Genomic DNA, 144,179 nt, shown 5'->3' with positions numbered 1-144,179 from the left:
GTGGAGTACGCAGAACTAAGGCAACTTCTCTCAGAAACCCAGGGTGTTAGGACTGGTCCTGGATCATCGGTGATGCTGAGGAAGCAGCTCTGTACCTCCAGGCCCCGAGCTAGTCAATATCCAGACACTTGATTCACAGATGGAACCAGGAGCCCCGCAGGGCTGCACAGAGAAGCCATGACAGAGGACAGAAAAAGACAGCATTCAGGGGTCTTGGAGCAGGCCGACACAATCTGGTCTCCTTCTCCCTCCTCCCCACTCCACCGCAGAGGAGAAGATGCAGGGAAGAGGGAGGAGTCCCATCCCACCTCCTCTCTAGGCTCCTCCAGCCTGTGCTGTGCTCATACTGGACAGTATGAGCTCACCATGTTTGTAGGTCAAATAGGGGCATGTTTGCATGCTTTAACCTCGTGCCTCACACTTACCAAACTGAGGCAAGTGTCCTGGGGGTTTTATGTTGTATGTACATTTTACCAGAACTGAGTTAGAAGATATACTATTTAAATAAAGCTAATGAGAATATTTTTTATCACTTCAAGTTTCCTTTTATAAGACGAACAAGTAGCTGTAGCCCATGTTTGTTTTAGCACACTTGTATCTTTTTTTTGCTCAAGTCAAGCACATTAGTGTCTGTTTGGCAGTTACCTATAAACGGTCATATATCGTGTTAAATGTGACTGCATGTCACATTGAAGCATCAATAAAAGAAATAATATTAAGCAAACCCAGAGAAACTAAGTCAGAAAAACATTCATGGACTTGTTCATTTGAAAAAAAGTAGAACCATTGTTCAAAAAGAGCTGCTCCTATTTACTTCACGAGTTCTCAATCCTGAGAAATTAATGGTCTGAGTGAGAGAGAATAGAGTTTAGCCTTTCAGGGGGAAAAAAAAAGTTCTCTGGACTAGCTAATTCTCTTGAAACGTTGCTTAGCCTCTGATTCCAAGCGACCCCCTATGCTGCTTCTCTCCGATTCTAACTTGCAGCATTTAGAAAGGCCCCTTTCCTTGTTGAAGTCACACATCCTAAAATCCTGCAGCTGTTTGCCCAAGATTGCCAGCAGGATAACAGCTATAAAACTCAAACCGTAAGATGCAAATGTTTGCACATTTTCTCCATTCTAGCCTAGCAAAAATATTCTGCATCCTTCCCTGCTTCTCAAGAGCAGCTCGGTGGGGTTTTACGACTGTTGACAGGGAAAGGAGGAGATCCCGCAGACCATTAATGCTCTGAGACCCTGTGTCTCGATTTCTCTCGGGCCTACAATTGGCCCGGGAGTGACTCAGTTGAGAAATGCTGTGTTTGTTTCAAAGGACAGCAGACACGGAAAGGGCCATCTTTGAAGTGAGTGGGTGCAGACCACCCTTTTGCTTCCGTCAGTGAACAAAAGCCCAGCCTTTCTACTTCTAACGGTTTGGACTAATGCAGTGTGAAAAACTAAATATAGAATACTTTTGTTAAAATCAGATTGGACTAATTCTGTATGAAGTGCTTTAATGAAAAATGTTTAATGGTTGAAATACTATAACTCTGGCGTTAAAATGCAGGTGCAAGAATGACATTCTACACTCCCTGGAGGGCAAACCAGTACATACTGTGAAATATCAATTAAAGTTTATAGTTGCCTGGGTTGGCTAAATGTCTTTTTCATGGGAAATTTTCATTCTCTTATGAAATAATCATTTGGGGTTAAAATATGTGCTGAATTAGGTGGGCATTCCAAGTTATTAAGAAATGGATTTATTTTACAAGCAAGCTGGAAGCATTCTTTGCTGTTTTTATGAGGTCATCGACATGACTTTTAAATGGGGCTCCGGGCCAACTCTGATTCTCACATCAGTTCATTAATTCACACAGCTGTCTCTGAAAACTACAAGAATAATATATACTGCAGACAGAGGGCCAGAGAGGGGGCGGGGTGAGATTTCAAGGCTGTATTTCAGTCGGGAGATCCTGCTGACATCATAAACTATGAGAAGACAGCTTAAGCTGTTTGGGGAACAGCAGTAGCCCCCCTGAAGGAAATATGGCTGGTCTAATTGATTCTTTTTCATTTCAGAATATACAGAGTGGGGACACCCAGTCATTTTTATTCTGAGCAAAGTGAACATGAAAGGCAGGCACTGCAGGAATGCATTAGCAGGGAAACCCAAGAAACGACCTAAGGTGTGGGCATGGATTTGGTTGTGTTAATCACGTCTGAGCAGCCGCACTGACACATGAAGGGCATTGGCAGAGTTTACTACACGATGATTTTGTTTTATAGGCGATTGTGAACTCACCCGTCTCTATGAAGAGATTTTCCAAATGAGATGTGACCAGGATGATAGTATTGTCTTGTGAGTGAGGGTCTAGGAGAAGCAAATCCTCTGAATAAGGTCCCTCACCCTCTCTCTCCTACCTGATTTATAGTAAACATTGGATGTGAAATACCTTGCCATGGGACTCCTGACAGCTTTTCCCACTTGGTGGGAAAGAGGCATTGCTAGTAGCTGCATGAAAAACCCATTCTGCTCTGAGCCCACATTCAGAAGGGTTTGATACCAAACTGAATTTGGAGGCAACTTCGGCAAAACTGACATTTATGAGAATGTCCTGGTTTCTGATACCTCCTTCAGCGTTAATAGGATATTTTTTAAAAGGCGATCTGCAGTTTCATATCCTTTAAATTCCAAATTTGTTGTGGTTGCCATGGGAAAGTGGGCTAAGTCTCTTTGAGAGTAATTCAGTTTTACCAGTAAATCCAGCCAAGTTTTTATGTCTTTGGATGGGGGCAAGTTTTATGAAATGTGACATTTTAAGTGTGCTCTTCAGTGACTCTCCATTAAAACCTTGACACCTGGGTACATGTGGATGTTGGAGATTTCGTGGCCCTTATCTCATCTGTATACACAAATGTCTTTTTGTACATGTGAATTGAAGCTTCACATGAAAAACAGATGTGTCCTTAAAGAGTATGAGACTGTTAATGCATAAGAAAGAGTGGAAAAATTCAAAATTACTGAAGAGATCAGGGTTGAATCATTTTAGGTTTCCCCTACATAACACACTTTTTTGTTCCCCTCCTATATTATTCTGTGGACAAATGCTGTGGATTTTTCTCTTGGAATCTTGAAAATACATAAACGCCTAGCATGTTTATCAGGTGCTGTCTTAGTCTTTTCAGGCTGCTACGACAAACTACCATAGACTGGGTGGCTTATAAACAACAGACATTTATTTATTTCTCACAGTTTGGAGGCTCGAAGTCCAAGATCATGGCGCCAGAAGATTCTGTCTGGTGTGAACCCATTTCCTCATACAGGACCTTCTTGTTGTAACGATACAAGATGGAAGAGGCGAAAGGTATCTTTCTGGGGTTTCTTTTATAAGGGCGCTAATCCCACTCATGAGGGCTTCCCCCTTATGACTTAACTGCCTCCCAAAGGCCCCATCTCCTAATACCATCACATGGGGGATTAGGATTTCAACATATGAATTGAGGATGGGGGACAGAAACATTCAATCTACAGTATTCCACCCCTGGCTCCCCAAAATTCATGTTCTTCTCACATGTCAAGTCAAACATCTGAGTCCAAAATCCCATCTAAATATCATCTGAATCAGATATGGGTGAGACTCCAGGTATGATTCATCCTGAGGCAGATTCCTCTCCAGCTGTGGGAACCTGTGAAATCAAATAAGTTATGTGCTTCCAAAATACGATGGTGTGACAGGCGTAGGATAGACAGCCCACCCAAAGAGGGAAAAACAGGAAAGAAGTAAAGAGTAACAGGTCCCCAGCAAGTCCAGAACCTTAAGGCTCAAGAAAAATCTCTTCCCTCCAAGGCCCTGGGACCGAGTTCCCACTTTCCAGACACACTGGAAGGCGTTAGGCCCCCTTGGCTTTGCCGGGCACAGTCCCTGCTGCAGCTCTCCAGGGCTGGAACAGCAAGCTGATGGCTCTACCAGTCTGGAGTTTTGGGGGCAGCTCTGCCTGCATAGGTCCACTAGGTCCCACCCCCAAGTCACCCTCTGCCTGAGTCTTGGTGGCTCGGAAGCTCCATCCTTGGAAATCCAGGTTGAGAGAGCCACATCCTCACAGCTTTGTGGGTATATGCGTGCTGCATGGGGGCCCAGCACATGCGTCTAGGGCTGCCTAGGAGCACAGGGACATGTGGGGAGCAGAGACCACAGTGGGAGGCTGTGAGGCACACTGGGCAGCAGTGGCTCCTTTGAAACTGTTCCGCTTCACAGGCCCTGGCACTCTGGCCTGTGATGGGAGGAGTGGCCTGACGGTCTCTGAAATGCCCTCAGGGTCATTCTCCCATTGCCTTAATAGGTCCTGCCTTTTGTTTAGGTGACTGACTAACTTCCTCATTGTCTTGATGAATAACGCTGGACTTCTGAACTGGCCAATCCCTTCTACTCCCCCTAGCAAATTTGACCACACATTTCAGATTCTCTCCTGAATAGGCTTTCTCATTTTTAAGACATGGACAGACTGAGAATTTTTCAAATTTTTAAAGTCCGCTTCCCTTTCCATTAACAATTCCATCTTTAAGTCACTTCTCTCTTCTCTCATTTTACTGAAAACAGTCACGAGAAGCCAAGCCACACCTTCACACTGGGCCTGGAAATTTCCTCAGCCAAATGTCCAATTTCATCGCTCACAAGTTCTAGCTTCTACAGAACACGAGAACACAAACATAATCCAGCCAAGTTCTTTGCCACTTTAGAACAAGGATGGTCTTTCCTCCATTGTCCAGTAACATGACCCTCGTTTCCACCCGGACCTCATCACAGTGGCCTTCACTGTCCACATGCCTATCAAAAATCTGTTCAGGACTGGGTTTGCGCTAAGAAAATTGAGGCTTTCTCTACACCTCTCCTCTTTTCTTTCTGAGCTTTCACCAGAATTGCCCTCAGTGGTTCATTCATGGCGATGTAGGCTTTTTCTAGCATGCACTGAAAAATGCTTCCGGCCTCTACTCATTACCCAGGTCTAAAGCCGGTTCCACATTTGTAGGTATTTGTTACATCAGCACCTCCACATCCCAGTACCAATTTTATGTCTTAGTCCATTCAGGCTGCAATAACAAAATACCATAAACTGGTGACTTATAAACAACAAGCATTATTTCTCGTGGTTTTGGAGGCTGGAAAGTCCAAGGTCAAAGCACCCGGCAGATGTGATGTCTGTGGTGAGCCCTCTTCCTGTTCACAGAGGTCTAGCTTCTCACTGTGTCCTCACATGTGATCTCTGGGGTCTCTTTTATAAGGGCACTAATCCCATTCCTGAAGGCTCCACCCTCACGAACTAATCACCTCTCAAAAGGCCCCTGCCTCCAAATACCATCACACTGGGGACTAGGAGTTCAGCATATGAACTTGAGGGGAACACAGACATTCAATCTATACCTGGAACCCCAATAAACAGGCAGCAGTCCCCAAGCTTTACCTGAGAGACTTTCAAGTTGGCAGCCAAGACCCTGCACCCACCGCCCCTGGCCTGTCACACCTCCACAGCCTCCTCCACTACTCTGATCCACAAGACAGTGGATCAGTTGGGAGCACTTCATCACCAAGAAAAGGTTGAGGACTCCTCCTGGACAGCACTTGAAACCTTAAGAGGGCAGTTCTACTCTGATGGACTTAGGTTGAGAATTCCACGTTTTGTTAAATATGTTGTAATTTGTCTTAAAATGATGTTTTGTGTTATATTTCCATACATACAGGAAGTGTAAGTATAGCCCAATAATGGGTTTTCATTTGTTAAAAGAGAATGGTTCTTAATTTTGCATGGCAGCGGTAGTAGGTGGTTGCAATCAATGACAGTTCTCATGGATGAAGAGACCACAATAAGGCAGTTAATTAAGGAGTAAACTTATAAATTAGAAAAGGGAGCAAGAATTAAGAGAAAATTTAGTGCAAGTAGGAACCTTAAATGTTCAGCAGCCAACAATCAGAGAGTTTGTTGAAATCAGAAACCGATCTTGCTAGTTTTTTGAAGGTTAAGACCTGTGGAGCTAATAGTTGGCAGGTGTTATGGACGATGTTTGTGTCCCCACAAAATTCATGAGTTGAAGCCCTAACCCCCAATGGGGTGGTGTTTGGAAGTGGGGCCTTCAGAAGGTAATTATGTTTAGATGATGTCATGAGGGTATAAAAAATATAAAATTCAACCAAGTAAATTTGAAGATCTAATTGGCTTTGTTCAACAATTCATGAATCGGGCAGCATGAGGGGTCGTACAAAATGGAAAGTTTTTATAGGAAGAACGGAGGGAGCTATTAGCAAAAGGAAAGAAAGGATTATTTTTAGACAGGATATCTTCTTTTGGGGGGCGCAGGGAGAGACAGGCAAGGGTTTATCATGCAAGTCCTCATCTAAAACATAATTAAGGTCTATCCTATTATCAAGAACAACCTTGGCCAGAGAGTCTAAGGATCTTTGCTGGGCAACTAATACCTTAACAACAGAATCTGCAGTGTCTTCAAGAAATAAGGAGAGGTTTCTGATCATATTCCCATTTGTATCTATTCCTAATCAGGGAATGAATTTATTCACAGGGATTGCTGTGTTTATTCATTTCAGCCAGGGGTCAGTTATAGATTTTCTCCTAGCCTGAAATAGAGTCATCCTAAATTCTAGAGGTAACTCCCTGTCCACCCCTGGCCTTAGCAGTGGCCTGAGAGATACGGATGCTTGTGTTATCTTTCCAGGTCAATGCCAGAGTGAAGGAAAAAATAGAAAGCATTCTTATCTTAGTTAGAGAATGAAGTCTTGTTCCATTGTCTTGGGCGGAAGTATTCTGCATTGATGTCAGCTACTTCTCCTCTTTGTCAATATGATTAGGAGATCTCCAGCATTTATACAAGACCAGGTGTCAGGTGGAGCCTTGGTCAGCTGTGAGATGTGTACCCAAGACTCAGATCTCTGAAGTTTGATTGCTGTCTGCGTAGTGAGGAGGACCTGGTACAGTCCCTTCCAGGGAGACTTAAGGGCAGTCTTTGTTCTAAGTGATTCCAAATCCAAAGGGTGGGAGAAAATTGGAAATGTTAGTTGGAGAGTCATGGCCAAATATTTGAGGAAACTAGAAGAATTCAGGATCCAGTCCAGTTCACTGATATAACAAGACCTCAAAGATAATTAGTAGGACTAGAATCTAATTTCTACAAAAGTGCAAACATAATTTTTCTCTTTAAAATACTCCCACTTTGTTTTTCTTAACCAAGGAAAATCAAAGTAAAACTAATTTGTTCAACAGTAAGTATGAAAATAAGAATGCTCACTGAGAGTTTCTGTATTCTGGAAAGATCAGGTAGGGAGAAAAAGTAAATGTTTCATTGTTGTTCACAGAGGTATATCTTACCAAATTGTCGATAGCTTAAAAGAAAAGATTTCTTTACATCTGGAAAAAACATTTTAAGAACGAGCAATATTTTAAACACAGTCATAAAAATTATAATCATCCTCATTAGTTCATTTAGTCTCATGTTATGAATTCTTGTTCTGCTTGAATCCAGTTTGTCCATTATTTCTCTCAGCCTTGCTTTATGATCGAGGGTGATAGGGACAATGAGAATTCCCAGAAGTTTGCAAGGTTTTTGTTAAGGCTCATATGGTTTGCCCAGTGAAGTTGGTGCCTCGATCATTGGAGATTGTGGAAGGTATTCTCCATATGAGGAACACATTCTCTAACAGTTTCTTTGCCACTGTAAGGGCATCAGCCTTGCAGCAAGGGAATGCTTCAGCTCATCTGGAAAACATACTTAAAATTACAGGAGCATACTGAGAGCCCACGTTAAGTGGCAGTTGAATGAAGTCCAGCTGCAGGTGTTCAAGTGTCCAGAGGGAGGAGGTCTGAGACCTCTCTCTAGGGACAAAAATAGTTTTTTGTTTTTTTGTTTTTAAATGAGCTAGGTAACTAAAGGAATTCAAACAGAAAAAGAAAAATAGGGTTTACCAGGGAGCCAGAAAGAACCAAGAAACCATCTTAGGTTTCTCAACAGCCATTGTTTACCCATCTTAATTTCTCTGACTCAGGAGCAGACTCTTGTCACGTTTCAAAGACATCAAGATGGCAAAAGCCCGGCCATGAGGGCTCATTTTTTGCAGAAGCGGAGTAGACTTCATCCACATGTGCCACAATCTTTATAGATTCTATTGCTGCTGCCCTTGCACGAAAGTCAGGCGGGGCGTTCCTCTGACACTCAGGTTCAGTCCCTATAATGTGAGCCTCAATTTTGATTACAGACCACATTTTATACCAGGACATATCAGACTTCTAGGAATTTTACATAATTTCTGGAACACTTATAAAATCCACCTATACAGAAACAACATAAAGAAGGCTTAATGTTACTTCTTATTTGACAGTGTTTCCCATGTAATTTAACACATCAAGTAAACCTAATTAGTTTTAAAAATCTTTTGGAATATTCCAGAGACCCTCTGGAAAAATCTCAAAGTTTCTCCCAGGTCAAAAAGACTTCATTTTTATAATTTAATTTTGGGAAGTTTGTCCAAAATGTCAAAAAGTTTTGGACACTTAACTAACTAGGATCACAGAACAATATGAAACAATACTTAATTGTCTGTTTAGCAGATGAAAGAAAATTAAGTTCTAGTTTTACATAAGTATAGTGTTGATATTAAAGCTTAATTTTCAAAAACCTCGTAACAATAATTCAATTTTAACCAGCTTGATTACACAGGGTAAAATCCTCTTTCTCTCTCCAGCCTTTTGAATACCTTTAGTTTGTCCTTCATTACCAGAAGTTCCATTTTAGACATTACTCTCATTTCCCTTAACAAAAATGCATCTTCATTCCTTATACCTTTTCTTAACCAAAAAACACATCACACAGAGTTGCTTCTCTTATATTATTTCCGGTAGTTTTAATTGCATATATTAATCAGAATTCTTCACCTTTAGAAAGTTTAATTTCTAGTGAAAACTAAGAAGTAAACAATTATAAACGGTCTTTTATATTAGCATTCAGTGGCTTTATAAATACTTTTTATAATTTCTAGAAACATCTTTTTCATAGACAGTTTGTCAGTGTGGCATCAAACATGTTTACTAATGGATCCAAATTTATCTTTAGTTTCTCTGTAATAAGAAGCCAAAACTCGATAAACCTATGTTCAGTAATTGTTTCAGTACTTTTTTTATTATTTGAGAATGACCTAAATAGTCAATGAATTTTTATCATTTAACTTAGTCTTAGCAAAACTTTAAGATTTTAGGCTACCAAAAAGATTTGGGAAACTTATTTGAAAAGTTCACCTAAAATTTTTTATCCCACTTCTATTTACTTAATTTACTTGCTCTTAACAATTATGTTTAGATTACTTATGAAAATTTTATGATACCAAGTTATTTTTCTTGCTAACAAATTTGTAAGCCTAGGTAGAATGAAAGTATTATATTTAATGCTGATAATTCTAAAAACACGTCTGTTTTAATTAAACCAACAAATTGAAACTAGCTTTTATATACTAATTATCTTAGATCTTGTGAACTTGAAAACATTAGGGTTAGTTTCTCTTCTATTTTTGAGAACTTTGGAATGCCCAATCCTTACACGCTTGTCTTCAAACCAACTACATAGAGCTTTTTTACAAATTAATTTTGTCAATACCATCCAGAGGTAGAAAAATACCATAATTCTACAACACATATATTTGGAAACACGTAGATGCAAACAGGTGATCTTAGAAGACAATTTAATTCCCTAAATTTCAAATGATCTTTTCCCCACTTTTTGTTTTCCTTCTGATAATAATTATCTCCCTGCAGTTTGCACTTTAATGAGATTACTTAGATAGGAGTTCACATGTATATATCAAAGGCACAGGGAGAGCTTTTGAGATAAACAGAGGAGGTTTGAGGACTGGCAGAAAAGATTGGTGGACTTAGAATTGTTTCTGAAGCCACATCTCTAGTCCTATAAAGACTAGATTTGTAAAACAAGAATAGCTGTTTTTTTAATATGTTTATTTATTTATTTATTTTTGGCTGTGTTGGGTCTTCATTTCTGTGTGAGGGCTTTCTCTAGTTGTGGCAAGCGGGGACCACCCTTCATCGCGTTGCCCAGGCCTCTCACTGTCGCGGCCTCTCCTGTTGCGGAGCACAGGCTCCAGACGCGCAGGCTCAGTAGTTGTGGCTCACGGACCCAGTTGCTCCGCGGCATGTGGGATCCTCCCAGACCAGGGCTCGAACCCGTGTCCCCTGCATTGGCAGGCAGATTCTCAACCACTGCGCCACCAGGGAAGCCCCAGGGAAGCCCCCAGAACAGCTGTTTTTAATACCTCAAAGAATTGGGTTGCCACTTAAATGATACCTAAGGACTGACATACCCATCCACCTAGTGTTGGAATGTTTCTTTCCTTCTGAGTACATTTAGCTTAGGGGAGAAGGCCTAAAAAATCAGGTTCTGAATATCAGCTTCCAATTTGGCCAATTTTCGGATCATAAAGTTATTAAATCCTTTCAAATATCTTGCCAGGTTTTAGCCAGAACAAACAATACATATTTGTAGCAATATTGAATGACCCCATTAATTTTAATTTTAGTTTCCCCTTGGCCGTTTAAGGGAATAACATAGCAGTTTACCAGGAAATCCTTGAGAATCCTGTAAACTTTGGAAGGGGCCCATACAGGGACACTTAAGTTGATATTGAAGAATTTGCACAGGACCTTTGAGGATGATCTCTCTTCCAGTGCCCCGGTTGATTATAATTGAGACATCAATTTCTGAGCCAGTGTTTTGATAATGGACCTCTCGAGTGTGTAATGGGGGAGGCCTACATGTGGTTTTGGGTCTCTGGCCCTGGAGCTGTTGTAGCTGTAAAGCTATTAACTTGGCAGATTTCTGTTTGTGATCCTCCTCCAGGATCCTTTCAAAATGCTCAGCTGTAGTCACAGCTTCCGTCAGGCTTGTGGCACCCCATCTTATATTCTGCCTTTTTATAATGGCTTGTGAAAGATCAGTTGCTATTTTGTGAGCCCTTTATCGTTGTGGATCTGGAATATCATCCTTGGGGTTTTGCCCTCTTGCTTCCTGCATCTAATTCTGGGCTTTCCCAGGTCCTACTGATGCCGAAAGCTTGGCCTCTGTGCACCAGTGCCGAATCAGATCTCGGAGACAGAGTTTTAGGTGACGTAGAAAAGAATAGCTTTATCCCTTTGCCAGGCAAAGGGGGACACAGCAGGCTCCTGCCCTCGAAAACTATGTGTCCCAAGCCGGGAGGATTTGACGAGGAGTTTTATAGCAATAGTTCAAGGGTGGGGTTGCTGACAAGATTAGGGTGCGAGCAGGGCCTGCACTCTTCTAGTCTGTTCTCAGGTAATCATCTCCATGAGCTTCTCTGGTTCCTTTAATCTCTGGTGGTTTCTTGGCTGCGCCTCCCTTGATTAGCAACGGTTCGAATCTGCCCTTCGGAACTCAAGGAGGGTCACAGAGGCTGGAGTCTTCCCTACGAACAAGAAATGGGGGACAGAGAAGCTCCCATGGGGACCTGCTCAGTTTCACTACATGTATACAAGCTGATACAGATCTGGCAGCCCAGGGTCACAGGCCCTGAACATAACTCTAAATTCTTCAAAAACTTTTGGGGTTCCTCCCTAGGTTTAGGAAATTCTTTTACTCTATGTGAGGCGGTTCATCAGTAACCTCGGTTAGTTTTATTATAAATGGTAACTGCCTAGTGTTCTCTTCAGAGTGGAAAGGCAGTTCAAACAGAGTTAGTAAAACGTGAATGAGTTCTCAGGTGAAAAAGGAAAGAAGGAAGCGATAGAAGTCATGTCAGTAATCTTTTTGTTTTAGGTACCTCTTGTATCTTTTTTTTTTTTTTTTGTATTGAAAAATCATGTTTATTGATTAGACAGAGAAATACAAGATAACTATTGATTTTAAACTAAAGTTATTTTCCAGTTGGGTCTAAGAAATAATTAAGGTGTTAAGGTTTAATGCATGATTTATTTTCATTAAATCACTTTGTAACTTCATCCTTTACATTAAAATGTGTTTGTCAAATTAGGATTTTTGATTTGGAGACCAACAAGAAATATTGTTTTATTTTTTGTTATTTATTATATTTAGCATAGAGTTTGTGCTCATTAAAGCATACTATGATTTGTCTATATTATAGCATGAAATAAGAAAAAGGAATATTCATTCAATACAAATAAAATGGATGAATTAGAGTCAATTTAATATTTTGTGTAATTTTCTCAATTGATTGGTGGCTCAATTTAGTGATCTTTGTGTAGTGATTTTTTTTTTAACATCTTTATTGGAGTATAATTGCTTTACAATGGTGTGTTAGTTTCTGCTGTATAACAAAGTGAATCACCTATACATATATATATATCCCCATATCCCCTCCCTCTTGCATCTCCCTCCCTCCCACCCTCCCCATCCCACCCCTCTAAGTGGTCACAAAGCACCGAGCTGATCTCCCTGTGCTATGTGGCTGCTTCCCACTAGCTATCTATTTTACATTTGGTAGTGGTACCTCTTGTATCTTTAATTTTGTATCAGCTTTTTGCAATGAATCTTTCAATGAAGCTATTGATATTTTGGAATTTTGAAATCTTTTGTAGGCTTTTGCATAGCCTTGGCTTTAAAGTGTGCTTTTTAAATGATCTTATCAGTTTGGAATGTTCCCCATAGGACCATTGTAATTCCCCTGAGTGCTGGTAGCAGTTTGGTAGGTTCTTGGCCACAAATAAAGTTTAACCCACATTGCAGCCATGTCTAGCTGCAAATGGGGTGCAAATCACATTTCTATTTGATCATATTTTGGAGCCCCCAACCTGAAGGCTACAAAACCAAGCTCTCAGGACATAAAACAAGCTTCTACACAAAATAAGGCAAACACGAGCACCTTAATATGTCAGCAGTAACCTAGAGATGTTACTGCATCCTGTCTTTTGACAGTTCCCTACGTGGAATTTGGGGAAGGATTCCAAACAAATGGGGAATTGCAGCCTAAACCATCAGCAGTTCCCATCATGGAATCGGGAACAGAATCAAGGGCTGGGGCTTTCCACTACTGGCAATAACCAAAAGATATTACTGAATCCTGGGAATTGTGGTCTGAAAGGCTAGGGGCTTGGCTCTGGGCAGAACTGTCTGCCAGCTCAGCTGAGCTCCAGACAGAATCCACTACTAGCTTAAGCTGACCTGCCCTGTAAAGGAAAGCCAGTTAGGTTGGGAGCTTGAACACGAAAAGAGTGGAGCTTGGGACTTTCCTGGTGGTGCAGTGGTTAAGAATCTGCCTGCCAATGCAGGGGACATGGGTTCGAGCCCTGGTCTGGGAAGATCCCACATGCCATGGAGCAACTAAGCCCGTGCACCACAAATACTGAGCCTGCGTGCCACAACTACTGAAACCTGCGTGCCTGGATCCTGTGCTCCACAGCAAGAGAAGCCACCACAATGAGAAGCCCGCACACCGCAACAAAGAGTAGCCCCCGCTCACCGCAACTAGAGAAAAGCCCGCATGCAGCAATGAAGACCCAACGCAGCCAAAAATAAATAAAAATTAAAAAAAAATTAAAAGTTAAAAAGAGTGGAGCTCAACCAAGAGGAACTTAACATGGCCCTAGGAAATGGTGGGAAAAAGAGTGAACTCAAAAAGTTTCTCTGGGCGCAATGCCTATGTATCTGGTTATCTCCAAGTGCCATTGGAAACTCACTTCAATCCCACCACTGCTACCAAATACGTAAAAAACAGAACAAAACAAAATTCAACCAATAGAAAGAACAGAAAGATCTAATTGTCTTTAGATTTGTGAATCAGGCAGCATCCCGTCTAGCAACTGGAAAGGTGCTCCAAGGAGTTGTACAAAATGGAAGGCTTTTACAGGAAGAAGGGTGGGTAAGGGAGCTATTAGAAAAAGCAAAGAAAGGACTATTTTTAAGCCAGGACACCTTCTTTTTGGGGGGAAGGGAACTGCAAGGGTTTTTTTCATGCAGATGCATCTTCTTCCTGAGGGGGATGGAGAGGGCCTACCTGATAGATTACCTTACTGGTGTTTGACCAGAAAATTCCAGACTCATTGATTAAGATTACATTTCTGGGGAAGGTCATAACTGCAATTAAGTCAGTTATTAAGTCTAGGTTTGGTATCATGGGCTTTAGCACAAGTGATGCCATTTTGGACCTGTGGTTTTCTCTTTAACACTGACTAAGACATCAGGTTTATTATGAATTTTATTAATTTGTTCCAGTGAATGAGTCCTTTTTTTAATAGTTACTGAATTTTTTTGTTGTTATAAAGTTTTGTTTCTTTTATTTGTAGATTATTGGTATCCAGACTTATCAATTGTTTCCTTGTAGCTGAATCTGCTCAGTTATATATTTCAGATCATTGTTTGTACTATGTATCACACCTTCCCAGTAGCTGGTAGCAGCAAAACTGGAATGCCCAGGTGACAATGAAGACATCAAGAGAATTCCCATAAAATGAGAGATGTTTTAAGACTTCTGGATCTTTAAAATGTTCACCTAATATATAAGTCTAGTACTTTTCTTGGTGAATGAAAGTTGAAGTTGTTAAAAATATGTTCTTGTTAGAATGTGTGGTATTGATGTAATGATTGAAACCCTGTTTTTGCCCTTAGGGTGTTAATCCTTGTTCTCAAATAGAAAGCTGACCTGGGAGAGGGATTCTAAATATGGACTGGATTCAAATTGTGAATAGTTTCTGCTTCATCTGTTTCAAGTATAGCAAATCATTCTAAGTCTGATTCCAAATATTTTGCATGTAACCAATGATCTAAATCTCTTTTGAGACTAATATTATTTCCTAATGACCAGCTATTCCTTCTGAGATTAGATGGCATTTTTAAGTGACATATCCCTCTGATTCTTTCTTAGAAAGAAAGCAGGCCACTTTAGTTAATCCCATTACTTTTTGGTAAGGATTTTTTTATTACTGATTTTATTTATTCTCAGAAGCACCTGGAAATTATTCCTCCACCACTCCTGATCTGCTGTCTGGAATCGTGGTTCTGTGGTGAACTACGTGGCTGGGCCAGTTATCCAGCCATCAGGATCAACTGGACCTCAGCCTTCTCCCCCTACACAGGTCTCTGGATTAGTTATCTCATGTTTTCATAGCTTCCCCTCACTGTTTCTGGAGCCCTGAGAAGCAGAGTTAAGTAGCGGTTAAAAGCATGGATTCGAGTTTCAGACAGATCTCAGTTTAAATCTTGGCTCTGCTAGGTAAATATTATGTAACATTGGCAATGACTCTTTCTTCATCTATAAAAGGGGCATCCTCGGGAATTTCCTGGCGGTCTATTGGTTAGGACTCAGTGCTTTCACTGCCGTGGGCCCAGGGTTCAATCCCTTGTTGGCGAAGTAAGATCCCGCAAGCCGCTCACTTATGAGATGGTCATGGGGGTTAAAATGAGATGATGTTTATGAAATACCTGAGAGTAGCACACAGGAGGCATGCACTAAATATCAATTTCCTACATATCAGACCCATTCTTCTGCTTGCTTTTCCAAGTTTCAGTTCAAAACTGACCTCAGGTAGCTGTCCCATTGGAACAAATATAACAAGGATTCACGCATTGATGTCAATAACTGGTAATACTGAGTTTCAGGGAAGTTATGCGTCTTTCCTAAGATAGTAGAGTAAATGGCAAAGTCAAGGATCAAACGCAGGGTGGTCTGCATGCCTTTGACCACTCCACCAGACAGCCTCCCAGGAGCTGCTGCCAAACCCACACACAATGAGGAGCTCCACTCAGGCAGTTTGAGATAAAGAGCAGACAAAAATAGCAGAGTGGACGCCCAACAGCCAAAAATAAGCAAAAGTCCTTCATCAAAGGATTTACAGTATCCTCTCTCGACAGCAGCGAGGAAGCACAACCATTTCTCCACACACTAGGTGATACTGAATATTATGGACCTTTGTTACCTTTGACTTGCTGATGAATGAAAACTACCACTTTGCTGGCCATTTGCATCAATATTTCTTCTTCAGTAGTAGTTTAGATTTGATTTTGACTGATTTCTAATGTCCATTCATTCAAAGGCATTTTCTAAAGGAAATAAGAAAATAGCTTACTGATAAAATGTTATTTAGAGGACTTAACAACAGAATTTTGATATGCTATTATTATTATTAAAAAGATAGTGAGCAGCTGTTTTCTGACTAATGAAATCAAAGTAACAGAAAATATGTTTAAGGTGCTGTTGCATGATTTTTTGAGTAAGAAAAACAGAGATATTATAAACCCCTAGAGCCTGATAGAAGTTTCTAACAGACCTACACCATATGTTCGGTCTCTGGTCAATATTAGGTGCAGTATTTGTGTCAGTCATTTTTCTCTCTTAGGTAACTGTGTTTTCTTCAAGTTGTGCCATTTTCTTAATGCATTGCACTCTCAACATTGGGACCTGAGCATCTAGACAGAAGTAGTATCTTTTTTGCAATTTGTTTTTCGACAATTAGCATTACAGAGCCTGAGGATAGGGATGATGCCCAAGGCTTGAGACCTCATAAAAACATGCGTATACATTGTTTACACTTGTGCAAATATGTACGTATCCATACAGATCTCTTTTAGTAGAATGTTGTGTTGGGGCAAATGCACCATTAACTAAAATAGTTCACCTACTAAAGCACAAAGTGAATCTCAACAAGTACCAAAGAATTTTTGTACACGAGAGAGACTATTCTCTGAGTAGAATGCAGTTAAGTTAGCAATAATTAATCAAAAGATATCCTCTACATACTTTTGGACTATTAAAGTCCTTGTAATTCATGAGTCAATAAAAAAAATCATAATTGAAATCTTAGTTTTGAATATAGAAGAAATTCCAAATAAAATATTTGCATATTGAACCCACCAATATGCTAGAAAAATATATCAGAACCAATTATTATTTAGCATAAGAATGCAAAAATGAGTTACCATTAGAAACTCTATTAAAGTAAGTTAGCACATTAACAATTAATTGGGATATTACATTATAAGTTAAGAGAAAAAATGATGGCCTATTAAGATAAAAATTGGGGGGGAATTGATTATGATATGGAAAAAATAAAATTAGGTCCCAAATTCACACTACACACAAAAATAAACTCCAAATGGTTTCAGAGATTCAACTGGAAAAGTAAACTTGAAGACTTCTGAAAGAAAATATAGTTAAATTTATTTATGACATTAGGATAAAGATTTCTTGAACACAACATTAAATGAACAAAGCGTAAAAGAATAGATTAATAAAATTTATTAAATTATTATTTTTTAAAAACTGATTAAATGAAAATATCCCCTATAAACAAACAAACATACACAAGTTACATACTGGGAGAGGATGTGCAATGTAATTAGCAAAAAATAATTCATATAAAGAATGTATTGTAGGGCTTCCCTGGTGGCGCAGTGGTTGAGAATCCGCCTGCCAATGCAGGGGACACGGGTTCGAGCCCTGGTCTGGGAGGATCCCACATGCCGCGGAGCAACTGGGCCCGTGAGCCACAACTACTGAGCCTGCGCGTCTGGAGCCTGTGCTCCGCAACAAGAGAGGCCGCGATAGTGAGAGGCCCGCGCACCGCGATGAAGAGTGGCCCCCGCTTGCCGCAACTGGAGAAAGCCCTCGCACAGAAACGAAGACCCAACACAGCCATAAATAAATAAATATTTCAAAAAAAAAAAAGAATGTATTGTAAAAGTCCCCCAGCCCAGTTGGAAGATGGTCAATGGATTGTTATTTAGTGACCTATAGACATATTAAAATATGCTCACCATGAACTAGCAATATGATAAAATTTCACACCTACCAGTCGGCAGATATTCTGGCAATACTAAGTGTTGGTGAGGAAGTGGGAAATGGGAACTCGTATACTGCTTGTGGGAATATAAATTAGTACAATCACTTTGCAGAGCAATTTAGGAATAGCCACTAAAATTGAAGAAGCACATACCTGGGAGACCAGGGACTGTCATTTTTGTAGCAAATCTTATGGAGCGACTTGATTCTCAAAACCATGAAAAATACAATTGAATAAAATTTTAAATATTAATTTAAAATAAAAAGAATAACAAGGAATAATGCCTGGGAACGTAGGCTGAAGCCAAACTTTAAAAGCCCCTGAGTATTAAACCAAACTCTATTTGTAATTGATTCAGGTAGTAATGGTAAGTTACTGGATGGTTTGAACAATGAAGTAAAGCTATTCTTTAAGACTGTCTTGCCAATATGTGGGAAATAATTTGGAGGGGTCAGTGACCAGTAAGGAAACATTGCATTAGTCCAGGAATAGACTCTAAAAAGCTGAACTAGGGGATGGTGCTAGGAATTGAGAAGAGAAGATAATATAGATTCTAGAAATATCCCATCTGCTGAGTCTACCTGCTGCCCTGCCCTGCTGTTGGTGCTAGTACAATACCTCTGCCCCACTCAGGACACCCTCAATCTCACTTGTCCTACGGTTCCCTCAGCCATTAGAGCCTTCAGGCCCTTTTGGACAAAGTAGCCTGTAAGATCACTGCCTAACTCACAACCTTATCCTCCTGGCCTTTCCTGAGGTCAGCCCCTAGACCCAATGTGTATCATCTCACTCTTTTGGAAGATAACTTTACTGAATTGCCTTACATGCACACCAAAGAAGCAAACTGACGCCTCAATTTTCTCTTCCTCGTTGGTTTTATGAGCACCCTGTGATCTACCTTCTATCAATCAAGCACAGTCTCAATGATTAAAGCCATCACTCTGGCAAGAAAGTTAATATCCTGTGAACTAGCAAATCATTTCGATACGTATGTCCCAGAGAAACGGTCACACATGTGAACACAAAGACATACGTGAGGATGTTCATTATAGTATTGTTCTTCAGCAAAATACTGAGAACAACTTTAATGTCTCTCAAAAGAGGATAATATTCATACAGTGGAATACAATAGAGCAGCTAAATAGATGAGCAAAACACTGCATTTGTAAAGAGTGATGAATCTCTAAAGCTGAGGAAAATAAAGTCCCAATTGTGACAACAGTTCTGAAAATATAGGTAATAAAAGTATAGCAACATACAAGGGAAGGACTGACGTCCACCACAGGCCAGTAGTGTCCCTGGGTACTGAGAGAAGGGAGCAGTGTGGACTAGGTAGGGATTTGACTATTTTTTTTTATGTTTGATTTCTCTAAAGAATGTAAAGCCAATATGATTACATGTTAGTATTTGCTAATGGGGGATGGTAATAAAACAGGGTCCATTATATTATTTTATATACTTTTCTAATGCTTACAACAATTAAGGAAACAAAAAGGCAAATCATGTGCTTTAGAGTCAAACTGACCTTAGGGGGTTTTTTGTTTGTGGGTTTTCCTCCTTTTTTTCCTTCCTTTCTTTTTCTTTCTTTCTCTCTTTCCTTCTTCCTTTCTTTCTTCTTTCTTTTGTTTTTATTTATTTTTTAATTTAATTTTATTTTATTGTGACAAGAACACAGCATGAGACCTACCCTCTTTTTTTTCAGTTTTTAAAGTTCTTTTTCATATTCTTTTCCATTTTGGTTTCTCACAGGCTATTGACTATAGTTCCCTGTGCTATACAGTAGGACCTTGTTTTTTATCCATTCTGCATATAATACTTTGCATCTGTTAACCCCAAACTCCCAATCCATCTCTCCCCCACTCCCCTACCCCTTGGCAACACAAGTCTGTTTTCTATGTCTGTGAGTCTGTTTCTGTCTTGTAAATAAGTTCATTTGTGCCATATTTTAGATTCCACATATAAGTGATATCATATGATATTTGTCTTTTTCTTTCTGACTGACTTCACTTAGTATGATAAGCTCTAGGTCCATCCATGTTGCTGCAAATGGCATTATTTCATTCTTTTATATGGTTAAGTAGTATTCCATTGTATATATCTACCACATCTTCTTTATCCATCCATCTGTTGATAGACATTTAGGTTGTTTCCATGTCCTGGCTATTGTAAATAGAGCTGCAATGAACATTTTGGTACATGACTCTTTTTGAATTATGGCTTTCTCAGGGTATACGCCCAGTAGTGGGATTGCTGGGTCGTATGGTAGTTCTATTTTTAGTTTTTTGAGGAACCTCCATACTGTTCTCCATAGTGGCTGCACCAATTTACATTCCCACCAGCAGTGTAGGAGGGTTCCTTTTCTCCACACCCTCTCCAGCATTTATTGTTTGTGGACTTTTTAAGGATGGCCATTCTGATTGGTGTGAGGTGGTACCTCATTGTAGTTTTGATTTACATTTTTCCAGTAATCAGTGATGATGAGCATCTTTTCATGTGTCTATTGGCCATCTGTATGTCTATTGGCCATCTGTATGTCTTCTTTGGAGAAATGAGACCTACCCTCTTAACAATTTTTAAGGGTACAATGGTGTATTGTACGATAAGTAAAATGTTGTAGAGCAGATCTCTAGAACTTTGGTTTATCACCCCCCATTTCCTCCCCTCTGCAGCCCCTGGCCACAACCATTCCATTCTAACCTCCATTCAATTTTCCATAGTGGCTATACCATTTTACATTCCTACCAACAGTGTACAAGGATTCCAACTTCTCCACATCCTCACCAACACGAGTTGTGCTTTTTTGTTTTTTGTTTTTTTGTTATTGTTTTGTTTTGTTTTTAATAATTGACATCCCAGCAGGTGTGAGGTAATATCCCATTGTGTTCTTGATTTGTATTCCCCCGATAATTAGAGACATTGAGCACCTTTACATATACCTGTTGGTCATTTGCATGTCTTCTTTGGAGAAATGTCTATTCAATTCTGCAGCCCATTTTTAAAATTGGGTTATTAGGTTTTTTTTACTATTAAGTTATAGGATTTCCTTACATATTTTAGAAATTAACCCCTTATCAGATATGTGGTTTGCAAATATTTTCTCCCATTCTGTAGGTTCCCTTTTTGTCTGTCAATTGTTTCCTTTGCTGTGCAGAAGCTTTTTAGTTTGATGTGGTCCTACATGTCTATTTTTGCTTTGGATGCCTGTGCTTTCATGTCAAATCCATAAAAACACTGCCAAGACCAATGTCATGAAGATTTTCTTCTACATTTTCTTCTAGAAGTTTTACAGTTTCAAGTCTTACATTTAAATCTTCTATCCATTCTGAGTTGATTTTTGCGTATGGCATATGATAAGGGTCCAATTTCATTATTTGCATATGGACATCAGTTTTCTCAACATCATTTGTTGAAGAGAATATGCTTTCTCCATTGTGCATTCTTAGCACACTTGTCAAAAATCAATTGTCTGAATGTGCATGGATTTATTTCTAGGCTCTTGATTCTGTTCCATTGCTCTATATGTCTTTCTTTATGCCAGTATTATCATACTGTTTTAATTACTGTAGCTTTGTAATAGACTCTAAAATTAGTGTGATGCCTCCACCTTTGTTCTTCTTTCTCATGATTGATTTGACTATTCATATTCTTTTGTGGTTCCATATGGATTTTAGAATTGCTTTTTTCTATTTCTGTAAAACACGCATTGGAATTTTGATATGGATTGCATTACGTTTGTAAATTACTTTGGGTAGTACAACAGTTTGAAAATATTAAGTCTTCCAATCTACTAACATGGCTTTCTTTCATTTGTTTTTATCTTCTTTAATTTCTTTCATTAATGTTTTATAGTTTCCAGTGTACAAGTCTTTTATCTCTTAAGTTTATACCAAAGTTTTTTTATTCTTTTTGGTGCTATTATAAATGGGATTCCTTTCCTAATTTCTTTTTCAAATAATTTGTTGTTAGTATATAGAAATGCAACTGATTTTTGCATGTTAATTTTGTATCCTAAAGCTTTATTGAATTTTTAAAATTAGTTATAACAGTTTTTCATGAAGTCTTTAGGATTCCTTGTATGTAAGAGCATGTCATCTCAAGCAGGGACAGTTTTACTTCTTCCTTTCCAATTTGGATGCCTTTTATTTCTTTTTCTTGCCTAATTGCTCTGCTTAGGACTTCCAGTACTATCTTGAATACAAGTAGCAAGAGTGTGTGTCCTTGCCTTGTTCCTGGTTTTAGAGGGAAGCTTTCAGTTTTTCACCACTGAGTATGAAGTTAGCTGTGGGCTTTTCATAAATACCTTTATTTTGTTGAGTTCTTCCTTCTATTCTTAGTTTTTTATCATTAAAGGGTTTAGAATTTTGATGAATGCTTTTTCTGTGTGTATTGAGATGATCATGTGACTTTTATCTTTTATTTTGTTAATATCATGTATCTCATTAATTGATTTTTGTATGTTGAATCATCCTTGCATCCCAGGGATAAATCCCACTTGGTCATGGTGTATAATTCTTTTAATGTGCTGTTGAATTCAGTTTGCTAGCATTTTCTTAAGGATTTTTGCATCTACATTCATCAAGGATATTGGTCTGTAGTAGTTTTCTCTTCTTCTGGTGCTTTTGTCTGGTTTTGTTATCACGGTAATGCTGGCCTCAAGAGTTTGAAATGTCCTTTCCTCTTCAATTTTTTAGAAGAGTTAGAGAAAGCTTGGCATTAATTCTTCTTTAAATGTTTAGCAGATCTTATTTTTAAAGATAATATCTCTACTTAACAGCTACGTGATTGAGAGAGTAAAAATAGCTACCTCATATCTTTTTTCATCTTTAAATGAGAAAATAGACATAAAGTCCTAACACAGAGTATGGAATATAAAGGAAGCTCAATTAAAGGTAGTTTTTCTTTCCCTCTATCCCAGTAGGCATATAAGGAAAACTCAATAAATGCTCATAGAATTTTTAAAACTTACCTACACACACATTGAATTTATATATTACTGTAACAATGAAACCTTACTTTTAGTTGGTATCTGGTATTGGATAGCACCTGACATAAGCTTCCAACTTTTATATAATAAACAACATAATATGTGCTTATTATATAAAATATAAATGTTTCAGACATTACATGAAATTTCTAAAATTCTTATATGTTCTGGTATAATGTTATAAGTCATAATTCTAGTTATTACTTTAAAATGTATATCTCAGAAATAACTAAATTTCCTTGTCAATTGCATTATTATGAACTTTCATCAAATCTTTAACCATGGTCATTTTTAAGTCTTTTGTCATTTACAGACAGTTCTGGGTGTACTCTGATGCTTTTGCAAAAATGTTCCTATAAAAGGGTTTCATCTTCAAGGAATTCATGGAAAAGACTCTGACAAGTACAGGTTTCTGGTAACTGACTATACTGCTGAACTGAATGAATAAGCATTTTCAGAACTCTAATGGAAAACTGATGAATTCATAAAAGTGCTAACAAAAGATCAAGATGAAAAAAAAATTAATTACATGGGACTGAGTGAACTGATGAGGATGATTATAATTTTTGTGACTTTCTGTTTGAATAAAAAAAAAGTGACACTTTAAGAAATATTTGATTAGTGATTTGTTATGAGATTTACAGAATTAAATTAATAAGTTTTTATTCTTTATTAGTACATTAATATATTTTCAAAGTTAACCTTCAGACCTTAAAAATAACATATTTTGGGGAAAGTATATTATCTGAAACTGTTCAATAAATCCAAAAAACATGATTGCAAGAACGTTCATGTCTAACTTGTTACCAAAAAACTATGAAAGCTCTTTTTCTGGAAGGCTTCGATGCAAGATGATTCAGATCCTTTCCAAATATATTTTCTGGAATTATTATTCTGTCTTATTTTATGTATTTAACCCTAGATTCTGTGAGTAGAATTCCAACACATCTGATGGGTATATGAAAATTTTTTATTTGATTTGCATTCTACACTGGGCACTCTATTCTTCTTCCTTTTCATTTACAAGAAGGTCACCGAAGTAATACCTAAAATAATGAAATTTAACTTTTGTTTAGACATACTGACTTCCTAAAACATCAAAACTGAGTTTCCAACCTACTTCATTTGTTAGACTGGAATTTTGCCAGTGTTATACTTTCCCTTTCAATATATTATGCATAGGTAAGAACAATGTATAACTGGAAATTGGGGAATATTTCAAATCTGTTTTCAAATGTCCAAATGTTCTGACTTTAACTTAGCAGGTTATACTTAAATATTGATCCTATCCTTGCTGTTTAGGAACCACCTTAGCAACATTAATTTTATTAATGACTACTTAAAATACAGTATGATTAAATGTCTTAAACTTACAATTGCATTTACAATAGGAGAGATTTCTTTTTCTCAATATTATTATAAGGAATTTCCTAATTTTTATAATATTCAGGTTGATTTTTCAAGTGCCAATACATGCAAATATTTTCATTTGGTTATTTTCACAACTAGTATATTTTTCTAAATACTATCCTTAAATGGGATTATTTGTTGCATAGTTCACATAAATAAAGGCATTTAAGTTAGTTCATATCAACCACATTAAGTTAGATTTGGTTCATTTGTGGTTCTATGCAGTACTATTGCTTTTCTCCCCACTTTGAAAATGAGATTCTTACAATAGAAGTATTACTAAAATATAACAAAAAAGAAAAGCCAGATGAAAGTGACTTTGTATGAAATTTGCCTCTTGCTGTGTAAAATTAGTGACAATAAGGTTTATGATGCTGACGATATATCAGGTATTGGCTGTGGAAATGGCTGGGTGTTTGCACAGGTAGACATGTGCACACACAGAATGAGTGTAACTTGATCTAGATGGAATTTCACTTTGAAAGAAGTAATTTATTGCATATATGATCCATTAGCTCTGATAAAGGGAAAGTATTCCAGAAAAAAGTTGTAGTACCTCCTATAAAGAATTTCTTAGATGAATGTTCTGTGCTATTTTTAACTTGAACAGATTAGTCTTTTCTTAGGTCCTTGTCAGATAAAATAAGTCTTCATCAGTCTAAAATGAATTTGCATATTTTAAAGTTTATTTGAAGATGAGCTTACTTTGGGTCAAAGATTGAAACGTATTGTGTAATTTAAATGCAAATTGTGTAATTGAATATGGAAAATAGTGTGTAACTATTATCAAGGGTCTCTTTCAAAATTAACTCAGCTTGTGGAGTTTGACACAAATTCTTTTCCATGTTGTTGGAGTGACTTCTTGAACTGGCACGCTTGTCGTTAATTTGAAAGGAGATTTTAAACGGTCTCAGGGAAAGCTTTCCACCCTCCCACCGCCCATCTGTCTCCCATTCAAGTTGCCACAGCAACTGGCGTCTGCTCTTGCAGATCTTTCCCATTACTTTAGCAATGACTTAGTTCAGCAGGGTGACCTCCCAACTAGACTTCCTAGCTAGAAATTTGTGTATCCTTAGCCCTCTCTCACACACACAGCCTCCACACTCCACTGATCACAAATGCCTCCCATATTCTGTCCTTCTCCTTCTTACAGCTGTTTCCTGAACTCTCCGAGGACCACATTTCCACTTTTAGGCTGTTACAAGGCTGTTCCTAAGCTCTCTCTCTTTCATCTCCTGAGTCACTGATCACATGTCTTTTGCTTCAGACACATTAAGTTCTCACCTTTCCTGGAACATTTCTGGCCCTTTCACTACTCTGTAACTTTCTCCTCCTGGCTCTATTTTATTTTATTTTATTTGGCCACTCAGCACGACATGGGGGATCTTAGTTCCCCTACTAGGGATCGATCCCGTGCTCCCAGCAGTGGAAGCGCGGACTCTTAACCACTGGACTGCCAGGGAAGTCCCTGGCTCTATTTTAACTCTGCTTAGCCGAAAAAACAAAAAGCCAAAAACCAGAAACTACTCACCGGTCAATATTCATCTCAAATGCCACCACCTCCTTGAAGCCTTCCCTGACTGACTCTTCTGGGCTACAACAGCATATCTTTTACAGCACATAGCATATTGTAGTACAACAGTTTTTTTTAAATAAATTTATTATTTTATTTATTATTTTTGGCTGCGTTGGGTCTTCGTTGCTGCACGTCAGCTTTCTCTAGTTGCGGTGAGCGGGGGCTTCTCTCTTCGTTGAGGTGCGCGGGCTTCGCACTGCAGTGGCTTCTCTTGTTGCAGAGCATGGGCTCCAGGTGAGCAGGCTTCAGTAGTTGTGGCGCATGGGCTTAGTTGCTCTGCGGCATGTGGGATCTTCCCGGACCAGGGCTTGAACCTGTGTCCCCTGCATTGGCAGGTGGATTCTTAACCACTGTGCCACCAGGGAAGCCCTGTATAACTTATTTTTAACTACAGCCTCCCACCCACTAAACTAAGCTTCCTGAGAGCAGGGATGACTTCTTAACTTGTCTGGGTCACTGACACAGCTGCATTTTCGATTACATGTCTGCTATAAGAAATGTATTCTTTTAATTTTTTTTTTTTTTTTTTAGAATTAACTGCAGATATGCATTCTGAGAGCATGGAAATACCTCTCAAACTACTGTGGCCATCCTGTCGCCAAGGTGAGGCTGTCCCCCCACAGTCCACAAATGTTCGGTCCAGCATAATTCCAAGTGACAAAAGGGAAAAGAGGCTGCCACCACCCACATAAACAATGCTCCACTGCAGTGGGACTACAAATTGTTGGGAGATTTATCCTGATATGTGTGCTTTTCTTCAAATAGCATTGTGTGTTGCTTGCTGATGTTAAGGCCTGACTTAATACTATGACTCCAAACCATATTTTTAGCTCCTGTAAGAATCCAGTGCTTCTGAATATTAGCTTTGTTTTCTTAGTGACATCAGTTTGTTTTAACATCCCCGTCAGGGATTCTACTGTGAGAGGAGATGTAAATTAGGCTTTATATTACTTATTCTGAGTAGCTCAGGAGCAGAATTTTCATGAAATGATCTTTGAAAATCCAGAAGACCCTGTATACCATGGTCGCATAATCCAGTTTCTCCCTCAATAGCCCATCTGACATCTTATGGGGGAAAAAAAAAATGAGTATTTTAGGCAGGAGACAAACTCAAGGGAAAGAAGGGGTTTGGGGGTGAAAATGGGGGACAGATGAGAACTCCAGTTTTGGTGAAATGGATGTTCACTCGGTGTACCAAGATTCTCAGTCTGCCCGCTTCCTCTACTTTTCTGCTCCATTTGACTCCCGCACCTGCAAGGTCAGCTGCTCCGAGGAGCAATTTATAAACCTGCAGTTCATGTAGTGGTTGCCGTTCCAGGACTGACCTGAAATTAAATCAGTCTTCAGTGCTGCAAGATACAAAAGCTACCTTCCGAGTTTACTGAGCCCTCCATGACTCCTCATAAATCTTGGAAAGGTAGCATTCCACCAGTAACTGCCCAGTTTCTCCGCTCCCAAAAGGACCTTGAAATGGAAACAACGATGTTTTCTGTGAGGCCATATTTCATACCACAGAGAGAAAGACGTACATGGAAGCCACATTCTTATAAGTGCCCTTTCCCACCTCTGAGGCAAGCACTGGGTAAGACAGTGTTAAATGAACCCTTAACTTACTACTCCACGTTCCAGATTATTGGGGCCACAAGGTATGAAGACACCCACGAAAAGCTGACTGACTGTATCACAAAGGTTCTTCATTGTTTTTCAAGAGCAGAAGGTAAGATTTTAAAAATTCGATGAGCCTATAAACATGTCTTTGCTACAAATGTGTCACCCCTCAATTTCTGGGGACTCTGAAGCTTATTGCTGGAGGCTCATCCGTGTGGCTGAAAAGGAGTCTGAAGCAGACGCTGTCACGTGGTCATGCTGAATTCTACCCGATGGTAACGCACATTTCTTGAATGTTTTAAAACTTAGTCTTAAAGCATGAGTCAAATTTGCCTGAAAATTTTGGGACACAGAGTCCATTGCAAAGTGTTTTTTAGGCATTAACACTTAACTTTCCCCAAGCCCCTCTGAACAAAGTATTATTACGATCCCCTGTGATGGTTAATTTTATGTGTCAACCGGCTTGACCGTGGTACCCGTGATACCCAGTTTTTGGCTAAACACCAGTCTAGATGCTGCTGCGAAGGTATGTTTTAGATGAGATTAACATTTACATCCAAAGACTTTGAGTGACACAGTTTACCTTCTGTAATGTGAGCGAGCTCTTCTAATCAGTCGAAGGCCTTAAGAAAATACAACTGAATTCCCTTGAGGAAGAGGGAATTCTGCCTCCAGACTGCTTTTAGATTCAAGCTGCAGCATCAGCCCTTGCGTGGGTCTCCAGCCCCCAGGCCTGCCCTGCGGACATCACACTCACCAGCCCCCCACAACCAAATGCACCAATTCCTCAAAATAAATCTCCATATAAATAAGTGGGTAGATATTATATGTGTATCTATTACATTATATGTATGTGTATATATGTATGTATGTATCTAGATCTACAAATATATACATATATATGTATGTATATATGTATATACATTTTTTTGTTTTTTAGTTTTTTTTGCAGGTTAGCATTTTATTAGATAAAAATGAAAGAAGGGTGCCTACCCACTCCTTCCTCTGGCTCACAAGGGGAACTCTCCCCCTCCCCAAGAGAGGGCAGGGAGTCTATAACACTGAGACAATGAGAGAGATTAGGGCAGAAAGCCCCAAGCCTCTTCCTTCTAAGTCTTGTGTCAAGAAGCAACCTTCTCAGCTACAAATTCTGGGAAGGGGAACTACACCTGCCTTTGCCCCTAAGTGGGCAGCCTTCTCCTCCTCCAGCAAAAAATTGGAAGATAGGCAGTTACGCCCACCCCTAACTTGTCCAGGTTGGGGGAAGAGGAATAAACATCAGTCTGTGGGCTTCATTTCTTAGGTGCCTTCAGTGCTCATCAAAACCAGGCATGGGGCAGGCCCCGCCAAACTGCTCCACCCGTTGCCTGAGGTCAGCCAGCCAATGACTTGTTTCTGGGCCTTTGAGCAGGAAGGATTTGAAATCCTGGAGTCTGGCGGTCTTGCTCTTCACCTCCAAGCCGATGTTGACGCCTTCATCTGTAAAGCCCACAACTTTCCAGAAGTCCTCCTCACGGAACTAACGAGAAGTCAAAGCTGGGGCCCCCAGCCGCAGGCCCCCAGGTGTGATGGCACTTCGATCTCCAGGACAGGTGTTCTTGTTGGCCGTGATGGATATACGAGTTCCAACACCCATTCAGCTCGAGCTCCATCCAGGCCCTTGGGCCGCAGGGCTACCAGCACTAGGCGGTTGTCAGTGCCACCAGACACCAGCGAGTAGCCTCGCGCTAGCAGGGCATCAGCCATGGCCCAAGCGTTCTTCAGAACCTGCAGCGAGCACTCCCGGAACGGGTGCAGGCCTGCTTTAGGGCCACAGACACTGCAGCAATGGCATGGTTCTGGGGGCACCCCCTGCAGGGATGGGAACACAGCAAAGTTGATTCGGTCCTCAAACGTGTAAGGATATCCCGGCCAGTCTTGGGATCTACAGCCCACACCCACTTCCGGTAGAAGAGGAGTCCTGCGCTGGCCCCTCGAAGGGTCTTGTGAGTGGTAGTGGTGACAACATCCACATGCTTGAAAGGTGAGGGGATCACCTTGGCAGCCCCCAGGCCACTGATGTGGGCCATGTCCGCCAGCAGGCGTGCCTTGACCTCGTCACACACCTCTCTCATGCGGGCGTAGTCGATGAGGCGAGCATGGGCACCGGTACCAGCTATGATGAGTCGAGGTCGGAAGAGGCCAGCAGTGAGTGCCAGCTGGTCATAGTCAGTGAGGCCGGTTTTGGGATTCAGCTTACAGGGCACAGACTTGAAGAAGATGGATGTAGCTGAGACCCGCTTGACATCAGACATGTAGCCATGGGTGAGACGGCCCCCATCGGGCAGGTCAGCCCCATGATTTGGTCATGAGGCTGCAGCAGGGCTGTGTAGGCAGCCAGGTTGGCTGGGGACCCCGAGTAGGGCTGGACATTGCCTCCCCACTGAGCAGGATCCAGGTCAAAGGCCTCCAAGGCCCGGCGCTGACACAGCAGCTCGATTTCATCCAGTGCCTCTGCTCCTCCATAGTACCTCTTGCCCGGATAACCCTCCGAGTACTTGTTGTTCAGACGGGACCCCAGGGCCTCCAGCGCAGCTCGGCTGCAGAAGTTCTCTGGATCAGTGAGCTTCCAGGCCACGACACTGCCTGTCCTCTCTCCGTAGCAGCTCCCGCATCTCAGGGTCACTGATAGACTCTCCTGGCCTGACCAGCCCTTGGTTGCTTCTCCAGTCTGGATCTGGGCCGCCTCGCTGTGCAGGCACCGTATGGCCATCCTGACCAGCTGACCAGATCTCTGCAGAGGCCGAGTCGCCCAGAGCAAAGAGAAGGGCAACATCGCAACCCGAGATGAAGGTCGCAGGAGGTCCGGGTACCAACTCCCCCGGGGAACACAAGGGGTTGGAAGCAGACTGATCGGAGAGCGCATGCGCGGAAAGAGCTGCTGGGCAGCCTCTGAATTGGGGCGGGGTCCACGCATGCGTAAGGTGGACGCCTTTATGGTCTTTTGGGGATTGTAGTTCTTTTTCCCCTCTTCTTCAGTTCCATTTCCCGTCTGTAGCCCCAGGGTCAGAAGCATTTGCCCCTGACTCAGTTTCCTGCTGGAGCCAGTGGGCAGTCCTCTGGAGAACACCGCTGTCTTCCAGTTTTACCTTGACCCAGGACTCAAGGCGAAGGAAGGCTGAAGACGAGGCGTCGTTCTGTGCCTCGGCTCGTCTGTACCTCCTCCCTCGCCCCAGTCAGGGGTATATATACATGTATGTATGTATGTATCTACATACATATATATGTGTATGATATATTTGTAGATCTAGATAGAGCGAGAGAGTTGTCTGGAGAACCCTGACTCATACATCTCCATTTCGAAGGTGATGAAGCAAAGCCTCAGACAGATCCAATCGCTGGCCGTGGGACACCCAGCTAGGTAGCGGTAGGGCAGAGTGCGAGCTGCTGCCTCTGGCAGCGCCATCCCCCCAGTCAGGCTGGAGCCCGGGATCCTCCCAGCCTGCAGCCAACCACCACAGGAGGGGTGCGTGTGGGGCTGGTTGTGTTTAATCCTGCCATCGCTTTCTTGGAAAGCTTTTCACCGCAGCCCGCGTGACGGAAGATGATTTGCTTGGGATGCATGTGGCCACCAGTGCGTTATTTCCCCTAATCTAAACAGAGCCTCAGACACACTCCATTGATCACGCTTTCAAGATGAAAAGTGGCCTTAATGCTGGCCAGCAAATAGGTTTCTCAGGCAGCCCTATGCTGTCAACCACATTTCCTGATCCACTCTGATTAGATATATAAACAGCTTCAGTAAAACAGAGCCTGAGCTTTGCTGTTAAAAATATAAGATAAGGTTCCATAAAGATTCATCAAGAGCAGAGACGCTGTCTAAGTGAGGCCTGAGCTTCTTTTTTTTCTTTTCTTTTCTTTTCTTTTTTTTTTTTTTTTGGTATCATAAGAAGGGTCAGTGGACAAATAACCATGATTTATGATCATGTTTTAATAGTGGCTGGTGCTCCAGCTAAGGGACACCTTGGAGAGAAGAAAGGGTTAAAAGAATTGAACAGGGTCACAAAGTGGTCTTGCATTAATGACCCAGCACACAATTGACGTTACTAAAAGTTACTTCGTCATTTTGTATCTGCTAAGAAGTGTCACCCTGTCCCAAGAACAAGGAACAAGTGAGCTGATGTCTGCAAGGTGCAAGAGGCTTGTGAAGGAAGGATGAGGACACTTCTGAAGCTCAGATGGGGAAATGAATCGACCAAACCCAAACATCTTATACCTTCAAACCATCACGTCTGTTTCAGATACATCTTGTACTATAAACACATACAAGGCAGGAAAAGTTTCTGGAATTTTATTTTAGATATATGTGTTTAGTTGGTATGCATTTCAAAATACTCTTTAACATTTGTCCCAGTGATGGACTAAAGAATGATTCCAGCTCCAGTTTCTTTGAACGAGAACATTATGCCTTTTCCAGGTAATTTTTGGTATGTGTTTTTCAGAAGGCTAAAAAGATTATCAATATCAGTTTTAAAACGGAAAACGTGAAGTGAGAGCAAGAAGAGAACTATCCAAAACTGCTTGGTGGGAAAATGTAAGAAGTTAACATGTTAGATAAAGTTTTAATGTGCATGGATATTTATATGTAATTTCTAAAAGACACTTTGCTCACTTAGAGAGCTGGTTACTCACCTCTTTAAAGATTACTTACAATTTTCCTAAACTAAACAATAACATTTCTACTCAATACTGAAAATAATTGCTAACATCTTTTGAGCATTTACTATATACCCAGCACTGTTCTGAGTACTTTATACAGATTAGCTGAGAAAATCCTGCCAGCAACCAAAGAGCTAGCTGCTTTTCTTTCCCCTCTTAATCTGTCTATAAAATTATACATGCTGAATTTAAATATTTCGTGAACTAGATAGCATTCTCCCAGGTTAATGCCTGGTTTAGGTTAACATCAAATATAAATGTCTTTTGGACTTCCCTGGCGGTCCAGTGGTTAAGACTCCGCGCTTCCACTGCAGGGGGGCACGGGTTCGATCCCTGGTCGGGGAACTAATAATCCCACATGCCTCACAGTGCGGCCAAAAAATAAACAAATAAATGTCTTTTATTTTCCTGAGACAGTATTTTTGTTTTCTTGGAATTATTGCAACCAGTGGTTCCTATGTCTAGCTGTTCATCAGAGTCACGTAAGGAGCTTTTCCAAAAATGCAAGTTCCTGGGCCACATCCCCAACTGCTGGAACCCCAAAGGGTGGGACTCAGCATTCCAGTAAGGAAGGGGCTATTTTTATCCCTCTCACAGAAGAAGTAACTGAATCACATAAAGGTGAAACAACAGCCTGAAGTTACACTGATAGTCAATGGAAAAGCTAAATGCAAACATAGGACGACTTTAGGGTTTTTTAAAAATATACTTTAGTTGGTCTTAGTGCTGTTTGTGCTTCTATAACAAGCAACATATTTTCTTTGTACAAGGTATTCAAATACTATATGCTAAAATGAGATTCAGCTGCTTTGAAGGGTACATTTGGGAGAACTTGGGCCAGCTCTCTGAGGCTTCCAGAAAAATGAGTACATGTGGAGTGTCTTTCATTCTTTCCTTTAGGTCAACTATCCTTAGGCTTGGTTTCCACATGCAAATAGGTTTCAGTTGACTGGAGAGAACCCGGCAGACTGATGAGGGTCTGTGAGCCCAGCTGTACAGACGTCTGGGACCACAAGCATTTTCAGGAGGAACAGACACAACATTGACCTAGAATCAGAAGCCCAGGGTGCTTGTGCTGCCCTGGTCACTTGCTGTCTGCTCAGCCCTGAGCCAGAAGCCCAGGGTGCTTGTGCTGCCCTGGTCACTTGCTGTCTGCTCAGCCCTGAGCCAATCTCAGGATCTCTTTGGCATCACTTCTAGCTTTTGCCTCTGAAGGACAGCGCCCCAGGCATTCTCTAATGAGGAGGTCTATAGCTTCCAGAACAAAGGCTCGGCACAGAGGTGCGGTGCAGGGCAGGCGTTGGATGAGCCCACTTCTGAATCAAGGCAAATTCTTCATGAGGGACAAAGAGTGAATCTCTGATAAAATCCAGGCATGGAGAGCCTTAGAGAAGGTTCTCCCCTTCACTTTCAGTTGGCTTGCTTGACGCATTACCAAGCCATAGACAGGTATGGGGAAGGACAGGGTGCACTTAATTTTTCATCTGTGGAAGAACGTTCTGTTCTATGTGCTATTTTAAAAGTTCCTGCAACATAGTTCTCCACATTTTCTAAGGAAAGGAATTTTATATTCTAAACACTACACTAGGGGCTTTTACTGTTACAGTAGGTTTTTTCCTTAATTTTCTCTTAATTCCCAAGTACACAATGCAGAGATAAACAGATCTAGCCTTTTACCATTGAAAGCTCTGAAGTGTTTATATATAAATCCAGGAGCAGGGCAATCTAGTGTGCAGAGTGATACAGATCGCATTACTCTGTCTTACCGTTTGTTCTTTGGTTGTAATTTCCTGTTTATTCAAGGTAAAGAGGGGTCTTGCTACCACAGACTGGAATCAGACATAAGCCGTTTGCACCTCTGAGAGCTGCAGTTACAAGAACCATCTCTGTTTTCTAAACAAGCTGTGTTTAAGTTCTACAGGGTTTAGACCTGCCCATTTCCTCGTTATGTTTATGCTCCATTGCTCTATTTACATATTTCTTCCAAAACCCTGTGATAGCAGCTGCACACATTGTGATTTCTTTCCACTATAATGTAACACCTTTTCCTCCTATGTCACTTGCAGCAACTGCTACCTTATGGCACTGCCAGATCTACTCCCTGCTGTTTGTTGCCTGTTGATTACCTAGTAACATCTGAAATAAACATGAAGTTGACAGTGATTCGATTTCTAAAATAAACAAGCAGTTCTCTGTAGCCCCAACTTTATGAAATGCTATTCATTCCATCATACCTAAGTTTAGTTAAATTGAAAGAAAAGGCGGTCTCCCCAGCTGAAGGGTGAGCAGCTTGTCCAGTGAGGCTGAGCTTTGCTTGTCCTTAGTGCCTTCATCATTATTAGCCAGTTAGGGGCCCCTGCAATGCTGCCCTTCTTCTTGCTATAATGCCTTTCAGAATGCAACTGTGATAGTAATTAAGCCTTCAAAGCAAGTACCTAAGAAATGCTCATTTTTGGTTTCTGACAAAGATTCCTATTTTCAGATGCAATGCTGACTAATCTTACTATTTTCAGATGTGGTGCTGAGTGGATTTACAGAAATGCAAAGTAAGGAGGTAGTTTAAGAATTAGCAAAAGTCTCTTAATGAGAAATTTATCCAGCATCGAGGGACATCCACTTGGGTAGCTAGAACACATTTTGAGAGTATTTTATTATCTTATAACTAGACCTACACATGAGCCCATGCACAGTGATAGGGGATAAATAGGCCAAATCTTCTGGAAATTCTAAAGAACAGTTAAGTGATGACTCTTCTCAGTTTCTGTCTCTGTTCTGTTTCAGTTTTAACTCTTGCAGGGTATTATAGACTTTTATAGTGTCCGGAAGTTGCTCCTCTAATCCAGTGTTTGCCAACCTTGAGCTGTGGAATTTTGGGTCTAATTCTTTGTTGTGGGAGCTTTCCTGTACATTGTAGGACATTCAGTGACATACTTATTAGATGCAAGTAGCATTCCCCCACCCCAATTGTGACAACCAAAATGTCCCTGTCTCCCATTCTCTGCCCCCCTTTGAGTACCACTGCTGTAATCCTATACTTCTAAAGTCACAGCAAGCTGCATCTCCATGAAGTGGGTAAAGGTATGTACTTCCTATGGGCCACACACAGACCCTATAGAAAGGAGTCAGCCACTCCCCATCTCATAAAGGACCCTTCCCTAGAGGGCTTCCAGCCAGGGATGAAGAACCTAAGCCAAAAAAGGCTGGATATATGACATCGAATATAAAAGGTAAGGAGTGAGAAGGCAAAAGGGACTAACAGAGAGAACCCACACCAGGGAGCTGCAGTTAGAGGTCCCCAGCAAAAGACTGAAGAACTCGCAGTAGCCTCTTATGAGAGTTCACTTTGGATGCCTACCATACCCAAGGGGTTCAATGTTAGATTAGAGCTGCACTGATCAATGAAGACTTCTCCTCCTTTTCCCCTTCCTGTAAGAGACAGAGGCAGCATACTGAATGTGGAAGGAGGGACCAATGAGGAAAGAGAGGAAGGGCCAATATAACACAACCTCTCCACACTGCAGGCTTCTAAGGCAAGCCAGGCTAGGACAGAGGAAGCATGTGAAATTCGGTGATAACCTTTTGTTTTCAGACTGAACTTTTTATTACCTAAAAGTGACTGGAAGGTTTTCACCAATAGGTGAAGAGTTGGTCAGACTTAAAATTTCTTTTCAGCCCATTATTTACCAAGTACTCAAGACTGTAAGAGGCATATTCCCATCTTTGATGTCTTCAAACTAAATGAAAACAACATACATTCTGCATTTAAGTTTCCAATCTTGAAATGGAACAGACATTCAATAGGAAGGTAAAATGCCCCAAAGAAGAAAAATATTGGCTCCTGTTCACAGAAGACCTGCAGGCTGTGTCAGGTTCAGCCTCTCTTGGCCTCCTCTCCTGTAAACAGTTGACTTTCCTGGGTATTAAGTTCTTGCTTCTCACATTTTCATGAATGTCTTCCTCTTGCATCCTACAGTGATAAAATGTATCACTGGTCACTCTCTTCTCTAGATGCAGTGGGGGAACAGCCACAAAGCTCCTGCTGCATCCAAGCCTTTTAAAGGACACAGTAATAAGTGAGACTATAGCCATAGGAAGACAACCAGGGTGTGGATTGGTCTAGATAGACTATTTCATTTAACAATATTGGGGGAAATGAGCCTGTATATAAAGAGAAGGGGAAAGAATGGAAAACTAGAACCCACAGTACTCATCTTTCAGTTTATAAAATTAAAAAGGAAAAGTTATATGCTAACCAAGAAGGCTAGCCAGGGCAGGGGTTAGAGGAAGCAAGTATGAAGTAAAATATGAACCATCTAAGATTTCACGTGTGCTGGTGATTGATGGCTATCTGTCAGGAAAACCCTTGAAGAGATCTCGAATTGGGTAAAATTTGGCAGACTTCTTAAGCTCAGGAAAGTTGTTGTTTTTTAACTTTTTTAAAAATTCTTCTTCTTTGGGCAACAGACCAGGGTGGCTCCACAGTTTCAGAGAGCGAGTGTACATTCCTGTAAGCCCGAGATTAGCTGGGGCAGGACGTAGAATCAGGGCGAACCAAGTCAAGCCTCCCCTGGTGCAAGGGCTCCGGTCTTCCGCAGCCCAGCGCTCTCGCCAGTAAGCGCAGCCGCAAGCTACCCAGCCGACCCGCCTGCTTACTGTCCTGTGAGCTCTCCGCTCTTACAAGTTGTCTCGGAGAGTCAGGGGAGCCCGGATTGGCGGCCCTGCCCCGCTGACAGTTGGGGACATTCCTGCCTGCGCTACCAGCGCGGAGTCGGGGCAGCTGGCATGGGCCGGCGCGGCGGGGCGTGCATCCTGCTCCGGAGGGAGCGCTGGACCGGCGTCAGGCGGGGACCCGGAGGTGGCGCGCGGCCCGGGCGCAGCGCAGGCGGGCGGAGGGCGTGGGCGCGGGACGCTTGGCCCCCAGCGCTGTCACCCGGGCCACCTGCGAGGCCACCTGCGCTGCCATAGTCGCCCCTGGACGTGGGTGGTGACAGGCTGGGGGTGTGCGAAGCTTCACCGACCGAGTCCCAAATTTCTCTTCCCCTTTAAGTTTAGGATTGGGGACACTTCTCTCCTCTTGGAGGCAGAGAGCTTCAGACACCTGCACTCACCCTTTGGGGACCGAGGGGGATTGCTTCAGTGGCTTAAAGGACAACTGGCCTTGTATCCCATCCGTCTGCCCGTCTTGCAGAGCCTGCGCCAGACTCCTGTGCCATCTCCCCGAACTTCAAAGCCTCGGAAGCCGGCTGAGAGAAGTGACCGTGGGCAGGACGTTTCCCCCAGCCCGGGACCCCAGCCTGGAGAGAACCTACTTTCGTTCAGCACCTCGGCCTGGGAACTTAAAAAGTACTAATGAAGAAACTCTACAGGACAAGATACCTTAGTTCTGTTTCTAACGCCTCTCTAAAGGGCTGCTCAGTGACCCCAGGCAAGTTACTAAACTGCTCTGAACCTTAGTTACTTCTTCTGGAAACGGATGGAGTTGGACCATGTGACTATTCAGGTCCTTTTCAGCTCTGATGGCCCAAGATGCTAATATTCTACTTCCTGAGGATATGAAAATATAACACAGTCTCTTCCTTTAGGAATATTATATACTTACAGAGAACAAGACTAACAAGTAGAAAAGAAATGCCACAGGCTTGTTTCACATATGGCAGAACAAAAGCTAATAAAATATATTGTATATTTAAAAGATTCAGTATTTATTAAGAGCCCTCCAAGTGCAAAGCATTTAAAGCATTTGACTAGGAATGGATGACAACAATCAAAGGATGAACTGTGCCCCTGTTTGCAAAGAGTTCTTTTTATATAGAAGCTCTTTTTTGAAAGAAAAAAAAAAGGTATTTACATTAAGGCGTATAAATGTAAAAGATCACAACACAAGGCAGCACGAAAATGAAGACTAGAGAAACCGGGTGTAATACAGAAGATTGAGACAAAACTATAGTTGCCCTTGGACAAGGGAAAAAAAATAATGTCTTTTATACATCATTTGGATTATAGCTAGAACAGGAAACAAGGCAAGAGTGATCAGGTGATTTTTGTTGTTGTTATTGTTGTTCTATGTCAAGACTGAAGACAGTCCAAATATGTTCATAATACCATTATTGACACCCGATTCCTAGTTTTTAATAAGTACTATCATTCACTGCCATCTAGTGTTAACCAGATGAATGAATTTTTTTCCATATTCTTTTTCCTAAATTCCTTTCCCAGCCCTAACTAAGTATTCAGATTCAAGTGGAGAGTGCAAACCGTCTCTCCTGAACATCTAGTCTTATGCTGTGATGTCTGTGTCCTAAAAACCCCTGCGTTTCCCCCCTGCCCCTACCAGGCATCCCCCTGTGGCCCAGAGGCTCAGCTTATTTTCTTATTTTCTGTTCATCTTCCCAGGACCTCCATCATTGGTTCCAGCCTCTTTCCATGGACTTTTCCTTCAGACGCCATAATTTCATAGGACTAGATGCATTAATTGCTGGGCAGAACATTTGTAGCAGAAAGACAAAGTCTGTAACTCACAAATAAATTGGGAAGATGACTAAGAAAAGTACTTCTCCATTTTTGCAAGTAAGTTTAAACGTTCACTTTAATAAAACTCCAAATCAAGAGAAGCCTCTTAACTTTATTAAATGTTTGATTTCCAAAGGCTCTGAAATATTTTCTAAAAACTGACTAAAAGTTATTTAAGGGAACGTCAAGTTGCTCTCATATTTTGTCTTATAACTGTAGTAAATACATCTCTGGGCATAAACAGAAATGGCCTTTTTTTCAACTGTCTTCAATTACTTTGTTCAAATGCCCCCAGTTTATTTCAAATCATCTCCAATTGTTCAAATAAAATTCCTATTATAGTTTTTTTAGTGAACTCATTTAAACAACAAGATCGACAAAATACTAAACTTTGATTATTTAGAGATAGAGTGAAAAGAAAATAATTCACTCATAATATTCAAATTTAAATCATCTGTATTTATAAAACACTATCTTAAGAATTATGATTCTATCAAGCTTCCTTTTGAGTAATTTGCATAATCCCTAAATAGTAATAAAACTAAAGTATAGAAAATTCAAAATCACATTTTATAAGAGATAAAAATTATTGCTGTGTTCCTGAATCTTCAGAAGTAAGCTTATCTGAAGGTTGAATTAACTTCTGTGCTGAGGATTAACTTCTGTGCTGAGGGATAGGAAAACAAACTCAGCGTTTCATGGAAACATTTTACATTGTGAACCGAAGATGTGTTGGAACAGGAAAATCCCTTGTTCTGTTCACTTAGTTTATTTACTCTCTTCTTCCCTATTTAAGTTTCCTTTCGGTAAAGCAGATTTATGCTTTCCTGAAGATGGAGACTTTCATCAGAACTCTCTTTTATGGCTCCCTTAAGCTATTCTTCATTCTTCTGATATTCATAAAGCTGTTTTGGCTGTAGCCCCTTGAGACGGATTTTGATGCAACTTCTCAAATCTGGAGTAACTCTTTTTTTGAATGTCATCCATTAGTTCAAGAGTCAGTGACTTATTAGACCTTTCCATACCAGCGTGAGAGCCCAGGGTCAAATTTTCAGGAATTTTACAAATCTCTCTCTCTTTTTTTTCCCCTTGCTGTTGATTCCTGAGGTTATCAGAGCAGGAGGAAAGTTACTAACTAGTCCTCTTTTGGTTCAGCATATTGGTGGCCATGGACCAGCAGGTACTGAAGGCAGGGAATAAGCAGAGAATCAGTTAGCTTAGGGGAGAAAAGGAGAGAGAGCCCTGGGCGTGGATGCACTAGACTGTGGAAGATCTTAACTTGGAGTGAGGTAAAGTAGGCTTCTTTAATAAAACACACACTCCAAACTTCCAAAGTTTGCTCTAGAGAAAGTTCTGCTAGTAGGAAAGGACGGGGTGATGGACCACGCCGGTAACACATCTGCAATCAGAGAAATTGCTACTACCTCTACCATAGGGCCCTAGGTGGGCTCCACTCCATCATTTCAACATTCTGACCTAAGTGTGAGCAGAATCCCTTGACTCAATAACTGGCTCGCAGCTGAAACAGGAATGAAATGATCAAAAATAAGCTATAGTAAATTCTTGAGTAAAAAAGAGAAATAAACACAGAGAGTGTCATAAAACTAAATAAATCTGGCTTGCAAAATAAGTGCTGCTCACCAGGGGCTTTCAGCTATTACCCCATCTCCCATAGACCTCCAGAAAGAAAAAGAAGGCCTTTCCTGGAATGTCATATTAACTAGTTTCTAATGTACATCCTTAAGACTGCTTTTCTGTTTAACACCTAACCTTTTGCACACCCTTGTGCCATTTCAAAGGCCTGATTGAGCAAAGTCGTCTCTGCCTCTTAGCTAAGACTCAGCCTCCCAGAGAATGCTTCTGTTCTAAGATTCATGTCTTCCCCACGAGAGGTAACTGGCATTAGAAATGGTTCAACACTTTAAGAGCCTGTCCCCTCCTAACAGGTGGTGGAATTTTCGTTATTTTCTCTTATAATCTGTGGTAGAGATTGCTGGTTGACTTCTGACGTCTATTGGTCCATTCTTTCAAATAATAGGAAGTTTCACTGAGCACACAGCTGCATGGAATAAGAACTATATTTCTCAACCTCTCTTAAAGCAAAATGTAGTCATTTTACTAAATACAAATGTAATAGCATATATGCAAAGTAATATGTACAGATCTAGGAACCTTCTTTAAGAAGCAATTGGTGCAGTCCTTATTCCTGTCCCTTCCTCTAATCCACAGCCTAGGACCTTGGATGCCAACATTTTGGACCTTGAAGATAAGGGCGCATGCTTGGATGGTGAGTAAAGGATTCTGTGAAGCAGGGTTGCCATATTATCCTGTACTCCTTACCTCTAGACTTTATGATGTCACAGAGAAATAAACTTTTAGTTTATATCATTTTAACTTTAAATTTTTCATTTATAGCCATGTTATTTTGAGCTTTGCTCTTGTAAACAGATCTGTCTGTTATGGGCTGAATTGTATCCCCTCTGAAAGTCATATGTTGAAGTACTAACCCCCAGTACCTCCAAATGTGACCTTATTTGGAAATAGGGTCATTCAGATGTAATTAGTTAAGATGAGGTCATTAAGGTGGGCTCCAATTCAATATGACAGGTGTCCTTATAAAAAGGGGAAATTTGGACACAGACATGTACACAGGGAGAATGCCATGTGAAGATGAAGACACAGATCAGGGTGATGCTTCTACAAGCCAAAGAATGCCAATCACCAGAAGCTAGGCGAAAGGCAAGTAACAGATCCTCTCTCACAGCCCTCAGAGAACAAACCCTGCCGACACCTTGATCTTGGACTTCTAGCCTCCAGAACTCTGAGAGAATAAGTTTCTCTTGTTGAAGCCGCCCAGTATGTGGTACTTTGTTATGGCAGCCCTAGCAATCTAATACACTATCCTAACCAATTAAAGTCTGGAAAGAATAACCTTAGCTTAATCCAGGACAATAGTCTTACCATTCAGATAACAAGAACTAAACTATCTGCGTGCCCACCTGAACTTCTATCATCATCTCTCAGCACAGTTACTGAAGAACAGTTTTGGCCAAATGTCAGTTTATCTGGAATGCCAAACCAAGGGAATCCGGTGGCTGTCCCATGAGAGTGCAACTCTATCACCAGGCGTGTTAGCCACACTCAAATGGTGGTTTATTTTAGCCCCCACATAGAATACTTTCATTCCAGTGGAGCAGCTATCAGCATCTCAGCCAAAGTATATTCCCCATCACTGACTACTCCTGGTACAATGAATACATGAATGAATGAGGTGGAGTTGACTGACACTAACCGAAGGAGTTACATCAGAACTTTCCACTAAGCACTGGCTATATTGTCTAAAGGTAAGGCATCATATGTCCCTGGATTCAAATCCCAGCTCTTCCGTTTACTAGTTGCATGATCTTGGAAAAGTTATGCAATCTTTCTATGCCTCAGTTTTCCCATCTGTAAAATGGGGGAATAGAATAGTTATTTTCCTACAGAGTGGTTATGATTTATTTTATGTGAACTACTTAGAACGGTCCATGCCATGATGTGCTGCAGCTGGTTTGTACTGGCTCACAAGGCTGATAGTGTACAACTTTTCTGGATCTGCAAATCTTCCCATCCCCATATTCAGTGATGTCATATTAGTAGCTTGCAATTAACTGGCCTTGGTGAGAGTATTCACACCATGGAAACTGGCAAATACTATACATCAGGGGCTGGCTTGCCAGCATGCCACTGATTAAAAAGTACGTATTAGAAAGTTCTTTATAAATGTTAATATCTTTATTATTACCCAGTAGGTACTCCTACTCCCTTGTGGGTTTGAGAAGGCATTCTGCTAATTAAATAAATAATTTTGAGTTAAACTAACACTTATGGGATTCCTTTAGCAGTTGATTACCTCAGGGGAATCATTGCATACATTTGTGGTCTACAGAGCTTAATCCTCAATTCACTTGAAACTGATTTTTGGCTCCATGAAAGTAGGAACTATGTCTGCTTTTCTCATTGCTGTAGCCTCCACACCTACTAGCAGAGAAGGCACTCATAAATATTTGTTAAATGAATCAATTAATTAATTAAATTTCAAAGGGCTGTCACATCTATTTCATCTTTTTCTTGGCCATCAATAAGGCAAGATTTATCTCCATTGCATAGGTGAGAAAACTGAAATCCAAAGAAGTGCCTAGTTGGTGATTTGCTTTCTTTCATCACATTATGTCCGTTAGCTCAGCATCTCCCAAAATATGTCCTATAGATTGTGAATTCTTAAGGATGTTTAATAGTTATCATGTGACAGGGGACCCATGGGTAGTAAGTTTCAAACTTATTATGGAGTAAAAACAAAATGTATTGGTTTATTCACTACAGGTTTTATCAGAGCCTTTATTAAGTCAATATGCATTGTGAACCTGGGGCGGGGGTGGTTGGTTAAAATACGATCATTTCCCATATTTGACTGTAGGTTTTTAAAATCATGTATCCAGTGATATTAGTGTGAAACAATCACTAGAGCAGTGCTTCTCAGTAATCTGAATCATCAGGGACCTTGTTAAAATGCAGACTGTGATTCAGTGGGTCCAAGGTGGTACCTGAGATTCTGCATTTCTAACAGGCTCCCAGGGGATGCCCATGCTGCTGGTCCACAGGCCACACTTTTAACAGCAAGGTACTAGAACATGCCAGAATCAAGAGTCATTTGGATTTGCAAATGAAGCAACCGACAAAGGATTAATCTCCAAAATGTACAAGCAGCTCATGTAGCTCAATATCAAAAAAACAACCTAATCCAAAAATGGGTGGAAGACCTAAATAGACATTTCTCCAAAGAAGACATACAGATTGCCAACAAACAAATAAGAAGATGCTCAACATCACTAATCATTAGAGAAATGCAAATCAAAACCACAATGAGTATCACCTCACACCGGTCAGAATGGCCATAATCAAAAAATCTAGAAACAATAAATGCTGGAGAAGGTGTGGAGAAAAGGGAAACCTCCTGCACTATTGGTGGGAATGTAAATTGATACAGCCACTATGGAGAACAGTATGGAGGTTCCTTAAGAAACTAAAAATAGAACTACCATGTGACCCAGCAATCCCACTGCTGGGCATATACCCTGAGAAAAACATAATTCAGAAAGATACATGTACCACAATGTTCATTGCAGCACTATTTACAATAGCCAGGACATGGAAGCAACCTAAATGTCCATCGACAGGTGAATGGATAAAGAAGATGTGGCACATATATACAATGGAATATTACTCAGCCATAAAAAGAAACGAAATTGAGTTATTTGTAATGAGGTGGATGGACGTAGAGTCTGTCATACAGAGTGAAGTAAGTCAGAAAGAGAAAAACAAATACAGTATGCTAATGCATATATATGGAATCTAAAAAAACGGTTCTGATGAACCTAGTGTCAGGGCAGGAATGAAGACGCAGACGTAGAGAACGGACTTGAGGACACAGTGGGTGAAGGGGAAGCTGGGACGAAGTGAGAGAGGAGCATCGACATATATACACTTCCAAATGTAAAATGGATGGCTAGTGCGAAGCAGCTGCAAAAGCACAGGGAGATCAGCTTGATAAATTGTAACGACCTAGAGGGGTGGGATAGGGAGGGTGGGAGGGAGACGCAAGAGGGTGGGGATATGGGGATATATGTATACACATAGCAGATTCACTTTGTTGTACAGCAGAAACTAACACACCATTGTACAGCAATTATACTCCAATAAAGATATATATATATATAAATAAAGAGTCATTTGGCATCTCAGTGAAAGGGTAGAAGACACCCCTGAAGCGTATCCTAGTCACCATGAGAACCACCTGTTGAAACAAGTATCCTACTCAGAGGGGATGAGGGAATATGGGACAAACCCATATGAAGTGCAAGGTTTGGAGGGAGCAGAGGGCAAGACTGAATTTAAGTAGCGTAAGTAGGGCAGGTCTCATTCGGCTAAAGGTCAGGTGGTAAATTAATTGGGGAAGGGACACAGGGAGGGTTTAATACCCTCTCAATTGGCATATGGACTAAAACAGCTTCATTTTTGTCAATAAAAATCACGTAAGAGGGGAAGAAAGCCAGACCCAATAATGGTTCAGATTTAGCTATTATTTTCTGTCTCTATAATTTTTCTCAACTTCCAAGTTCCATGGGTTATGAATTTGTTTAAACTCTTTATTATTAAAAATGGGATTTTAATGTCAGCAATTGGAGGGGGAAAAAGTAGGCTGGGATCAAAAGAGGTTAACCTTGGGTCAGGTAGGGAGGTGACACTAAAAATATAATCAGATACTTAAAGACTTCCTAAAGCCTCCTGTCTCCAAAGACCCATCTTTCTGAGCAGGTCCTGTTCTAGTCTGGGAACCTAATTTTGGCACCTGTGGTACCGCAGCAGCTGCTACTCTCTGCTGTGGTCTAGCAGACTCTTTTCTACTTCTTCCTTGGCAACTATGTTGTAATAACCTTTGTGGGTCACACAATTCATAAACGTAGAGCTGGGATTAGCCTAATGGATTTGTGATAAGATTCTCCCACAAAATTTCTACCAATGATTCATTACTACCAGTTACAGCCTGACACATTTTGATAACTTCCTTGAAACAAAAAGGTTTATAACTCATGACTTCTAATAGATCAAAACCGTTATCAGTGTAAAGCAATATTTTTTTTTCTAATTTTACAATTTTTCCCTTGAGTTCTTTGTGCTAAGTTCATTTTGTCACTCCTGTTGTTTACATTTTTACACTTACCTTTGCTCCTCTTTCTATAATGCTAGTTTAGATAATTCTCTAGTAATTAAATTTCTTAACCCAAATGGAGAGTATTTTTGTCTTTTACTGATGTTTATATTTGTTGTCAGAATTGATAGGTTTTATTTTTTTTTCTCTTGTTTATGATTTTGGATTTTTGTGGGTCTTGATGTTTTCCTTTTTTTATAAAGCTTTTCTTATATTGTTTTGTTTATTTTCCTCCCGTAAACATCTGTGTCCTGTGTCATATACATCCGTGCTATGGTGTTCCTGATCTCTTGGAACATTTGTTGATTAGTGAGAGTTCGTAAGTGTCCCTTGTTCCAGAGTTTGGACTCAGGCATGGTCAGTTAAAAATGAGCTTTAAAACATCATAAAATAACTATGCAGTGCCCAGTAGGACCTTAGGAAACATTCTTTCTTGGTGTTTCAGCCCTGTGTTTTATTGTTCCTGTCTTATCTAGTGAAATTGTCGCACATGTCAAATGTGCTCCTCATTACCTTGAAAAATGAAACAAAAGGTGCTTGTTTTCCATTACCTTATATCCTGAAATAGCCAAAATATATACAGACGGCATCAGAAGAACAGAGAGTTTGCCTCTTTCTGACTTGTTTTTAAAGTGCAGTACAGACAGGCTAAATCCAGCTGGGAATTCTGTGGGTCACAAGTGTCATTAGCTGTGTGGAGTTGAAGCCCCTGTCTGGGGCTGACTCTAGAATATTTACATGGTAAGGTTAAGCTGGAAGTGTATTTTCATTTGTGTTGCCTTAAACCTTCTTCTTTGAAGGTTATGCTAGCTGCTAAATGACTGAATAGCTATTTTGTTATCAGTGATACATTCTTTGTTTAATTCAAAAGCATCTGATACTTCTCCTCTTAATAAAAAGTTTTGTTACACACATAAAATTTTACATATTAACACAAGAGCCCCAATGTAGAGTGGTGATTTGCTGTTTACCCATTTGATCTGTATCATTTGAAACGTACTGTTTAAGTCTGATCTTACATTTCAAAAATTATCTTCAGTAGGAACTCAATATATTCACTTGTGAATGGTTCTTATTAGAATGTCATTTTTCAAAATATGAAGATGTGTGTATATATCCATGTGAGCTTGAATTCTGCAGCCAATTACTTTTTCTGATACTCTGTGGGTATATACATGTAATATTTTTCTATGATAATAGTTTCTTAAAATATTTATTGAAAAGAAAATGTTAACAATAAACAAAAACATTTAAAATTGTACTTATTTTTGCAACTGCCATTCTAAATAGATGGTTTAATCAAAACACCCATACTGACTTTTTCCCCGCTTTTTCCTACTCATCGTTTCCCAGCAGGTAAGGAACTGAATCTTAGGAAACATTTTACCCGAGCAGCAGAGCTGTACCCAACCAGAAAGGCCTTCCCCACGTCTTTTGCTCTAGTTACATACTTTTCAAATTACAAACAACCTTAAAAACTAAAAATAGAACAGAATGTCTCTTTACACAACTCAGTGCTTTTTTGGCCTTATTTTATTCTGTTTCAAAGTGGGTTTTGGTAGTTGTGTACCAATCTTGGGGAAAACCAGAAGCAGCAATTCAGCTTTTCACAGATATTTCTCTTGCTGAATCTCCATATGCAGAGAACATCAATGAAGCCCTGGGTATTATTATTTTTTTTTCTTTTTTTTTAAATTTATTTATTTATTTTTATTGGGGTATAGTTGTTTTACAATGTTGTGTTAGTTTATACTGTACAGCAAAGTGGAGTTCCCTGTGCTCTACAGTAGGTTCTCATTAGTTACCTATTTTATACATATTAGTGTATATATGCCAATCCCAATCTCCCGTTTCATCCCACCCCCCCTTTCCCCTCTTGGTGTCCATACGTTTGTTCTCTACATCTGTGTCTCTATTTCTGCCTTGCAAACCGGGTCATCTATAACATTTTTCTAGATTCCACATATATGTGTGAATATACAATATTTGTTTTTCTAAGCCCTAGGTATTATATTCATAACAAGGAAGTTGCCGCGTTTTGATGTTTCTTATTATAAATGCTAGGACTTAAAATGGCAGTATCAAACATACGTCAAAATACTTTCACAGAATTTAGCTTTTTCTCTCACTGGCTTTTCTTCAGATTAAAAAAAAATACTGCCTTAAAAACTACTTAAATTGAAACTACTTAAAAAACGTAGCGTTTTGAAAAATTAGACCTGTCACGTAGGCAGTACACTTCTACACGTCATGTTATGAAATTAACATATTCCACATTTCCAAGTTCTGTGGGTCGTCATTCACCAGTTTATGGAAACTTTCAAAATCCCTGTTCTTCTGCCATTTTTTTGGCAGTGTCATTTACCAGCTTAGGTCAAATCCATTTCAAAGTGTGCTGTGGCAGCACAGCAATTGCAGGAAGGTAAAATGTGCAAACGGAATGTGTACTGAGTGGTAAGACCACAGTGATTTGGATGAAAAGGGCCCCTTCATTCCTCGAGAACTGAGAAGGAAGGGCAGGGTTGACTACGAGATGCCAGGCAGCGCTCTAACTGCTGCAGAACTGGGTTTCTCCTCATGTGAGTAGAGGGACAATTTGGATTAGCACATTTCCCATCTTATTTAAATCTGCAAGAATACACATTTTTTTAGCAAATTTATATTTTTGAAAGGCTGAGGACCAGCTGTCTCTGCTGGGGTGGAAGAGACTCTGAGTCCCTAGCTGAAGACTGCCGTTGGCTTACTGGTTTCCTTCCTTCACAGGACCTAACCTGTATCTCAGTGGCTGGGGACACCACTCAGCGTCACAGTAAATTTGGGACTTGCAGGTCTATCTGGTTGTAAAAGCTTTTGTGTCTGCCTAAGTTGCTCTGAAAGTAAAGATGTCTGAACTCTTCAGCCCCAGCTCCGGGTTTGTTTCCACTACGGTTTCCTCAGACAACTTCAGCTTCTTCAGAATCAACCCTCTGTCTGCACAGAATGTGGTTCTTGACTTGAGCCTCAGGGTTTTTTGCCTTTACTGAGTCGATTTGTAGGCAGGAAAACAACTGCCTTTGAGCCACTTGATTCCCCCCCACCCCCAAATTTTCCAATTTTTGTTCTAAGTCCCTAAGTGGAGATTAAACTGAGGATCCTGCTTTGCCCCTGGACCACGTCTGCGGCAGGAAGATGAGGAATTTGAGTTCCGGGAACAACTGTGTCTGTGGGGCTATAGGAGAGTTAGTTGTTATTGTCACAGATTCCTGAGCTTCAGTATTGCTTCAAAATTAGATTTTTGCCAGCTTGTTTAGAAGGTGCTAGTGAGACCCTCCCTTCGGGTTTTGCTGGTACTGACATACTGTCCTTCCTGCCCAGGAGCCATAATCACCCCCCCTCCTCCTTCCCTTCTCCATCAATTTTTAAAAACAACTGAACAACAACTGAAGTTACCGCTGAACGTTCTCTTCTGAGAGTTTTCTTCTTCAACACTCATTTTTTCCAACTTTGGTTCTACAGAGGGGATTATATGTCCTCTAAGCTGCTAAGTACTTTTGATTCACTTGAAAGCACCATTTTATACACCTGGTTGTTCTGCGTATCTATTTATCAGAAGCCTAACTACTGTAATGTTGCAATTGCAGCTGAGACCTCTTTACATTAATACCACCTTTACCCTTGCAAGTGACCAATAAATTTCAACAAAGAATGAGCAGAACCACCGTAGATTCTCCTGAGCTAAAGCATCCTCCTGCACGAAATGGGGGTCTCCATCAAGGGAGTCTTCTGTTCCGGCTCAGCAGCCATCTCACCTCTAGAGAGCGCTAGTTTCATTGCTGACTTAGTGGAGTTGCAGCTCAGCTTAAGTCTCCTTTTGCACTCTGAGAACTTGTGGAAATGCTCGAATCCCCTTTTTTGCGGAGCGTACAGTTGGAAATTACAAGGGGTAGACCGCAGCTTCCTGTCTTCCCTCGTCTCCCCTCTGAAACTGCTGTTGTTTGAAGGCATGTTAGTACCAAAGATGTTGGTGGCAGAGACTTCAGACTCAGTTTAGCCCATCAGGAAGCCACACAGTAAAAGGAACTGTGACAATCCCTAGAATCAGAGGCAGATCCTCTGTCAGCTGGCTCTGATTGCTTTTTAGGCATTATTTCCATAAGGTCATCAGGAGGTTTCCCAGCTCCCGATTCCTGCAACTTCCCGTTATTGGTACTCCGCATCTTGCAGCCAAGTAGGTGGCTGGCTTGACACCTGGGATCCTGGGTTACCGGCCCCTCTCTTAGACCTGGCCCGCATGTCCTGCATATACTGGCTAAGGGATTTATTTTTAATTGAGATATAGCTAATTTACAATATTATATTAGTTTCAAGTGTACAACATAGTGATTCAACATTTTTATAGATTATACTCCATGTAAATATGACTATATTTTGCTGTGCTGTGAATATATCTTTGTTGCTTATTTATTTTATATATATTAATAGTTTGTATTTCTGAGTCCCCTACCCCTATCGTGCCCCTCCCCCCTTCCCTCTCCCCACTGGTAACCACTAGTTTGTTCTCTATCAGTCTCGGGTGGTGCAGTACTATAGTATTTACTCTTGAAAAAGATCCACATATAAATGGACCCTTGCAGTTCAAACCTGCGTTGTTCAAGGGTCAACTATATTTTGACAGGTTTAAAAAAAGTCTGTTCCTACTATAGTCAATGATATTTGTTTTGGAAGGATGCAACTTATTTCCAGGCTGCCTTTTAAATCTCAGCACCCTTCAAAAATCAGCCTTTAAAATAAATCTGCAGCCTAAACACATTTAGCAGATAGAAAAAGAGCCTGGAAAATTCTAATATGTACTGATATTTATATCTAGTCTTCAAGTGATACATTTCATTTTCACCATCTTCTTATAAGTCACCATCACTTGAAATAGATTCCAGACTAGTGAAAGGACTATTTAGGTATCCATTGTCTATTTTAGTCACATTAAAAGAAGGAATTTGCGCATTTGGGTTTTTACAACTTATAGAATATCACTTGTGATCTGGTAAGATAGCAAAGTCATAGCAAGCACATGAATTAAATTGTATTTGAGAAATTTTGGAAACAAACTGGGAAAAAAATCTGAAATACGATATAATAGCTGAATTTTTAAGACACTGCATATGTAGTTCTTACATTTCTCAGTTTGGATATAAAGGAAAAAATGCTTTAAATAAAAGGTTGTTCTGCCAGCTCTTTGTAAATGACTTACTCTTCCGTAATGGCTAGTATCTTGAGTGCTAATACTGAGAATATTGCCAATTCTCCATTCCAAGCATTTCACTTGCATTCACTCATTTAATCCTCAGCACAATCTCTGAGGTGTGTGCTCTGAATATCCCCCTTTAACAGCGAGTTTAAGTACGTGTCTTATTCAGGATCACACAGCCAGGAAGCATCCGTAGTTTGACTCGGAAATGCCTCGAGCAGCCTGAATGCTCCGCCTTCCCACTTCTCTTTTCAGGCTGTCCCTGGTGTCCTCCGTCTCCCAACCTTTAAATGCACGTGCCTGTGACTGCTAACATTGCAAATACCCACTCAGTAATCTTTCAGGTATAAAGCCCCTGAGGACAAAATTATCTTTTCTCTGATTTTCATTTGAGACAGTATAGTGTCATGATAAGAATACAGGATCAGAAAGCAGACACTGAGTTCACATCTCAGCAGTGTGTCTTTAAACAAGTTACTGCATCTAGAAGTGTCATGATTTCTTTCATAAAACAAGGATGGTGATGATAACAGTACCTACCACATATGGTTGTTTTGAGAATCAAGTAAGATAATACTTGGAGCAGTGCCTGAAACAGAGAAATATTTTATAAGCCTTTTTTCTTTATTTTATCTATTCCTATCAAAATGTCTACAATGGTTTAAAAATACACAGTGACAGTGATTTTTTTAAAAAATTGAAGTCTAGTTGATTTACGATGTTGTGTTAGTTTCAGGTGTACAGCAAAGTGATTCAGTTTTATGTGTGTGTATACATATATACACACACATATATATTCTTTTTTGGATTCTTTTCCATTATAGGTTATTACAAGATATTGAATACAGTTCCCTGTGCCATGCAGTAGGTCCTTGTTGTTTACCTATTTTATACGTAATAGTGTGCGTATCTGTTAATTCCAAACTCCTAATTTCTCCCTCCCCCACTCCTTTCCCCTTTGGTAACCGTAAGTTTGTTTTCTATGTCTTGTGAGTCTACTTCTGTCTTGTAGATAAGTTCATTTGTATCATTTTTTAAGATTCCACATATAAGTGATATCATATGTAGCTGTCTTTGTCTTTCTGACTTACTTCACTTGGTATGATAATCTCTAGGTCCATCCAACAGTGATTTATTCTAGCAGAGAGTTGGGGCTCTCTCGATGTTTAGTGATTTGAATCTGAGGCAAAAATAAAGATAAGAAAAAGTGCTATAATAGTTAATCAGTTTTCACTAAATGTGAGGTTTCTATTGTAGTTCATACATTTCAGGATTTGTTTGGCTAATGAGATTCAGAAGTTCCTGGGAGCTTCAGCTTGTATCAGGTTGCCAATTAGTAACTTCTGAGTAAATGCCATGATATGAAATTGGTACAGTATGAAGACTGCAGTGTTTTATGACCCCTTTACCTCAGGTAAATCTGTCCTCTTACATTCACTGCAATAGCATTTATTGAAGTAGGCACTCTGCATGCACGATATCGCCCACCCCTTGAACACCACAGGGATATATGTTCTTATCACCATTTTAAGAGATGTGGAAACATCCAGTCATTCAGCCAAGAAGAGTTAGGATCAGTATTAACATTCAAGTTGTCTTATTGCTAAGCACACGTTCTATTGCCCATGCTAACCATAGTTAAAAACCGTAAAACAAGCAAACATATTGAAGCAGTGAAAAAAGGCAGAAAAGTGGTGTTTCAGTGTCTCTTCCACCAGTTAGAGGAAAATCATTCAACTTCTCTGAGACAAGGGTCAACAGAATAGGGACACTCAACTGCTTTTCTGAGGCAGGCTGGACCAGTTTTCTGGCAATATCTTTCAGGCTTACAGTATGCATTATTTTCCCTGATTTTTTAATTATTTGATTTATGTATTTGCATTGAACATCTATTATTATCTATTATGCAAGGCCCTGTGCCAGGAGCTACACACGTTGAAAAAAAAAAAAAAGAAACAGGGTGGAGTTCTTTGGATTGTTTGAGACTATTGATGATGGTGAATCATGGACCTCAAAAGTCTACCCCCTAGTGGGAGAGGAAGTCTTGGTCAGCATAGCAGGCAGAAGTGGCGAAGGAGAAATGCAGAGGCTGCAGTTCGGAGGGGGCAGGGAGTGTCACCTTTGCAAATTAGGAAAGACTCCAGGGTGGAGGTGCCATTTAAACTGAGCATGAAAAGAGTTGGAGAGAGGATGTTGTGGGTGGGAGAGAGAAAGTAAGAGGTATGGAGATGGGAAACCATGAAGTGTTTTGATGGAATAGTGATCTTTTGATTTGGATCAAGTGTGGAATACTGGAAGACAAAACTAAATTAGATTGAGGTGATAGGTTAATAGATTAGGTTGCTTATGAAGGAAAAGGAAAGTCTCTAAAGCTTTTTAGCATGGATATAAAGGCTTAGAGCTGTACTTTAGGAAGATTAACCAACATAGTATATTAGTTTCATGTCTAGGAGCGTGAGAGAATGGTGGTACCATTGACAGAAAACTGGAAACCAGGAGGAACTGGTTTACTGTCCCCCATTCATATTTATATGTATTTAATTTAAAGAACTATGGAAATACAGAACTGGACTTTGGGAGAAGGGGCAGAAGATACATCAATTTGTCAGATACAGACCTAAGTGAAGTTGTGCTATGGTGATTGCAAAGGAGTGTGTGAGGGAAGAGAATCAAGGACAGACCTCAGGGGTGTAAACATCTAGTTAGCAGGCAGGAGAGAGAAGCCAGTAAGAGGAGAAGCAGAGGACAAGTGGTCAGAAAAATAATGGAAGAGGCAGGAGAATGCAGTGTTTGGGGGTCAAAAGAGGAGAGAATTTTGGAAAGTAAAGGATACTCATTAAATTGTAAACCTTTTAAGAGCAAGTGCGATAACATATTTATTTCAATATCTCCCACAACGGGTGTGGTACAGTGTGTCACACATTGGTGTTCAATAAACGTTGAATGAAGATGTGTATTGCTCAAGCTACACAAAATTTGAGAAGTGTGAAGACTGTGAAAGGACCATTTGTTTTCATGATCGGGACATCCCTGGTTATTGCGCCTGTATTGTGAACTTCCAGTCTCTCTTTTTTTAGGAAAACAAAGGCCAAAAGCTCTTCGTTTTCGTATCAAAGATTAATGCACATACAACATAGCTTCTAGGCCATCGGTTCTGTTGGACCACGGATGTAAAAATGTCTGGTTTTTTCATATTACATATTGTCACTCAGCACTCTGCCTGAGTGAGTGTGTTTGAGGATGTGTGACAGCGGGAGGGGAGGCCACCGACGGGTCCATCTTTGGAGCAGACAAGAGTCCAATGCGCAGGTGCACACAGTGACAGGGAGCAGCCATCAGAGGTTCTTACTAACTGGACAGGGGACACCTCAGTTGTACCCTGCAGACATGACGTTCAGTGGAAAGAAGTAAGAAAGAGAACAAGAGCCATAGCATAGCAGCACACACACCTATGTAAATAAAAACATACCCAAACAACACGGTTCAACAAAACACAAAAATACATCCATGGCCAAAGACATTCCTTAGACAGGGTGCTTCCTGGGGGTAATAACATGAGACTTGGGGTGAAGAGGAAAATAAAACAGGAGAGGGACCTTGGAAAGATCCATAATGAGGCATTTAATTGATTCACACGTTGTACTGGACATCAAAAGAAAAAGGACATATATGATGGAAGCATTTTTGCAAATCTCAAAAATAAATGTAATAAAACGCTCACATGATAATCACTGGGGTGACTGTATCGATTTTACATTTATTACCATCATCGGCAAACAAAAAATACAGAAAAAACAGACGCTACATATAGTGAAATTCATGCATAAGGTCTATTCATTTGGGCCTCATCTCAAAGTGACATCAGGTGTGTCAGGAGCAGCAGGAAGGTGGGGGGATTTATTCTGGTGGGAACAGAGCACACAGGGTTCCACCCACAGAGTCGTCCAACACAAAATATACCAAGTGGTAGGACCTAATACGATACTTCATTGTCTAATGCATTTCCCTACTGTATAATTATTAAGCAAGAATCCAGTATTGACATTTGTATTCTAGCTTAATAGTTACATGTATTCCTCCTTATCATTACAAATGTGTGTTCTAGCAAATTAGTTTTCTACCCATTCAAATAATGTGAGGTAAAGTCCAACCTGAACTTATTAGCAAGGATATTCCCTGTACGTAGTGACTGGTAAAAAATATGAAGAGAGATAGAAAAAGAGAGTCTACCTTTCCTATAGAATACAGGAACCATGATTTCACATATAGTGGAATCCGAATCATATTTCTGCTTTTTCCTCACTCTTGCCAAACTGGAATTTAGACTCAGTAAGTCACGTAACCCCCCGCCCCCCGTCGGAAACCCCGTTGCAGGCTGGGATAACTAATGCTAAGGGCTGTGTGGTTTTGCCTTTACTGCTCTCCGTACAGAATTCCATTTGCTATTCCTTTGTTCTAACTGCTGTTTCTTAAACCTGTCTTGAAAAGAACTGTGGTAATCTTCATCCTCTGTCTCAGAGATGATTTCCATCTTCTGAGTGATGAGTTTAATAAGCTCATGCTGTTTTTCCAGAAGAGAACTGAGATCCTTCAGCCTAAAAGGACATACATTTCATGAGTTTCTTTTCAATCATCCTTTCAGCCCTCGAGTGCGGGAAGGCCTGTGTACTCAGGTGTTCTAGAGCGGACTAACTGTGCCCAGGTTGGAGCCTCCTGGTAATCATAATCCTAAGAAATACATACTTTTAAAGTTTAAGTGATTTTCCCAAGCTTACACTGTTCATTCATGGCTAGTTAATCTTTGTTCCCATTTTAAAGAGTAAAACACTGTTGCACAGAAAAGTTCAGCAGCTTGCCCAGGGTCATACAGTTAGTAAACAGTTGAGTAGGTCTTTGAATGCAGGCAAATGAACCCTAAAGCCCTCAGGCTTGACCACTGTACACTACATAGCTTCTCCAGGGATCCTCAAAGCTTCCAGAGTTTTGATGTAAGAATTCAGACGGCTGATGAAGAATGCAGTTTAGGATACTGATTGGCAAACTGATTTGTCAATAGCAGCAAATCAGTTATTGGGTCTAAAAAAAAGTCTCAAGATTCTCAATATACTAGCCACATCAGTCAATTAAAGCCTGACAATATAGATAAATAAACACAAATATACAATATAAACTTATACTATGCATCATTGTTAAGAGTTTTAAATTTTTCAAATACAGATGAAAGGAAGCATACATACCGGTACTTTTGCTTCATTATTTCTGTTTCTAAAGATGTATCAACATTTGGTATTTCTTGTCTCACTTCTTGGGTGCAAAAGAAATAATGAAATACACCACGCTATGGGATAAAAGATTAATAGTTACGCAGGTAGAACTCAGTTCAGGAACTACTTCTTGAACGTGTGCCATGATTCAGCTACTGAGGCCGGCGTGCTAGCACAAATATTCAGACACAGCCATGACCCTCAAGGAGCTCACAGTCTCTTAATAGAAATAGACAAATGCAAAGAGCTATAAAATGAAGTCATATATGTTATACTAGAGGAAAGTACAAGACGTATAAATAATATAGGGGAGTAAACTGGAATGGGGGGTTGTTTAGGAAAAGGTGTAACAGAACCATTTTATATTTTCTCATGAAAAACGTCCATCATGAGTGGTGGTATTCCACACAGGATTAGTTGTTAGTTCTCTAAAACTGCTCTGCACCATTATCCAACACAACTGGGGACATTTCTGAAATGCAATTTCAATATATTTTTTTAAATTTAGTGTCTTTTAAACCATCAGCGGACTGGCGAGGGTCAAGGGCAGCTGTGAAATGACTGGGAATGAGGAAGTTCCAGCCATCCAGGCAAGAGAAGATAGCCACTTGCACAGGCCACCTGGTAAGTCAAATGGACCAAACATGGGACTGCCTGGGTGTGAGGGGGGAGAAAAGGGAAAGGAGACGACAAGGACGACGTCTTGCCCAGGCAGATGAATGGAGGTGACCGTCAATGAAATAAGACAGTCTGGAGAAGGACGGCGCTGTTTCCCTCTCCCCCTGTAGGGGATGTTGGGAGGAAGTGAAACAGGAGGGGCGGAGCTCATGAGTGTGTTTTGCATGAGTATGTTTTGAACACGTGGAATCTGAGGTACATTGAAGACGTACCAGGGAAGATGTCAAGTAGACAGTTGGATACAGGGGCCTGAAACTCAAGGAGCTCTAGGCAGGAGAATCAACTGCTGAGCTTTCTGTGTTTCAGTAGTGACTGCAACGGTGGGTACGAGTGAAATCAAATAGGGAAATAGTTTAGAGTAGAAGAAAGCCTAGGTTCATACTGAGATCGACTTTATCATTTTATGACTACACAATGGAAAATTAACCTATGAAGAACTCAGAAAGAATTAGCATCCAGTACTTTCAGCTCTTAGTATACTCCCTTTTCCATTATAACGCAATGACCTTGCTTAGTCTTTGACAGTTTGTATGTTCTCTATAATGTACACTCTCCTTGTATGTGTATATACGTACCTGTGTATACGTACATGTGTGTTCTAGATACATACACATCTGCACACATATGTCAGGGACATGTGACTAGGAAACACAAGTGAAGTATACCTACACTGTAAGAAAAGATCCCTAAGGGTATGGCTGGCCCACCCCCCCATCTGCTCTCACACTGGTGTGGTACATATTTAACACAGAGGCTGTGGACGAGCCACTTGGAAGACAGGACTACATGTCTCCTCCCCATTGATCATTACCAGGCACCCTTGGGGATAACACGATGAATGAATGTTAAGCTCCATCACATTATTTATGTCGATCTTTGTCACATGTACTTACTAACAGCCCTTCACCATATCTGGGTCTGTTGGGATACACGACGGTGGATTTCTGATCGACTTTGTGTAGGAACCAGAGCGGCAGCTTCTTTTCCAGGCTGGTATGAAGTTCCACCTAAAGTGCATTGGGGATTTATTGAAAGGAATCACTGATAAGCACCTGGAACCCGTACACGGCAGGGAAGCAGTCGTTGGCACAGTGCACTGGAGACTGAATCCCGTGTCCTGGCCTGGGCACAGGCAGCCGGGCTGGCCCAGTTTCCTTCACCCTGAGCTCGAGCTCGCTGTCACCTGCCCCCACCTCTCACTTCATCCACCGACAAGACAGGGGCAGCCGTCTGCCATCGGGGGACAGCTGTTTAAAGAAGGGATTCCATTTAAGTCGCAGACGTTTACTGTTCAGGGACCGTGACCAACACTGGGCATGTCAAGAAGAAGAAGACTGAAGCCACACTCTCGGGGCGCCACACTCCACAACGTGCACAACCGCGAGGTGTGGGTGGTACGATGTGCACCTACGACAGGGCAGAGGGGGGAGTGCTGAAGTGGAGGGATACAGAGGTCAGCAAGGAAAGAAGGAGAGTCTAAGCACATCCAAGAGGACCTGATAAACCCTTCACGCTGTGCTATCAGGTGCCAAACGGTTTATCCATGACACACCTTGAGGATAATTTCTGGTTTCAGAGATACAAACTTTTGTTTAATGTTTTCACCTTGACTTATTATTGAATTTAATTCTCATATTTTCCACTTTTCTTTTTGTTTGCATTTGCCAAATTTATCTTTGATTCTCTTCTTAGAGCCCTTTGTGTCCGTTGTTTAGCTACGTTTAATATAATGACCGTATAAGTGAGATTTTTCTTTCTAAGACCATAGGCTTTTTTAATATATGGGCATCTAAGTGGTTGATATTCCTAAATGGTGTGATGGTAAGAACTGTCCTGACCACACTGTATAAAACTGCAGCCCCCCTCCCACATAGCACACTCCCTAACTTGCTTCCCTGGTATTTTTATAGCACTATCGCCACTTAACATACTTTATGTTAGTTCCAGTTTCAAGAAAAGCTATATTTTCTTATATCTTATTAACAATTCCAATTAGATGTTTTGAGTAATGTAATTTTCAGGGATTCCTCTTCCCCTGGGTCTTCAGGGCAATATTCCTTCCCCTTGCCATACACATTTTCAGAGGTCACATGCACTTACTCCAGCTCGACTGAGAAGGATTTATTCAACCCTCGTGTTTGCCGACAGATAAAGCACATGGTGTGTCTTAACCTTGTTCGTTCTCTACACAGGAGCTGCCAGACTACCTCTCTCAAATACGGTCCTAGCGAGGATGGCAGGCAGAGCCCAAAGTCTAATCGTGGTGGGTCCAGTGGGACGCGCCCAGCATAACTCCTCTGGAAGGGAGCATCTTCACCTCTACTACCTGGTGGGTCTTCCATGTTGAGGGGTAAGAAGCACTCCCTGGGTTTCCTTTCGTAACATGCAGCATGTATGTAAATGTTTGTGGATGTCTACGGCTGCCAGCCTGCTCTGGGAAATGGGGAAACTAGTGTTAAAAACTAACCAAACAGCTCCAAGCCCCTCAAGATACTCACAACTCCTGTACTTGAGGAACTGACACTTCACTTCGTGAATGCATCTCCCAGCAGCACTGTCTCAGGGACCTTTCTGGCCTCACTTGTGTTTGAGATGATTTTGTGGGAAGACTAAATATCCCTGTAGGAAATGCATTGCTGCCCATCCTCTTTTGCCACCGGTTCTGATGTGGGCTCAAACTTCGGTTGTTAAGTCTGATGTAGAGAGTTGTACATGGATAGAGAGTTGCTTAAAAAACAACTCAGGGAAGAAAGGAGAATGGCTTCCTGGTTTTCTAGTCAATACTATTATTGACCCAAAACAAGAAACAGATAACATGGGGGTACTTGCTTTGCCTGCTTCCCTTGGCGGTCTCTGCGCTGTTTGGTTTCGGGGAGCATTATCAAATCTCATACGGGACGGTGCTTTCCAAATCAACGGCACTGACGCTGCACTTTCGCATGCTTCCTCCAGGCAGTTTGTCTAGTGCCCTTGCTCATATTTATTTCCCCTGGTATTTTCAGGAGTCATCAGTTATGAAATGCTGCTGACATGCCAGCCGAGAGCTTAAACATCCCTTCTCCTCTCCTGTCCGCCTACCTGGAGTCCTGCACTCCATCTTTGTTATGGCGATAGCCAGTCCGTAGCTCTTTCTTCCTGCAGTCTTTCCCCACTAAACCAAGAGAGTAACAGGTCCTCTTAAATGCCACTTTCATTCTGTTCCCATTCTTTGGAAGGGCTGATAATAACTTTCTAGTCACTGACAAAATAACTTGAAGCACTTCATCATTTACTGCCCTTTCTTTCCAAGCTAAGGTTCTTCTTTGTTTGCTGTTTTTGAGTAAAGCCCTCTATCATCTGGAGCAGCCTTATCCCCCTCTAAGGAGCCATCCCTCCAAGCCAGGAGGCCCCATCACACCTCCTTAGCCATTTCCCCTGTTTTGCCTTCGGCTCTTTGCTCCTGCTGGGTGCCCCCTTTCTGGACCGGCCTCGCAGCCCTTCTAAATCCCACCATCTTTCAATGCCCAACTCACATCCCAATTCTTCCACGCAGCATTTCCTTAGTTATTTCTACACTGATTTTCTGTACCTGACATTCTAACCATTTAATTCATGTTCTTTAATGTTCCAAGCTCTCTGCATGATATACAGCTTAGTCACAGAGTTTAGAGTTTAAGGATGGTTCTAAGTTGACTTTGATATTTTATACTCTGAATGTTTAGTTGGTGTGCTGATTAGATTGTTTTGCTTATTAAAGTCAAAGATCACATCCCTTTAATTCCTCTGGGTTCTCATGCTAAGTTGCACTGTGCTTTGTACATCCCATGTACTGGAGCAATTTTTTAAGATAAATATTTGCTAACATATAGCTGAATAAGTAACAGAAGAGAGCAGTGTGACCAAGAAAAGTGAAGAGTGAGGAGAAAGTTATATCTTAGCATGAATTTTTTTTCCTTTTGAACTGGCTTAAGTTCCTAAATGTATATATTCAACTGGTCGTCAGATATTTCTGAAACATCAAATATTCCCAATCAGATTTGAAACTGAAAGGCAATGCAATAAGAGCACAGAAATAGCTTTCTGTCCTGTAACAGGAAACTACCTCACAAGATTCAGTAGCCAAGGATCCATCCAGGAACCTTGACTCTAGGGAATTTTACATCAAATTGTCTAGAAAGACGATTTCTAGGGAACAAAATCTCATGTATGCAGTTAACACTTCAATATACCACACGCTGGGAGGACCCTGTAATTCTGTGCCCAGAATATCAAGCGCTCCTTTGAACAGTCTGGCTGTCAGGAGACAGAGTGCTTCACACCTGTGATGTTCTTGGTCCGGCCTCTAACTACCTGGTTGGCCACATGCTGACATAAAAAGAGGCTCAGGCTATTTCCCAATTTCTCTGCCGAGACTGCTGTGGGAAATCTTCATGACGGTTGATTCTCTGACCCCAGCAGGGACATCAGAGAACATGCATGACCTGCACAGTGCGGTGCTTCTCAGGACTAAGACAGCACCCGTATTCAATAACTGTGTTCTCAGAAACCAGCAGTGATACATTTGAATAATTAGGGTGGTGCTAATTTCAGCAAGTGATAATTAAATATAACACCTACCTGCATGGCAATCCTCTTCAACAATGCATGCTTCTGGACCTCAGCAATGTCACCAACTGCCAAACCAATCTGAAGGACAACACGGCAGTGAATCACTCTTGGTTTAATGGCTCACCTCAAAATACACTTGTGGTCTCTCTGGCTACAGTCTGGGAGTGGGCATGACGTTCACCAGCAGTGGCCTCAAAACACTGTGCTTACACACCTTACAGAAAACTGTGGTCACATCAGTGGGTCCAGTAATCCTAGGTATTATCATGAAAAGGGAAGGCACACAAATTAATCTGCACTTCATCTTATCTTAAAATAAAATGAAGTTATTTGTGGAGAGGACAGGGGTGATGTGATATCAACTAGGATTGGTGTAGCCATGAAACATGGTTGCAAACTCCAGGAATTTAGCACCCAAGGTAAACAAGAGTGACTTGACAACATGGAAAAGCTAACACATTAACCTGAGGGAATGGAAGGAATGTATATCTTCCATTTGTTTGGGAGGAACAGGTACCCTTTCAGGGTGGGTGAAGCTCTGGTAAAGTCTCCCTCTAGAAATCCATGGCTAGGTAGAATTAGGTGGAGGCAAGCTGGAGGCAAGGTCAGCTCAGTTCTACTGAATCCGAATTAAATCAGCTACGTTCACTCATTCTCTCATCGCTTGTTAGCAACTTAGTACCTGTCTATGCTGAACCAGCCTCCTGCATGCTGCAGTTGGAGAGCAAAAGCCAGTCTCTGCTCAAGGAGCTCAAAGTCAAGTCAACTCCACGAGAGAAGGGCTCTGTCTGCCCAGGTCACCACCGTCTGCCCTGTGTTTAGAACAGTGCAGGGCACATGGTAGGTACACAAAGTCACCGCTGAATCAATGACCAGTGAAAGAGTATATTCTAGGGCATGCACACTAGCACTGAGAACCATTTAGATAGTCAGCAAGTAGGTTTTATTTGGCAGGATAACGGTTGTTTTAAATTTTTAATTCGCAAGCCTTTAGATGGGCATTCTCTCTAGTTTATATCGGCCCCCATCAGAACCAGCTGTCTCATAACTGCTGCTTCACACATTTAAGATACTTGCCTGGGCTCAGAGGATATCTGAGCTCATGAGTCAGTTATTAATGTTGAATCGTAGTTAACATTTACTAGATGCTTTTCATGTGCCAAGCGCTGTTCTAGGTGCTTTGTTTCAGCTCATTTCATCCTCACAACAACCTCGGAAGTAGGTTTTATTGCTATCTTTCTCTGATTTGTGTCCTCAAAACTATGAAAACACAAGGAAGGGGCACTCGATTCAGACTAAGGGTGCTGGAGGGCGGAGGGAGTTGGTTAAGAAAGTCTGCCCAGGGGAGATGATGTTTGAGCTGAGTGGTGAGAGCTTAGAGTTAACCCAAGGTGGGCGGGCTCTCCAGGGAAATGGACAGCCCATCCGGACCCCGGGAGGCAGGAAGGAAAGCCTTGCACCCTCAGTGAATGTGCAACGTCTGGGTAAATCCTGCTCAAAGCGGGGAGAGTTGGGTAAGATCTGGGTAAGATCCAGATTACGAGAACCTGTGCATGCTATGATAATGGGTTTAGACTGGATTGAAGTTTTTGGAGAATCATAGAAAAAATTCTTGTAAGAGACACTGATGAACCCAGCTTTTCATTATGAGAACATCACTCTGGCGACAATTTGCAGGAAGGAACAGACAGAGAAGTGAGAGGAGATAGAAAGAATCTTCCGTCCTGCAGCAACTCGGATGAGGAGCCAGGAGGGTGCAGGCCCATAAAAGTAGGTGTGAGAGGCAACTTTTATTGAAAGAACTGAGGAAAGGGGGCGGGGGTGGGATGATTTAGAACATCTTCCAGTGATTTGAGTCAGAAGACTGGGAGTTGCTACTGAGAGGCAGTAGCAGAGTTTGAAGGAAGAACAGTCAGTCTCAGCTCTGCTGGGTTGGATTTTCCTCTGGGAGATACAGGTAGAGCTGCTCCACGGATGCTGGGTTTAGTGGCTTGAGTTTGGCACCAACCTGTACTTTCGCTGGGCCTAATTCTCTTCTAGATAATTATCTCCCCAAACATAAGAGAGGAAGTGGGCTTTATATCATTCTTTATTACTCTTAGGGCCATCCTTTATTTTTCTAGGTCACCAAAAGAAAACTCTGAAGTTGTATCAAGTATGTGAATCAAAACATTAAGTAGTCTGTATATTTTTTTCTTTCCGTCAGCACTGCCTAGCACAGTCTCTGCCGCAGTCAGATTCAGAAAAAATGTGCTGAATGTGTGCCTGTCCATTTAAATATTTATTTATTTATCTATCTATAAATATGTATTTATATGGACAGGCACACATTCAGCACATTTTTGCCGGGAAAGTCTCCCCATGGACCTGGTGTTAGGATGTACTTTCTGCCTGCATCAGCTAAGATGCCCGTGGCCGGAGCAGGCTCTCTGTGGAAGGGAATGTTTGTGTCTCCTGAAGGCATCCAGCCTCTGACTGGTTCAGAGGTGGCAGCTAAATGCTGCAGATGCCCTCTGCGTGAGCGACTCTTCCCCACTTGAATCTCCGAATTTCAATGAGAAATTCGAGGGCAGAGATGAGGTCTTAATCCTTCACTCCATGAAGGTCTCGGCCTAAACTGTGACCCCCCAGCCCAACCCCAAAGCGGCACACACCATTCATCATTATGTCCTTATTCTACTTCGTACTTCTTCATGGCACTTAACGCCCCCATGACATCATGCTACATATTTATTGGTTTACTACTCAACTTCATGACTAGTTTATAATCACGTCAGGACTGGGTGTTGGTCTGTTTTGTTCATCACTGTTGCACCTGGATCAGTGTCTGGCACTTAGTAGGTTCTCGGGAAATATTTGCCAAGTGAATGCATCTTTGCATCCGCTGACCTCACACTACCTGTCACGCCCCAGGCACTAAATGAATGTTGAATAAATGAATTTTATAGTAGTCCCCTCTTCCCCTTCATGAAGGGAGACTAAAGAGGCTATAAATCATTATCATTATTAAACGTCCCAAATGATCAGCCAACAGAAAATACAAGGATAAATTACTCACAAGTAAATTCATGAGGACAATTGGAACGAACATGGTGAACACAATAAGGTGTGCAAAGGACAGAAGTGGATACGCCAATTCATTTCTCAAATACGGTTCTAAGAAGGCATCATGATAATTGATGTCTCCTAACATCATGCTGAAGGTCTGCATTATAGAAAGCAACGGAGAGCTGAAAGCATCCTGAGAAAAGACAGCAAGGTGAAAATGAAATGCAAAATGCATATAATGAAAAAAATGTTTCCTGGAGAGTGAAACGATAAAAATCACATTTAAAATACCTTTTTTTTTAAGTCATAAGAATATAGCTACTGAAATACAGTGATAAGAACTACTAATAAACTGGAGGTAAAGTCATCAAAAACATCTTTTCTGCACATATAACAAATCATCATGCACTAGACATAAACTTTTTTGACAATGGAAAAAGAGTCATTGAGTAAGACTATACTTTTTCCTGTAATGAAAATCATGTGAATGCTATTATATCAGATAAAAAAATATTCAAATATTGTTAGGGTATTATGAATTTTCTACACCATTAAGATTTAAGTATAAATATGTATCCCCAATATTCACAGCAACAAAATCAATGACTCATGCAAATACCTCACCTGTATACTCAGGAGGACATAAAAGCTGAGTCCAAAAGCCACAAGAAGGAAGACAAACACAACTGTAGATTTCAACAGCGTTTTCATGATCACCTCCAACATCACGATAAAAATTCCACAATTTTCAAATCTAGGGACATTTTAACAATTACAGTATTTATTCACTTTTCTGCTCAAACTGTATTTCACTCAGTGTCATTAGTTATCAGGCACCAGGTACTAGGTTTCACAGATGAAATAATCAAGGCCGGTTACTTTCAAAAAGAGACATGAGAATTCATGAATAGTCAAGTCTTTATTTTCAAACTGTCAAACTGCTTTGTTTCTTTTTTTTTTTTTTGTCTTTCTAATGTTTATCTTGAATTGTTTGTCCACTTGACCACTGGACATTACTTCAGCCAAAGTAGGAGAGAAAAATCACAGCGTCCCAATATCAAGTAATGCTACTAAACGCTTGATGGAGTAGAGAGAGGCGTTGTGTGATGCATCCAGGGGAGATGGATTCAATGAGCTCACGTCCCCGAGGGCACCTATTCCTGGGCACAGGCCTACGTTCACCATCCCCACCGCTTCCTGAGGTTTCCCTTCTCTCCCCCAGCTACCGACACTGTGAGACTTTCGGGTAGATAACAGGTGTGTCACCTGCCACTAACATGTACTTTTCCTTCAGCAAAGACATCTTGTTAAAAGGGGGACTCACAAGATTTTAAAGCTGAAAAGGACGTCAGAGTTCTCAGAAACTCGGAGATGTCCCAGAGATGTCTAGCAACTCGCTAAAGTCACTGATGGTGACAAAGCCCGGGGGGTGGCAGTACCTGAACCCATCTTGAAGCCTCTTGCCCTCCAGGCCACTGCTTCTCCCCCCATCCCGTGTCCTCTCCTACATCCCCAGAGCAGCGTGCTCAGGACGCAGCAGTGCAGACCACATGGTGGGAAAAGCAGGTTCCTGGAGATGGAAGGACTTAGGGGAAATGCCTGCATCCTGACTTAACTAGCTGAGCTCTCCAGCCAGTCACTTATCTCAGTGCTGCAGCTTCTCTGAAACACTGCGAGTAATAACATTTACCCCTTAGTATTGTAAAGGTTACGTGAAATAACGTATTTAACTCAATTTAGCGATTGCAGGAGGTAGTGGAGCTTAGCCCTTATTTCCCCTCTAGGATTCGATTTGTTGGGCTTACTTTTTCTCTTATGTCATTATTACTCCCCATACCTGTCACTTCATTTTGATTGTTTTATCTGAGATAAATGCTCACCAAACTACCAGGTAAAATAAGAATAACCAATACTTTTACTCCCATTTCCTTCCCACATTTAATCTACATTTGTCTAGACCAGTGGTTCTTGATCCAGGGTGATTCTGTGGCCCAGAGGATGTTTGGTAATATCCGTGGACACATTTTTTGCTGTCACACTGGGGAGAAGGGGTTGCTACTGGTGTCTAGGGGGTAAAGGCCAGGGACGCTGCTAAACATTCTGCAGTGCACGGGACAGCCTCCCACAACAAAGAATTATCTGGCCCCAAATTTCAATAGTGCTGAGGTTGAGAAACCCTGGTCTACCCTCTGAACTCCAAACCTTCCTCCCCTTTTCCTTAATAGTATACAAAAGATATCTTCACAGTCTAAAGCAATTGGAAAAGAAATAAGCCAGTGATAAACTCATGATACTTATAATAGTTCTTATTTTGATATTAAACCTGCCTAAAGGATGTACAAGTCGTTCAAGCTGGTTTTACCTCTGAAGATACAATAAGAAGTTCATCCAATAGAGGTATATAGCAATTGCTCCACATTGCCACTGCACATAAGCTGGTATACTGACGAACAAGGGTGACACAAAAATGATGCTTGTTGTGTAGATAATCCATTCAACTGCATTGTTATTATCCAAAAAGTAATTCCTTTTCTGGGGTTGAAAAGAATGAAGAATTACCACATGTAGAGACTAAGACCTGGCATCTTATGGATGGTTATATATATGTAACCAGTAACAAGATTTTTCTGGCATTGCAGCTGGAGAGAACTTTATGCTTGGTATTTCCGGTCTTTACATTCATCAAGCTATGTGGTTTTATTCTGACATATATTGTTTCAATAATATTTTAGCAATTAATTTATGTTCTGCATATTAAAATATTTGCAACTTTGGAGATATAAAACGTACTGTGTACCTGCTGGAAAATTTGGGCCACTTCCTTGCAATATCCAAATATACTTGATAACAAGACTAAAATCATACAGATATTTATAGTATAGGAATTCTGAAACAAAAAAGGGTCAAAGACAAACAGTTATGAAGGATCTAAAATAAAACACTTTTCTTCATAATTTTCACTATTAAATATTTATTTTGTTTTTCTTCGGTTTCATTGCTACAAACTGTCCATTTTTGCTTTAAACAGAAAATCATCGTGATGCCAACATAAAGACAACACACTCATTTCATAATGTCTTTATTAAGAGAGGTTGCCAATTGAATTCTAAAGGAATACAAATCTGTAGATCTATATAATATTAACTGTGATAAAATACACATAACAAAAAATTTGCCATTTAAAAAATTTTACACATTTACATTTTAAAATGTACAATTCTGTGGCATTAAGTACATTCACAATGTTATGCAACTCTCACTATTACGTAGTTCCATAACTGTTTCATCACCTCCAAATGGAAACCCTATCCCCAACTAAGCATCACTCCCCTCTTCCCACGATCCCTGGCAGCCAGAAATTTGCTTTCTTGTATACCTATTTTAAAGTTTTATACTTCAGCATCCAAGCTAGCCTCTCGTACATGTCAATTCCCTTTAAGTTAGTTTACGAGCTCATTTACTGACCTTTGTATTTATATTCCCTCTCATTCTACACAGGATTTTAGGAGGAATTGCTACATATATGAATTCTATAAGCTATTTGTATTAAGCAAAGTCTTGCTATTTCAGATTTATTACGAGGTTAGTATTTCTAAAGAAAAAAGCCCACACTTTTGAAAATCCTTTATTTTAAAAAGTTGAAATATAAAAACCAATTGAAAATACCTTGGTGTCTAATATTTCTGAATGGTCACTAGTTTCATTGATGATTCCAGTTGAGTTGAAAGCCATACCTGGTCTGATACTGACAACAAGAAAGGTCATAGGCAGGAGACCAAGACAGTAAGATCCTAGGTTCATAACATGGGCTCTAAACCCATAAGCCAACCTACAAAACATAAGCAAACCATAACTGAGTAATTTCAACCCCAAATATTTACTTAAGATGCCTGCAGAAAGAGTAGTTATAGTCTCTCCTGGAAATGTATCTGAAATTCACTGAACTTTAAAACCAAGAAGATCCTGGAACTCACCTTTTTCATTTTCAGAAGAGGAATCACAGCTTCCTAGGAAATCATGACTTACTTAAAATCTCTCACCGACTAATGGAAGGAACTTCAGCTCATATCTTCTGACTCCAAGTTGAATGCTTTTCCCAGGAACACACTTGTTACTTCACTGTCTGCTAAACTGCAGGGCCCAGGCATGCTTCTTCATATTTTATATAATGATCCACCCCCCAAATATTTCATTTAATGCCAAAGATAAATAATATCAACATTTTTAATACCAAAATTTGCCTTTGACGTATTTCTTTTTCAAGATGTAAAACATTAAAGTAATAAAATATTAAGATACCATTAAAGATAATTACTTAGAAGACCTTTAATAAATTTAATGAAGGCTTCATTAAAAAGAAACACTACTTAATACCCACCATTTCATAAGTAAATATTCTTTACACACAGGGTGATTGAGAAGCTCTATGCGGTTATGTTGTACCATTGCCTGAGAAATGAGGAAAGATCAATAAAAACACAAATCACGTTAAACTCTTGAGTATATACTCAGCTTTTTTGTTTGCTGGTTTTATAATTTTATTTTGGTACATCAAAACAACACTTGCTTATTTTAGAAAATGTGAAAGATCAAAAAGTATATCAAGAATATATTTCTTCAAAAAAAAAAAAAAAACGAGCTAGAGAGGACCATTTTATATAGATGCTAAAATGCTTTGCATAGAACAAATGTGAGCGTCAGTTGCCATCACCAGCCTTATGGGCATAAAATCCACATGCCTCTGCTTCCTTCACACTCCAAGTCCCCAGTAAGCCTTCTCGATTTCACTTTAGGTGACGGCTGGTACCATGGTCTATACCAAAGGCTTCCATGTAGTGAGATGAACAAATTTAAACTTAACGAAAGTTCCTAATTCGTCTAGACCAATGCTGTCTGATAGAACTTCCTGCAGTGATGGAAATGTCTATATCTGTGCTGTTCAGCATGAGAGCTACAAACCACATAGGCTCCCGAGTGCTTGAAGTGTGGCTACTGCAAATGAAGAAATGAATTTTTAACTTCAATTTTAATTAATTTTACTTTAAGTAGTCACATGTGGCTCCATTGCTATATTAGGGGGAACAGATCTATATCCTTGATTCCTTTATCACAATTTGCCAATCCAACCTTCAAATATGTTTTCTTTTGCGTGCACATGCGTTTACATGTTGCTGATATTTACACAAGCCTGGGCTGCCATTCCACATGGCAAAACTTTGTTGAAACTAGTAGCTGCTGTGCTTTTAGGCCAGGAGCCCACTCATCTGGTACCCGTTTCCTCTGCAGTTATCTGAGTTTGAGGCCCCTGGTGTACACTGACGTAGGTCACCTGCACAGCTTTCATTGCTTCATCTGCCAGGAATGTAAAAGCACTCGTTAGAATAAGAGCTGGTTTGGAGCCAGTCTCTTGGGAAATTTGGGTCCAAACTGTGTGTTTAGGGCCCACTTTCAGGTTGGGTTCACTCTTCCAGAAGGATCTAAGAGCTTCTGAGAGGTCAGAGTTTACCCTGGAGCCCAGTGGTTGGCTGAATTTGGAATGTATGACTGTAAATGTCACCCCCTGCATTTTCCTGTGGTTTAGACTGTTGGAAACTCTTAAATATGTATGTCTATATTGAGATGGAAGGAGCTGGGAGCCAATGCTGATGGTCAGCCTGTGCTGTCCATGGTTTACTGGATTCTGGGTTGGGCAGGTTTAACATGACCATTAGGACTAAAGTGATCAAGAGTGTGGAACTTTAAGGGCACCAAATTATAGCAACTGTAGAAAATGACTGCTTTCTCTAGTAAAAAATAAAGAGTTAGGTCACATGGCAGACACAGTCATCAAACTATAAATCTGGAATTCTCTCCAGGCTCCTTCCTGGAACTATCATACCAAAGCATTACAGAACCCGTGTATAAACTACGTGGATAAGGAAAACACCGGACTTACATTGAGGGTTGAAAGAGGCTCGTATGTAACATCCTGTACAGGTGCTACTTTTTCAGTGAATTCTAATGGACATTGAAGATATCTGAAATTATACTCGATCTGTAGAAGATACAATTTTTTAAAATTACAGTCTAGCATAGGCCCCCAAAGTAGTTCTTAACACATCAACTATGCAAGCCTATAATTCTGCTGAAAATTAAGTGATTCAAATAAAGTTGAGTCATTTCACCTGAAGAAACGTAAATTAAGTCATTCTGTATAAATTTCAAAAAATAAATGTCCTGGCAGGCTATTTGAATGCTTTCTAACTCACAGTCATGGAAAAAGATGACTTCTCTAAAAACCACTTAGATCTTTTAGAATTTCATTCCTCAGGCAATATTACCCAAGAAAATATAAAGACTAGAAACACTCCTAAATAATGCTATTAGAAACAATTAAAATACTGGGAGAAAACTGGAGATCTAAGGAAAAAATTCCCTCATAAGTAGATGATATAATAATATGAGAAATGAAGACATTTACCATCTTTTGAGATTCTGGAACTCTAGTAACATTATTTTTAATATTCCTTAAACAACTATAATAGAATAAACTTTAAGTTATTGTAATAAAATAAACTTACGTGGTAGTCTTGGGAGGACTTGTCTTCTGTGGAGGGCATCATGCAGAAATCTAAAAGTACCTTAGAGAGAGAAAAACCGGCTACGATATTGCGCAGGAGGCTAGATACGAGATGGAATTTGATCCCATTTCTAAAAGAATACCCAAGCTATTCCCTTCCCTGTCTTTTGCTTCTTGCACCTCAAAGATAAACTATAATCTAAGTCACTCAGGAACAAGGTCTAAAACATAAAGTGTTACATGTACCACTGCTGCCTCAGAAATACTGAGTGATTCAGAAAAATATCATGCACTTGAGAATAAAATTGCATTTACTAAAATTTATGTAAGAAATATGCCATCAGTTTTGCCTAAGACGAGATGTTTTTCTGGGTTTCTAGAAAATATATAGATGACTGAGGACACCTTTGCTCAGCATCTTCTAGTGATAACTTACTGTCCCAGTCGAGACCTTTAGCCAAGCCCTGGGGTCTTCCCACGGTCTAGGTCCCCTCCTCTCTATCGCTCGAGCCTGGAGTACTGTGTCTGCTTCTGCACCTGGCTTACTGAGCAACCCTGACAAAGCACACATCCAGAGTGGCGTGGACAGGGCAGTGGGCCATCGGTATTATAACGAGAAACAGTTGAAGGCCCTCTAGATGCTCAATTAAGGGAGAAAACACTTAGGAGTTCAGCATTAGATCCGCCCCTAGGAAGTGTAGGGACAAATATTTTGCGGGGTCCCTGTCTACTACATAAACAAATTGAGTCACCCCAAATCGGTGTGCTGGGACCTTTCTGGTGGTGCCCAAATCACGCTCCTGAGAAAGAAATTCTGCCGAGTCAGACTACCCTCCTGGAACCGGATGTGGACTCAAGGCCCCAGGTGACCCCATCAGCGTGTCCCTTGCTCCTGGGGCATCTGGTTGACCCCACCTACAGGACACAAGGGTTAGGGTTAGCACCTTGAAGGGGAGACACAGGGACCCAGGCCCCACTGGAAGGGTACCTCTATCCTGGCTGGTCTCAAGCACCAGGTCAACTTAAAAATCTCCAGGAAGTCTCTCTCTGTTGGTGACCAGGCAGCAGTACTGGGGGTCATAATAGATGTCATGGCAAAGAAAGGCAAGACCAATCAGTAGTGCTGTGCAAGGCAGAACTGGAGGCGGGCCTGGCTGTTACAGCTGGTGAGCTTTGTGATAACCAGCACAGGCAAAGTGAAGGCTGGGCTGCTGGGGGAGGGGAGGGGAGTGGGGGAGGGATTGTGCACATTATTCAAATGTGTGATGTGATGCTGAGCTAGAAGACTCTTCATTTCCCCTAGTTAAAAGAATATATTCCTCATCCTAAAATAATACCAAGTCATTATAGAACACTAACTAGAGAATATACAGCAACATGAAGAAGAAAAGAAAAACCAAATCATAATCACAGCTGTGATAACTCTTATTAACATTTTGGCATTTTGGTATAATTTCTATGTTTTCCATATGTGAATATTTCTAACATACTTTTTTACTATTCTTCATGATGTTGCAGGAAACATCGTTGCACGTAAATCTGTTTATACGTCTGATTATTCATGAGGACAGACTCCAACAACTGGAATTACTGAGTGAGAAAGTCTGAGATCATTTTCAATCCTGAATGTTTATGTGCCCTTGATGAGATTTATGCACCTAAAATGCTAATCTATGAACTGAACTGGCTCCAATTTCCATTAGACATCCTAAAGAAGAAATGCACATGAAGCACTTAGCACATTCTAAGTGCTTACTGAATAAATAAAAATAGTGTTAGTAGTAGTAGTAGTACTAATAACCACATAAACAGTAGAAAAATAGTAAGATATATCATATGTGCCAGTTGCTATCCTGAACAGTTTTTACATTTTATCTCTAATTTTTGTAATCACTTTGCAAGATCATTATCAGCATCACTGTTTTAGAGATAAAGAAAATAAAAAATGAGGCTCAGAAAGCTCAGAGAAGTGAAATGACCCACCTAAAGCAACAGAGCAACAGGCAGAGCCAGGACTAAATCCCAGGGCCACCAGGCTCCAAATCTGGTCCTCTGTCCCCTGTGTCCCTTTGTTTCACTGCCTCTTCCAGTATTTGAATATATTTTTCCCTCTAAGTGAAGGGAAAGTCATTGAAGTCATTCCTTTTTTCTTGATTATTCTATATCTGTGCCAATCCTCAAATCCCAACTTTCCCAGGAGGTCTTTTATCTGCATCCTTCACGTGCCCGAGAGCTCATGCGTATTTGACTTGTAGTTGGTTTCAAGTCATGTGCTGGGTATGTGTTTAATCTAGCATAGAGTCACACATTCAGAGGCCCACAGAGGCCAGGCCAATAGTGTAAATGAATGAACTGTACCAGCCTAAGAGCTCTCTCCCTTTGTTCTTGAAATGTTGGCTCTCCTTGTACCGGCTTTTATCTTCACAGTTTGGGTAGGGGCATTCATGGAGAAATCTCCCTCTACTATGAAGAAAGCAATTGCACAAGAATGGGAATATATGGTAACCAACACTAGGCATGAGAGCTGAGTATCTGAAAGGAAGAGGTGTGGTCTGTCAAATGGGAGAGCTCGTGCCCAGCTAAAGGAAGCCGCTGATACTCAGCCCCGTGATTCCTGCCTCGTGAGGAGGTAGGCTCAATCATCAGATCTTCTGATTTTTATAGAAAGCTAGATACCTGGATCTTTAAGGGAAGCATCCTGGTTTTACATGTTCGCAACTAATGAATGCAAATTTGAAACAATAACATGCATGCCAAAAGCCCGCACATCTAGAGGCATTATTCAGCCAGTAACCAGCACTAGTGGTCTCTGCTCTGGACTTGGATTGTTTGAATAAAAAATCTGTTTAACATATTTTCCTATATTGCACATAACCACTAATAGGATTTTTTAATCCAAGTAGGTCCTTCTCAAATACTCGTTGGCTAGATTCCCTTATAGCATATATAAAACTAGAAACCTTACTTTAAAGATGGAAATTACTATGTTTAGGTTGTGATTACAACAATAAATCCTCACATTTTATTATTTGCCAAGCATATACCCAGAAGGAGTTTTGTTTTGAGAGCTTACTTTCATGCATTCAGGGAGGTATTCTACCATTTCCAGGATTGGACATCTATTGCTTGGAGAATAATGACTAAAAACCTTAAGACATTCTTCCCATCTGTAAAAAAAAATAATAAAACAAACACAATTCTGAATCCTCCTGTTGTGTGCAACAACAAAGCTACCAGTTGAAATTCAAGATTATTATCTTTAGGAGAAACTGAATTGGTTCCAATGGAATCAATATGTGAACCAAGATCAATCCAATAGAGTCCTTGTCCGTTAATGGAAATGAAATGTGGCCAAATTCTGGGATGGCTGTTATAATCACTGTTCTGTCTCTTTACCCAAATGCCTTCTCAAGAAAGCGAGTTTTTACCTTGTTTTCCTCCTGAAGTCATGAAATGGTATGTACTTTCAGAGCTGGTCATGCCAGATAGAGGTACCCACATGTACATACATACAACAGCAACATAGCACGTGATACTTTACATTTAATCCAGGTATACATCATGTATTGAATTAAACTAAACTACAAAATAACATGTATCAAGTACATTAATAAACAGGGGTTCTGTCAGAACACTGCAGATTTGCCCATTTCTTTATTGCCATCCAGTTGGACAGGATAAGATGTTTATGATACCAAAAATGAAATAAATCTATAACAGGAAGTAAAAAGAGCCCATTTATCTTTAAGATCCTATCTTTGTAATAGGAGGCTAGTTCTAAAAATGACCCAGACAAATTTTCTGTTAACCCTACCGGTAAAATCCATCTAGGATATCTGTATAATCAACAGAAACTTCGGGTTGCCCACTTGCATTGACTAGTGTTTCAAAGGAAGGATCGACCAGGGGATCTGGAGACTGCCTGCGCTCCAAAACACAGGCTCGGTCTGCCTTGAATATGAGATTATTCACCTCTGCCTCCACTACTGGGTGACACTGGGCCCTGGTGCGTATCCATCTGTGATTATATAGAATGGTTTATGTTCAAGACATGGGACAAACTACTCTCCACCTTCATCGTTAAAACTCCTTAGAGTATGGTTTAAAAACCCACAACCGCAAATGATCATGGGTTAAAGGAAATTCCCTTTGATGGCACTGGTAACAACACAGATTTACCGTGGAGAATATTTTCACCAATGTCCACTTTTGGGGTTTCCGTTGGCAGGAGAGCATCAGGCAAGTTCAGGTGGGGCAGGGCAGAGTTTGCCTGGCAACAACCATGGTGCCACACACTACACACACCTGAACCCTGTGAGCCTCACAAGAGTGCTGTGAAGGTGGTCTGTACTCCCATGACTTAGAAATGGAAACTGAAGATCAGAGAGGTTAAGCAACATATCTGTTGTTACCCAGAGTTCACTAAAATTTGTATGTAAACAACTGACATTTTAAGATGTTGATTGACTTTTTGGGTCTGTCTCCTAAAGCAAAGGAAATAAAAGCAAAAATAAACAAATGGGACCTAATTAAAGTTAAAAGCATTTGCACAGCAAAAGAAACCACTGACAAAACAAAAAGACAACCTACTGAATGGGAGAAAATATTTGCAAATGATATGACTGATATGGGGTTAATACCCAAAATACATTAACAGTTCATATAACTCAACATAAGAAAATAAACAACCTAGTTAAAAATGGGCAGAAGACCTGAATATACATTTTTCCAAAGAAGACATACAGATGGCCAACAGGCACATGAAAAGATGCTTAACATCGCTAATCATCAGAGAACTGCAAATCAAAACCACACTGAGATATCACCTCACACCTATCAGAATGACTACCATCAAAAAGAACACAAATAACAAATGCTGGCGAGGATGTGGAGAAAAGGGAATCTTGTACACTGTTGGTGGGAATGTAAATTGGTGCAGCTACTATGGAAAACGGTGTGGAGGTTCCTTAAAAAACTAAAAATAGAACTACAATATGATCCAGCAATTCCACTCCTGGGTATACATCCCAAGAAAACAAAAACGCTAACTCAAAAAGATACCTGCACCCCAATGTTCACAGCAGTATTATTTACAGTTGCTAAGATACAGAAGCAACCTAAGTGTCCATCACCAGATGAATGGATAAAAAGATGTGGTATGCACACACACACACACACACACACACAGACACACGTGCAATGGAATACTACTCAGCCATAAAAAAGAATGAAATTTCACCATATGCAACAACATGGATGGACTTGGAAGGTATTATGCTAAGTGAAATAAGTCAGACAGAGCAAGACAAATACTGTATGATACCACTTATATGTGGAATCTAAAAAATAAAACAAATTAGTGAATATAACAAAAAAGAAAGAGACTGACAGATATAGAGAATAAACCAGTGGTTGCCAGTGGGGAGAGGGAAGGGGGGGAGGGGCAAGATAAGGGTAGGGGATTAAGAGATACAAACTACTGTGTATCAAATAAATAAGCTACAAGGATATATCGTACAACACAGGGAATAGAGCCAATATTTTATAATAACTATAAATGGAATATAACATTTAAAAATTGTGAATCACTATGTTGTACACCTGAAACTTACGTAATATTGTATATCAACTATACCTCGATTAAAAAAAAGAAAAAAGGAAAAATAAATAAATAAAAATGTTGATTGACAGCTGAAACTTTTATTCTTTTTCTCCTTCTGCTTCCTCGCGTATTGAGAATAATCCATGATGCCAGAGGACACTAAACAATGGTGGAATCGGCTGCGTACCTTTTGTTCCTGACGGTCGTGAGAACCACCTCCTTTCTCTTATTGTGAATAGCAGTGTGCAGGAAGGAGGCCTGCTGCTTGTTCAGGACGATGTCGGCGTCGTACCTCAAGAGCAGCGCGACGGCTTTGGCGTGGCCCTCCCTTGCCGCAAAGTGAAGCGCGGTATTCTTTCAGAGAAAACAGAACACGGACTATCTGGTGACAGTGGCTACTCAGCCTTTGGCTGTTTTATTGCTTTGTTTCATTGTTGAATTGCTCGAAAGAAATTATTAACAAAACTAACTATTTAATACCAAATACACAAAATTTAAAACTGGCCTTCAGAATCAAGCTTCAAAATAATGAGTTCATAGTACAAATTGTGTGTGTGTGTGTGTGTGTGTGTGTGTGTGTGTGTGTGTGTGTGTAGGGTGAGGGTGGGAGTGTGTGTGTGCATATGTGAATTCCAAGCAGTTTGTTTTGCTTCTTTTTTGCAGTGGGATGATTCCACAAGGACAGAGGACAAGCTTTCAGAATACGGATATTGAACACAGAAGAAAATACTTCGGGGAGATTTATCATCTAGTAGAGCAGTGGTTTCCAGATTTTAGGTTTTCACAGGCTTGTAAAAGTTTTTTTTTTAAATCAGAGATTGATACAAGGTTGCCAGTCTTTAGTTTTGCCACATAAAGACATTTTAAAAAGCAATGACATTCCTCTAGCTCTGTCATTTTGTGAAAGAATGTACATTTCAATACACACTCTCCAAAAAAGGAGGAAGAACATCATAGTGGAATAAAGGACAGTCTTTCAAATCAAATACACTTAGTTTGAGGGAAAACTTACCCCTGGCCTCTTCATTTCCCTCGGTTCACCAGGGAATGGTGAAATTTTATCAACGATCCACACGGGCCATGGGCGGGCCTCTGCGAGACTTACCAGGTGTCCTCAACTAGCACCCATCCCTTGGTATTGTCTCCTTATTCTGTTCCCCTTTGACTCTTTCCTCACTAAGGGTCTGCATAGTAAGAACTCAATACAAGGCTACAAATAGGGTAAGGAAGGGAAGAGGGTAGCTAAGAAGGTCTCTTGCAGTGTTGGAAGTTTCTTCTATGCTAAGATTTGGGGTAGGTATGAGAAACACAGTACGTACCCCTTCTTCATCTAGCCGATCTGTGCACTTCATGTTAGTGTCAAGAATGACCTTCATGGTCTGCGTGTACCCTCCCAAGGAAGCGTGATGCAAAGCAGTCCAGCCATTGTGGTCACTGTTAAAGAGGTAAGAAAAAACGTGTGCATTTACTTTACAGATGAAAGGTGGGAAGGGATACTGCCCATTTGAAGGTGGGTCTGATGATCAACAAAGCATATCTGAGATATCTGAGTTCTAGCAACTAAATATGTATTACATATCTATTAAAAAATGAGCTAATTGCAAGCCTAATTGGATGAAGGTAGTTAAAAGGTACAAACTCTTAGTTATAAGATAAATAAATACTAGGGATGTAATGTACAACATGATAAATATAATTAACACTGCCATATGTTATAAACTAAAGTTGTTAACAGATTAAATCTTAACAGTTCTGATCACAAGGAAAAAAATTTTTTTCCTTTTTTTGGTATCTGTCTGAGATTAAGGGTGTTCACTAAACTTACTGTGGTAGTCATTTCAGATGCATATAAGCCCAGTAAATATGCTGTACGCATTAAAATTATATGGTGTCAATTATATCTCAATAAAATTGGAAGGAAAATAAATAAATAAAAGTATATAAACACATTATCAAATATTTGGGGTGGCTGAAACTAGAGTCAGCATGTCTGTGTCATACATATTTCTTTTTCAAGGCTGTAATGTACTTATACAGATTATTTTAAATCTTGCTTTATTCTCTCATTGAATATCGTATCAAAAAATTTCCATGATGGTGGTATTAGTCTTTGTGGCCACTAGTTATGACTAATAATAATAATAATATCATCTTACAGAACCTGGCTAGAAGATGCTTAACTTATGCCACTTATTTTTCTAAGAGTTTGGATCTGAAGAGATCTTTCCTCTTGTGCTCTCAAAGATGCTTACTTGATCCCTTTGGGAAATGTCTGTCCTTTCTCGCAGAAATTCAAGATGCGAACACAATGAAGGCTTGCCTTTTTTTCCAAATTAGACACAGAAAAAAAGGGTGAGATCCTGACACAATTTAATTTCAGGGTCAGTGAGCGACTGTTTTAGGTGCAAGAGCCAATTAAAAAGAACATTTAAATATTCCAATCATATAACCTCACCTGAGAAATAATGCACCTTTTTTCAGAAGGAGCTGAACTACTTTATCATGCCCATTTTTTGCAGCCAGGTGGAGAGGAGTCATTCCATGAAGGTCACCTTCATTCAAAAGCCTTGTGTCACTCATGTCTTGGAGGAGCCTCTGACAGGTATTGATACGCCCGTAACTTGAAAAAAAAAAAGTTTGACATTTTCAAAGCAAATATTAAACAGAAAGAAGACATGCTCATATGTCACTTAAAGTGACCCTTACCTGGCTGCAAAATGCAGGGGTGATTTTTTATCTTTGCTTTTGGAATGAATGGACACATTAAAGTCAAGTAGGTTATTTACAGAGACAGGGACCCCCTGTCTACATGCATAGTGTAGAGGAGTACACCCATCGTTGTCTTCGTCCATCACCAGCTCTTTAATATGGTGCATCTATGGGAAAAAGAACTGATATTCCAAATATAACTCTGCTATGATGCTAACATAGTGTTTTTCTGTTATGTTAACCTATTCTGTAGGATAGTATTTTCCAGCAAGGGCCAATATGTACACCTTGAGGGCAAAAATATAAATACCCTTAAGGGTACTAGAGTAAAATAAATGTAGATGATGCATGCTGTGTCTTCCTATAACGTACATTACCATATTAAAGGCGCTGAAAAATCCTGAGGGTAGGAAATGTATTTAACATTTTCAACCTGCATCTTCCAAATGTATTTGACCATGAACCACCCCTCTCAACTCTCCCTTCACTCCCCCCCAAAATGCCCCCCCAATAGCACTTAACAGCTTAATGCTAATGTGTTCTGTTAGGCAAAAGGGACGCGATGTTAAAATTAGCATCACTATCTTTTATATGTATATTAAATAAAAAGCAAACGAGCAGCTTGAATAGATCCAAAAACATTTTATTTTTTTAAATGTTCAAATATATATTTTTGATTATTTAAGACACTGACTATATTAAAATCTCTTTATGACAAAAAAATGATGCACTTCAAATGCACCTAATAGTCACTCAGTAAGTATCAGGTGGTGAATATAAATATGGAGATAAGGTTTTCAACCTGTCAACAAGCACGTTGAGTAGTTTTTCTTCATTGATGATGAAGTGTTGCTAATTCACTCATGTCCTTGACTTTTCCATTGATATGCAATTCATAACGGTCAAAGAGTGAAGGAAAGTCAATGTATTATAGATGAGGCTATATGGGAACCCTCCACAGCTTGGAAAACAATCCCAGTGTAATTTGTTATCATTATCATAATAATCACTACTGTGTTGTAAATAAATATTCAAATATGACATCTTTATTTAGAAATAAAATTTAAATTCCAGAACCAGCCTTCAAAGTAATAAAAATCATAATAAATAAAATCACTTTACTCTTTGTTGAACCCAAGTCAGTTTATGGAAATCCATATATATGTATTACCTGCAAAAACTCAGGTGGCAAATTTTTTAATCCATAAGGTTGCTGCACAGTCAAATGCAAAAAATTACGTCCAAGATTATCTTTTATGTCTACACGGGCACCTAAAAAGCACAATATAAATATAACTCCTACTCATTTATTTAAAGCATGGCCTATGGTGGATTTTCAGTGTAAGAAAATAAAAGATTTTTGACTTAAAACTTTGCCAACATTTAAGTTACAGAAAACTTTATTTAGGTAAGAAAACTAAACATGGTTTAAAATGTGTTTACCTTATAGTGTGCGTGTGTTTGTACAAGGGGGTAGAGAATATGTGATTCATTACATTAATTAATATATGAGGTCTCACCTTTTAAAACATAAAATAGAAATATAGACAGATTAGAGATCAAGAGAGAAGAGGGGAAGGTATCTCTTTTCTTTGTTATCTTACTCGGTTAGTATCTAAAATGGAAACAGTTATAGTACCTACATCACATAGGACTGATTCACTGAGAGAATGCAGAGAAAGTGTTCAGCAAAACGCCTGGGATGTAATAATTCCCTTATAAAGGTTATCGATTATTGTTCTTAAATTATCTTTTCAAGTATTGCTCCCTACTGGACTGAAAATTATTCTAGACATGGGAAGTATCTCATTTATCTTTGTATACATGGCACCTGGCCCAGAGCCTGGCACACAATAAATGGATACTAAATGTTTAACCAAACTGAGTAGTAATTCTAAAGGCTTGCCTCAGTCCCTCTTAGTACCTTTAGAGAGGAGCAAATTTACGGTATTCCAGGATGCGGAAGCAGTTGCTAATATAAGTGGAGAACGTCCTTCAGAATCGGTGATATCAATATCTGCTCCCTAAAATAAAACAAGTCATTCAACAAAGAGCTTATGAACAGACAAATCAGCTTACGTTGCATTCTGTAAATAATGTTCATTCATCGGGATAGAGTGTCCAAAATATTCCTAGCACTCATGCATATGACTGCTTGACATTTCCCTATAATTCCAATGTTGTATGAATTATAGGGAAAATCAAGGCATTCTTTTATAACTTCAACAACGAAAATTCTCCTCACGTGTTAATCTTTTGACTGACATCTGGCAATAGATCCTTCCTCCTGCCGAAATCATAAAATTTTGACCTATAGTGCTAGTTTAGTTCCCACTGTAAGAAAAGATTGTTAAATGTCCATAAGAAAAAAATTATAAGTTTATTGCATTTGTGATTTTAAAAGCATTCACAAGAAATTATTCACTTTTATTGCCAAGAGAGTGGATCCTGGGAGCTGTCATCACAGGAAAAAATTTTTGAAACTTTGTATGGTGACAGATGGTAGCTGGACTTGCTGTGGTGGTCACTTTTCAATGTATACAAATATTGAATCATTACGCTGTACACCTGAAACTAACATAATGTTATATGTCAATTATAACTCAAGAAAAAAACAGTTGTTCACTTTTTTAAAACTCTACTTCATCTGAAATAGATGAACTGAAATAACTGAATTGAAATCATTCAAATCCTCAAGTAAAATTTTAGTCACGTATTTGAGAAAATGTGCATTTCAAAATCGCATTTCGTATATATATTTTTTAAATGAATAAGTCAATATTTACCATTACATGTTATGGTTATAATATCTGATGTGACAAGAAACAAAAGCTTTTTAAAAGTTCATGGAAAGAATTCTATCTTTCGCCCAGGGTAATAAAAAGAGCTTAAACTCCAATTGAGGATATGACTCTTTTCTTTTGGGACCCACTGAATACAGATGACCGTGGCAGCAGTATCCCCTTGAAAGCATGATAGTGATCAGTGAGGTCCTGCAACAGTCTTGGCAGGTGAAGAGATGGCTGCATTTGCAGGAAACCGTGCATGACAAAAGGATGGTATATAATGAGTCTTCCCGGGATTCTTCTATGTAAATATCACAATTTCAGTAGTTGCTACTGACAACAAACACCTGTTAAATATTACAAGCGGGACTACACTCATTACTGATATGGTGGGGCTTAAATAAATACATCACAGACTCATCTGCATAAAGGGCTTACTAAAATTTAACTCAAAAGCTGACTGATTCCACTTCGTAGAGTGAAAAAGATCTTGTGCTTTCACTTGTAACAAACCTTGGACAATATTTTTAATTCTTCACTTTCTCATTGTTTGAAAGCTGGCACTGAGGCAGCTGGGGTAGAAGATTACAATGGAAGGTGAAGGTCACATGCGCTTCCTGTCCTGCCTCCACCTCAAAGTCACTTGTGCTCAAGAAGGGTCAACAGAGTCACCAAGCCTGACACTCTCCCAGGTTCACAGAAGAGCTTTCCCTGCCATAGACCTACCAACTCCCCACACTAAAAGCACTGATACGGGTGTCAAAAGTACACTCTGGTACTTCTAGCTTCCTGGCAATGAGGTTTGGCCATTATGCATTCAGACACAATGTACTCTATTTGTGAATGTATCAAGCATCCTTTTCTTTTCTTCCAGTTTTATTGAGATATAATTGACATACAGCACTGCGTAAGTTTAAGGTGTACGGCATAAAAATTTGACTTATACAGATATCACGTAATGATTATCACAATAAGTTTAATGAACATCCATCATCTTAGAGATACAAAATTAAAGAAATAGAAAAATAATTTCAAAATTTTTTGCAAATGTATCAATCATCTTTTTGTAAAGTTTTTTGCCGATAGGCAAGAAATCAAAATTTGGTTTATTTTTGAAGATTCATAGTATGTAATTATATGACCTTTCAACTGTAAATAGTAATAAAAAATAAACCTGTTAATGGAATAGTTACCACTGAAATTAAGTAGTCTGCTAGTTCATGGTGATCAAATAATGAGGCTCTGCAAAAAGAATTATAAGCATATTAAGGAACTATTGATATAAATATATAAAATAAAGCTACTATATTCAGAAAGTGAATTTAAAGGATCATTTAATAACATGATAAAATGCTAGAGAGTTAATAACCCTTCCAAATCTATAATTGGATTCTGATTAGGGTAACTTTTCAAAGTAAGTGTAATAGATCAAATACATCACAAGATTTTCTTCCTCATCTTTCTGTAAACCTATTTTCTCCTTGTAAAACCATCATGAAGATGTTCTGAAGTGAATAGTAAAGTCCGTCCAAGAGTTTAAAATAAAAGACAAAGGAACTGGCTATAACCACTGTGACCATGAGGAATAACAACAGTTGCATGCAAGGTACACCTAAACTTTATCTGCAGGGTTCAAAATGCCCCCTCTTTGGCAAAAGTTAACAAGGCAGTGTTAGCTTTCCTAAAGTTTTATGAAGCCAAAAAAATGATGGATAGAATTGAAGTCATTTGGTATCATCTCACAACCAGCCATAAGGATAATGTTAATTAATAAAGCAAATACAAAATTTTAATCTATATTAAAGCATCATCATAACAAATGTTAATACTAATGATTTAAAAGTCTACGTTTCTGGAGGAGCTTCAAGATGGCGGAAGAGTAAGACATGGAGATCACCTTCCTCCCCACAAATACATCAGAAATACATCTACTTGTGGAACAACTCCTACAGAACACCTACTGAACGCTGGCAGAAGACCTCAGACCTCCCAAAAGGCAAGAAGCTCCCCACATACCTGGGTAGGGCAAAAGAAAAAAGAAATAACAGAGACAAAAGAATAGGGACGGGACCTGCACCAGTGGGAGGGAGCTGTGAAGGAGGAAAGGTGTCCACACACTAGGAAGCCCCTTCGCGGGCGGAGACTGCGGGTGGCGGAGGGGGGAAGCTCCGGAGCCACGGAGGAGAGCGCAGCCACAGGGGTGCGGAGGGCAAAGCGGAGAGATTCCCGCACGGAGGCTCGGCGCCGAGCAGCACTCACCAGCCCGAGAGGCTTGTCTGCTCAGCCGCCGGGGCGGGCGGGGGCTGGGAGCTGAGGCTCGGGCTTCGGTAGGATCCAGGGAGAGGACTGGGGTTGGCGGCGTGAACACAGCCTGAAGGGGGCTAGTGCGCCACAGCTACCCAGGAGGGAGTCCGGGAAAAAGTCTGGAGCTGCCGAAGAGGCAAGAGACTTTTTCTTCCCTCTTTGTTTCCTGGTGCGCAAGGAGAGGGGATTCAGAGCGCCGCCTAAACGAGCTCCAGAGACGGGCGCGAGCCGCGGCTATCAGCGCGGACCCCAGAGACGGGCATGAAAAGTTAAGGCTGCTGTTGCCGCCACCGAGAAGCCTGTGTGCGAGCACCGGTCACTCTCCACACCGCCCCTCCTGGGAGCTGGTGCAGCCCGCCACGACCAGGCTCCCGTGATCCAGGGACAACTTCCCCGGGAGAACGCACGGCGCGACTCAGGCTGCTGCAACGTCACGCCGGCCTCTGACACCGCAGGCTCGCCCCGCCTCCTCTGTACCCCCCTCCCCCCGGCCTGAGTGAGCCAGAGCCCCCAAAGCAGCTACTCCTTTAACCCCATCCTGTCTGGGCGGGGAACAGATGCCCTCACGCGACCTACACGCAGAGGCGGGTCCAAATCCAAAGCTGAACCCCGGGAGCTGTGCGAACAAAGAAGAGAAAGGGAAATCTCTGCCAGCAGCCTCAGGAGCAGCGGATTACAGCTCCACAATCAACTTGATGTACCTGCATCTGTGGAATACCTGAATAGACAACAAATCATCCCAAATTGAGGAGGTGGACTTTGGGAGCAATGATACATATATTTTTTTCCCCTTTTTCTCTTTTTGTGAGTGTGTATGTGTATGCTTCTGTGTGTGATTTTATCTGTATAGCTTTGCTGTTACCATTTGTCCTAGGGTTCTGCCTGTCCTTTTTTTGTTTTTTTGTTTTTGTACTTAAAAAAAATATTTTTTCCTTATAATTATTTTTTATTTTAAAACTTTATTTTATTTTATATTACTTTATTTTATTTTATCTTCTTCTTTCTTTCTTTTCTCCCTTTTATTCTGAGCTGTGTGGAGGACAGGCTCTTGGTGCTCCAGCCAGGCATCAGGGCAGTGCCTCTGAGGTGGGAGAGCCAACTTCAGGACACTGGTCCACAAGACACCTCCCGGCTACACGTAATACCAAATGGCGAAAATCTCCCAGAGATCTCCATCTCAAAGCCAAGACCCAGCTCCACTCAACGACCAGCAAGCTACAGTGCTGGACACCCTATGCCAAACAACTAGCAAGACAGGAATACAACCCCATCCATTAGCAGAGAGGCTGCCTAAAATCATAATAAGGCCACAGACACCCCAAAACACACCACCAGACGTGGACATGCCCACCAGAAAGACAAGATCCAGCCTCATCCACCAGAACACAGGCACCAGTCCCCTCCACCAGGAAGCCTACACAACCCACTGAACCAACCTTAGCCACTGGGGACAGACACCAAAAACAACGGAAACTACGAACCTGCAGCCTGCGAAAAGGAGACCCCAAACACAGTAAGCTAAGCAAAATGAGAAGACAGAGAAACACACAGCAGATGAAGGAGCAAGTCAAAAACCCACCAGACCTAATAAATGAGGAGGAAATAGGCAATCTACCTGAAAAAGAATTCAGAATAATGATAGTAAAGATGATCTAAAATCTTGGAAATAGAATGGAGAAAATACAAGATATGTTTAACAAGGACCTAGAAGAACTAAAGAGCAAACAAACAGTGATGAACAACACAATAAATGAAATTAAAAATTCTCTAGAAGGGATCAATAGCAGAATAACTGAGGCAGAAGAACGGATAAGTGACCTGGAAGATAAAATAGTGGAAATAACTACTGCGGAGCAGAATAAAGAAAAAAGAATGAAAAGAATTGAGGACAGTCTCAGAGACCTCTGGGACAACATTAAACACACCAACATTTGAATTATAGGGGTCCCAGAAGAAGAAGAGAAAAAGGGACTGAGAAAATATTTGAAGAGATTATAGTTGAAAACTTCCCTAATACGGGAAAGGAAATAGTTAATCAAGTCCAGTAAGCACAGAGAGTCCCATACAGGATAAATCCAAGGAGAAACACGCCAAGACACACATTAATCAAACTATCAAAAATTAAATACAAAAAGCAAATATTAAAAGCAGCAAGGGAAAAACAACAAATAACACATAAGAGAATCCCCATAAGGTTAACAGCTGATCTTTCAGCAGAAACTCTGCAAGCCAGAAGGGAGTGGCAGGACATATTTAAAGTGATGAAGGAGAAAAACCGACAGCCAAGATTACTCTACCCAGCAAGAATCTCATTCATATTTGACAGAGAAATTAAAAGCTTTACAGACAAGCAAAAGCTAAGAGAATTCAGCACCACCAAACCAGCTTTACAACAAATGCTAAAGGAACTTCTCTAGGCAGGAAAACACAAGAGAAGGAAAAGACCTACAATAATAAACCCAAAACAATTAAGAAAATGGTAATAGGAACATACATATTGATAATTACCTTAAATGTAAATGGATTAAATGCTCCAACCAAAAGACATAGACTGGCTGAATGGATACAAAAACAAGACCCGTATATATGCTGTCTACAAGAGACCCACTTCAGACCTAGGGACACATACAGACTGAAAGTGAGGGGATGGAAAAAGATATTCCATGCAAATGGAAATCAAAAGAAAGCTGGAGTAGCAATTCTCATATCAGACAAAACAGACTTTAAAACAAAGACTATGACAAGAGACAAAGAAGGACACTACATAATGATCAAGGGATCCATCCAAGAAGAAGATATAACAGTTGTAAATATTTATGCATCCAACATAGGAGCACCTCAATACATAAGTAAAATACTAACAGCCATAAAAGGGGAAATCGACAGTAGCACAATCATAGTAGGGGACTTTAACACCCCACTTTCACCAATGGACAGATCATCCAAAATGAAAATAAATAAGGACACACAAGCTTTAAATGATACATTAAACAAGATGGACTTAATTGATATTTTTAGGACATTCCATCCAAAAACAACAGAATACACATTCTTCTCAGGTGCTCATGGAACATTCTCCAGGATAGATCATATCGTGGGTCACAAATCAAGCCATGGTAAATTTAAGAAAATTGAAATCATATCAAGTATCTTTTCTGACCACAATGCTATGAGACTAGATATCAATTACAGGAAAAAATCTGTAAGAAATACAGACACATGAAGGCTAAACAACACACTACTTAATAACCAAGAGATCACTGAAGAAATCCAAGAGGAAATCAAAAAATACCTAGAAAAAAATGACAATGAAAACACAACGACCCAAAAACCTATGGGATGCAGCAAAAGCAGTTCTAAGATGGAAGTTTATAGCTTTACAAGCCTACCTTAAGAAACAAGAAACATCTCAAATAAACAACCTAACCTTACACCTAAAGCAATTAGAGAAAGAAGAACAAAAAAACCCCAAAGTTAGCAGAAGGAAAGAAATCATAAAGATCAGATCAGAAATAAATGAAAAAGAAATGAAGGAAACGATAGCAAAGATCAATAAAACTAAAAGCTGGTTCTTGGAGAAGATAAACAAAGTTCATAACCCATTAGCCAGACTTATCAAGAAAAAAATGGAGAAGACTCAAATCAATAGAATCAGAAATGAAAAAGGAGAAGTAACAACTGACACTGCAGAAATACAGTGGGATCAGGAGAGATTACTACAAGCAACTGTATGCCAATAAAATGGACAACCTGGAAGAAATGGACAAATTCTTAGAAATGCACAACCTTCCGAGACTGAACCAGGAAGAAATAGAAAATATGAACAGACCAATCACAAGCACTGAAATTGAGACTGTGATTGAAAATCTTCCAACAAACAAAAGCCCACGAGCAGATGGCTGCACAGGCGAATTGTATCAAACATTTAGAGAAGAGCTAACACCTATCCTTCTCAAACTCTTCCAAAATATAGCAGAGGAAGGAACACTCCCAAACTCATTCTATGAGGCCATCATCACTCTGATACCAAAACCAGACAAAGATGTCACAAAAAAAGAAAACTACAGGCCAATATCACTGATGAACATAGATGCAAAAATCCTCAACAAAATACTAGCAAACAGAATCCAACAGCACATTAAAAGGATCATACACTATGATCAGGTGGGGTTTATCCCAGGAATGCAAGGATTCTTCAATATACGCAAATCAATGTGATACACCATATTAACAAATTGAAGGAGAAAAACCATATGATCATCTCAATAGATGCAGAGAAAGCTTTTGACAAAATTCAACACCCATTTATGATAAAAACCCTCCAGAAAGTAGGCATAAAGGGAACTTTCCTCAACATAATAAAGGCCATATATGACAAACCCACAGCCAACATCGTCCTCAATGGTGAAAAACTGAAACCATTTCCACTAAGATCAGGAATAAGACAAGGTTACCCACTCTCACCACTATTATTCAACATAGTTTTGGAAGTTTTAGCCACAGTAATTAGAGAAGAAAAAGAAATAAAAGGAATCCAAATTGGAAAAGAAGTAAAGCTGTCACTGTTTGCAGATGACATGATACTATACATAGAGAATCCTAAAGATGCTACCAGAAAACTACTAGAGCTAATCAATGAATTGGTAAAGTAGTAGGATACAAAACTAATGAACAGAAATCTCTTGCATTCCTATACACTAATGATGAAAAATCTGAAAGTGAAATTAAGAAAACACTCCCATTTACCATTGCAACAAAAAGAATAAAATGTCTAGGAATAAACCTACCTAAGGAGACAAAAGACCTGTATGCAGAAAATTATAAGACACTGATGAAAGAAATTAAAGATGATACAAATAGATGGAGACATATACCATGTTCTTGTATTGGAAGAATGAACATTGTGAAAATGACTCTACTACCCAAAGCAATCTACAGATTCAATGCAATCCCTATCAAACTACCACTGGCATTTTTCACCGAACTAGAACAAAAAATTTCACAATTTGTATGGAAACACAAAAGACCTGAAATAGCAAAGGCAATCTTGAGAAAGAAAAACGGAGCGGGAGGAATCAGGCTCCCTGACTTCAGACTACACTACAAAGCTTCAGTAATCAAGACAGTATGGTATTGGCACAAAAAACAGAAATATAGATCAATGGAACAAGATAGAAAGCCCAGAGATAAACCCACGCACATATGGTCACCTTATCTTTGATAAAGGAGGCAAGAATATACAGTGGAGAAAAGACAGCCTCTTCAATAAGTGGTGCTGGGAAAAGTGGACAGCTACATGTAAAAGAATGAAATTAGAACACTCCCTAACACCATACACAAAAATAAATTCAAAATAGATTAAAGACCTAAATGTAAGGCCAGACACCATCAAACTCTTAGAGGAAAACATAGGCAGAACACTCTATGACATAAATCACAGCAAGATCCTTTTTGACCCACCTCCTAGAGAAATGGAAAGAAAAACAAAAATAAACAAATGGGACCTAACGAAACTTAAAAGCTTTTGCACAGCAAAGGAAACCATAAACAAGACGAAAAGACAACCCTCAGAATGGGAGAAAATATTTGCAAATGAAGCAACTGACAAAGGATTAATCTCCAAAACATACAAGCAACTCATGCAGCTCAATATCAAAAAAACAAACAACCCAATCCAAAAGTGGGCAGAAGACCTAAATAGACATTTTTCCAAAGAAGATATACAGATTGCCAACAAACGCATGAAAGAATGCTCAACATCATTAATCATTAGAGAAATGCAAATCAAAACTACAATGAAATATCATCTCACACCGGTCAGAATGGCCATCATCAAAAAAATCTATAAACAATAAATGCTGGAGAGGGTGTGGAGAAAAGGGAACACTTTTGCATTGTTGGTGGGAATGTAAATTGATACAGCCACTATGGAGAACAGTACGGAGGTTCCTTACAAAACTAAAAATAGAACTACCATACGACCCAGCAATCCCACTACTGGGCATATACCCTGAGAAAACCATAATTCAAAAAGAGTCATGTACCACAATGTTCATTGCAGCACTATTTGCAATAGCCAGGACATGGAAGCAACCTAAATGTCCATCAACAGATGAATGGATAAAGAAGATGTGGCACATATATACAATGGAATATTACTCAGCCATAAAAAGGAACGAAACTGAGTTATTTGTAGTGAGGTGGATGGACCTAGAGACTGTCATACAGAGAGAAGTATGTCAGAGAAAAACAAATACCGTATGCTAACACATATATATAGAATCTTAAAAAAAGAAAAAAAAATGGTCAGAAGAAACTAGGGGCAAGACGGGAATAAAGATGCAGACCTACTAGAGAATGGACTTGAGGATACGGGGAGGGGGAAGGGTAAGCTGGGACGAAGTGAGAGAGTGGCATGGACATATATACACTACCAAACGTAAAAAAGATAGCTAGTGGGAAGCAGCCACATGGCAGAGGGAGATCAGCTTGGTGCTTTGTGACCACCTAGAGGGGTTGGATAGGGAGGGTGAGAGGGAGGGAGATGCAAGAGGGAAGAGATATGGGGATATATGTATATGTATAACTGATTCACTTTGTTATAAAGCAGAAACTAGAAACTAACACACCATTGTAAAGCAATTATACTCTAATAAAGATGTTAAAAAAAAAATAAAAGTCTGTTTCCTAATGCAAATCTTATTTCTTTGTTCCTTCACAATATTTTCTCAGCTATTCTTAACCCTCTGTGTATAATAAATCTTAGAATCAGCTTGCCAATTTTCACCCCAAATTCACAACAGGTTGCATTATAAATGATATTATAGGTATTCAGTAATTTTAGGAAATAAATAATAACATTAAGGTCCCATTCAATTTGTTCTAAATCTTTCCAGTCCAGAGATTTGTTACTCAAAGTGTGGCCTGCACACCACTGACATCTTTGCACTACACTAGCAAAAGGAACTGTAGCCCAAAAAGCAAGCTTTCCTTTGAACCTCAAGATAAACTCCAAAGGTCACTGTCTATCAGAAAGACATTCCAGGATCATACATCAGTATTAGGTTCCTCAGAATTGGACTGAACTGGTCCAAGAAGTCTTCAGCCAATCCAAGTTGAATGTGTCTAGCTAGTCACCAGGCTAAGTACATTTTTTGGTCAGGTAGATGGGTATATTATCCTAAAATAATTCATTCTTATGCATATTTGTATATTAAAGCTCTATTCTAAATGTACACATTTTTAACTATACCCAGATCACTAGGTTTCCAAATTGGTTAAACATTGGAATCACAAAGAGTTTTTAAAAATTCCTGAGACCCCTCCTCAGGAATTATGATGTAATCTGGCACATGAACTGACATTGGGATTTTATAAACTCCTCACATGATTCCAATGTGCAGTAGTTTGAGAAATCTCTGGTGTAGAGGTTAATCTGTCTACTGAGTCTTTGTTTTATTTCAATATTTGTTTTTTGCATTTCTTGGGTTTCCAACTGGATCTTTTTCTCATCACCAATCTTTGATTCATAAATGCCAATTTGTTTTCCATAATCCATTATCTTAATATACCTACTTTTACATAACTGACCATTCCTTCCTTTAAATTTCTGAAAGTTGTAAATATCCTTATTTTAAAATTATTTGTAAATTGCCCAATTATTCCATTTCTTTGGAAGTAAATTATCCTTTTGTTGATTTCATTGTCATAATTTTATGTTTTCCTTTATGCTACGTAATTTTAATTTGCAAACTCATCCTCCGTGGAAGTTCCTTGGAGTTCCCTTCTATTCATGCATAGCCCATTGTGGCTGGTGGTTTTGCTAATATGTACATTCACCACCCCCCCCCCCCCCATTTCCCAGGTTAGAACCAGATCTTATGTTGGTAGCTCGAGTTTCTTTTTCCCTGTGGGATATTGTAGATTTCTTGGTTCAGTTACCTATTGAGAATATTGCAGTTTTTTTCTGCCATTCCAGGCTTCCAGCTCTGTGTGTGTGTGTGTGTGTGTGTGTGTGTGTGTGTGTGTGAGAGAGAGAGAGAGACACACACACAGAGACAGTGATAGAGACAGAGACAGAGAGACAGCAAAGGCTCATCTCAGTCACCTCTTTCTCTCACACAGGGCACATTCAGTCCTTGTCTTCCCAAGGAATTGAACTCTCCGTCTACACTGCCTGTTTCCTGTCCTAGCAGCTAGTAAGCCTATAGCTTCAGATGCTTTTCTCTGATTTGTACTTCTGTTAAACTCAACAGAAATATTTATCTTCTTTTGAGCTTGGCAATCTTTCCCTAAAACTACATATATGTTTTGAGAACATTTATAGGTAACTGTGGGGCTAAGTGGAAAGGGAAATAGGGTGGGAAAAGTGGACCATCCATATGTATCTGCTCCATTACCTCCACTGAGAAAGAGGATAAGACACACGTGAGGAACTGAAACAGATTAGAAAGGGCTTGAAAAGCCATGTATGTTGACCTCCTGAGCATATAGGAAATGAATCTTGAGGCTATAGCCACTGGACTAAGAATTGATCCAGAATATTCCACTGGAGATTTTATGCTATGAAAATCTATTTAACTTTCTACTTTGATTCCAGAGGAACATAGAGATTCCAGTTGAACCACAGGACCTTTGTTATCTCTGCTCTTTTCTTTCGAACTACAGAATCTCTGCTACCATAAGTGCTAACTTTGTCTTGCAGGGTATAGTTAAACATATGAAGAATAGAAATCTGTATGCAGAATCATAGGTAGGAAACTTGCCTGTGAAGCAGTGTCTCGTGATTTCCATCCACCTGATTAACAATATCGCTGCTGCCAGAGTAGGAAGATATCATCAGTTTAACAATCTCAGTGGCTCCCTGGGTGGCAGCAAAATGAAGGGCTGTGCACTTCCCTTTCTGTAAAGAGTTTTGATATTAGAATCAATATTTCATCCCAATTTAAGGATAAAACCTAAATTCACTTGTTTTTTTTTCTCCCCAGGCCAACAAAATCAAGGAATATGGAATTTCAGATGGTGAATAGTAATTGGTTTCATCTATTGAAAAGCATCAATAGAAAAATCCTAGCTAGCAATTTTATTTCCTTGCAATCCGACAGTTCTTGACAGCTCTGACAGTACTCCTATCATCAGTATATCTCTATTTGTATTTGTGTTTGCAACTGCTTTTGGTAGCTCTCAAAATTCTTTAGATAGATTAAAACTTGGGAGAGTTTCTTGTTTGGCTTCTACATGAATAGCAGGAAATAATATCTATCTAATTTAATCATAAAAGAGCTGTAAAGCACTTTGGCAAATAATTCACAACAATTCTACAATAAAAGTATCAGGTGGAATTTGAACAACTACCTCCATCAGGTCCAACTCTGCACCGCTGTCCAGGCACATTTTAATCATTTCCAAGTCACCACTTTGAACTGCCATGTGCAGAGGGCTAGCTTTCCCATTGTTCAAAAAGTTAATGTGAGACAGTCTGCTATGCCCGTGTTCCTCACCTTTAGGAGAAAATAAAATTCAAGATAACAAATATTATAAAGAAATAAAAGGATTTTTTTAAAAAAAGAAAGGACTTTCAGACTTACAGAAAAGCCCAGGTATAAATTATATTAAATATTTCTCAAATTAATAGCATCCACCAGAATAGGTTTCTTTACACTACATAATGGAGGAAAGCCTTTACTCACCAAACTTTAATATTATTTCCATGCATTTTTTGGCACCTGAAAATGCAGCCTGGTGAATAGGGAAGCATCCCCATTTATTTGATTTACATGGTTTAGCTCCTTTATTTAACTGGAAGAAAAGAAAGAACAATAGAAGTCAAATGACACAAGTTAAAGCCCAGATCACAAGAATGGGCAAGAATATGCGTCTCCCACACCTTTTCACTACTCCGTGCCTATGTAAAACTACACAGAAAAGCTTCATATAATATGAAATCTAGGCAAGAAGGTAATTTTGGAACTCGGCTAAGATTCTGAACTACAGACACTTTATATTTTCTAACGATGAAGTAACAACATAGACACAAAAATATCAATGTGATCCCCCACCAAACTAAAGTGAACACATTTTTCAATGAAATTAAAGAGATTTTTAAAGACATTATCATGATTCCTCCTACAACCATTCTCAATTCCTTATACAAATAAAGTGATATTTCCCAGATTATTTTCCTTTCATTTGTGCAATTAACAAATGATTAGACCAGTACTCATGTTAAATTATGAAAATTAGACATTTTACTAATGAAAGTTCTCTACTAAAACGTTGTTAAAAGAACTGAATGGTATATTACCTTGACCTCTGAATCAACCATTTTCAACAATCATTTTCTACAGATCACTGGATTTCAGTTTTGTTTTAAGTACCTTTCATTATCACAAAACAAGAGGTTTTGAAAAAGCAAAAAAGTGTGAAGAAGCAAATACCACCTATAATCTCACTTTTAGGGAGAGAATTGTTTTACACTTTAGAAGACAATATTCTTTTGTCTTCTTTGCAAAAGTAATGTTTATGTGTATACTATATGATCGCACTGTTTAAAAACGTATTTTACTTAATATTCTTAAATTATATGATTTTATCAAGTACGTATTCCATTTGGGGGTACACAAAACTTTATATAATGAATCCCTATTATTAAATTTCAATTTTTTCTCAGTTTTCTCTGCTATATATAACACTGGTGTTAATATCAGTGATACCTTTAATTATCTCCTAGAGATGTATTCCAAGAATTGGAATTGGTGAGTCAAAAAGTATTCGCAGCAACAGTGAATGAAATTCCCCGACTCATTAAAATTCCTCTAACACTGTAAGTCAGTAAGGATTTTTCATCCTTCTAATTTAAGAGATTAAAAAAAATGATAGCTCACTGTTTTAACATGTTTCTCTTTGATTACTAGAGAAATTAAATAAACTCTATGTGTCCCTTGCCAATTTTCTGTGGAGCGTTGTCTTTTCCTTATAGATCTGTAAGAATACAGGTAATTTTATAACCATTTAAAGATAAATAGCTCGATATAATCATATGCTTTGTTGACTCGGGTCAATCGATGGGTTATAATCTAACCTAATACTGAACTCTCCATACATTCCCTGGTAAGGCCAACATGGTATTTATTACGTGTTACTTTTAATTATGTCAATGAATTAATTGCTAGTATTTTTAAGATTGCATCTATATTTGTATGTGAAATTGATCTACATTTTTTTGGTTGGGGGAGCTCTCAAGTTTGGAATTACTATTATGTCTGCTTCATATAATTAATCTGCATGGTTTCACTCTTGTGCTATAGGAAGGTTATCTAAAATGGAAACTTTTTCCTTGAAAGTTTGAAAGAACTTGTAAAATCTATAAAAGCATGTAATATTAGCTGGTTCCAGAGCTTTAATAATGCTTTTTTAAAATACTTTTAATGGTTCCCTACAGATCTTTAAATTTTAGTCACTTTACTTTCAGTTATTTATCCCTTAAGAAAAGCATTTTCAAATTTTTAGGATAGGATTGCATACTGATCTTTTGCCATTTTAAAATTCCCCATCATATTCAGTTAAATCCCTTTGCTATTTCTAATTTTGTTGATTTGTGCTTTAGCTTTTTCCATTGTGGTTAGACTTGCCAATACTATGTCTGTTTTATTATCTTTTTTGGAGAAAATAACTCGATTTAATGAATAATTCCAAAATTATTACTTTCTGTTTTCAACTTTATTATTCCTTTATTCCATTTTTCTTTTGGTTTATTTGGGGCCCGTTTTCTAAATTCTTTATTTGAGTATTAGTTACTTTATTTTTTATTCTCTTTTTGGTCCAATCATGACAGCTTATAAGAATATATATTTTTGTCCAAGTATACCTAGTAAATAGGTTAGAACACATTTGTAAATTGAAATATCCCACAGATACTCTGAAATTCTTTTATTTCATTTTATTTACTCTCTGGGATGGTGGAGAGGGAAAATCAAGTGCTAAAAATATAGAACCTGGCCTGAATAATGTACGAGTGGTTGAGCAATATTTAAAAGAAGGCTATTTGATGGAACTCTGTCCCACACTCAGAAGGGTTACTCCGTGGAGCAGGACGCAGCCATGGTGACGGGTATCTCCAGAGTTTGACTGGACCGGCCCCAAGAAATCTCACGGGAGAGAAGCCTCGCTCTGCTTTTAGGGCTGTGGCTAAAGACCTTAGTCGTTATACCATTCAAGGTTCCCTTTCTGAGAACCCATGGCAGCAATTTCTTCTCATCTTGGGAACAGGTATGGCTGTGTTTCCCTTAGCCTTTATCTCAGGGCCCAACAATAAGTTTGCAAATGACTATATTCATCTTTCCTTTTACTATTCAGAAGCTCAGAGTCAAAAGTATGATCTACCTTTATGAACATACAGGCCATTATGCTTTGTATTTTGTATTCTAGCCTGACCACCAGCTTCACCTTAAATTTTCCTGTTGATATTTTCTTTTCACTTCGATCTTCTCACATTTTCTGTAATGCTTTCCTATTCGTCTTCGATAAGCAATCTCAGACTCATTTAAGATTGAAGGGGTGTGTACATATACCCAAACACATAGAACTATTTTTTCTGACCTAGTGTCTACATTTTATATTTTGCTAAGAAGAGAAACTGAAAGCTGTTGTAAATAACAAAAATTCATGTTGTACTAAAGGATAAAGAAAACAGAAAAAAATGTGATTCAAGTACAAACCAAAAGCTGCACTGCTTCACTATTATCTGTGAAACATGCGATTATCAGAGCTGTGTTTCCATTTTCTCCTTCCAGATTAACATCAGTAGTGCGATGCTCAACCAAGACCTACATAAAAGAGGGGAATAATTGTTAAAAAGTTAACATGGACGTTTCCCAATAGGGTATTTGTCTTCCACTGGATTTTAAGCTCTAGGATGCCAGGGACCATGTCCTTAGTCATCTTTTTCATCACTCTCCCATGGAATCTGGCATGAAACCTTGTACATAGTGAGTACTATGTAAATTTCTCAAATAGATGAAATAATGGCAATTTCTACAGCATGTCAATTAAGGCAACATGGAGCTGTAGAACTTGAAATAGACTAAGAATTGTAGATGCTAGTTAACATTGCTCACTGAATACCTCTCACTTGTATTAAGTGAGCTATATTAACTAATATCTACCAAAACTAAATTGGTGGAGCCATTTGGAATGTGCAGGTGGTAGAGGAGTGACGGACGTAAAGAAAGAGGAGAGAGAGAGAAAGAAGAGAGGGAGGGAGGGAGAGGCGAAGAGGGGAGGGAATGGTTTCCTTTTCCCATCTAGTCATTTTTCTTTTACCCAGATTGCAAGTATTTTGGGAAATGTCCATTAAAGCTCCATTCTCTGCAGTAGAGAAAAGAAGAGTCTCATGTGACACAGGTATAGCTTAACTCAATCAATTCACACAGTCTGGAACAGAAACTTTTTCTCTAATGTAAAAACGGTTAAAATGGTTAAGCGATTTTTCTGATGGAATTTAATTGAAGACCTGTTACCCCCTCACCTGGTTGACTTCAGGCTTATTGGCCAAGAATCTATAGATCTTGAATCAGTCTTCATTTTATATTAAATCTAACAGAAATTATCTTACATAAATGTCTCTCTCAAAAGAGAAATCTTTGAATTGGCCTACTAGAGGCCTTTTCTTTTGCAGCAAGTCTCTGATAAAACTGTAACATGTGCTTGCACTTAAGCTGTTTAAGAAAGAATTTATTAAACATGCTGTTTCCTAATAAAAACCTTGACTTACCAAAAAAAAGGCACACAGAGCCCCTTGTTAATAGAATGTGTCCTGATGTGAGTGTCAGCAAATGAATTAGGCTGACTAATTAGCTCTGCCCATTAAGGAAAATTACACTGAAATTTTAGGCCACAGGAATACACAGGGAGATTGCTGATGAAGGAAAATGAGAACACACAGTTCAGTCTATGGACTTGAAGCATCACATTCTGTTCTTAACGAACTCTGGATTCACCTGTGAAATAATCCACCCAAGTCTATAAGGAGGGTTTTTATATCTTTGCCCTCTTAGAATCTTGGATCATAGATTTGGGGCATCTATTAGGGGGTTTCTGCTCACTGCCGTTAGCACGATCTTTCCTAAAGCTGTGTTAAATTGTATGTGGCAGGGAGCCCAGAGAGAGCAACTAAACTGTGTGCCCATTTCAAGTTCAGTCATGACCAGGCAAGTCTGGAGGCTGGCAGGTGTGGCCTCTGGAAGTCTCCTGATGAGAATCCAGGAAGTCCCATGGGAGGTTCGAACTGGTTACTTTGAGCTTAAGCCCCAAGAACTGAGGCCTGCAGGCTACTGAGAAGCAAGGCCAGCCCCTAACCCGCGGTCCAGTGTGCCCCAGGGAACACTATATACACCACTGGTATCTGTGTAAGAACTTGAGGTCACACATGGGTAGCAATTTTTTACTTTATAAGCACAAGGCGGCAGTGGAAGGTTTGGAGGAAGGCTGGACAATGGAGATTGAAATTGGCAAGAGCTGGTGGAGGTACAGGCCTGACCCCTGGGTGTAACTGGGAGAGTCAGGCCCCCAGGACTGCTGTTTGCAAGCACACAGAGAGACATTTTTTCCTGTTCTGGTGTCACCCAGGAAAACCTGTTATATCCACCATCTAGATTATAAATCAGTTATGGGCTTATTTCTAGACTTTCTTCTCTATTTCGATGTGATACCTATCTTTCTGTATTTGTTAGCCTGAAGATTTCTGATTTCTAATTAACAACAGGCTTTCAACTGTTACCTGCCTTTGAATTCCCAAATCACACTTTTGGAGCCAAGATTAATTAAGTCAGTGGGCATTTGTTTCTGAAAAGAGCCTCAGAGGAAGCACAAGAGTTCACTGGGGAAACAAGCAGCATCTCTGGGGGTCCCTGCAGTCACTAGTGGCCCAACACAGACGACACTTAAGTAGCATCTGGCTCATGAATAATGTAGCCATTGGCAAAAACAGAGAGCCTGTTGACAAAGGCCTTTCCAGTAACCTCTGCAAGGGGCTGCCCTGACTCATCTTCTTAGGCACTGATACCTAAGCTCTCCCCTTCTCCTTCAGCCAAAACGCCTAGTTACTCATTTATTCATTCAAGAGCCAGCATTTATCAGCAGTGCTGAGGACTGGAGATGTTAGATTAGTCACACACAGTCCTTCCTTCCAGGATACCCAGCCAGAAGGGGGGAAAAGCACGTGAACATTTGATTACCATACCCTGTACTAAGAATTACGGCAATGCTAAATACAAGGCACAAGGGGAGAGAGGAAAGGGGGCTCCCCTCACACCCTCTGTGTCTGGCTTAAAGGAGACAAGGACTCAGGGGGCTGAGAGGAAGGTGTCTGGGCTAAGGGAGCATGGAGCTCATGGACACCCCTGAGATCTCACTGGTGTGGTGTGATCAACCGAATATTTTTGTCCTTCAAAATTCATATATTGAAATCCTAATCCCCCATGTGGTACTAAGAGATGGGGCATTTGGGAGGTGATTAGGTCATGAGAGCGGAGCCCTCACAAATGGGATTAGTGCCCTTGTAAAAGAAACCCCAGAAAGTTCTCTTGCCCCTTCCATGACATGAGGACACAGAGAGACAAAGGCCATCTATGAACCAGGAATCAAGCCCTCACCAGACACCAGATCTGCCAGTGCCTTGATCTTGGACAATGCAGCTTCCACAACTGTGAGAAATGACTGTTGTTTAAGCCACCCAGTCTCCGGTTCTCTGTGACAGCAGCCCGAACTGACTAAGACAGGTCACAAGCACAACAGCCAAGTCATCCTTCGCAACATTGCTTCTATAGGAAAACTTACTGTAAGGTCCAAATTGCCTACCTAAGAAATGAATTTCTGGAACAAGATCTGCTTGTAAATTGCATTCCTCTTTAAGTCAGCATGTGTGTTTTCCAGTGTGTCTGTGAGACCCTGAGATGTAGTTTAAAAGCCATGACCTAAACCATACCCTTTAGGCATTTACCAAGGTTTCCTCTATTTGACCAAACCCACTCTCTTGAAAAAAATAAGAAGAAATTTCCCAATAGTATTATTGTCTTCTGCAAAGACATGCCATCCACTAAGGCATGCCATTCACTTTCACAAAAACAGTAAATCATAATGATGCTTTCTGTCTTCACTGAGGCACCCATCACCTTCTTCCTTTTAATCATTCAATTGGCCAGGTAAAAGCAGTAAAGTCTTGACTTGCAAAACATAAAGATGAGAAAAAAATTCCTAATTCTTGCTTTCACCACCTAACTCTTATGCGCTAATTAGGCAAGTTATTTAATTCTCTCTCTACCTCAGTTTCCTCAGCTATGAAATGGGGGTAATAATAGTCTTACTTTATAGATTTTTTTTAAATGAGGAGGATTTAAAAACCTAAAACACGGAAAGCTCTTAAACACGGAAAAACGCTGGTAGCTGATACATAAGAACTGGTCAATGCAGACTGTTGTTATTATTATTCTCATCGTCATCATCATCATCACCACTATCGTCAGTTGGTCAGAAGAAAAGCCAACGTTAAAATGATTACATTCCGTTGGCCCTGGCAGCTGAGGTTGGCCTTCTGGAGCAGGCAGACACAGCTGGACGTGGGTCCCGGCCCACGCTACGATGGTCAGTACCTGGAGAACCGCCTGCAGCCTTACCTTCATCACGTCGTTGTATAAACCCTGCACAGCCACGTGCAGGGGGGCCATCATGTCGCAGTTTCGGAGGTTTGGATTGGCTCCTTTGCGAAGAAGAAACTTAACACTTTCCACCTGGTTTTTTTCGGCAGCCCAGTGCAGAGGGGTATTTCCATAATCATCCATCACATTCAGTACTAGAAAAAGACACGAAAACATGGGTTAGATTTTGCTTGGACCGTACTCACTGCCTACTGCACGCCTATTCACTGCAAAGCTCAGTGCCAAGTGCCATTGTAGCGGGCTGCTCCTTCTTTAGGAAAAATAAAAAGATAGCTTCAGTTCTCAAAAACATCTAATGGACACCTTTGGGAATGCACATACATATGGCACTGACTTTGTCCAATGAGTTAGCTGTCGATCTATAGACTCCATAAGAAATAGGTCTTCCTATCACATGTTTTTATCTGTGGTATGAATTTGGGAATGGTTATAAAGCAATGAGCTTATATAAAAGCAATACCTCTACGCCAGGCACTGTACTAAGTTCCACGCAACCATTATTTTATTCAACCCTCCAACAGCCCACAAGGAACTGTGACTGTTTTTCAGAAAGATGAGGCCTAGAGAGGTTCACAATCCTGCCAACGTTACACAGCTAGTAAGGAGCTCTGTAAGCTGACTGACCTCTTAGAAACTCAGTTTTCTCATATTCCAATTTGGTGAAAGAAAGGAAGGATGGAAGGATGGAAGGAAGGAAGGAAGGAAGGAAGGAGGAGCGAGGGAGGGAGGAAGGGAAAAAGATATGTATACCTTGCAACGTTCTTGGAAGAAGAATATCAAATCATGTTCTTAAAGATCTTAGTGGAGTGTTCTGCCCATAGGCAATGGTTCAAAAAATGTTAATGAGAAAAAAGACACACCACAAATAAACACAAGACTGGAATTAGAGTTTGAGCCCCTTGATGCCACACATGGTTTCCACATATTTCTACAATACAATACATTGTACTATTTACCCTGTGAGCTCAGCATGCCCTTTGATACTTCAGGGTTTTTTTTGTATCTGTTCTAAAATAGACCGCTTTATCAACCATTGTAATTGGTGGTAGGATATTTTTATGTCTGAAGAAGGGGGAAAAGTGCTCACTCATAAATATGACTTGGGGACCATCTATTGTACGATACCTGGAACCATGCTGCAGCCACGTTTTCCATTTCTCTCCTTTTTAAAATTTATCTCTCCACTATCTTCTTTCATTCATCCTAGTGCCTCATTCTCAACCACACACACACACACACACACACACACACACACACACACACACTGACATACACACACCTCTTGACCATTTGGTCTGATCAAGACAAAGCACTCCACTCAGCATTTCGTTCAGCACCGAACTTAATTAACCTGGGGCCTAAACTTACGAAGTCCCATTCACCAATTAAATAACTTGAATTTGTCTTTTACCTCCATCACTTTTCAGAAATCATTTTTACAAGGGTTGGGTAGGCCTTCTAAACAGCAAGGTTGTTGTGATCTTCTTCCTATGTGACCTCTTTGTGGCACCTGGTCCTTGTAACTCAGCTCTCCCTTGGCTCATGTGTCATCAATCTCTTCTCCATCACTGTCTTCACCATAATTTTGCTGGCTTTTCCTCTGCCCTCTGACCCTGAACGTTGGCATTCTACCTTTATCCACCCTTGTTGGCAATGTTATGGTCTCCTAAAGGATTGTCATGCATTTCCACCACTTGAGCTACTTCCTATGCAACGAGGGCCCTGTGGGGGTTATTCCTTTCCTCCTGTATTTCTAGTCTACTAGACACAAGATACTAGGCTCCAAGTCTACTGAATGTCTCCAAGGGGATGTCCCCTGGGACTTTTAAACTCAGTATGACCCAAACCATTAACACCTCACACTCTTACACTCACTTTTCTTCTGTTTTCTTATATGCTTTCTCTTCTGGATGGCTCGACTATTAACCTAATTCCTAAATTAAGAATCTCAGAGTCAGTCCAACTCCTGGCCACTTACTCCTCATATTCCGTCTTTACCAAGCACTGTCTACTCTACACGCAAAATAGCTCCTGAATCTCTCCCTTTCTCCTTATTCTAATCTCAAAACCCTGGTGGATGCTCATCTTCTCTTTACTACTATAATAGCTTTTTAACTGAGCTTGCACTTCTAATCTATCTTCCATAATATTGACAGAATTACCTAAAACAATAAAGGTCTTATCACACCACCTCACTGCTTAAATCTCTGTGGCATCCCCCTTCCTTATCAAGCACAGTTGAGTTTCTCAAACAAGGCTGGGCGTACGAGGCTGGGGAGGATGTTACATCTTCTTGGAGTCTCACTTTTATTCCACGATAAGCAATTTAAGTATACGATGACCTCAGTGAAAATGGTATACAAGAATACATGAAATGTACATGAATTTTTATGATCTATCATCAAAATGCAAAGAAAATCTGCACCTGCAGGGGGCTGTCCCCGATCTCTGCACTATCCTCTGCAGTATTTCAGTGGAAAAGATTGAGGGGCACTGGCCTGGAGGGAACAGCGCACTCCTGAGTGACATATTCAGGCCCTTTATAATCTGGAACTAACCTATCCTCCAGAATCACTTTATTCCGCTCTTGCTAATGAGCCTAACGGGATGATGGATTTACGGAGTACTCGTTGTAACGTTCTGCTACCTTCACAAGAGGATTCATTGACGATCATCTCCATCAGACCCACTTGACCTTCTTCTGCAGCATGGTGCAAAGGGGAGGCATTCACATCATCACAGTTTTTTAACCTCTTTTGTTTCTTTACAGAGTTTTGTAAACCGCATGCACTTCCCTCAAAAACCACCTGGAAGTATATACAAAATTGTTACCTTAAATAAGCATGTGTAAAACTTAATATAAGTTAGTCGTTAAAAGATTATCATCCAACCTACTGTACAGTACAGGAAACTCTGCTCCATATTCTGTAATAACCTAAATGGGAAAAGAATTTGAAAAAGAATAGATAACATGTATATGTATAACTGAATCACTTTGCTGTACACCTGAAACTAACATAACATTGTTAATCAACTATACTCCAATATAAAATAAAAATTAAAAAAAAACAAAAACCAAACAAACGAAAAAGACTATCATCCAAAACTATTTCTCATGCTTATGATAAAGTCAATATTTTTTTCTGGAGAACACAAAATGCTTAGGCATACAGAAAGTGACAGCAAATGCTCATTGATAAGTACATTAAATAAATAATTCAATTTTTCTGATCCTATACCTGTATATGTTGTAGAAATAAAGGCCTCAAGAAGAGTTTGGAAGTAAGTGTAAGGGATGCGAGCTGAGAAAAAAATAAGTAGAGTGAAAACATAGAGGCATTTTCTCTGCCAGATGAGAAATGTACTAAAACTGCAGCATGAGGGATTCTGGTTAGACAAAAAGATTTTCTTGAATTCAAGGATTAAGTGCAGGAAGTTAAATTACTGTTCTCTCTTTGGCCTTCGTGCTGACAGTCGATTCCCATCCCACGTGTCCTTAGATAACAGAGCTAGAATCATATTAAAGAATCGTCACGTTAGGTCACTTGGTCAGTGATCTAGAATAGCTGCCCACTCTCCTCCAGGAATGAACGATCCCTCCTCTTTTGACCACTGGGATCCTGCACCAGGCCTACTCAGGTCAGGTTCATTCCTCATTGTTCTCTGCACGCAGGAAGGGCTAGCATTACTGTGTACTTACTCAGAGCCAGAGATCAGGACACTGAGAGGTAACACTGTTTGCCCAAAGGCACACAGTAAGGGGAAAGGTCAGAATTTGAACGGGAGGTGCTCGGAATACATATCTTGGCTGACTGATGAACGCCAAAAACCCCACATACAGTAGAAACTGAAGCTGAAGGCAAAACCCCATCCTAGCATGAACTGTGTGATAGAATAAGGTTCCAGAGCATAAAAAGGGACTTTGCAGAGCAAGCTTCATAACTTTCAGGCGTCGTTGGCTGTTGTCACTGGCCTGTAGCAGTGTAATTCCCAACAGATGCTCACTTCCACTGATGTCAGGGGAGGAGCAAGAAGTTTCTAGAACATCTTATTTTTCTCTAAGATTTTTTTCTTCATGCTCTTTATATTCTTTAGTATAACTGCACTGAACATGATTAATCATGGGTGACATTACATTTCTTCCTTGTGAAATTCCGAGGTGCTGACATTCTGTTTTTGATTCATCCTCACAAGACGTGACACCTTCCCAAACAGGACTTTTTCTTGAAAAGCTCATTGCCTAAACAGAATAAACTTACCAAAAATCAAATAACTCTCTAAACACCATTTTACTTAATGTTATTAATGTTACTATAGCAAAAAAAATTTCATAAAAGCCTTAATGTCAAAAACTTGCTTCTATTATCTTGCCTTGCATTATTATTACACTTTTATAAATGCTTTGGATCAAAAATTGTGTTCTGTTCTTCCTAAAATTAACAATGCATCCTCTCTTAATAACTATACTAATTGACAATCTAGTTCCCTATTCAACTACTTGAAAATTCTAAATGTCTGTTTTACATAGAAAATTAAGAATTTTCAAAATCATTAATTATAGTCACATTTAATTATACTTCAATTGACTGACACGATTCTTATTCAAAGTTGCTTATAGAAGTCCTGCCTATATTTGAAAGTGAATATTTAGCTATTAGCAATAAATATAAATGACAAACTTTATTTTATTGCCAATATATTTACATTGTTTAGATATAATGGTATCACTGATCACGTGCCAGTTCAGGGATGCCAGAAATGGCATCAAATTCGGTATTTTGATATTTGGTTGCCGAAGGCAAAGCCTAAGCCGAATTGCAGATTTTGGCCCCAAACTGAGGCTGAAGCCAAGCTCGGGCCTGTCCCTGAATTGCACACCAGTGTCCAGCTCGCCCGGCACCAGGCTGTGCTGCTGGGTTCCTGCTGGGCTTAGCCTGAGCTTCTCCAGGCTTCCACCTGAATGAAGTGCATGCATCTCCCTTTCCTTGCTTCCCAATGACCTACAGCCCCCCTCAACCCTCCCTCCTCCTCCAGGCCTTCAGAGAGCAACTCATGCCGTCCTGTACCCCAGCCCTTCACTCTCTCACTGGTGCAGAGTTTTCCAGAGGCCACAAGATGTGTGGTGACATCACACCTCTGACAGTCACTGGGATATGTGCCATGTAGTCCCATGTTTAAAACACTTTCCCCACTTTGATTTCTAATACGGCAAATATTGGCAGCTCTAACCCAAAGACAAGGAGTGTTTGGGATCCTCAAGATTGTTTGTTTAAAGGGGTTCTGAGACCAAAAAAGGTCTGAGAAACTATCTCTAGTATTTTCCTCACACCATCTATGCTAAATGTGTACTAGACATTTATATGCTTATTTTACATGATACTTTCATATATGTAAATAAATTTTCCATAAAGAGAGAAGGAAGGAAGGAAGGAAGGGGGACCCAGAGCTCTTACACAACAGCAGTTGAGGCGATATGGGCTACACACTAGAACTTCCCTGAACTACTTATTTAAAAATCAATAGGAAAAATTAAGGGAACTTCATTAATATACACACTAAAATTATTTCTCAATATTCCTTTCAGCTTTACAAATATGTGACCAAATAATACATTTGTCTGAATTTTTTCCAAAGCTATTTCTTAAGCAAATAGCTCATCACATGGGCCAAAAGCAAAATGTTCTACAAGACAGTAGCTTTTTATAGAACCCACTGTAAAATGACTACTTTCTGAAAATGTGAAAACCTCCCCCAAACAAATGATCCAAGTTCTTGCTTTAATTCTGCCTTTGACTGGGACTGGTCACATTTGATACATGATAATATATGTGTCCAAAACCCTGATTTGTTATTTTAAAGATAACAGGAATGTTTCTCACTATTAAAATTAAAAGCTATCATGAAATAAAATGAAGTCTTAAAGTACTTAATGTATTTTCAAATAGCTAATAAAATATTAAGCATATTAGAGTTCATTCAGTAAATATCAGGTTGAAATAAAACAAACTCTCTTACAATTCTGAACATTGGATTTTGCTCTGTTATCACAGAATAGTACCTAAGAAATCACTCTTCAGTGATAGTCCCTTAAATAGAGATGTGTCACTTTTCAACCACAAAATTCTGTATAAGCTACATACAGCTTTAGCGAATACAGGTTATAACAGCGTGTTTCCAACCATTTCCAAATTTACGCATATCAGTAATAAATTTAAAATGAGCCTCTCACAGAAAGAGACTCTTTCTCAATGTCTCACCCTATCAAAGGAAGTGTTTACCTAAATCCATTTGGAAGTATTGTAGCACCTGAATTTGATGCGTTCTTCCAGTGACAATAAAGGGATTCTATCGTCTACCCGACAGTGCCAGGAAGAGCAATTTACCGGTCTGCTCAGTGATGTGCCGTCAACACAAACCCAGTTACACACTCTCGACAGCAAGGACTGGGTTCAGAGGCTCACAAGGCACTGCTGAGTTCACAATGACAGCAGAGCATCTAAATATTCTATACAAGCTCATCAGGTGTGCTAAGCAGTCTGAATTCAGTTCATGACTTTTTTAAAAATTTATTTATTTTATTTTTGGCTGCACTGGGTCTTCGTTGCTGCGCGCGGGCTTTCTCTAGTTGCGGCGAGCGGGGGGCTACTCTTCGTTGCGGTGCGCGGGCTTCTCATTGCGGTGGTTTCTCTTGTTGCAGAACACGGGCTCCAGGCGCACGGGCTTCAGTAGTTGCAGCACGCAGGCTCAGTAGTTGTGGCTCGCAGGCTCCAGAGCGCAGGCTCAGTAGTTGTGGCGCATGGGCTTAGTTGCTCCGCGGCACGTGGGATCTTCCCAGACCAGGGCTCGAACCCATGTCCCCTGCATTGGCAGGCGGATTCTTAACCACCGCGCCACCAGGGAAGCCCTCATGACATGTTAAGCTAGGCTTTGAAGAGATTTCTTTATAGAAAGTTCTGAAAGTAAATCAAGGATGTCATGTAGACAGTTTATCTATTCAGTCAATATAGTTTTCTACTGTCATGAGGTCACTTCAGATTCTTTCGGATTCTGAACTATATGACTAGATATAGAACATAACAGACTAGATCGCGTTTACAGAAGCTAATTCTTTAGTCCTTTAAATTGCAGATATCAAATACATCTGCTTTAGGTTGCTTTAATGAAATACATATAATGGGTAACAGGGCAAAAAGGAGGGAAACTATATATTATAATGAGAGATTTTAACAAATGAGAGATTATAACTATGAGAAATTATAACAAATGAAAGACCAAATGCTAAAGCGTTAACTCCCTTGAAAGAAAGTCATTGGAAAAGCTTATAGGCATCAGTCAGATGGTTCATTTTCCACATTTCTAATCCTGTCAGGTTTCTGCCATCCTTTGATTTTGTCAGTATTCCTGAGATAATGTGTGTGCTGGGGAAAATACGATAATTTCTTCTTAATGAGGAAATCCTTAGAGTTCAGAACTCTCCAGAGTGTTATATGTATTGATTTGTAACTAGTCTCACAGCTGAGGTTTCTACAGGATGATCTGGAGTTAGGTAATAAAATAATATATAAAAATCCCTCAATCTACAAGCTCGACTGTGGTTTCTAAAAGCCTTAAATAACATAAATGCCTCGACTGGACTTAGGCAAGAAAACTAAATAAAGACAAACAAAAACATGATGAAAAATAAGTTTGAGACTTTGTGCTGCAGAATTCCTTCACTAATATCTCCAGAAAAGAAAACCCACATAGGTAAGCAAAGAAAGTATTTCCAGCGTGATTTTCAAAATTTAAAAATTTCTTCCTGTCCCTTAATATTAATTCCAAAGACACTCTCCTAGTGTTTGATATTCACTTGTAACCTCAGTTCTTTTTATTAAGCCAAAAGACCATAGTTAATAGACTAATATTAAGAAGGAGGAAAAAAAGTCAGTGTTTAATCTGGACGTGCAAATAGACTCACCTTGGGAGGCCTGCTTTGTTGCTTTATGTGATTTACTACACATGCCTGCTCACACATGATTAAAAACACTGTCAAGTCATGTAACCTATTTAGAGGGCAATGTGGCGATTTCTACCAAAATTAAAGCTGTACATAACTCTTGATCTTACTAGGACTTTAACATACTCACTAAGGTACTGTCGACAGACAGAGGAAGCCACATCTACACTCACTGACACTCAACCACATGTGTAATAGCGAAACAAAACAAACACCACCTAAGTATACACGTGCAGGACTGGTAAAATAAAGCATGACACATTCATACAAGGGAATATTATGAAGCTGCTAAAAAGCGTGAGGTACGTCTCCAGGTGCTGATTTTAAAAGTATTCTGAAATATATTCCATGAGTAAATCAAAGTGCAAATTTCTGTGGCTTCATACTTTGTAAATAAAAAAGAGATATCAACGTGTGTGTATCTGTATGAGCCTTTTATCCCTCCTGGAAAGTACATAAGGACATGTTAACAGGGTTCCACCGTGCAGAGAGATCTGTGCTGGGGGTTAGAGAGAACTTTTAATTCTATTTTAACGTTTAAAAAGAGATTCTTCCTCCTGCTGACAACGTGAGGAAATCCAGGGGCGAGTGTTCTCAGTGTCCACAGCCTCCGCCCTCGGATCGCGCCATCAGGCGGTAGGGGGCGCTGGTGCCGCCTTTTGGGCAGAGCGGCCGGAAATCGCAAAAGAAACAGAAGTCCCATCCTAGCCCTTGGGACCTCCGGAAGACCACCTACCCAGTTTCGAAGGGTCTCCTCCCCCAAAGCCCCTTCCGACTGCCCCACCCCTGGAGGAGCCCGCGGGTCCTGCCATCCCCCGCAGCACTTCACTGGTAAGTGCTCGTTTCTCTGTTTCACTCCACGAGACAAGCATATGCTTCTGAACCCCCAAACACCCCGTGAATAGCTGGCTCTCCGACTGCCAGATACAGCCATCTAGCTGTTTGGTTCTAAATAAAATCTATAAAAAGGTCAAGCGGAACAGCACACGCTCCAAAATTGTCCTGATTTTAGGCAATTGCCTGATTCTGCCGAATGCTAAGGATACTTTGGGGGTAGGTCTCCCCAGACTGCAGCTGCCCATCACGAGCAAGAGCAGGGTGAACAAGCAAACAAAAAGGACAAAGCAGGCACCGGGCGGGCGCCTTTTAATAACTCGGTCCATCGCCCCCCCCCCCCCCCTTCCTGAGAAGGTCCTGTCTTGGAAGGCACGCACACCCCGAAGCAGGCAGCCCTTACCTCGCCCGGTCCTCCCATCCTGGGGCTGCGGGCTAGGAAACTTCTAGTCGGGGAGGGCAAAGTTAGGAAGAGCCGACCTCCGCCCGGACTTCGCGTCCCGACCGCCGACGGCCCGGGTACCTTAAAGTCCTTGGAGTCGTCCATGTGGTCCTCCACGCCCAGGTAGACGACGCCCCGGGGCTCCTTCTTCTCCCCCGGGCGCAGCATCTTCCTCAGGCTGCGCCTCACTGACCACACCCCGGACGCCCCCTGCGGCAGCTGCTCCCCACGGGCGCCGGTACCTGGGGCGAGAGAGCGCGGGAGCGGTGAGCGGGCGCCGGGCGCGGAGGCGGCCGTGGGGTCGCGCGCGCGCGCGCCGCCGGGGTCGAGTACGGGTCCCGACCCGGGTAAGCGCCCGAGCTCCGAGCTCTTTTGCGCCCGGCGGTCCCCGGGAGCAAAGAGGTTTGCTGTGCGTGAGGCCGAGAGAACTTCTGGCAGGCGTCGTCCGGCTTAGGCTGCTTGTAGGGCGGGAAGCAGGAGCGGGGCAGGGAGGGGTGAGGACGCGGCCATCGTGTCCACGCGCGGCCACCGGGCGGCCGCGCCACGTGTGTCCTGGGACTCGCAGCTTTGGGGCGGACAGCGCGACTTGCCCGTCCAGGCTGCAGCTGCGGAGCGCACCCTTGAGTCCCCTGAGTCTAGGGGTCAGGTCAGGGTGGGTCACGCGAGTCTGGATTCTTTTTTTTTTTTTAATTTATTTATTTATGGCTGCGTTGGGTCTTCATTTCTGTGCAAGGGCTCTCTAGTTGTGGCAAGTGGGGGCCACTCTTCATCGCGGTGCGCGGGCCTTTCACTGTCGTGGCCTCTCTTGTTGTGGAGCACAGGCTCCAGATGCGCAGGCTCAGTAGTTGTGGCTCACGGGCCCAGCTGCTCCGCGGCATGTGGGATCTTCCCAGACCAGGGCTCGAACCCATGTCTCCTGCATTAGCAGGCAGATTCTCAACCACTGCACCACCAGGGAAGCCCTGGAATCTTTTTTGATAAAAACCCTAAGAGCCCCCGTCCTGTCGCGCAGTCAGAAAGAAAGGCGCCGGGCACGGGAACGAGGGAGAGAATGACGGGGTACGCTGGGAAGATTTTTATTTAAAAAAATTCTTTTTCCAGCTAAAAGCCACTGGGCCTCAGTTTCCCGTGTCCGCATCATTGTAGAAGGCTCTTGGATTTGGAGCTAAGGTTTTTAGAAAAACTTATCTTTCCAAAAGAAAAGGGGAGTGATTAAATCTTAGCACCGGGTTGAGAGATTAGATGAAGTCCCTTTGAACTTCTGGTCCCATTTCCTGTGCATAACAATACTAATCCCTCAGGGATTGGTGTTTCAGCATGGCTAATAAAATGACTCTTAGATTAAACAAAAAGTCGTGACTGGTGTCTGCTTGTTTACCCTCGGCTCTGTTTGAAAGGCTTGTCTTCATGGGCCAGTGCCGAGTTTATTAATCCACAGCATTAGTGTAATTGTGGAGTGGAAGGCGCCTCCTCTCTGAGAGTGGCTAGTTCCACATCTACCTACAGATAATAGAGCCTCCGTGACTGTTGCCGCTGTGTTTCTGCCACAAGGTTAGAAAGCTTAAAAATCTTCATTCTGTTGTGTATAAAATGGATGACTAATAAGAACCTGCTGTATAAAAAAATAAATTAAATTTAAAAATTAAAAAAAAAAACCTTCATTCTGAAGCTGATTACTCTGCATAGGCTGGAATTTAGCTGGGACAGTCTTTTGACCGTCTGTGTGCTCTTTTAAGGCTCTGGATTGTCATAATAACCTGTAATCTCCAGCATCTGACACAAAAACCTGTGGATCCACGACCTGGCAGAGATCAGGCACTAAATAAAGGTTTGTGGACTGCCTGCTCTGTGGGTTACACTGGGCTGAACTTAAGGGCAGGTGAAGTAGCATGATGATATTGTGGAACTATGGAAAGGTTCCCCCCCAAATCTTCCAGTAGAGATGGCAGGTTGCCATCAATTCCACCCTTTGAATGGAATTCCTTGGAAGGGTAATATTGAAGAAGTTATCACTGGTCATTGACCCGTGAATGTGGACTTTTGAAAGACTGGTGAAGGATACAGCATTCAACTTCACTACCTGCACAGTTTTCCCATCAGCATCTGTGTTCAGGGAGTACAGAACTGGGATCGACTGCATACCTTACTGTCATTTAGTTGAAGGTGGTAATGTATTTGGGAAAACCAATAAAGAAAAGAATCAGAGGAACGGGGAAAGAGAATAACCTTGAGTCACTGCTGTCTGCCTGACGTTTTACATACATGAAGCCCTCATTTTAATGCCTCATAGGAATATTAAGACTTTTTGTTTGTGATAGTCAATTATGTTGATCAATTGCTTTTCTCCTTACTCTTAGCTGAAAGGGATCACTAAGACAAAAAGCGAATTAAAAGCAGGGTGTTTCGGGGTCATTTTGGAAGCTGGGCAGAGGGCATGTCGTGGTGGTAAGCGTCAGCTGGCTGAGCTGGCCTTAGAGAGGGATGTGGGCCCAGGGAACTCCAGCATCAGTGGAGGTGCTGGCAGGAGGGTCACAGGAGGCTAACACTCCCCCTTTCCCGCCCCGCCACCTCCCCCCACGGCGTGCTCTCCTCGCCCTCCTGCACCGCGCTGCCCATCGTAGGCAAGTCTTCCAGCTTCTGGGACAGACCCCTCTGATGCCAGGGGAAAAACTATAGTTGCCTGGCCCTTGCTCCACCTGCCGGCTCTCCATCCTTAACCCTGTGCCCAGCTCTTGGCTCTTGCTGTCTGTTTGGAAGCCCGGCGCCCGCAGATTCCCTACTCCAAGCACTCAGAAGACCTTCCTGGATTATGGCCTTAATCTTGGTCCTGAACCATGGCTCTTGAGAGAGACCCGGGAGACGATGAGTCCCTCTTCTACTGAGAAACACATCGAAATGTTGGACACTGGGGACTTGAGTGGCAATGCAGCGTGGGAGGAATCTGGAGACATCCCAGAGTAGATTCTGGCTCCCACGGAGCTGGGAACAGGAGCTGGATCCTCTCAGGAACACAGCTGCCTGGAGTACTGAGACCTGGAGAGGAAGCCACGCCAGCATTCAGAGCAGAAAGCAGGGGTTCAAACCCTGGGGGTGTGGGAGCAGAGGTGGGGTCCCGGAGCTGCATGGGAGACGGGAGTCAGCTCAGTGTGCACTGTCAGAAGACTTCATCCACGTCCCAGCCACCGAGCTGAGCCAATGGCCACCAGTAGCTTTAGACTGAAAGCAGGAAGCTAGAGCAAGTGGGGAGCTTAGAGCCCGTACAGAGTAACTCAGAAAGGTGACAGCACTTGGCCAGGGCCACACAGCTGGAGGTGGCAGAGCCAGGGCGAGATCCAGTCCTCTGAACTCCAGGGAACGCCTTTTCTGTTAAAACCTCCACCTCACCCGTGACATCCGGGTCCATTCTGACCTCGGGTTGAAAGGGACACTGAAATCGCCCCAGCCAACCATACAGGAAGATAAAATGGGATTCCAGAGGTATTTGAGCTCCATATTAAAAAAAAAAAAAAAAAAAGGTCACTGGCTTAAGCTGCCAGCTCAGCATCTCTTCATTCTTGCTTCTGTGCCCCATTTTTATCCCCCAAATCATGTATTCTTTTAATTAGTCCTCTAGTGTTTTAACACTGAAAAATAAAGATGGCTGGTGTTAAGAGATCTGATTTTTTCTCCCTGCTTTCTGCTTGTGAAAACAAAGATTGAAATATTATTTAATTTTTCCTTTTATCTTTGGCCGGACTTGTTCATTTCAGGCACTTTTTAGGCAGTGTCCTCTCAAGACCTCTCATTCCCATCAGTGTTTCTTAATAATAGTTAAATTATTTCCTACCCAACAATAACATCCTTTTCTCAGGCAGGGCTTCCTTTTTAAAGATTTTACAAATCGTGGTTTTAAAATGCATAATGTAGAGGAACAAGATGGTATCTAGCCATTTACAATTAAGATCTCATTCCCTTTGAAGTTTATTTAATTACTGTTGTTTAGTAATGAAATGCAATATTTTTACACCAATTTTAATTTCAAAATAGGGATGGTCATTAGAAAAAATAAACTTTTGTAGAAATTTCCAGAAGGTAATTTTTATTATCAAATTACTTTTTGATATTACACAGGACTTTAAGAAAATGAAAAATGATAATAAAGAGGAATTTATTTAAACTCTCAGGGAAAATATAGTTGTATACATATATCAGCTCAGTAACTTTTTACAAAACAATCTAGATTATCAAAAATTATCTTTAGTCATTTTTCCTTACATTTAAATATTGTTTCTGTTTGAATAAATTGAATAAATTGAATAAATTCACGAATTAATTACAAAATTATTTATTTTTAAAAAAATCATTAATCCAAATATATTATTAGTAGAACCTATAACTGAAGGTAAAACTGTTTGATTACCTTACCTTAAGTGCCTTAACTCAATAATATAATGAAAAGGGGTCCAATAAACCCACTAAGGAACAGAAAACTTGTCTTGCATCTTTTTAAAAACTTTTCATAAAATTCACTTATGCTAAGCGTACAGCTTGATGATCTTTAGTACATTTATACACTTTTACAACTATTTCCACAATCCAGTTTTATACTACTTCCATCAATTCAAAAAATTTCCTTGTGCCCTGAAAGCAGTCAGTCCCCTCTCCCACCCTCTGCCCTAAACAACCTTTGATCTGTTTTCTGTCTTTGTTGTTTGGCCTTTTCTAGAAATTTAAGATACATGGAGTCATACACTGTATAGTCTTTTGTATCTGGCTTCCTTTGCTTAGCATAATGCACTTTGAGAATAACCCATGTTGGAGTGTGTATTAATAGTTTCTTCCTTTTTATTGTGCAGTATTCTGTTGTATGAATTCACAGCCCTCCATATCCACGCGTTCAGCATCCCTGGATTCAACCAATCCCAGATTTCTAGTTTTTCCCTATCGCAAATAATGCAGCTATGAACTTTTTCATACACATCTTTTTGTGGACACATATTTTCATTTCTCTTGGTTAAATACTTAGTAGTAAATTGCTGAGTCATGTGGTAAGCATGTATTTAGCTTTGTATGAAACCTCCAAACTGTTTTCAAAAGTGGCTGTACCATTTTACATGCCCATCAACACTGTATGAGAATTCCAGTTTCCCCATATCCTTACCAAAACTTACTATCAGCAATCTTTTGATTATAGTCATTCAAGTGGGTATTTGGTGGTATCTCATTGTGGTTTTAATTACCATTTCCCTACTGGTTAATGATATTGTCTCTGTTTTCATGCCTTATTAGCCATTCATATGACTTTTTAATGAAATGCTTATTAAATTCTTTGCCTCTTTTTTATTGAATTGTTTGTCTTATTATTGAGCTATAGAGTTCTTTATTCTGGATACGAGACTTTTACCAGATAAGTTATTTGCGAATATAGTCTTAGACTTTGTGGCTTCTTTGTATTTTCTTAATGCTGTCACTAGAAAAGCAAATTTATAAAATTTCGATTAAAATCTAATTTGTCCATTTTATGGATTGTGCTCTGTCATATGTAGAAATTTTTCCCTGCTAAATTAAAAAGATTCTCGTCAATATTTTCTTCTAGAAGGTTTATGGTTTCAGCTTTTACAAAGATTCATTTTGAGTTAATTTTTGTGTATGGTGAGAGAGTTCTGAGTTTCTTTTTATTTCACACAGATATCCAATTATTACCATTTGTTGAAAAAAACCTATATTTTCTGCATAGATTTGCCTTGTAACCATTGTCAAAAATCAATTGACCATAAATATATGCGTTTGTTTCTGCACTCCCTATTCTATTCCATTGATAGATACATTTGTGTTTAAGCCAGTACCATACAGTTTTGATTTTGTAGCTTCATGGTCAATTTTGAACTCAGATTGTGTAAGTCCTCCAAATTTTGTTCTTTTTTTTTTCTAAATTGTTTTGGCTGTTCTAAGTCCTTTGCACTATAAATTTTAGGATCATCTTGTCAATTTCCATGGAAAAGCTTGCTAGCATTTTGACAGGAATTTCACTGAGTCTATAGATCAGTTTGGTGAGACGTGCCATCTTAATATTGTCTTCTAATCCATAAACATGGTATTTTTCTCCATTTACATAATCTTTCTTGATTTCTGTCAGCTGTGTTTTATAGTTTTCCATGTACAGGTCATACACCTTTCTTGTTAAATGTACTCCTAAGTATTTTATTAGTTTTTAGATATTTTGGGGCTTCCCTTGTGGCGCAGTGGTTGAGAATCTGCCTGCCAATGCAGGGGACACAGGTTCGAGCCCTGGTCCAGGAAGATCCCACATGCCACGGAGCAACTAAGCCTGTGCACCACAACTACTGAGCCTGCGCTCTAGAGCCCATGTGCCACAACTACTGAAACCCGCGTGCCTAGAGCCCGTGCTCCACAACAAGAGAAGCCACAACAATGAGAAGCCTGCACACCTCAACGAAGAGTAGCCCCTGCTCGCTGCAACTAGAGAAAGCCCGCGCACAGCAACGAAGACACAATGCAGCCAAAAATTTTTTTTAAAAATTAAATAAATAATAAATAAATTTTAAAAAAGAAAGATATTTTGAATGGAATTGTTTGTTTTTTAACATCCTTATTGGAGTATAATTTCTTTACAATGGTGTGTTAGTTTCTGCTGTATAACAAAGTGAATCAGGTATACGTATACATATATCCCCATATCTCCTCCCTCTTGCATCTCTCTCCCACCCTCCCTATCCCACCCCTCTAGGTGGACACAAAGCACCAAGCTGATCTCCCTGTGCTATGCGGCTGCTTCCCACTAGCTAGCTATTACATTTGCTAGTGTATATATGTCCATGCCACTCTCTCACTTCGTCCCAGCTTACCCTTCCCCCTCCCTGTGTCCTGAAGTCCATTCTCTATGTCTGCGTCTTTATTCCTGTCCTGACCCTAGGTTCTTCAGAACCGGAATTGTTTTCTTAATTTCACTTTCAGATTGTCTGTTGTTAATATATAGAAATACAATTGATTTTTCATATTGCTTTTATTCCCACAAACTTGCTAATCTTGCTCACTAACTTTAATAGTTTTTTTCTAGATTCCTTAGAAAATTATATGTATATGATCATGTCTTATGCTATAAAGACAGTTTGCTTCTTCCTTTCCCAACTGTATGCCTTTAACTTCTATTTTTCCATTTCAGTGCACTGGTTAGAAGCTCCAGGACACTGTTGAATAGCAAGTCCAGAGAGTGGACATCCTTGCCTTGTTCCCAATCTTAGGGGGAAGATATTCTCTTCCACCGCTGAGTATGATGTTAATAGTAGGATTTTCACAGTTGCATATTATCAGGTTGAGGAACGTCTCCTCTATGCTTACTTTGTTAAGAGATATTTTTATCATTAATGAGTGTTAAATTTTGTCTGATACTTTCTCTATAACTATGGAGATGATCGTGTGCTTCTCCTTACTTATTCTATTATCTTATATTAGTTGAGTTTTTAATATTAAATCAAACTTTTATATGTTGCTGGATTTAATTTGCTAATATTTTGTTAAAGATTTTTTGTTTATGTTTACAAAGAATATCGGTGTATAGTTTTCTTATTTTCTGATGTCTCTGTGTGGCTTTGGTATCAGTATAATAGTGGCCTCTCTGAAGGAGTTCAGAAATGTGCCCTTCTATTTTCTAAGTGGTTGTATAATATTCATATTATTTCTTTCATGTTTGATAGAATTCACCTCTGAAGCTGTTTGGGTCTGTCTGGGTTTTCTCTTTTCTTTCTGGGAATATATTTAATTACCAATTCACTTTTATTATCTTTTATAGATTTTTAAAATATTTTTGCTTGAGTAAACTTTGGTGAATTGTGTCTTTAGAGAAATTTGTCCATCTAAGTTGCCCATTTCTTGCCATAAAGTTCATAAAATTCTCTTACAGTCCTTTTAGTTCTTTCAGGGTCTGTAATAACATCCCCTCTTTCCTTCCTGATTTGGTAATTTGTGTCATCTGTCTTGTCTAGCAAATAGTTTATCAATTTTCTTGATCTTTTCAAAAAATCAACTTTTGATTCTATTGACTTTTCTCTATTGTTTTACTACTTTTGGTTTCACTGTTTTCAATATTTTTTCTTTTGATTTATCTTTCTTTCTAATCACTTTGGATTTGATTTGTTACTTCCTTGATATGTAACCTTGAGGTTTTTGATTTTAGGTCTTTCTAATATAAGCATTTAAAGATTATTTAAAGCTAATCTAAGCACTGTGTTAGCTGCATCCCATAAACTTTGCTTTGTTGTGTTTACATTTGGGGTTTCTTCTTTAATTCACAAGTTCTTTTTTGGAAGTGTGTGTTTAATTTCCAAGTATTTGGGGTTCCCCCAGATTTCTTTTTGTTGTTTTTGACAATCTGGTTGTGGTCAGAGAATATACTTTGTATGATTTCAATGCATCTAAATTCAAATGTAGACTTACTGAGACTTGTTTTAGGTATGGCATGTGGTTGCTCCTGGAAATTGTTTCATGTACACTTCAAAAGAATGTGTATTCCACTGTCATTTGGTAAAGTTTCTGAATGTTTTAAAGTCCATTTGGTTAATAGTGTTGTTCAAGTCTTCTATATTCTTAGTGATTTTCTGTCTATTCTATCAGTTGCTGAGAGAAGAGTATTAAAATCTCCAATTATAACTGTTAAATTGTTGATTTATTCTCTCAGTTTTGTTCAAGATTTACTTCATTTTGGGTAGCTGTGTGTTCTTAAATGTATGCATATTTGTAATTATTGCTATTCTGTTATATTTTCCCTTTTATTATTATGAAATTTCTTTCTTTGTCTTTAGTAATATTTCTTGTGTTAAAGTCTATTTTGTCTGAGATAGCTACTCTGGATCACCTATGTTTATTGTTTACATGGTAGCTCTTTTTCCATCCTTTTACTTCTAACCTATATGTATCTTTAAAATATTTCTTATACATAGCATAGAGTTAGATCTTGCTCTTTTATTCAACTCCACAATCTCTGCCTTTTAATTGCAATGTTTAATCATTGACATTTAATGTAATTTTTGCTGTAGTACTGCCATTTTGATATTTGTTTTCTATGTCTCATATATTTTTCTCCCATTTTATTCCTCCATTACTGACTTCTTTTGTGTTCAACAATTCTTTTAGCAGACCATTTTAATTCATTGGTAGATTGTTTTAATAAGTTATTTTCTTTGTGTAGTGATTACAATGTTCATCTTCAACTTATCACAATCTACTTGAGGTTAATACTTATTTAATTCCAGTAAACTATAACAACTTTGCTCCAATACACCTCCATTTTCTCTCCCACCTTCATACTATCACTGTCATATGTAATACATTTATGGATGTATACTATATCTATGTATGTTATACACTTCAAAATAAAGTGTTATAATATTTACCATATTCAGTGCTCTTCATTTCTTCCTGTAGATTTGAGTTAATGTCTGGTATCATTTCCTTTCAATCTGAAGAACTTCCTTTAGAATTTCTTGTAAGGCAATTCTGCTTGAAAAAAATTATTAAGGGATACTTTTGCTGGATGTAGAACTTTTATTCAACAGGTTTTTAAAGCACTTTGAATTTTATTACACTGCCTTCTGACCTCCATTGTTTCTGATGGGAAATCATCAAAATATCTTATTGTTGTTCCTCACTTGAGATCTTTGTCAATCTCAAAAGTTAATGATTGTCTATATCTTCCCGTTTATAATATAATAAGCTTAGCATGCTTACATTTATTTCTTCCTGATTGTCCCTGTCATCCATATTAATATATCCAGTGTTTAGTTTCAGATTTTTAAAAATTAAACTTTATAAAAATATTTAGACAATTGTGAATTGTATTATTATATTTTATATTACTGTTTCTCACAATCTTTATCATTCATTTTCTTAGAGTCATATGAATTTTCTGGATTCCATATATAAGTAATTCTTCTAGAGAAGAAGAATTTGTTGAAGAGAAGTTGGTGGTAAAAAGTTCTAGGCTCTTGAGTGTCCAAAACTGTCCTTATTTTGGCTTCCTATTGGGTGATAGTTTAAATAGATATACAACTCTTTCAAAGTCATTTTCCCTCAGAAATTTGAAGACTTTATTTTTCCCTGTCATCATCCATTTTTTACAGAGGAATTATATCAATCTGTTTCTCATTCATTTCTTGGTAATTTATTTTATTTTCTCTCCAGAATCTTTTAGGATTTTTATCTTATTCTAGGTGTTATGAAAATTTCACCAATATGCAACTCAGTGAAGGATTTCTGTTGTTTGCCTTGTTCTGAACTCTGTGGTTACTTCTAATCTAATGATTTTCTTTGGCTCTGGGAAATTGTCTTCCATTTTATTCAATATCATCATTTATATCCACAAGGTTAGGTATCTTTTCATGGCAGAAAGCAGAAAGACACAACCAAAACTGGAACCAACAGTGGAATTGACTGGCTCATAGAACTAAAAAGACCTGTGATAATGCAGTACTAGTGTAAGACACAGATTGATCTGGGAATCAGTGTCATGAAAGGTATTTTTCTCTTTCCTTCTATCTCTTTTCTCATCAAGAAAGAGAAATTTCTCAAATTATTTGAAGGCTTGCACTCTTCCAAGTTCATGACCATCGGTACAATCACTGAATTTTATACCAGCTCTACAAAATTTCATGACATACCTTTGCCCTCCCATATTTCCATAATTCTTTAAGGTGTCTAAATTGTTGGATGCATTGTTTTTTTGTTTTCCTACCTTGGTTTGGATTTACTCTTTATTAAAAACACATTTTTGTTATTTCATAGGTTTTCAGTTGGGAAAGAAGGTAGACGTGTGCTTAGGCAACTATCTGAATCCATTGCTTTCTCTTATTTTCTCTGTAATTTAAAAAAATTATATCCTGTTTCTGCCAACTTGTGTGGAAAAGAGAAATTTTTTTGTACAGCACATCTTGAAATAATTAAGTTACATTAGAAAGAATTGGGTCTGGGAGGAAGGGAAGAAATTAATGTTCATGAGATTCTACTACTCCCTAGGCCATGTTGTTAGTTTGGTGACAATAGAGTCCCAGATGGAAAATTCTGCTTAGTACAGATAAATAGATAAGTTATACACACACATGCATGCATGCACAAAGACACACACACACATATTACTGTGGACACCTATGAAATGCTCTTTTCTACCAGGAATCAGAAATTCAGTGTACTTTGATACAGAGAAACCCAAGCAGATTCTGCCCTGTCTATACCTCCCAGAAGACCAACTGATAGACACAGATTACCCAAACCAGCACCATTCCAGGGCCCTTGGCAACTGTGGACTAGAGAGATTATTGGAGCAATTAATAAAAATGCAAATCCGATAAGATTATTTCAAATGTGAGATATTAAAAAAAGCTAATTAAGTTGGCTCCCTAGACAAAGAAAACCTTGCTAAGAGTCCCTTGTGTCATGGCAAATAGTATTTCAAATTTTAGAATAAAGCAAGATATATAAATTTATTTTACTTGTGTTCTATTCCTATAAATTGTATTCCATAACTTAATCAGATGGTGGAATTAATCTTTATGTTGTGAATTTTTATTTCTAACTATTTAACCTGAAGCAAGAGTCAAAATTTAAAATACATTTCCATGATATCTGCCAAAGAATGAGATAATGGTGGATTTCTCATAGTAGCAGTATTGTACTTTATAGGATTTGAAAGTACAGTGAAGCTCCCTGCCGATTGATTATAAAAAGCATCTATGGTGCAACTTTACCTGCTATCCACTTAATTAATTTATACCGAGATCATTGTTGACTGGGGCAGTAAAAGTACAAAAGAAAGCACCTCTGCTATTTACCTTAATAACTTTATTATATATGGAACCTTTTGAGCACAAGGATATTTTAAATTAATATATGAAAATGTTTCATTGAATTTATCTTAAGTAGTTAACACAAATAATATCTGTAGTTCCAAGTCTGTCTTCAGTATATAGAGTTATTCTTGTTTTATTGTTTCAAGGATGTATTAACTTATCCCAGTCTGTGACGAGAAAAACTTTTTAGATTTCCAGGTCTTAATTAAACCTCTCAGTGAATTCTGGACAACCATAGCTCAAACAATTCAAATAAAATTATAGGTAAAAATAAAGTTTTAATTTCATCCAATTCATGATGGGAACTAGGCCAAATTGGAACTAAGTAACATCAAATATAAAATGAGAACTTATATTCCTTACAGTTGAAACACAAACTAGCCTTTCAGATACATAATTAGTATTGTTATTATATTAATTTCTTATGTCAGAAACCCTGGCTCACCTAAGAGCTGAAATACATGCATTATCCTTTAAAAATATGAAAGTTACAAGATATTGAATAAAAATTATGCTTACCTTTATTCATGGAAATTGACATACTGTTTCTAATGTTACCCAGGCTTAGACATCCAAGTAGAGAGCTGTTCCTTTTCCCACACAGTCAATAGGTTACACCCACTTTTATAGTCCCATATAATTATACAAGGGGTGGTTCATTCTAGGAGTCAATATTATGCCTTTTTATTAGATTACCTTATATAAATGATGACTGAACACTAAGTTTTCATCATTTGAGTTTTGAAATTTGATTTCTGCCCACTGAAAAGGAGTCACCTAATTTAATTATTGCTTGTAAGTTTATCTCACCTACCATGGCCTCTTATAATATCACAAATCAAATTAGTTAAAAGTGGTAGCCTTAGGAGAATTATCTAGCTTCTGCGGGAAACTAATTACCATCCTTCTACTGAATAAAAGACAGAACACCAAGAAAAGTATATAAAGGATTGCAACATTGTCATTTACCTATTAAAATGTGTAATATACCGGTAACTTGGGGACAAAACTGAATTATCCAAGAGAAAACTATCCAAAATAAAATGACAAAAGCCTCAAACCATGAGCATATATCTGGGTCTACCATAGATATGATTTGAAGAAAAATAAACTTCTAAAGAGAGTAATTAACAAGATAATTGTGAGAGCTGTAATGTCTTAAGTTAAGCTAGCTGCAGACATCAAACATGACAACTTGATTGGAGATGCTCCATTTGATGTGTTCTGTTTTCTGTCCCTAATTCATTTTTATTCACTCATTCAATTATTAATTCAGAAACATTTATTGAGCAGTAATTGTATACTAGGTAGTATATTAGGATGTCCTAAGGAGCTGCGAATTTAATGTGAAAGAAAGAGAAGTAGATATTTGCACCAGAGTGTACAGTGTTAGCATAGGCTAACTGCGGGAATCAGAGTTGGTACATCAATCACGCAAAGTCCAAAACAGGTATTCCCAATCAGCCAGAAACTTCTCTTCAAGTCGTGGTTCACAGACCAGGGATCCTGCTATAATCATCTAGTGGCTTCCCTTGTTGCCTTGTTTATTTGTATGAAGTCATGGAAGAAGAGAAAGCATGGTCCAACTCTAGGGCACTGCTTTGGGCCAGACCCATTGTGGCCACATGACCATAATAACTGCAAGGGATTCTGGGAGATGTAGTTCCTAAGAGGAGGAAGAAATGTCCTTGCTGTTAGTCCTTCCGCAGGTGCTGTGGGACCACAGCTATGGGTGGGAGGTTGCTCAGGGAAGGCTCTCTGAAGGAAGCAAAGCCCTTCTTATTTGATGAGTAGCAGCTAACGAGGAGAAAATTGGGGTGAGGAAGGAAGATGCATGGGAGCAAGATCAGTGCGGACAGAAGGAGGAGCAGGTGCAAATCACGGAAGTGAGAAAGGATGGTGAAATGAAGGCATTGCAAGCACATGGGTTCTCATGAGGGCATAGAAGGAAAGGAGAGCGTGAAGGACCATGGATGCTTTGGTAATAGGGTTGTCCATATTGTAGGGCTTTAAACTCCAGGTGTTTGGGGAGATATCTCTAACAATATCGTAGGGGATGAAGCAAGCCAGAGTGGGGTCAATAAAATCGATATGGATGGCGTGGTGGTCAGAAAGTCAGAGAGGAAGAAACCCTGAACCATGGCCACAGAAATAAAGAGGGGGTTAGGATTTATTAGACCTCTGGGACATAGACACTGTGGAAGCTGGAGGACAATTTGAGGGTGAGATGAGTGGAAGTAGTTTCATACTTATTCTCTCATTTCAGTGCTTTAGGTTTATTATCTCATTGAATTCTCATGACAATTTATGAAAGTAGGTCCTTGATTTTCCCCTTTTTACAAATGAGGAAGCTTAGGCATAGCGTGGTAGACTGACTTTCCCAAAGTCAACATATGTGACTTTTAAGGACTGTTAGGGATAAAGATTCCCTAACATCTTTGGCTGCCAACTCTAACATTTAATAATCTCCACACATCAACAAGTTGCCTCACCTACTCCCTCCATCTCTCTACTCATGTAATTGTTATTTTCATCTGTAAACGCTGAGACTCGGTAGTCTGATTCATCCTGACTGTGCTCAATAAATACTTCCAGACAAATTGCCTGCCCAAGAGCAAACCCTTCCAGATATAAATTTCCTGTGTTGTGGTTTCAGAAAAAGAAACAAAGTAAAATTACGTTCTTGCTCAGGAAGGCACAGAATCAATCCAAATTAGGGTTAATATTGGACAAATTGTGTCTCACCCTCGTTGGGAGATTCCAAGCAGAGATCCAAGGGAGATAACCAGTTAATCTCTAATAAAGGCCAAATTGAGAGTCAAGCTGAACATCATTACCCTCTTTCCTTAAACATCACTTCATAGATAAACAACAAGATCCTACTGCATAGCACAGGGAACTATATTCAATATCTTAAAATAACCCATAATGGAAAAGAATCTGGAAAAGAATACCCATATATAATGGAATCACTTTGCTGTACACCAGAAACTAATACAACACTGTAAATCAACTACACTTCAATTAAAATAAAAAATCCCTTCACTACTATTGGAAAAACCAAGATAAATATCACAGTTTTCTTTTACATCTAACAGCATTTAAAATAAATCTCAGTGTACAAATTGAAATAAAGTATTGGAATGAATATATGGCTAAACATTAATCTCCCATTTTAAATGATGCATTCATTCAATTAACATTTGCTAAAGACGTTCTGGGCTAGATACTGGAGACACAAGAAAGAAAGACATGGTTTCTGGCCTGAAGACCTTCTCCTAGAGGGAAAAGCAGTTGGTGTGTTAACAGAAGTCAACGGATGGTGGAGAAGCCATTTGAGGGCAAAGAAACAGTATGGATAAAGCCTTGAGAACCTGAAAGTCAGATACAAGTTTTTCAATGATCTTGGAGCATAAAACTGAGCAGTGAGTGTCTACATAGGTAAGTAGCAGTGAGATTGTCAAGGGCTTTATCTCTCACCTTGTAGATTGTGTGAGACACCAAAAAGGTGGAGCAACCCAATTTGCTTCTTAGAAAAATCAAGCTGCTCACGTGAGGAATGGGTTGGATGGCACAAAAACTAAAGATGGGGGACCAGTTAGGTGGTCCTAACAGGCAGGTGATGATATGACTATGATTGGGGGCAGTAGAAATGCATTGGCCTCCTCTGTTTATCTCTTCTTATCCTCCTATTGCTTCCCAGCACTATCTTCCTTTCACTTTTTCTCCTGCACCCTGCATTTCTAGATTTATGTTTTTTCTCTTGGGTGAGCATCCTTTAATGAGGATTCCAGTCACATTCATGGGAATAATCTGATCCAATTCCATCCATCTGTTCAAACAGTAAAAATCTGCTCCCCTTATAGACCACACTTCCAGAAGATGCTGGCCAATTTGGCCAGCTTCAGGTACAAAGACACCAAGGATGCACTGCACACCTCAGACTTGGGTGAACGCTGTTTGAACTGCTAATTTTCTTTCTGTGCAGATGTTAATCTTCCATTAGGATTAATAGAGCAGGTGTTTATATTACCAAATGTTGCCCGATTATCCTTAAAGTTGCCTCATCACAATTTCACAGTGTTGCTGCCTAGTCACAAGGGTGTCTAGTCATATGAAAAGTTTAAAACATCAGGAAAGCTGTCTTAGCAAATGCAATAAATATTTGGGGAGAAGATAAACTCAGATGTGTTTGTTCCAGAATAGTCATCACGATAAAGTCTCCATTTGTTGATTTTTCCTTCTTTCAGTGGACTTTCGTGCTATCTTTTGGAGTTCTTTCATACATTTTTACAGAGTTATTTTATTTAGATTTCCAGAAAATTACTTGGTGATCTGGTGTATAAAGATGAAATATCATCAGAGGTAAGTATGACTTTAATTATTTTTTATGGTTGTGATGAAATTGCACTGTTAGCACTCCTTTCTACCCATTCTTTGTAGTATTGTAGGATTGAAAATGTCTGCTCAAATGTTATCCTTATCTCAACTAATGCATTTATCTAGAACAAGTTTACTAAAGTGACATGACTTATGAGCCTTCCACAAAATAGATAGATAGATAGAGTATATTGTTATGTCTGTGCACTAAAAGTGTTAATAAATAAGTTGTTTTTATTTGTTTTTCTTGCTTTCCATGTTGATTTCTGTTGTCTTACATCTGGCATATAACACATGTTGATGAATGCAAGGTTGGAAAACACAGGTGAGGACTTTGTTCAAAATGGTGCATGGCAGACAACCACGATGCAACCCAGGAGAGATGAATTCCACTCCATCTTTTTCTTTGATAATACTGAGTTTTATTTGATAAGCCCAGGGACTAAACCATAATATGTCTAAACTAATTGTGGTAATCCCATTCCACTTTGCCAGTGATTAGTTTGGGTATGAACAACTAGAACTTGAGACATGAGAAGGTTGGCTGGGAGGGTGGTGGGCTTCTGAGAATAATTTAACTCTTTGATTGAAGGAGAGGACCCTATGACAGGAACTTTTCTTTCTGCCTCCCTCCTTTCTTTAGCTTTGGACATTGTCATATGAGGATTTAATGTTGGAGCTGTGGCAATGATTTTGTGACATGAGGCAAACTGCATGAGAATGGAAACTGGCATGCTAAGAATGGTACTAAAGGATGAACAGAATCTGTGTCTGTGACAATATCATTGAGCTACTGAACCAATCTTGCAATTGCTCTACTCTGTACTTTTTGTTAATATAACAGTAAAGACTTTTTTTCTTTGACGTTAACAACAGTACTTCTCTTTAGATTCTTGGATCCAGTTTCAGTGTTTGGCAGAAGAGGTTTCTGCACACCAACAATTCTCCAGACACCACCAGGGTGTCCTACAATTCAACTCAATTCTGTCACTGTCTACCTGGAGATAGCATCAGATTCCACAGGTTAGGGGCTCAATCCCACAATACTGCCCCCCCCCCCATTTCAGGTGCCAGTAGCAAGCCCAGGTTGTCACTTGTGCTTCTGACCCGCAGGCTATGGATTGGAGGTTCCAATGACCCCCTTGTTGGACTTCAGATGACAGTCATAAGTCCAGGTTGTTACCTGTACTTCCAACTGGCTATCAATCAGAGGTTCCTACTACCCCCTCCTAGGGTTCTATTAATTTGCTAGAGCGGCTCACAGAACTCAGAGATACATTTTACTTACTAGATTACTGACTTATTATAAAAGGATATAACTCAGGAACATCTGGATGAAGACATGCATAAGCCAAGGTTATGGGGAAAGGGTGTGGAGCTTCTGTGCCCTCTTCAGACTTTCCACAAATCTCCACATGTTCACCAACCTGGAAGCTCTCCAAACCCTCTCCTTTGGGGTTTTAATGGAGGCTCCGTTACATAAACATGATAGATTAAATCATTGGCCATTGGCAATTGATCCCAATCTCCTCTCCTCTCCCTGAGGGTCAGTGGGGTGGGACTGAAAATTTTAACCCTCTAATCACGTGGTGATCTGACAACCAACCCCCATCCTTATCTACCTGCTTTCCAGAAATCACATTAACAGTACAAAAGATACCTGTATAGAGCTCACCATTTAGGAAATTCCAATGGTTTTAGAAGCTCTGTTCCAGAAAAGGGGACAAAGACCAAATATATATATTTTTTTATTATAAATCACAATATCACACCTTCTAATACATAGCCTCTCACAATTTCTCACTAATGACACAGGAAGAGTCATTCTAAAACTACTCATTCTAAAAACAAAACAACATCAAAAAGCCCTTATCATTATCCTTTCCCCTTTATTAAAAATGGCACAAATTTGGAAGATGTCTCTTGGTTGCTGGAAGAGGAAACCAATTAAAATCAAAAAGAGATTAGCTCCAAAATTTTGGCTTTACTTTTTATTGGGGGCTGGAGAACTCATTACCTATATTATCAAGAATAAAATCAACTAGGGACTTCCATGGTGGTCCAGTGGTTAAGACTGCACTCCCAATGCAGGGGGCGGGGGTTTGATCTCTGGTCGGGGAACTAAGGTCCTACATGCCGCGTGGTGCAGCTGAAAAAAAGAAAAAAACAAACACACACAAAAGAAGAATAAAATCTGCTAGCAGGAGTTTCTTCCATGGCCTGCTTATCTTTTGCAGAGGCCAATTACAGTGAGGGAAGAATCAGTATTGATAACTTTGCCAAAGGACTCCTCTGCTTTTGTCACCATAAAAGTTTATTCATTGAAAAGTTATCCAGGAAAACATCATTGTATTTCAAGGGCTTAGGCCAACTTCCTTAATGATGACTCAAGGATTCCAACATCAAGACATGTTGAGTAAATATAGATCATGGTAATACAAAGGAGAGTATCATTGGTGTAAACATCCTGTGCTCAAGAAGCACCATAATTCCTTTATACAAATGTCCAAACCACAGCAATAAACATGCCCTGTGTATTATTATATGTCACTTGAATCCACAAAGCTATAATTTGCTATAGAAAGCAAAATTTCCATTTTGTGCCTTAATTGTCTTCTGAGCCTTCTTACAATTGTAAAGTCAAATATTGATTTTTAAAAAGCAATTTCATCTAATATATTTGTTCACACACATCATTCTGAAAATAGAATATTGTAAAAGACTTTTAACAAAACTAGAAAACTATTATCTTAGAGAGCCATAGGAAAGGGGGTCATTTTAAACATAGAGTTTGAATGTGTGTGTGTGTGTGTGTGTGTGTGTGTGTATCTAACATTCAGGAAGCATTGTCATTTATGAATGATATAATGTCTGGAATTTGCTTCAAAGCAATATGGGAAGTGAGAAGTGGGAGTATCTTTGAAACAAAATTAGTCATAAGCTGATCATTGTAGCTGAGTAAGATTACATGGGTACATGATGGCTCATTTTACTGTTTTGCCTACTTTTTAAAAAATCTGTAAGGGAAATCTCAATATCCATGAAGTGAACACACCCGAGTAACTGGCATCCAGATGAAGAAAGGCAATATTACCAGAACCTCAGAAGACCCCACGTGAATCCCCACCACCACTTCCCAAGGCTGATCATCAGCCTGGCTTCTCGCAGCACATCTTTGCTAACTTCTGTAATTTATGTAAATGGAACACTCCTGTGTGCCTTGGTTTTTCATTCAATATTAGGATGAGATATTTGGGAATTGTTTAGGTAGTTGTAAATCATTCATTCTCATTGCTACATATATTCCAATGTGTGAATATACCACCATTTACTGATCCATTCTACTATTGACTGACATTTGGAATTTTCAGGTTTTTTACTGTTACAAATTAGTGCCACTATGATAATTCTATTTCATGTCCTCTGATGAACATATGTTCATATTTTTGTTGTTGAGATATTTGTTGTTGTTGAGAATAATTGGGTCATAGGGTGCGTATCGTTCAGTTGTAACAAATAGCACTAAACTACCTTCCCAAGGGATTATACCAATTTATATTCACACCTGCATTGTCTAAGTGTTCCAGTTTATCCACATCTTTGCCTACACTTGATATATTTTATCTTTTTCATTTTTTATTTCTGGCAGGAGTATTGTGATATATTGTGGTTGAATTTGCAATTCCTTGAAAACAGTAAAGTTGAGCGTTTTATTATAGGTTTACTGGCTCTTTGGATATCCTCATTTGTGATGTATATGTTAAAATATTTTATCAATATTTTTGGTATGTCTATGTTTTTCTTATTGATTGGTAAGAGTTCTTTGTATGTCGTGGATAAAGGTCTTTTTTCAGGTATATGTAAGAGAGTATTGTCCTCCACTGTGTGGGTTGTTGTTATACTCTCTTAGAGGTGTCTTTTGATACACAGAAGTTCTTAATTTTAACATAATCCACTTGATCAACTTTTTCCTTTATCTTTAATGCTTTCTGTGTACTATTTTAAACAATCCAAGTCACAAAGATGACTTTTTTCTAAAAGGTTTGACACTTTCCGTGTCACATGTAGATCTATAATAATCTATATGAACTTGATTTTTATATATGGTGTGAGATGGGAGTCAAAGTTCACTGGTCCCTCATACGGACATCTGATTAACCCAGCACAGTTTTTGGGTTTTTTTTTTTCATTTTTATTGGAGTCTAGTTGATTTCCAATGTTGTGTTAGTTTCAGGTATACAGCAAAGTGAGTCAGTTATACATATACATATATCCACTCTTTTTAAAATTCTTTTCCCATATAGACCATTACAGAGTATTGATTAGAGTTCCCTGTGCTATACAGTAGGTCCTTATTAGTTATCTGTTTTATATATAGTAGTGTCTGTATGTCCATTCCAATCTCCCAATTTATCCCTCCTACCCCTTACCCCCCGGTAACCATAAGTTTGTTTTCTACATCTGTAACTCTATTTTTTGTTTTGTAGATATGTGGAATCTAAAAAAAAGGGTACAACTGAACCCAGCACTGTTATTTCAAAGCTGCTTTTGTCTAGTGCACTGCTAGGTCAGCTTTGCCATAAAGCAGCTGCCTAAATATCTATAGGTTTATTTCTGGATTCTCTATTCAGTCCTCCCATTCAGCATGCTTATACTTTTGCACAATATTTTGTCTTAATACTGTTGATGGAATTTTAATATCCTTGTCTGTTACGCCCAATATCATGGATCAGCTCTCTGTCTAGTAATTGTTGATCACACATGAGATAAAATGAACAATAAAGAACTATATAGCCTCTAATGTTAAAAGACCATAAAGGCTGTAGTTGAAGTACTTTCCCATCAAAGAGATTTCCATATTTCCTTTCTCAGGAAAAGAGAGAGAACAGATGAATATTTCAATTCAGTCAACGATTGTGCTGAGTCAGGCCTGGGTTGCATTTAATAAGATTCATTCTTATTCACATCGATTTTAAAGGCGTGTCCTTTCTGGGATATTAATTGAGATTTTTTTTGGTGCTTGCCTCCTTAGTATTGAAACATTGTAGGAGATTTATTTCTGCCTTCAGAGGTTCTCAGGTGATCTTTTTAGATCCTCACCCCACACAGCTTTACATTTTGTCAAGGATCTTGAAGAATACTGGCTGTTGTTTTTAGACAGTGAAACTACCCAGGATCCCACTCTGCCTTTTAGAAGTGCTTTTGGATTTCTCCTCAGCCTCCTGTATAGACCTAGAACTCAGAAAATGGCTCATGGGGAAATTTACCATTCAGTAGAACCCCTTCCATCTCCAATGTATTACTCTAGCCCCACATAACCAGTAAAAGCTTTGCAGGTCTCTCTTTCCTCCTATAAATCTCCTCTGGGTATTCTAACCTCTACCTTCTGCCCATGTTCAGAATTTTTAAATACTCCCAGAGGGAAATATACCTGACCCTCATCAGCATACTTTGGAAGGGTCTCATCTCTCCATAATTTCAATTGATTTTATCTTTGTTACTTCCACAGCTCAATGATACCTTTCAAAATCTGGTTTGCATTATTTATCTGACTTTTTCTAGTTGTTTCAGTAGGAGGGTTAGTCTGCTGTTACTCCATGCTAATCATATGCCTATTCCAGCTACTTTTCAGAACGTATAAAATTTCCCACAATGAAGTGTAGAAAGAAAAAAGTCTTTACAGAACAGTTGGGCTAAGTCCTACAGGATAGAAGTGTTCTCATCAAGAAGGAATAAATAATGTGTTTGAGGGGTAATATTCAATGCTTCATCCATATGGTTACTGGCAATGACCTCTGTCTCTCCCTAAAATCATTAATGAAGCATCAGTCTGTAGAACAGAAGTTGAATTTCACAATCCTTGTTTAAGAATCTTTCCTTCTTAGGGCAAGAAGCCAGGGGGAAAAAATTGATGGTATCCAGAAGAATGCACCAGAAAAGGAAGGCCAAAAGTGATCTCTCACTATCCAGGAAGAAGTAACATTAAGTCTCAGTGGGAAGTAAGCAACTGCAGCCACTGAGGAAACATTATAAAGGGAGCAAAAAAAGGCAAAATGTTGGTAATAATAAAATCGACTGATGGGGACTTAATGCTAGCACAAGGCTGGTGTTTCCCTATATATAATCTGTTCCAGCAAATGAAAGACAGAGCAAATTCTATTGGTCAAGCTTTGGTTTTGCCTGCAGCCAACCTTTGATCTTGTCTGCAAAAAGCAAAGCCAAGTAATTGAGGGAAAAGAATATATGGTAAGTCTTTGGAAGGTCTTAATTGCAAGTTACAGACTCCAACCTCAATTCTCTTAAAAAGGCAGTATATTGGTTCTAGCCAAAGTGAAATCAGTTTCAGGCATAGACCAAGAATAGTGGAAAATGAATCCTCAAATGAAAATTGTGGCTCTCTCTGAAAAATTTCGGGGAAGGTGGATGGTGGGAAAGCCGATCACAAACGTCCACCTCAAAATATACCAAAGAAACAACTGTACAATTGCTAAAGTGGTTGTTTTGAATTTCACCTGTCATGGACTCCCTTGAGATTCTGATAAAAACTACACACTATTTACCTAGGAAAATATTATATGTAAATACATGAATAAATCATACCATTTTAGGTGGTTCCCAGACTCCCTGAAATCCACTATCGTCCCATGAATCTATGGGGCCATAACTCTTCAAGTTGTATAATAACGGGAATGAGGTAACTACGATCTTTCACAAATAATTTATTCAGGATCTTTGATTCCTGGAATAATATGTGTTGTATTAAATTATCTCTTAGGGACTTCAGATTATCTTTTTTTCTCTAAAAACAATTCTATTTTTACTATGTGGAGGAATGCATCCCATTCACATTACTGTATAAACTATCTAGCTGCGGTAATATTCTAAAATTTTCAGAATTAAAAATGCCTGATTTTTGGGCTTTCCTGGTGGCGCAGTGGTTGAGAATCTGCCTGCCAATGCAGGAGACACGGGTTCGAGCCCTGATCTGGGAAGATCCCACATGCCGCGGAGCTACTAGGCCCGTGAGCCACAACTACTGAGCCTGCGCGTCTGGAGCCTGTGCTCCGCAACAAGAGAGGCCACGATAGTGAGAGGCCCACGCACCGCGATGAAGAGTGGCCCCCGCTTGCCGCAACTAGAGAAAGCCCTCGCACAGAAACAAAGACCCAACACAGCCATAAATAAATAAATAAATAAACCCAAAAGTTTAAAAATAAATAAATAAATAAATAAACAGTATTATAGATTCACGTTTAAAAAAAAAAATGCCTGATTTTATTTAGTTATTAATTGTTTCCAAGAAAAATAAATATAAGAAAGCTTGTAACACTCTTAGGAAATAATGAAACTCAGCTGATAGATGCACCATCACTCATTTGAGTGTATCAGTAAGATTTCTGAATGAAAAAATCTCTCCCCTTCCAACATTTCTGTAATATTATTATTTTAACCGTGCTAGACACTTTTTGGTACACATTGTTTTGCTTTTTACCCCCAAATATAATGTATTGCATTAGGAGAAAATAGTTGTCAAATACACTGCTCACATATTAAAGTTATGATTTAGCTTTAAAAAGTACACACATGACACAGAAATCAAGATGTCTGCCACACCTGGGGCACTTTCAAGACAGCCAAGGTTTCAGATATATATGTATGCATAAGTGAATCACTTTGTTGTACACCTGAAACTAACATGACACTGTGAATCAACTATACTTCAAGAAATAAAGGAAAAAGAAAGGGAGAGAGAGGGAGGGAGGAAGAAAGGAAGCCAAGGTTTGCCCTGTGTAAATCCTTTGCAATTACAGCTTATGGGACTAGAGAAAAAAATTTAAGAGCAATGAAATCATACGTTGAAAGGGGAAAAATGACTGTGTCCATCGCATTACTTCTTTCAAAATGTGAATTAATACCAAGAGCATGAGATTTTGAGCAGCGGATTTTGAAATCAAAAATATGTTTACAGTAAAATCCTGAGGTGAAATCTGAGAGGTCATCTCAATGGATGAAGGATTTATTTAGCTGAGTGAGGCTACTGAAAAACAAAGAGATAAGAAAATAGAAACCATGCATAAGCAGAGGCTGCTCAAAGGTTTTCAAACTTTTTTTTTTTTTTTTTTTCCAGCAACAATCGTCTTTCTAAGAAGAGTTTGCCCAGAATCCCAGTCTGCACGGTGGGGAAAGATAAAACTACACTGCTTGAATCCAGGGTACGGGACCTCAAACCCTTTTTAAACAGCTTCCAACTCACTATGGCAGCCCCCGCAGGGCAGCAGGGGAAACGTATGACATTACAAAGAACACTTTGAATACCATCGAGGTGGAGAAGAAAAATACAGAGAAAAGTATCATACGTGTCATTGCTCACAGGGTGCTAGAGAATGGAGTAGATGCTGAGAGAGAAGCAAGGCACGCTGTAAGAAATTGCTGGTCAGCCCCGGATGTTGCAGGAGGGTCTCTGATCTCCCAAGAGACTCAGGATCCCACTGACTCTCTAGTTCCTGCTTCACTTCCAATCCAAGTGTGTCCTAAAGCAAACATCAGTTTGCTTTTTTTAAAAATCTGAATCTTTATTGATCTGAGTTATTTCTGCATCTTACAAAATGGGAACAGATTTCATTTTTATTATCTTGGTCACAGAATCAACAGTTTGTCTTTGGCAAATTGTTTCAACCTAATTGTTACTCTATGACTCTTGAAAAATTTTGAGCAGTTTAATTAAAGGTGACAGATAACGGAATGTATAAAGAATATACCATCATCATTCATTCATTCATTTTACCAACATCATTTGGGTCAATTCTGTGCTAGGCCCTTTGCTGGATACTGGGGATACAGTGGTATGCAATTACGACAGTGCCCCTGCCATGATTATTTTTATCATTTAAAAAAGAAGTAGGAAGAGAGACAGGAGGCAGAGAAATCATTTGACATTGGTCCATGGTCTTACAGTTTCTGAGAACATTAATTTCTTAAGTTCATCTTCATCATCGCTATAATATGATGAATAGCATTATAGTGAGGTAGATTGTGTAGAGGTGATGAGTGTGGTCTCTGAAGCCCAAATACTTGGATATAAACCACAACTGCCATTTCCTAGCTGTGGATCGTGGGCAAGTTTCTTAATCATTCTGTTCTCTTTCTGAAAAAAATGGATAAAATAATAGTACCTATCTCATTGGATTATAATGAAAATTAACTTTTTGATAACCTGGTACTTCAAATAATAAATGGTCAATAAATGTTAACTATTATAACTTTTCTTTCACTTTTATTGCTTGCACCAGAATATTGAATGAATGAGTTTGAATGAATTGAATGAAGTTATCCAAAATATATTTGCCTTAATCCTACCTTTCCATGCTTGTTCTTAAACAATATTTTTTTACACAATTGCAGTGAAATATAGATTCAATTTAGTATAGTATCTGTTTTTCTTACTTAAAACCGTATCAGAAACCCTTTCTAGTTTCCTGCATAGTTTTATAATTATTCACTTTCAGTGCAACTACAACTCCAGCACAAATAATTTATCCTGTTAAAAATATCATGCAAATGCCTCTTCCAAATAACAGCAAATAATCGTTAAATGAATAAATATATAATTATTTATCATGTAGAACACATTGCTAGACTCACTGAGGAAAAGCCTGGAACTATTCAAGACAAATCCTGACCTTATGGATTTCACAGTCAATTTGAAGAAATAAGATTTGTAAATAAAAGAAACGAATAACCCAGGGCAATGGTACTAAAGTATTGTTACAGAAATTTGGTGGAGGAAGAGATTTCTGTAGGCTTCGGAGAGGATTCAAATAAGTTTGTCCTTGAAAGATTGGAGCTGTACCAGCCCATGCAATACCATTACCATATGGGGCTATGGAGTACTGGAAATGTGTCCTTCTGAATTGAATGTGCTGTAAGTGTAAAAAAAAGCATATCAAGTTTCAACCACTTTCAGTTAGAAAAAAAGAAATTAGGATATATTTTTACTAACTGCATTGATTATATGTTGAGACAATAATATTGTGGATATGTTGGAATAAAAATTGAATTATTAAAATAAATGTTTCCCGTTTCTTTTAACTTTTCAAACAGTGGCTCTCATTATATTTCTATTAGGCAGTGCTGGATTGGAGGAACAGATTGACAGATCAGTAGAAGTGAGATGAAGGTTTCTAGTTACTTGAACTAGTTATTTAACTTCCGTAGGATTGCAAATACAAAGGTAGAACAAGGTGATGTTACAGACAGGTTGAAGCCAGTTTGGTGTTGCATGACTCTTAGGTCCTTTTCAGTGGATAACAGTAGTCATAACAAAGACTGCCAAGGTGTAGACACTCCTACGCTACCTTCTTACCAACTTATAACGCAAGAAAGTCTCAGACAAAATTCTACCCATAGACATTCATTATAACAAATTCTTTAAGCTCTATGAAATCCAGCTCTGTCCACCATTCCCATATGAGCATCCTTGAAGCAGACATGAAAACATTCCACAGGCAAGATTCAATCAACACTAGGAAAATAGAAATCTTCCTAATGAATGGTTGGCCACAGGACCATTGAAGGATCCATCCATCCGCGAGAGTTATCACTAAGGGTGCAGAGCACAGGCCACCCTGGGAGTCATGAGATGCTCTCTTGGGATGGGTTTAAAAAAGCAGGGATTAGGAGGAGGGGTCTGTACCTATGACCGCCTCATCCCATACAGAGACGCTCCGGTGCTCTAGCATTTTCAAATTACAAAGGTAATTGTAGGTCATCTGGATAAGGAATGTCTTCATCTTACATCATTAAAAATACTTACTGGCAGTGCTTTTTATAAAAGTAAATATACTTTCTTCTAAAACATTGGAATAGGATTCAATATATCAAGAAGGGACTTTTGCTTCTAGTGTCTTAGAAGACTCGATTTGCCTCAAATGACAAAATGTACCAACAGTGGCTCACAATTACTGCCATTAGTTGGGATTTGCCAAATAACTTCTTTTTTTAATTTAATTTTTATTTTATATTGGAGTATAGTTGATTTACAAAGTTGTGTTAGTTTCAGGTGTACAGCCAAGTGATTCAGTTAGGAAGTTGGGATTAACATACACACACTACTATATGTAAAATAGGTAATCAACAACGACCTACTGTATAGCACAGGGAACTCTACTCAATATTCTGTAATAACCTATATGGGAAAATAATCTGAAAAAGAATGGGTATATGTATATGTATAACGGAGTCAAATAACTTCTGAGGATCTGTTCTCATCTCGACCAACCTTGGGAAATCTCTTCTCCTCCTTCATCATTGCTGTTGAACTCTGTGAGGAAAACCCTTTATATTTCACTGCTGCATCAGCTTCCAATTACTGTTGCTGTTCCCCCGGCCCATCCCCCCAGGTTTCTGCATTATTACTCTTCAGCATGTCAATAGGGTTGAGGTTTTCTTCAGCACTTTTCTGAACAAGAAACTTCAATTCACTGTGAGAAGCTTAATAATATTAAAACTGTGCTCTCAGAGAGCACTTTTCATCTTCCAAGGGCTTAATGCTGCCCATCAGGGTTCTGGTGGGGATGAGGTTTTTAAAACCCATTAGCTTTCCAAAAGCATCCCCCTGCTTCCTTGGATTCAGATCATTTGCACACTTTTCCTCTGAGAGTGGCCCCAGTAACAAGGGAATCAGCTCAGCTGAGTTCCTGAAATTAAACCATCAGAAAAAATTTTCTCTAAGTCCACCTTGATCTCAGGTCCAACTTTTTACAGAAATCTCAATTTAAGCTTTTCTCAGGTATAATTTCTATCAAATTTTAGTTGGAACGTCACCTCATCTTGACATTCAGTCACATAAATTAGGTTATATTGGAAAGCAATGAGAATAAAACGTTTTTTGGGGGGGCAGAAGTTAAAAATATATTTTCAGGATCTGGAATTTATGAGTATCTTTTTTTTTTAATTTTACATTTTCAAGTGAAATATAATTGACTTATAACAATGTGTAAGTTTAAGGTGTACGGTGTGTTGATTTGATACATTAATATATCTCAAAAAGTCTAGCACCATAGTGTTAGCTAACACATCTATCACATCACATAATTATCATTTCTTTTTGTTTTTGTGATGGGAACAATTAATCTAGTCTCTTACCAACTTTGTAGTTTATAATACAATATTGTTGACTATAATCACTATGCTGTGCATTAGCTCTCCAGGTGTTCTTTATCTACTTGTTCTAAGCTTGGATCCTTAAAAACATATCCCCAATGTCCCCACCTCCCAGCCTCTAAGGGATTAATATTAGAAATATATCAAGAACTCATACAACTTAATAAAAAAACAAAGAATCCAAGTTTTTTAAAAGGGGGCAGAGAAACTGAATAGCCATTTTCCCAAAGAAGACATCAAAATGGCCAAGGAATACATGAAAAGATGCTTACCATAACTAATCAGGAAAATATAAATCAAAATCACAATGAGATATTACTTCAGATCTCTTAGAAGAGCTATCATCAAGAACACAAGTAATCACATGTACTGGAGAGAATGTGGAGAAAGTAGAACCCTTGCACATTGTCGACAGAAGTGTAAATCGTAGAGTTGATGTGAAGAACAATATGGAAGTTCTTCAAAAACTTAAAAATAGAACTATCATGCAATTCAGAGATTCCACTTCTGGATATATATATATATATATATCCCCAAAATGAAGGCAGAATCTTGAAGAGATATCTGGCTCCCATGTTTATTGCAGCACTATTCACTATAGTGTATCTTTGGAAGCCAAGTGTCCTTCAACAGATGAATGGATAAAGAAATGGTAATATGTATAACGGAATATTATTCAGCCATGAATAATGAAGATAATCTTGCCATTTGGGACAAAATAGATGAATCTTGAAGGCAATATACTAAGTGAAATAATTCAGACAGAAAAAGACAAATACAATATGAGTATCTTAATTGAAGAGGTAAGTTTATATTTTAAAGGTTGTAATTAAGGATCTTTAAAAAATCTGAATTAAATATTTTGTTGTGACTTCCAATTATCTTTCATCTTCATATATTATGCTATTGCTTGTATAAAGAGGTCATTTCATCATGCTGAATAACTAAGGAATGATATACATCAGATAGACCAGGAATGTGTTCTATCGCCCTTGGAAAATGGACTACACCTAACTTATGCTACGGTGATGCTGTCACACGGAAAGAATTTTAAGATTCTTTTTGAAAGACTTATTTTTCTAATACTAGTTAATGAAATCAAAGGTTAAAATGAAAACCTTTATGAAAAGGCTCCCTGTCTGTCCTGCAATGCCCAGACCTCTCCTTTTTTCATCTAGAGTTTTCTTGCCTTCTTGCTGAATTCTGCTTCTGTACCACAGCAGTCAGAGCACCAACACGAGAATCAGACAGTTTTGATTCTCACACAGATCATCTGTGATTTTGGTAGGTTACGTAATTTCTCTAAACTTAGGGTCTCCCCACCAGGGGATTTGGGGTGACCATGTTCACCTCGTAGTTTTATTGTGCATGGAAGAATATTTAAAGCATGTGTTAACAGGTAGGGGCTCTTACTATATCTAGTGTCTAAAATATCGTATTTGTTTAAAAATGTTTATAGACTTGAATTGTAGACCCGTAGGCAGTGTTCAATTCTACACCCATATTATTTTGTTACTATATGGGTAAAACGATTTCTAAATTTCTTTTTCTATGAGTGCCGCTAATTTACAGATTACTTACAGGTTGTAGCCCTAGCATACAGATCAATACAAATTACATCCCCCAAATATATTCACTACATTCCTACAGAAAATTTAATATGAGTTGTAGTTAAGTTTCTAGGATAGGTCATATGAATCTGTATCTAAGAAATAGTTGAAATCATTTTAATTTATCTCTGTGGACCAAATCCCTTAATCCTGAGAGCCCTGGGTTACTCTGAGCATGAGTCTCTTTGAGGCTTAGCTGACCTGATAACTTCTGAGCCTTCGTGGACTTTGCTATCCTCCTTGTGACCATGAGTACACTGAAGGGCTACAGAGAAATTGCGAGAAGAGAACAGAGAAGTAAGAGAAAATGTCAACAGAACACCAACAGGAAGAAATTTGAAGTCCTTTGAGGAAGGGCCTGAACAAAAGCAGCACTGATTTATGAAGATTATACAGTACACCCATGATCCTGTTCACAGCAGCATTAGCCACAATAGCCAAATGGTGGAAGCATCCCTAGTGTTCATCGAAGGATGAATGGATTAAAAAAATGTGGTGTACACATACAATGGAATATTATTCTACCTTAGAAAGCAAAGAAATCCTGACACATGCAACAATATGGTGGAACATTGAAGACAGTATGCTAAGTGAAATATGCCAGTCACAAAAAGACAAATACTGTATAATTGTACGTTTATCAGGTACCTAGAGTCGTCAAATTCATAAAGATAGAAAGTAGAAAGGTGATTGCCAGGGGCTGAGGGGAGTTGATTTTTCTTTTAATAAATTTATTTATTTTATTTATTTATTTTTGGCTGCGTTGGGTCTTCGTTGCTGTGCACGGGCTTTCTCTAGTTGCAGAGAGCAGGGGCTACTCTTCATTGTGGTGGGCAGGCTTCTCATTGCGGTGGCTTCTCTTGTTGTGGAGCACAGGTTCTAGGCATGAGGGCTTCAGTAGTTGTGGCACGCAGGCTCAGTAGTTGTGTCTCACGGGCTCTAGAGCATAGCCTCAGTAGTTGTGGCAGATGGGCTTAGTTGCTCCGTGGCATGTGGGATCTTCCCCGACCAGGGCTCTAACCCGTGTCCCCTGCATTGGCAGGGGGATTCTTAATCACTGTGCCACCAGGGAAGCCCTGATTTTTAATGGGTACAGAGTTTCAGTTTTGCAAGATGAACCGCGTTCTGGAGATTGGTGGCACAGCAATGTGAATGTATTTAACAGGACTGAACTGTAAACTTAAAAATGGTTAAGATGGTAAATATTAGGTTATGTGTATATTACCATAATTTTAAAGAAGTGAAAGAAATGGATTATAGTATTAAGGAAATCTTAAGTGGGGAACAATTTTGTTTGTTTGTTTTTTAGTATTAGCGCCTCTAGAGTTATGGAGATCTATGTAACACCATATAACAAGGAAAGAACCAGACGACTTGACACTTCTGCTCCGAAGTGTCCAGGGGGACTATGCAAACAGGTCATTTATTTTGATTGTCAACACCCTTTGAGACCCCTGGGAATGATTAATGTTGCCTTGGCTGGGGCACGGGATTTACTCCTAAAAGCTCTTTAGTGGGTAAGTATATTAATTTGCTAGGTCTGCCGAAACAAAGTACCACAAACTGGGTGATTTAAACAGCAGAAATTTAATGTCTCATAGTTCTGGAGGCTGGAAGTCCAAGAGCAATGTGTTGGCAGGGTTGGTTCTTTCTGGTTGTTTGCTGGCAATCTTTGGCATTCCTGATCTCTGCCTTTGTCTTCACATGGCATCCTCCTTATGTGTATGTCTGTGTCCAAATGTCCCCTTTTTATAAGGACCCCAGTCATATTATTTTAGGGGCCCACCTTATACCAGTATGACCTCATCTTGTTACTTCTGCAACCATCTTATTTTCACATGATAAAGTCCTGGGGGTTGGGAGGGCTAGGACTTCAACATATGCATTTTCAAGAGGACACAATTCAACCTATAACATAAGCAATACACACAAAGAGATGAAATAGCTTCTGGGAAACTACTCAAGTCCCAGGGTCCATGTAATTTTTGAAAATTAGTGAAGTAAAGCATATAATACAGTAAAAATGTATTCCCAACAAAGTAGATAATATAATGAAACTTTATTTCCAAAACTTCACCAGCTAAACATCACTCATTTTCATGATTTTAAACGTTTCCAAGTGGTTCTCTACCTTCTCCCAAGTAATCACTGTGTTCAGATGGGCCACTCCATGTCCATCTCAAACACGTTTCATGAATGTCCAGTAAACTCGCTTGATCCTGTTAAGAAAGGTGGAACTGGGACTTCCGGGTGCTACAGGTTATGTGTTCGGTTTCTATAAAGCTGATTCCAGATACATCCAAATAAGGGGGCTCTCGTTAATTTGAAAACATTTTTTGGTACCCATGTATAACAAGATACTGGATTCTAATGAAAGGATTCAAACTGAATAATGTTCTTTCCATCAGAATCTTAATAATATTTGCTCTCTGCCTCTGTGATTGCATTTGGCATCTCTTCTTACCCATCAATAAAGCAAATTATTTCCTGAAGTAGTTTCACCGGCGTTTAAGTCCAGAAGCCCCTTCTAACTGTAGTTAAATAATGTGTTCTGGGGCAGAGAGAGAAGCCCTTTCATCTGGTAAGGTCCAAGTATCACATATGGCAGCGGTCCCCAACCTTTCTGGCACCAGGGACCGGTTTCGTGGAAGACAATTTTTCCACGGTCGGGGTGGGGAGTTGGGGGTGGGGGATGGTTCAGGAGGTAATGCGAGCGATGGGAAGCGGCAGATGAAGTTTCGCTCACTCACCATCGCTCACCTCCTGCTGTGCGGCCCCATTCCTAACAGGCCTCCAACGGGTACGGTACCGGTCCAAGACCCAGGGGTTGGGGACCCCTGACATACAGGAAGTTTTTATTACCTGGGTGCTTCCTGAACCCAGGAGAGTGGATATGGCATCCAAAGTGTTTCATAAAACATCTTCCAGAAAGTCACTGAAAAAATAGAAGCAAATAAATAGGAAAGAAATTATCGACTATTTCAAAATAAAATTATCCCTAAATACATGAATAAATATTCTTCCTCAATACATATGGAGATAAGTAGTATACCTTTTAGAGATTCTGAGGAAATTGCCCTTCATCAGTGGAAGAGGTATAGGTAAATGAGTTATTATAATCATACAATAATAAATTTTCTTTGACTTTATTGTGCATTAGGTTTCCAGGGGACAGGGCTTCACTGTGCAAATGCCCAGGAAATAAGGATCCTAGAGAATGGACCTCTTTATGAGGAGGAGGACTAAAGTGCTGTAGTTGGGCTCTGCCAGACCTTGGAGGCATAAAACCCATCCTAAATTCAAAGGAGTCCCGTAATTTGGCTCTACAATCCAGGGTCTTTTTTCCATCCATCGTATTATTAATGAAAAGCTTCAAAAATGATATATGTGTTCCTGTTAATGTCAAGCTTAGTAGTTAATTATTAATGTATGTATTGTCCCCAAATGCCTCACACTGAGCCTTGTACATAATAGTTGCTCAAGAGAGAGTTGTTTAATTTCCTGGCTCTGACCTGTGGCACCCCCAGCGGGAGTGTAGCTAAAGCGTCTCTCCGTGAGACACACCATCTAATTGGCCAGCCCCCGGGTCGACAGAATCTTGAATGCAAATATCTCTAATAGTGTTTAGAACATACTACAGCAACAGCAAGAAGAAGCTGAGAGTGACTGACCCCAATGTATGGAATAAGATTGATGGACAGTTTTCTATGTAGTTATCTAAATTATGGAGAGAGATTAGGTAGATGGATAGGCATATGTGTGTAGAAATAAAACAACTAGAATTAATGAAAGCCTATCTACCTATTCCTTTTCCTCCTCTCCAACTATCTATCCATCTGTTCTAGAAATACAATCGTTATAAATTCTATACAGTGGTGTTCTGGTAGTGAGTTTTAATTCTTCCGAAGGAACTGGCTCAATGGGTCTATTAGTTTGCTAGGGCTGCCATAACAAAGTGCCACAAAACATGTGACTTAAACAGCAGAAATTTATTGCCTCACAGTTCTGGAAGCTAGAAGTCCAAGATTAAGTTTTTGGCAGAGTTGGTTCCCTCTGAAGTTTGTGAGGGAGAATTGTCCCATGTCTCTCTCTTGGCTTCTGGTGGTTTGCTAGCAATCTTT

The 144,179-nt window shown here is 39.6% G+C and overlaps 1 protein-coding gene and 1 pseudogene across 1 annotated transcript; both read right to left on the bottom strand.

The window, feature by feature from the left end:
• Positions 1-28,677: 28,677 nt before the first annotated feature.
• On the bottom strand, positions 28,678-30,183 carry LOC132351638 (serine hydroxymethyltransferase, mitochondrial-like; annotated as a pseudogene).
• A 24,755-nt stretch (positions 30,184-54,938) lies between these two features.
• Positions 54,939-113,472, bottom strand: TRPA1 (transient receptor potential cation channel subfamily A member 1). Its single transcript, XM_059901727.1, has 28 exons — positions 113,331-113,472; positions 110,151-110,476; positions 103,445-103,604; positions 100,756-100,931; positions 96,802-96,909; positions 93,775-93,883; positions 93,440-93,585; positions 92,851-92,987; positions 82,975-83,023; positions 80,920-81,019; positions 80,167-80,267; positions 78,993-79,162; positions 78,742-78,906; positions 77,606-77,720; positions 76,474-76,640; positions 73,758-73,851; positions 70,686-70,745; positions 70,061-70,159; positions 68,504-68,574; positions 67,792-67,954; positions 66,923-67,012; positions 66,488-66,657; positions 64,750-64,879; positions 64,136-64,318; positions 61,087-61,155; positions 57,384-57,497; positions 55,786-55,886; positions 54,939-55,143 (listed from the first exon to the last, which is right to left on the bottom strand). Exons 1-28 carry the CDS (start codon positions 113,470-113,472, stop codon positions 54,939-54,941), a joined length of 3,720 nt encoding a protein of 1,239 aa, XP_059757710.1.
• Between the last annotated feature and the right edge of the window lie 30,707 nt (positions 113,473-144,179).

Source organism: Balaenoptera ricei, chromosome 17 (genome assembly GCF_028023285.1).
Source record: "Balaenoptera ricei isolate mBalRic1 chromosome 17, mBalRic1.hap2, whole genome shotgun sequence".
Lineage (NCBI taxonomy): Eukaryota > Metazoa > Chordata > Mammalia > Artiodactyla > Balaenopteridae > Balaenoptera > Balaenoptera ricei.
The sequence above is the reverse complement of the archived record's forward strand: the minus strand, read 5'-3'. Positions and strand labels throughout refer to the sequence as shown.

Excerpts from the sequence above, each read along its gene's own strand:
- TRPA1 (XM_059901727.1), bottom strand. The coding sequence starts at position 113,472 with ATGGACCCGGATGTCACGGGTGAGGTGGAGGTTTTAACAGAAAAGGCG. Across the intron at positions 96,910-100,755 it reads TATACAACGACGTGATGAAG|GTCTTGGTTGAGCATCGCAC; the intron begins GTAAGGCTGCAG and ends TCTTTTATGTAG. Across the intron at positions 66,658-66,922 it reads TGGCCCAAATTTTCCAGCAG|AAAAGGAATTACTTTTTGGA; the intron begins GTACACAGTACG and ends TTTCAACCCCAG.